Consider the following 130,758-nt stretch of genomic DNA (forward strand, 5'->3'; position numbering starts at 1 on the left):
AAACCGCGCATTCACTCAGCCCTCCGTCACGGCCCTCCCTCCAGCCCCAGGGGCCGCACCTCCCGAAAGGCGTCTCGAAGCTCCCGGACGCCGATCATGTCTGCCGTCTCCGCCAGCAGCTTGGGGCCCATCAGCTCAACGAAGTCCTCAAAGTCCACCTTCCCGCCACCTGGGGGCCGTACCCGTCAGGGACCCCAGGCAACCAGAGACCCCTGCCCGGCCCCGGCCCTCCCCTGCCCTCCTCTCCTGGCCCGTGTCCCTCTCCCCTGCCCCACTAAATGCGTCCTTCCCTCTCGCGGGGCCCCGTAGGCTGGATCATCTGCTCAGTTTCCTCATCTAAAAAGTGGGGATAACGGTCCTTGCCCCCCCCCCACCTTGTAGGGCGATGGGGAGATTCTTCAGAGGCAGAGCAAGCGCCTTGAGAATGACCGGGGTCCCCGGCTCTGGGGGCCAACCTGTGGAGGCATCTCTCTTCCCTGGGCCGCCCAGCTGCTCAAGCCATGGCCATGGCCCCCGGAGAACTGGGCTTGGGGCAGGTCTGAGGCACATACTGATTTGCTGTGAAATCTCGATGAGTTCCATCTCAGTGGGCATGTAGCCCAGGGTCCGCATGCAGGCGCCCAGCTCCCGGTAGCCGATGTAGCCGTCGCGGTCTCGGTCAAACTCCTGGAAGGCGATCTGCAGCTCTGCCGGGCAGGGCGGGGTCAGTCCTTCCCACTCGTCCCCCCGGACCCCAGCCTGGACCAGCACACCCTTCCTTCGTCCTTTGGTCGAATCATTTCCTCCTTGTAAACATCAGTTTCTCTTTGCTGTCTCAGGGCCTTTGCATGTGCTAGTTCTTTAATTCGTTCTTTCAACAAATATTTAAGGAGCATCTACTATGTGCCAAGCTCTGCTCTAGGTAGTGGGGATAAGGAAGGAAGGAAGGAAGGAAGGAAGGAAGGAAGAAGGAAGGAAAAGAAAGGAGGAAGGAGGGAAGGAAGGGGGAAGGAAGGAAGGAGGAAAGGAAAGGAGGAGGGAAGGAAGGAAGGAAAAGAAAGGAAACAATCCCTAACCTCATGGAGCTCATGGAGCTCACATTCTGGAACACTCGTCCCTCTTCTGGTCTTCGGGTCACCTGCCCAAGAAAGTCTTCCGTCTAAATTCAGTCCCCTCCAGCCCATTTGTTCATTTCTTTGCCAGCGCTTAGCATCGTTTGTACTTGTTGACTCATTGACATCTGCCCCCCCACCCCCACCCCGAGGACATGGACTGTTTCTGTCTAGTTTGCCACTCTCTGTGCCCAGCACAGGGCCAGGCACGCAGTAGGCACCCAGGAGGCGTTTGCTCAATGAACAAACATAAAAGGGTAGTGAGACCCACCTGGCGAATGAGACCTGGGGACTGACAGCTGGGGGCTCTGTCAACCCCTCCCCGTTCGGTCTCGTCCCCATCTCTCTGTGATCTCCTGCAGCCCTTTTCTTGCCCCTGGTTCCTTCCTGGTGGGGACCACCGAGGCCCCACCCAGTGTCCCCACCCTGTGCGCTCCACCCTTTGTCCACCCCTCTGGAGACTAGTCTTTTCCAAAACGCTTTACCTTCGATCTCCTCTGGCCGCAGCTCCCGGTCCTGGAGGGGGGGTGGCGCACAGAGAAGTTAAGAATCCCCTGGACCCCCTGACACCTGCACCCCTTCGTCTTGTTCTTTGGGGCTCCCCAGTCAGCACCCCCAACATGCACGGGCAGGGCCTGGGTCATCTGACACTGCTCGGGGCTGGTGGCTGCCACCGGTTCCCGCCCGCTGGCCTGGGCATCTTGGGCCGCCCCTTCCCTGCCCCCTGCCCAGACCTCTGCCCACCTCCTGCCCCTCCCCTTGCAGAGGTCACAGAGCTCCATTTGCCAGAGGTGGATCTGGGGTCGGGCAGAGCCTCAGACGTGGCCCTGGGGACCTCCGTGTGTCTCTCTTGTTCTCTCTCTCGGAGGCCCTGCCACCTCTCTGCCCACCCCCTGGGTGGCTGTCTCTTAGGTTCTCTGTTCCCTCTCCTCTCTCTTTCCTGGTGGGTCTCCTTGGGTCTCCCCGCCGTTTGATCCCCTTGATGTTTTCTCCACTCTTCTTTGTCCCACCCCCTGGATCTGTGTGCCTTTGCTCCAAAGACCCCACTCGAGGAGAGGCAGAGAGGAGGCAAAGGCAGGGGCTTGCCATACATACGAGCTGGGTGGCCGCGATGCTGGGCCGCAGGAAGATGCAGGCGGGCCCCACCAGGCTGCTGAGCACCGAGTAACCCTGGATGCCCGGCCCAGGGTCCCCCTGCTCCTCGGGGCCGGGGCCGGGGCCGGGGCCGGGGCTGTGGTGGGAGCGCCCTGGGGGGGAGCTGGGCCACTGCCAGCGCTCCTGCGGCAGAGCCAGCTATGAGCTGGGGCAGCGGCCCCTCCACCCTCATTCACCAGCCTCTCCCGTCTTTGGAACCGGGCACAGGAGAGCGGGGGCCTTCACCCATCAATACTCTAGGCCGGAAGGGTCCACCCCCTTACCGTTCAACTGGGCGAACCGAGGCCCCCGAAAAGGCAAGGGACTGGACCAAGGTTGCTCGGAAAGCCGGTGGCAGAAGGGCACCTTCAGCTCCAGCTCTGTACCTCCTGTCTCTGACTGGCAGAGAGCAGGAAGAGCGGCCGGCACAGGGCGGCTGGATGGGCACCCGGGGGGCCTAATGAGCTCGGCGGGAAGGCCTGGGGGTCCGTGGGAGCCAGGACCGCAAGGGGCCGGAGTCTGGGGCCTTCCCCCGGGGAAATCTTGATTGGTCTAGGGTGGTGGGAACCACCCCCTCCACCCGCCTGCCCTGCTCTACCTCTAACCCCAGCCCGGCCCTCACACAGGACTCTGCCCACCCCACCTGACCCTTCCGGGCTCCAGCCCAGCCTCCTGGCCTTGGCTTCTCCCGCTTAGCCGTCCTACCTTAGGCCCCCGATGTCGAGGCCGTTTGGCACAGTTTCCCATGGGCTCCCGAACCATGCCAGGCCTGGAGTCCTGGGGGCGGCCCAGGGCTGAGCCTCAGCGGATGCTGTGGGCTCCTGTCTGTCCCCAGCTGTCCCCAGTGAGAGCCTGGGAGCATTGCAGGGGATTTTCCTAGGGTTTCGCGGGGAAGATTGGGAGCGGGTGGGCAGGCGGGGAGCCCTGGGCCCGGGGGCTTGGGTCCTAATCCAGGATTATCTCTGAGCATCCCTGCTGGTGAGGGGGGCCGCTCAGGAGCCAAGGCCCCCTGGAAGGCACAGCCTCCCTGCGCTCACTCTGAGGGTCTTCTGGGCACCTCCTCTCCAGCACTTTCTCCCCCAACCCCTACCCCTAATCTCCCCCAATTAGGAGAGACTTAATGTCTTCAGAAGCAGGGCCCGGACACGGGAGGAGGAAACCAGGTGCCCAGGGTGCCAGGGCGGGCTGGGGCACCTCTCCCCTCAGAATGGTGGTGTGAACTCGGCAGGCCCTGCCCCTACCGCCTGTCCTGAGAGGAGGCCGTCTTGGCCCGGTCCGGAAAGCTCCTGACCCTCCGGGCCAGGGCCCTTGCTCCCACCTTAGAGCCCCTGGCCAGCCTGCCCGTCCTCGGCTCCTCTGCCTGGACCAGCCCCCCGACCCTGTACTCAGGTGACGAGCGGAAGGGAGACAGCCCTGGGCGCTGTGGGCTGGACGCGGGCTTCGGTGAGGGCAGAGGTGGGGAGAGACGTCCTGGGCAGCTGACTGAGCCTGCCTCCCACCTGCACGTCCCGGGGCTCCTCCCTGAGCTCTGCCCTGGGTCTGCCCTACGGGGTCCCGGTTGCGGCGGGCGATCCCCGCGGCCCCCTCTGGTGCCCCACACCCCTGTCCCCTTTACCTGCCCGTAGGCTGCCTGCACCCGGGCCTCCAGTTCCTTGAGGAGTGCCCGCCGCCTGTTGGCTGCTGGGCTGGCGGGGGCCCGGCTGGGCCCTGGGGTGCCCTCAGAGGGGCCGGGGTCCCCCGCGGGGAGACTGCCATCTGCCTGGCCCTGGGGAAGGGCCATGGAGACCAGGGCCAGGCGCCTCCTCTTCCCACTCTGGTCGCCCCGTTCCTGCGGGAGGGTGGCTGAGTGGGCAGCTGGGGGTGCGGTCCCCCGTCCCTCTCTCCACAGGCTGGCAGGGCTCTCCCCTGCTGCTCACCCAAGTCCTAGCCTCCCCCGACCCACCGGCCTCCAGCCCCATGCTGGCCACGGGCTACCTTGCAGAGCCCTGGTCACCCGGTCACCTGGCCTTTCTGGCTTATGGTCTCCCCCCCGGCCCCCGGCCATTTGGGTCTTGCTCGCTGCCCCTCTCTGCCCATCTCTCTGCGTCCGTCTCGCCCACGGCCCCTTGCCACCCCCCTGCACTCTGCTGACATTTGCCCTGCTGTCTCTGGGGGTCTCTCTGACCTCTCATACCCATCTCTGTCACTCCCTCCCTCTGCTCCGTTGGTCCATCTGTCTGTCTGTCTGTCCATCCTTGCTCTTCCTATTTTCCCTGCCCGCACCGCCCCCCGCCCCCAGGATGACTCCTGGATTCTGGAAAGACAGCACCCCCCCCCCACCATCCTGGCCCCAGACGTCCCCCCTTCTCCCTACCCAGAGCCCCAGAGCAGCTCTGAGCTTCCCCACCTCCTGCCAGCACCTCTCACCTACCTTCTGCTGACCTCCGGCCTCTCGTTTGTCAGGGAGAAATGTGGGGCTGGGCCAGGCAGCCCCCACCGGCCTCTTGTGCCCCCCTGTTCCGTCCCCAGCCCTCTGACTGCCCAGCCGTGTGTGCTTCACCACCCGGAATGAGGTCAGTTGTCCTGCCCCGGCCCCGCTCCAGGCCCCTCATGATTTATTCACCTGCCCCCCGCACCAGCCTTTGTCTGAGGGAAACGGATCCCTCCAGACCCCTGCCACCTGAGCCGATGGCTCTGGCCTCCCTCAGCCACACGAATGGCCACCCATTCGTGCATTCCTTTTGCACACATCTGAGGCTGGGACCGAGCCTCCGGCCAGCTGCTGGGGCTACACAGACAGACCGTGTCTGTCCCGAAGGCCCTGCTCTCAGGCACCTCTGACTCAGGAAAGGGCCCCAGACAGCCTAAGTACTCAGGAGCACTGGCCCAGGCATCAGGGGGGCTTCATGGAGGAGAAGGGAGGACGGGGCCTCCCTTTTAGGCATTGCCCACCTATGTTTAACCCATGCTCAGCCCTGGGTGAGTGGTGGGACCCTGGCGGGGATCAACTGTGAATGTGGAGGGTTTCGGGTGCTGGAATCCGACGGAGTATGTTAGGCGGAGGCCCTCAGGCGGGGAGGCAGGGCTCATACCCCCAGGCGGAGGTCCTCAGAGGGGAGGCAGCGCTCAGTGCCCCTGGAGGAGGTATGATGGCAAGAGGCCGGAGAAAATTCCAGACGGGTGGCATCTTCAACAAGTGTTTGTGGAACACCTGCTATATGGCTTCCTGGGTGTTGGGGACCAGTCCCTGCCTCCTGGCACCTTCCAGCTGGTGGGAGATACACATTCAGCAGACCCAGAATGACTATGGAGGAGAAGAGGCTGGCAAGAGGGAGGAGAATGGGGACCTTGCTGTGACTGGGGGGCTGAGGAAGTGGCGTGTGAGCCAAGACCGGAGAGACGATGGGGGTGACCGCCTGAAGGGAGGGGTGGCCAGGAGGCAGAGGGGACGGCCCCCACGCAGCCCTGAGAGGAGCTGAGGACCTGGGGAGTGGTCAGCGTTCAGAGGTGAGTGGACACCAGCCAGGCCGTCCAGGATGGGAAGGGCTCCTTGTGAGGGTCCGAGCTGACCACTTGAAGGTTCAGCCTCCAGCCGCCTCCAGCCCTCTGTACTTGGGGCCTCCCCTCCTGGAGGCCAGGGGAGTACTACATCCCAGGCGGCATCTTGCGAACATCCTTCAGATACAGGATTCAGATACAGGATTGCGTCTTCCGCAAGGTCTTAGAAAAGGCCTGTAGGCCTGGATTTCCCCGTGCACTCACTGTGTGACCCTTGGCAAGGTATTTCACCTCTCTGAACCTCGGTTTCCTTATCTGGAAAATGGGGGTTGGCCTGGGCCTCGTGGTGCCTTTGTGAAAATTAAATAAAGGGCCTAGCAGTTTCCTGGCACTTAGGAAGGGCTCGAAAAACGGCGGGTGTCATGTATGATGAGTGACCCTGTGCTCACATGACCATCTAAGGCGGGAAGTGGTTAGAAATGTGTGCCCCGAAGTTTGAGCCAATGTAGTAGGGGTGCCAACTGGTCAGGGTCTAGTGGCTAAACGTGTTTTCAATCACAAAGCGAAGACTTTGTGTCCAGGTGGAGAAAGCGTGGCTTGGAAATCCTTCCTTACTTGTGTTCAACGAACAGCAAGCATGCTAGGGTGTTCATCTTGATGCCCTTGACTTGCCCAGCCCAGCTTAGCCAAGCTGGAGCTCCAGCTCCAGTGTCTAGGATGGCCAGGTGGATCAGTGGTTGACAGATGGATGGATGGATGGATGGATGGATGGACGGACAGGTAGCTGACTGAATGGAAGGGTGGGTAAACAGGCTAGTGGTTAAAGAGTTGATAGGCGGATGGATGGGTGATTGTACCAATAGATGGTTAGGTGAATGGATAGATGGATGGATAGACGGGTAGAGGATGACTGGTCGGGCATATGGGTAGTTGGATGGATGGGTGGATATATAGAGAGGTGGATGTTTTGATGGACTGCTGGTCAAATGTTTGGTTGTCGGATGGGTGGATGATTGGGTAGATGGGTATATAGATGGACAGACAGAGAGATGGATGGGTGGGTGGGCTGCTGCTGAAGGCCTTAGATTCTTCTTAAAGAGAGTCCGTTAGCGTGGAGACCACATCTTACCTGTCCTGGTGTTTGTCGTGATGTCTAGCCCACTCACGGCCTGACACGTACTAATCAGTGTGTGAATGAAGCGTCGTGTCTGTCTCTATTCTGAGCCGTGATTCTTTAGAGGGCGAAGATGATGGCTCCTTCTCCACCCGTTCCCCCCCAAGTCGGCCCAGGCCTGGCCCCCATAGCCATGCTGAGGTACCATTTCACACTCACCAGAATAGCAGGAGTGGAAAAGACAGACAGCAACAGTGTTGGTGAAGACGTGGAGAAGTTGGGGCCTTTGCATGTGCTGCTGTGGGGCTTATAAAATGGTGCAGCTGCTTTGGAAAAGAGTTTGGAGGTTACTCGAAATGAGCTACCACGTGACCTGGCCACGCCCACTCCTAGGGGCGTGCCCCAGGGAAGTGAAAGCACACGTCCACACCAAAAATTGTCTCATAAATGTTCACGGCAGCACGCTTCATTAAAGCCAAAAAGTGGGGGCGCCTGGGTGGCGCAGTCGGTTGGGCGTCCGACTTCAGCCGGGTCACGATCTCGCGGTCCGCGAGTTCGAGCCCCGCGTCGGGCTCTGGGCGGACGGCTCGGAGCCTGGAGCCTGTTTCCGAGTCTGTGTCTCCCTCTCTCTCTGCCCCTCCCCCGTTCATGCTCTGTCTCTCTCTGTCCCAAAAATAAATAAAAAACGTTGAAAAAAAAAAATTAAAGCCAAAAAGTGAAACAACCCAAACGTCCCTCCGTGTAGAAATGGGTAGACAAAGCGTGTATATCCAGGTAATGGCATACTACTCGGCATGGAAAGGAATGACGTACTGATATACGCTAAAGGGTTTCTTTCTGGGGTGATGCAAACGGTCTGGAATTATATCACGGTTGCACAACGTTGCGTATACTGGAGCCACAGAATGTGCACTTTATTTTATTTTATTTGAAATTTTGTTAACATTTATTTATTTTTGAGACAGAGACAGAGCATGAACGGGGGAGGGGCAGAGAGAGGGGGAGACACAGAATCGGAAGCAGTCTCCAGGCTCTGAGCTGTCAGCACAGAGCCAGACGCGGGGCTCGAACTCACAGACTGCGAGATCATGACCTGAGCTGAAGTCAGATGCTTAACTGACTGAGCCACCCAGGCGCCCCTATTTTATTGTTTTTAATGTTTATTTATTTTTGAGAAACAGAGAGAGAGAGAGCACAAGCAGGGGAGGCACAGAGAGAGAGGGAGACACAGAATCCGAAGCAGGCTCCAGGCTCCGAGATGTCATGACACACAGAGCCCGATGTGGGGCTCGAACTCAGGAACCGGAGCTCCGGGACCGGAGCTCCCGGAAGGACGAGCTTTTCATCTGTAACCAGCTGGGGAGCAAACCCAGTCATCAATCCCTGAATGTTCCAGCAAATGTTCCCCAAAGGGGAGCCAGCCCCCCTTCTGCCCATGATAGGCTGGAAGCCCAACCTTTCTCTTAGGGTTCCTGCCCCCATCTAATTAGTCACCAGAGCTACCAAGCCCCTGTGGGTCACTGTGGTCACCCTGTGCCAGGACATAAAAAGTGGTGGCTCAAATCCCCACTTAGAGCAGAATCATTACAGGCACGCGCTCTGGGGCCGGAGAGCCTGAGTTCAAATCCTGCCTTGGCCTCTTAACCAGCTGTATGTCCTTGAGCAGGGTGCCTTCACCTCTCTGGGCCCCAAGGTCCTCATCTGTGAAGTGGGAATATTGACAGCATCTACGAGGTGGCTTCTTTTGTGAAAACCGAATGAGTTAATATAAGTGACATGCCCGGGACATCGCTCGGAGAAAGCTCAACGCTGGGGGTCACTTGTCACCTCCCCAGCTGGAGGGGCTCCCAGCCTCTCCCCAACCTAGCCGTCTCATCTCCCCCACACCTGGCTGCACCAGCTCCCCGGAGCCCCCAGCTGCCCAAAGAGGGGACCTGCCCTCCACTCCCCAGGGTCCCTCCTCCTGACCGCGGGAGCCCCTTCTATCCACCTTCTTGGGGTCTCAGAGCTATACAATCAAAATGCCCATGGGGCGCCTGGGTGGCTCGGTTGGTTAAGCATCCGACTCTTGGTTTCGGCTCAGGTCAGGATCTCAAGGTTCACGAGTTCGAGCCCCATGTCAGGCTCTTTGCTGATGGCGCGGAGCCTGCTTGGGATTCTCTGTCTCCCTCTCTCTCTGCCCCTTCCCCGCTCACGCTCTCTTTCACTCAAGAACAAATAAATAAACATAAAAAAAAAAAATGCCCAGCCCGGTAACCCCAAAGAATATGGAAGCTGTTGGTTACAGGAAGCTTTCAAAAGAGCAGCTTTCTTCCTGCCGCTCTGGGATCTACAGGATGCCGGTGTCTCCCCGGCCCGTTCTGTGACCCTCCTACGGCCACCGTCCCGGCGGCCTGCATGGCGAAACACCGCGGCCTGAGGGTCCTGCCCTCCGCCCCCCAAGCCACCTGTCAGGGCACAGAGGAGGCTCACAGGCCTCAGCCCTGCCCTGCAGTCACCCGGGGTGGCCCTACGAAACCCAGGAGGACGACAGGGGCTTCCGGGCTCTGCCACTCTCCTCTCGGGGACCGGTGGGCCCTCCCTGGGGCGTTCCGCACACAGAAGCCGGCTGTCCTCTGGGAACCCAAACTGCCAACCAGCGCCCCCAAATCCGGTGCACGAGAGACCCTCCTCACGGGGCCTCTGCTTGAAGCCCCGTGGGGCAGAGGCTTGTCTAAAGGGTCGGCCAGGCCAGGCCACCCAGAGATCCAGGCTGGCCTCGGGGCATATACACTTGGGCCCGGCTGGCCACCCGCCGGGCTGCCGGAGGGTGACCGTGGGCGACACGTGAGAATGAGCAACGCTGCTGCCCGTGTGAGACGGCAGACTGTGTCACTTCCCAGGGTACAACATGTGCGGAGGTCACCCTGAGTGTGTGAGCGGACCGTGGAACTCACAGATGCCGGGGACTGCTTGCCACATTCACGGCTGCCCTTGTCCCAGACTCGGAGGGCTCTGCAACCATGAGTGCCCCCAGGGAGGGCACCTCCCTCCCGCGGGAAGTCCTCCGGGTGGATCCTGAAGGCCTGACGTCTCCCCTGCCAGTCGGGACCCGGAACCTCTCTTTGTCTCGTGGCAGGTCAGGTGGGTAATGCCGTCCCGGGGGCCCAGATGCCCAGCCCAAGCCTCATCCTCCCGAGGCTGCCCGGGGAGGGGCAGAGGGTCCGCGGTGCCCTCCAGACCCTCAGTGACCACAGCACCGCTTTCCGCTCACCGTGTTTGTTGGTCCCCAAGGGCAGTCCTCTCGAGGGAGGCACGCTCACAACTAACGGGCGCCGAAGACAGGGCGGTTCACGTGCTCAGGGGAGGCCAGGAAGGCCTTGAGCTTGGGCCGGGTGCTGAGGCGCGCCTCGTAGGCCGAGAGCAGGGGGAGGGAGTCCAGGCAGCCGGGGGCCAGGGGCTTGAGCGGGGTCGGAAGAGAGAGGGGCTTGGGGCGCCTGGGTGGCTCAGTCGGTGAAGCGTGCGACTTCGGCTCAGGTCATGGTCTCACGGCTCATGGGTCTGAGCCCCAGGCTGGGCTCTGTGCTGACAGCTCGGAGCCTGGAGCTGCTTTGAATTCTCTGTGTCTCCCTCTCTCTCTGCCCCTCCCCCGCCCACGCTCTCTCTCTTTCTCTCTCAAAAATACATAAACATTAACTCCTTTTTAAAAATTTTTAACGTTTATTTACCTTTGAGAGACTGAGAAACAGAGCATGAGCTGGGGAGGGGCAGAGAGAGAGGGAGACACAGAGTCCCCAAGCAGCTTCCAGGCTCCGAGCTGTCATGATGCACAGAGCCCGATGTGGGGCTCGAACTCACGAACCGTGAGATCATGACTTGAGCCGAAGTCGGGCGCTTCACCAACTGAGCCACCCCAGGCGCCCCAAATGTACACTTTATAAGGGTGAAACTTAAGTAGCAATAGAGCTGTTTATTTGTATTTAAAGAAATGCCAAAGACAGGTGCTGATATACACATGGGCTGAAGGTGGGGGCGTGGGCACAGGGAGGTTCCTGGCTCACTGGGCTGGGAAAACTGCTCTGGACCTCAGAGGGGGAGGCCTCGGGGGGGTCACAGAACTAGTCCGCGGGCATTGCCTGTGGAGCCAGAGGATTATGGGTAAAAACAGCCAGCTGGAACACCACAGAATAGAGCCCCAAGGACCTGGGGGACAGCCAGCCCAGGGGACTTGAGCGTGATGACTGGAGGGTATGAGCCGGTAGGAGGCTGGCCCGCTGGACAGGAAGGGGTCCCCCAGGCCACTGATGCCTGTCCACGAAGGGAGGGCACGCGTGCTCCAGGCCGGAGCGGGTGAATGAACCCCGGTGAACCTTGGTGTCCCCGTCAGTATAATGGGAACAAGCCTCCCTCCCTCTCAAGATGTGGTGGGGATAAAATGAGACCATTGGTATGAAAGCTCTTTGTAAGCTGCTGCTAAGTGCTGGGCAGATGTTCCTCCAGCTGTGAGTCACGGGCTTCCCCACCCCCCCAGCCCCAGGCGGCTGTGGGCTCCGAGGAGGCTAAGGGATCCTCCTGATTAGGTGCCTTTGGGTTTTTCCCCCATGCTTTTAGATGGGTACTTCCCCAGGGGAAGGATGCCTTACTCTGTCCTTGTGCCTCGGGCAGAAACCAGGCTGAGACATCTGGTTCGGCAAGCTCCAGTTCCCGGGGAAGGACCATCACACCCAGTGGGCCACCCCCCACCCCCCCGGGAAGGGGCAGCCAGGAGAAGGGGGCCGGGGGTGCCAGGTGGAGGCAGGCACTGGGCTCCGCCTGGCAACATACAGCCCTCTCAGGGCCAAGAGGTCCTGCAGCTCAGTCTGTCTGTCTTTCTGTCCACCCGTATCCCCAGGTCCAGTCAGTTTTTAAAGAGTGCACAGCACTGAGACTCTGTCAAAAAATGGTTTGGAGATGACAGGGCTTTGCAGAAGAAAGGCCGAGGGTTAAAAGTGAGGCCCCTGGGGGGGAAAAAAAAAGTGAGGCCCCTGAAGCTAGCCAGATCTGGGTTTAAATCCTGTTTACTAGCTGTGTGACCTTGAGGAATCGAGAAAGTCACTTAACTTCTCTGTGCTTCAGTTCGCCCTCTGTAAAATGAGGATCAGAATGATCAATCCCAAGTCCTACGGTCGTAAAATCTATGTCAAGTTCCCAACACAGGCCTCAGCCCCTGAGGGTTTGGCACAGTTATTATCTCAGAGAGAGGATGCGTAAAGGGCTGTGTCTGTTGACATTGCATTCATTCATACAACAAGCATTTTTTTTTTTTAATGTTTGATCTTAACGGGGGGAGGGGCAGCGAGATCCGAAGCCGGCTCCAGGCTCTGAGCTGTCAGCACAGAGCCCCATGCGGGGCTCGAACTCACTAACCGGGAGGTCATGACCAGGGGGGACGTCGGACGCTTGAGGGACTGAGTCACCCAGGCGCCCCCTGCAACAAGCATTTAATGAGCACCTGCTGTGTGCCGGTGCTGGGGCCCCGGCCCCTGGCTAGGTCCTCAGACCTGGCCCTCTGTGGGCCCTGAGGTGTTCTGTGTGTTTGGGTGTGGCCTGGACGGGGTAGTGGCTGTGTGATGCGAAAGTCAGTGCCCTGCAGGTAGGGTACAGCCCTGCCAAGGAGCAGGTGAGCCTGTCCGGCCTTGCCCGATCCTCACCCAGCCTTACCCAGGCCCGAACTGTGCTCAGTGACTTGGCGCATTCCTGGGTGTGGCGGGAAGGGAGGAGGGGGTGGGACAACCAGAAATACAAGGTCACTGGGCTCCTTGCCACTTCCTGCCTCTCTTTCACTTCACGGCCCGCTAGTGAATAGGGTCTGGGCCAGGTGGGGGCCGGGGCCGAGGTTGAGTCACCCCCCTTTCCCAGGGGTCTGACCCCACCCCTGCCGCAGGCTGCTGGGAGGGGGGGGGTCTCCCCCAGGGGTCTGACCCCTGCCCCCCCCCCGCAGCTCCGTTGGTGGGGGGGGCCTCTTTCACCACCCTGTCTGTCTGTCTCTCCTAGTGCCGCCCTACACCATCGTCTACTTCCCCGTCCGAGGTGCGGCCCCTGCTCCTCCAGGAGGGTGAGGGGCACCGATGGGCCAGGCTGCTCGCCCTGGGATGGCGGTGGCGGCCCCAGGCCTGGCCTTCCCCCGGGGCTGCATCCTCTTGGCCCCCGTCTGGCTGCGCTCTGGCCATCTGTCTCTGTCCCCATCCCGGGGCACTTTGGACTGCAGTGTGCACCCCTCATCTCCCTCCCCAGACCGCACCGGTGCCATGATCTCCATCTTTCTCCACGGTTCGACTTCTCAGCAGACTCCGAAGCTAGAGTTTCTGTCCTGTCGCCACACTCCTGACCCCTCCCCAGGGTGCTCTGAGGCTGGGGTCTCCCCGCATCCCCCCTACCCTGTCCTCCCCTCCCCCAGGGCGCTGCGAGGCCATGCGCATGCTGCTGGCGTTCCAGGGCCAGGGCTGGAAGGAAGAGGTGGTGACCAAGGAGACCTGGCTGCAGGGCCCGCTCAAGGCCTCCTGTGTGAGTGGCTGCCGTGCCCAGAAGGGGGCCAGGGGCTGGGCAGCGGGGGAGGGCAGCCAAGCTCCGCATCTCCGATGGAGCTGTGCCGCCCCCCCACCCCCAGCTGTACGGGGACTCTGCTCCCTGCCCTGGTCCGGGGACCCTGAGAGAGGGTCAGAACGCTTGGCTGCCCTTACCCAGATGTGCAACCGTGGACAAGTGGCCAATCCTCTGTGGGCCTGTTTCCTCCTCTGATGTCCCGGTGGTCACAGAGTGCCACCCTGTTTACCCGGCACCTCCCACATTCAGACACTTGGCAGGTCTCAAGATCTCCGTTTTACAGCGGAGAAAACAAACAGGTCAGAGCCGGAATTTGCAGGCAGGCGCCCCGAGGGGCACGCCCACCTGCTTTCCCAAACAGCCCCAGAAAATGCTCTCAAATGTGCCCCGCACACAGCTCGTCGTCAATGGAGTGGTTATTTAAAATGTTCATGTCAGTTAAATGTTCAATATCCCCATTGAAATCAAGTCAAAGCCGCGGGGAGTTTTAGAAGCGAGAGCATAGGTCGTGCCCCAGCCCTGGCCTCCTCTGCTGTTTGCGTCCACACTGCTCTTCACACGTGCGGGTTTGGGATCGGGGTGAGCGTGTGCACACGGAACGCAAACCGCCGAAGGTGTCTGGGAGGGGTTTTTGGCAATGAATCCACACTTGAGCGCGGTATCTCCCCATCGGAGGACTTTGGACAGGTGAAGGGGAAGGCTTCTCACCTCCAGATCGGATCAGGAAACTCAGCCCAGATGAGCTTGGCTTTTCACAAGCCTTGTTCTGAAAAGCAGCACCCGGGGGGGGGGGGGGAAATAAAATGAAGACATTCGGCCCGCCCATTGGCTGCGTCTGCGCCACCGACAGGATTCTGGCTTCAGGGCGTGTCAACGGGGAGAAGGTGGCCATCTGGCCAGGCGCCACGGGCTCCCTCTGGGACCAGAGCTCTCTTTTCTGTGCGAGAGGCCACCAGGATGTGAATTCAGAGCCCACCCTGGCAGCGGTTATAGCTGAGAGAGCAGAGCCATGCACAGAGAACAGTGCACGAGTGTGTGTGAGAGAGAGAGGGAGAGAGGAAGGGAGTTTATTTTAGGTCCCTGGTTCCAGCTCCCTTCTCTCCTCCTGCTGGTTTGGGATCCACCAGTAACAAACTATCTTTTCAATGGCAGTTGTCTCCTCGGGTGGGTCCGCCTGCCCTTACCTAGATAACAAAAGCTCTATTTAAAACAGAGACCCCCATGCCACAGCCACCCAGCCAACGCGCTCCTGAATTTCTTTAAAAATTTTTTTAATGTTTATTTATTTATATTTATTTATTTTAATGTTTATTTATTTCTGAGACAGAGACAGAGCATGAGTGGGGGAAGGGCAGAGAGAGAGAGAGGGAGACGCAGAATCCGAAGCAGGCTCCGGGCTCCCTGAGCCGTCAGCACAAAGCCCGACGCAGGACTCGAACCCACGGACCGTGAGATCGTGACCTGAGCCGAAGTCAGACGCCTAACTGACCGAGCCAGCCAGGTGCCCCCGCACTCCTGAATTTCTGACTCCAGGAAACAGAGTTAAATACATGCTAGTTGCTTTAAGGAGACTGAAGTTGGACGTGGCTTATTAAGCACCAATAGATAATTAATATCAAGTCACAACCAAGCAGCACCATATGGCCTCAGTGGGAGACAGAGAGCTTTCAAGGCTCACATTGCAAGACAGGTGCTCTGAGGTTTAACAAACTATTTTCCGGAGGTTTTCTGGTTCCTTGGGGGGGAGGGGGTTGGTTCGATGTCTTCTCTGAGGCCACTCAGCCGAGGTGTGGGTCAGTGCTTGGGACGAAGGCACATCCCTCAAAACAGGAGTCTTTCCTTTGATGCCCCGGATTCCCGGAGTGAGTGTGGCTGAGCTCTGACAGTGCACATTCCACCAAGTCCCCTTCCAAAGCAGCGTGTTCGTGTTGAAGAGGCAGGAGGCCGTGGTTAAGAGAGCAGCCGGTGACCTTAAGTTCAGGTCCCAACTCCGTCCCTTAACTGCTGTGGGATCCTCAGCTGGATATACCCAGACACCATAACACCCCTGAAACACTTAGCACAGGGAGGCACATAGTAAGTGCTCAACGAGAGGCTGACACCAACATTTGTAAGAACCCAGCTTTGCCGATATCATCGCCAGCATTGATGTGGGAGCCACCTCAGTCTTGAGAAAGCCACACCCCTTCTTTCACCATACATTTTGTGAAAATAAGCAATTGAGCAAGAAGAAGAAAAAAAAAAAAAAAGCTGGTGAGCCGATTTCTAGCGAAACTTGAAATTTGACTTTTTCAGCCAAGTCATCACTTGGACCCTGGAGTCTAGGATGAAACCAATAAATATTACCACACTACGATTTCCTCTCCAAGTTTTTTCAGGGAGGCTTTTTTGATTGTTCAGTTTTGAAAATCCACATATTATTTAAGACTCGAGAACAAAACAGGGGCGCCCGGGTGGCTCAGTAGATGAAGAGCCCGACTCTTGATTTCGGCTCAGGTCATGATCTCGCGGTTCGTGAGTTCAAGCCCCTCGTCGGGCTCTGCGCTGACAGCTCGGAGCCTGCTTGGGGTTCTCTCTCTCTCTCTCTCTCTCCTTTCTCTGCCCCTCCTCTGCTCTCTCTCTCTTTCTCTCAAAATAAATAAACATTAAAAAAAAGATTTAGGGGCGCCTGGGTAACTCAGTCGGTTAAGCGACCGACTTCAGCTCAGGTCATGATCTTGCAGTTTGTGAGTTCAAGCCCCGTGTCGGGTTCCGTGCTGACAGCTCGGAGCCTGGAGCCTGCTTCGGATTCTGTGTCCCCTTCTCTCTCTCTGCCCCTCTCCCATTCACGCTCTGTCTCTCTCTGTCTCTCAATAATAAATAAACATTAAAATTTTTTTTTAAAAAGGTTTATATCTATCTCTATGTATAACTATAGATTTACATATATATGTATATATAAAGATCTATTTATATCTGTGTATTATGTATGTATCGATCTATAAACAGATTTGTTATAATGAATCAGCTCACATGATTCTGGAGGCTGAGAAGTCCCCAATCTGCCATCTGAAGGCTGGAGCCCCGGGAGAGTTGTGGTGTGGTTTGAGGGCTGACAGCCAGAGAGCCAAGGTAGATTCCAGTCCAGTCTGAAGGCCTGAGAACCGGGAGGGCTGAGGACAGGAGAAGATCGATATCCCGGCTCCACAATCAGGCAGAGAGCGAATTCAACCTTCCTCTGCCTTTTTGTTTTATTTAGGCCCTCAACAGGTTAGATGAGGCCCACCCACACCCGGGAGGGCCATCTGCTTTGCTCTGTCCACCAATTCAAATGCTGATCTCTTTGGGGAACGCTCTCATGGACATACGCAGGAAGAACGTTTAACCAGTAACCAGTAACCTTGGTCCAGTCAAGTTGACCTGTAAAATTAAGTGTCACTAATTGCTTTGAAGTTTTCCCTTTTGGGTAAAACACACAGTCCGTATTGTTTTGTTTTTGTTTTAGTTTTGCCTCTGAGCCCTCCGTGATGGTCCTTCTAGATCTGTATCACACTTCTCATGCTTCAACCTGCGAGGGACAGCTGTCCCTCCTCACGGTCGCCATTTCTGCCTCTCCCTCTTTCCTCAGTGGCGAAGTCCTTCCAGGACCGCCTTCTGATCTGGGCCACTCCCCTGCCTTCCTGTGAGGGGTGAGGCAGCCTGGGACTGGCCTGAGCCGCTTTGAAGTGAGAGGCGCCCCCGCTGGGCATTCACTGGGGTCAAGGTGGGAATGAGCTGAACAGGAGCGTCACTTTGCAAAACCAATAGTTGGTAAAATTTCTCAGCTGGCCCCGTTTCTCCCCCTCTACGCGTCCAAAGCACGGTCTGGGCCTCCAGGTTTCCAGGGCACGTTTGATTTTGTGCTAGAATGCTGGCTTATTATGACTAGAAACCTTTAGAGAGAACGGTATTAGAATAACACCTTTAGAATAACTGTGTTATTCTTTTTCTTTCCTACTTTTATTTATTTACTTTATTTTATTTGAGAGAGAGAGAGAGAGAGAGAGGGAGGGAGAATCTTAAGCAGGTTCCACATTCAGCACAGAGCCTGATGAAGGGCTCAATCCCACCACCCTGGGATCATGACCTGAGCCCAAATCAAGAGCCAGACGCTCAACCGACTGAGCCATCCAGGTACCCCTGTTCCCACTTTTTTTTTTTTTAACGTTTCTTTTTTTATTATTGAGAGACAGAGGGAGACAAAGCACGAGCAGGGGAGGGGCAGAGAGAGAGGGAGACACAGAATCCAAAGCAGGCTCCAGGCTCTGAGCTGTCAGCACAGAGCCTGATGCAGGGCTCGAACTCACAAACCGCAAGATCATGACCTGAGCCGAGGTCGGTACCCACTTTTTAATTGAGACTCAACTTACAGCAGCTCGTTCGATGTTTACACCTGGGTACGGGTCCAGCCCTGCTTCCCAAAGGAAAGACTCCCTTTCTGCTGTGTCACTGGATGCAACCACATTTGCTATTTGCTGTATACCAAACTACCCCAACAAATAGTGGCTTAAAATAACTCACATGTCAGGGCGCCTGGGTGGCTCTGTGGGTTAAGAGTCCGACTCTTGATTTCGGCTCAGGTCATGATCTTGGGATTGTGAGACTGAGCCCCACAACGGGCTCTGCACTGACAGTGTGGAGTCTGCTTGGGGTTTTCTCTCTCCCTCTCCATCTGCCTCTCTCCCACTCATGCTGGCTCACGTGCGCTCTCTCTCTGTCTCTCAAAAAGAAAATAATAATAATAACTGACATTTCTTATTTCTCCCAGTTATGTGACCTGGCCTGGTGGCTATTCTGGTCTGGGCCAACTCCACTGGGGCCTGGTGGTCTAGATGGCCCTCCCTTCCACATGTCGCATGGATGGAGACAGCAGGGACGACTTTCTAGATGATCCCTTGTTTTCTGGGAGGCCAGCCCAAGCTTGATTGTGCAGCAGCAGAAGGTTTTTCCAACAGCAGGCAAGGACCAGCCTCAATGCACAAGGGGCCCCTGTCACACTTGCTGACATCCCATTGACCAGGGCAAGCCACGTGGCCAGGCCCGGACTCAGGAGGCAGAGAACTCCCTTACCCCCTGATGGAACAATCACCAAATTCGCACCGCAGGGGGGCAGGTGTAGGAAAAGGGGGAAGACTTGTAGTCAGTTTGCAATTAGTCACTGATGTTCTCAGGGCAGGAAGGGAATGATCACAGGCAGAAGGCTAGAGATACAAGCAAGTAAGCAAAGAGGTAAGTATGTTGGTGGGTTTTAGGGAAACCCTGAATGAACAGGAACGGATTTGCCATAGAAATTAGTAGTGAAGAAAAACGGGATGATATACCCAGCCAACCCAAAAGAAGGCAAGAAAGAAAAGAAACAGGACAGACAGGGCAAATAGCAAAAAGCAACACAGACTGAAGCCCAAATATGTAATAGCAATTCTGCTCTATGTGAAGAGATGACCCACACAAATATGCCCGATGGATTTTTTTTTTTCTTTCAAAGATGCGAAAGCATTTATTCAGTGGAGGAAAGAGCCTTTGCAGCTAGTGCTGGGACAGTTAAACTGCCGTCGGCCAGCACATGGGAGAAAATGTTCAGCATCTGGGCAAGGTTAAGGTTTCTCAGGTGTGATTCTAAAAGCATGACCCGTAAAAGGAAAAACTGATAAATCAGACCTCATACACATGAAAAAGTGTGCTCTGCCAAATGCCCTATGAAGAGCATGAAAAGACTAGTTATGGGTGGAAGAAAATATTTGCCAACCACCTACCCAGAGAGAGACTAGTCCCTGGGACGTACAACAGTCTCTTCAAATTCAACAGTTAAAAAAACAAAAACAAAAACAAAAACAAAAAACACCGAGCAATTCTGTTTTGAAAATGGGTGAAAGACATGGAGAGACACAAGGACTACAACTCAGCAATAAGAAGGATTAAACCACTGATGTAGATAGAGCAACCCGGATGAATCTAGAACAGTGTGCGGAGTTTAAAAAAAAAAAAAAAAAAAGCTAATCCCAAAAGGTTACATACTGTTTGATTCCATTTATATAACATTCCTGACATGATCAAATTATAGAAATGGAGAACAGATTAAGGGTGGCCAGAGATTAAGGACAGGAGCGGGAGGTGGAGGGAGGGAAGTCGGTGTGGTTATAAAAGGCTGACATGAGGGATCCTTGGGTGACAGAACTGCTGAGTGTCTTGACCGTGGTGGACACATGAGCTTACACGGGTGACAACACTGTACAGAACTAGACACACACACACACACACACACACAGAGGTCCCACTATAACCCCCCAGGAATCTGAGCAAGATGGATAGATTGTATCAATGTCAATATCCCGGGTATAACATTGAACTGGAGTTTTGCAAGATGTTGTCTCAAAAGAAAAGTTCAGGTAAAAATAAATAAATAAATAAATAGATTTACATATTCTACTTAAAAAAACAAAGGACATCAGACCGCAGTTAATTTTTCCATTGCCCTGTTGGTGGACACTTGGGTTGTCTCCAGTTTGGGCCCATTATGAGTAAGGAATTGGCTCGTGTGATTGAGAAAGCTTGGTAAATCTAACATCTACAGTGTAGGGTGGCAGGCTGAAGACCCAGGGAAGAGGTGATGCTGCGGTTCGAGTCAGAAGGCAGTTTGCCGACAGAGTTCCCTCTTTCTTGAGTCTCTTTTTAAAGGCCTTCAACTGATTAGATGAGGCCCACCTATATTACGGAGGGCAATCTCGCAGTCTATTGATTAAATGTTACTCTAAAAATACCTTCACAGGAACATCTAGAATAATGTTTGGCCAAATATCTGTGTACTGTGGCCTCTTCAGAGGGACACAGAAAATTAACGTCACAAGTACATGTACGTAGGACTGGAGCTTTAGCAGATAACGCAGTTTTCCAGCGTGGTGGAGCCATTTTCACACTCCCGCCAACAGTGCATGAAAACTCCAACTGCTCTGTAGCCTCGCCAACACTTGGAATTGTCAGTGCTTCCGATTTTTCTAATGGGTGCATGGTGGTGATCTAATGGGTGTTGTGGGTTGAATTTGCATCTCCCTGATTGCGCAGGATGCCGAGCGCTTTTCACGCGCTGAAATGTTGTATAGAAAATGTTGCGTATAAAATGTTGCCACACAAAAGACCTTAAGACGGCAAGTACTTTTTTTGCACGGAGGGTTGGGCTGTGAAATATGTCCGCAGGTAGGCCAATATAGTATGTTCCTTTTTCAAACCAAAGTCTTTAAATATTTACTCAACGTGTATTTGGTTTGGCTGATCAGACGCTACTTTTCTTTTTTTTTTTTTTTTTTTTTTTTTTTTTTACAGATTGTTTACAGAAATAGATTCGCTTTTGGAGGCTGAAAATAAAAATCCTCCTAACCATTTCCGACGTCTCTGTGGTTCTCAGTATGGCTATTAACTAGTTCAGCTGAGGTTACAAAGTCTCCAAGGAACAGCAGCAGGGACAAGCTGGACCTTTTTCCGCTCAGCTGAGAGTCCGGCGTCCTCTGGCCAGGGCTGGCGTGCGCTCTCCATGGTGTTGGGGACCCTAGCCCCTTCCGGCTGTCTCTGTCACTCTGAGGGTGCTGTCCTCTCCCCTCCGGGATCCAGCCAGGGAAAGGGAGTTCTCTGAACCCTACCCGCTGGGGAGGCATATGCTAAGGTTTACAATGTAGATGATCAAATCAGTCATTTGTTGCCAACACACAGCATGACTCCGTGCAGGGCTTGGAATTTCTGTCAATTGACAATGACTTCTAGTGAATATGCCTTGCAAGGGCTCTTGGCAGAGAGAGGCCAGTGTTCAATCAAGAAGTTCTTTTTTTCTCTCCCTTGAGTGCTTCGGTGGGTGGGGTCAGTTGCATTTAGCCAGTTACTTAGACGGGGAGGGAAGCTGGCCGCCTGTAACTGGTTGACTCCGATTGTTTCCTACGCTGACCCCTAGGGAAGGTGTCTCTCCCCTGGCCCCCATTCCTGTTACCCAGACCGCTCCCCAAAGAAGCGGCCACACACAAGCCCTGGTCTCAGGCTCTGCCTTCTGCGGAGACCCAGCCTAAGACAGCAAGGGTAGTCATAGTAATAATTTTTGAGAGTTTTTCTGACATGGAGAAGGGGAGGAAGGATGTGATACGCTTACTATTCTTGTGGACATTTGCCGTCTTGCAGTGCCCAGGGAGGTAGATGGACAGCAAGCTCGATGAGCACAGGGGCTTTGTCTTGTTCCCTGCTGAGTCCTCGGCACCTTGAACAGCACCTGGCACTTAGGCGCTCAAGAAAAATCTGTTGAAGGAAGCAGCATCTGGCCGTTCCTGGAACCATCTTCCTGTGGCGCTCAGCAAGGTTTCTTCCCCCGGGGACGCGTGGTCCTGGCTGCTGCACTCCCTGGTTTCTCCTCGGAAGGCGCCAGAACCTTGGGATCTAGTGTGGGAGCAGCAAGAACTGGGCCCTAAAGAAGTGTGCCCCGTGGCTCCCAGGACCCCCACGTAACAGGTCTCTGGCTGTGGGTCCGAGGGTGCGAGGGAAAAACTTCTTCTGGGCCCGAGTCCTGACCCTAGCTTCTCCTGCACTGAGCTGGACCTCGTCAGGCCCCCGGTAGGTGGAGGGACAGCTCAGGTGGGGCTCACTCCCTTGAGCCAGACTCAGGAAGCAGAGATCCTGGGATTCGAAAAGGCATCTGGGGGGCCCCTGGGTGGCTCATTTGCCTAAGCATCTGACTCTTTGTTTCGGCTCAAGTCATGGTCTCATGGTCCATGAGTTCGAACCCCTGGTTGAACCGAGCCATTAGCACAGAGCCTGCTTGGGATTCTGTCTGTCTGTCTGTCTCTCTCTCTCTGCCCTTCCACTCTTCCTTCTCTCTCTCTCTCTCTCTCTCTCTCAAATAAATAAATAAACATTTTTTAAAATCTTAAAAAAAAGAAAAGGCATCTGGGAATATCCCAGGGGCGTTGTCGGCGGCGGGGGCATAAATATGGGTCCTAAACTAGCCCAGTGGTCTCTGACCACCTTCCCTCCGATCCGTCAACGTCCTTCCTCTACAGCCCCCGGGATCAGGCGGGCAGAGCGCAGACTGCTGGCATTTTCAGAGCCCTTGCTATGTGCCAAGTATTACATTCCTCTAATCCTCACAGCTACTAACCCATCCTCACAGCTGGTCCTCACTTTGCAAGAAGGTTCTAAGTGGCAAGACCAAGGTCTCTGAGAGTGTGGAGGAGCGAGGGCTTGAACCCAGGACCCGAGACCAGGCTGTGGTCACTGATGCCCCAGATGGGGATCATAATGTATGTGAGTGCCAGGAAGCACTTTCTTGAGTGCTGATTCATCGAAGGGCTATTCAGCTAAGGATCCCAATTTCGTTCTCCCAGGCTTTCAGCAAAGCAGGCAGGGCACAGCCATGACCCTGGAGAGCCTTGCAAGGGTGAGGTTTGGTGTAGCTGAGGACACGGTTATTTTTGGCTGCAGTCTGAAGGAACATGAGGGTCAGCTGTGGCTGTGACCCTCACCTTCCCTGGAGCACGGTCACTGCCAGAATTCCGGCACTGAGGGGACACAGTCCTGCTCCAGCAAGACCAGAGATGAAAAGCCCTTCTGGGGTTTCCAGTTACTCTGGGAGGTTTGGGGAGATTATTCTGAGTGCTGAACAGCTTGATGGGCTCATCCAAGTTCGATAAAATCCCTATCAAAATAGCACCAGCGTTCTTCACAGAGCTAGAATAAACAACCTTAAAATTTGGAGGGAACCAAAAAAGATCCCGAATAGCCAAAGCGATCTTGAAAAAGAAAACCAAAGCAGGAGGCATCACAATCCCAGACTTCAAGCTATACTACAAAGCTGTCATCATCAAGACAGTATGGTTCTGGCACAAGAACAGACACTCAAATCCATGGAACACAACAGAGAACCCGGAAATGGACCCACAAACGTACGGCCAACTAATCTTTGACAAAGCAGGAAAGAATGTCCAATGGAATAAAGGCAGTCTCTTCAGCAAGTGGTGCTGGGAAAACTGGACAGCGACACGCAGAAGAATGAACCTGGACCACTTTCTTACACCAGACACAAAAATAAACTCGGAATGGATAAAAGACCTAAACGTAAGACAGGAAGCCATCAAAATCCTCGAGGAGAAAGATGGCAAAAACCTCTTTGATCTTGGCCGCAGCAACTTCTTACTCAACACGTCTCCAGAGGCAAGGGAAACACAAGCAAAAATGAACTCATCAAGACCTCATCAAGATAAAAAGCTTCTACGCAGCGAAGGAAACAGTCAGCAAAACTAAAAGGCAACCGACAGGATGGGAGAAGATATTTGCAAGTGACGTATCCGATAAAGAGTTAGTATACAAAATCTATAAAGAACTTACCAAACTCAACACCCCAAAAATAGATAATCTGGTGAAGAAATGGGCAAAAGACATGAATAGACATTTTCCCAAAGAAGACATCCAGATGGTGAACAAACACATGAAAAAATAGGTAAATACAAATTAAAACCACAATGAGATACCACCTCACACCTGTCAGAATGGCTAACATTAACAACTCAAGCAACAACAGATGTTGGCGAGGATGTGGAGAGAGAGGATCTCTTTTGCACTGCTGGGGGGGAATGCAAACTGGTGCAGCCGCTCTGGAGAACGGTATGGAGATTCCTCAAAAAATTAAAAATAGAACTACCCTACGACCCAGCAATTGCACGACGAGGGATACAGGTGTGCTGTTTGGAAGGGACACATGCACCCCCATGTTTATAGCAGCACTATCGACAATGGCCAAAGGATGGAAAGAGCCCACATGTCCATCGATGAATGAATGGATAAAGAAGATGTGGTAAATATATATATATACAACAGGATATTATTCAGCAATCAAAAAGAATGAAATCTTGCCATTTGCAACTATATGGATGGAACTAGAATGTATTATGCTAAGCAAAATTAGTCATTCAGAGAAAGACAAATATCATATCATTTCACTCATGCGGAATTTAAGATACAAAACAGATGAACAGAAGGGAAGGGAAGCAAAAATAATAATATAAAAACAGGGAGGGAGACAAAACATCAGAGACTCTTAAATACGGAGAACAAACTGAGGGTTGCCGGAGGGGTCATGGGTGGGGGGGATGGGCTAAATGGGCGATGGGCATTAAGGAGGGCACTTGTCGGGATGAGCGCTGGGTATTATACGTAGGGGATGAATCACTAAATTCTATTCCTGAAATCATTATTGCAGTAGATGCTAACTAACTTAGATGTAGATTAAAAATAAATAAAATAAAATAAAATAAAAGTGAGCTCATCCAGGTTATCGGGTTAGGCTGGCATGCCCCGGTGCCGTGTGTGGCCAGGCCCCCGGAGCACCAGGAATGCAGCCCCCGCCCCCACCCAGCTGGCCTCTCACCCCTCTGGGGAACTGTTGGGGTGAAACCATCAGCCTTCCATGTCCTGGTGAGCTGGGGCCCCTGGCTTCACCTTTGCTCCCCTACGGCACCCAAATCCGGGGTCACGCCATACACGGCGGGCTCACTGGTGGGCACGGGGTGGGGCTAGATTTAGCCCAAGAAGGGGGCAGGGGACCAGGGCTTTCTCCAGCACCTCTTTCTCCTAAGAGCTGTCACCCCCGCATAAAGCGGAGCTCCTGGCCCCGAGACAGGGCATCACTGACAACTTTCAGCGAAGCTGGGGCCCACACCGGAGGCCCACAGATGCTCGGGGAAGTCACCGAAATGGGCTGGTTTTCAGTGGGGTCACTGAGGCTCCTCCCCTTTGCCCCACTGCAGGCTGCTGGGCCCACCCTGCAGAGGGGCACGGGGCTCTTTGGGGGCTCTCAAGGGCTTGAACGTGCCCCTGAGTGAGCAGTGCTGATGGGGGGTGCCACCCGGCCGAGCCTTCCCCGGAGGCCGTGTCGTGGGAAGTGTCGGCCCCAGGGTGCCGGCTGATGTTGGGGGAGCCCGGAGAGCTCCTGGCCCGACAGAGCAGAATGATCGTGTTCTAACTGGGGCGAATGGGGGGCCGGCGGAAGAGGCAGGAGGGCACTCGCTGACAGAGGCATCGGCGTGTGGGAAATATGAGGAGAGAGGGCGGGAGAGTTGGGGGGAGAGAGAAGCTCCAAACTGGATAAGAACAGAACTTCGAAGGTTATATGGAACCAGACCTTTCAATGATCTCAAAGTCACCCGGAAGGGTTTTTATGACTTTGGAGGGTTTGGTCAAGCTCTGGGATGGGCCCTTGATTCCTTCCGTGGGGACAGAAGGACCCCCCCCCCCCCGATGGAACACATTTCACGAGAAGGGTGGGAAGGAAAAAGCCCTGTCTGTGAGCTCCTTGGCCTGCTCTGCGGTGGGTGCCAACCACACGAGGCGCCCAGCTCACCTGGGGACACGTTCCAGGAGAGCCCGGCGGCTCCCACACCGGACCGGAATCACCTATTGGTGCCAGGATGTCAGGGCAGTGAGGGGATGACAGGGCGATGAGAGGTTGGTGAAGGTCGAAGCCTTCTCCAGGGGGCTGGGACCCAGGACTTCGGTCTGGGTCAAGGTCAGCAAACTTCTGTGAAGGGCGGATAGCAAATATTTTAAGCTTTGAGGACCACATGGTCTCTGCTACGGTTACTCATTTCTGCCCTCGAGGCACAAAAGCAGAGACAGATACCAGACAAACGAACGAGCGCGGCTGGCTTCCAACAAAACATTATTGATAAAAGGAACGTGATGAAAGCCTGCGGTCCACCGTATGCCGACCTTTGGTCTGGATGGCGAATGAGCACAGTAACGTCTCCTGCCGTGACATGAGCCCAGGGGCAAGTGAAACGAGACCAAATAAGGAAGACGTACCCCCTCCTGGGGGCTGATGGCTGTTTTGACACCGTGTGTGTGGCTGGTGGTGTGTGTAGGCGTGCGTGTGCCTGCGTGTGTGGACGTCTGGGGGGGGGGGTGTGTTCGTGTGTGTGGGCAGGACGGGGCGTGGCTAGCAGTGGCAACAACAAGATGCCAGGGGGAGGCAGCAGCTGGCCTTAGGTTCTTGCCATTCCCTAGCGTAGCTGAGAGGTCGCCATTGCCACATCCCGACTTTAGAACCGGTTTCCCCAGGGTTATACTGGGGCTGCAAAACCTCTGTTGGGCGAGGCACTGGGGAAAAGAGCGGAGACCTCCCCACAAGCCCCCAGGAAGGCACGTTAGTGGGGTCACCCCCACCCCAACAGTGCGCTTCCCCGAGGGTCTGCTAAAGCTGCAGAGGCCAGCCAATGAAGGAAGGATGATCTTTCGCTGCATGGGGCTGGGCCAACTGGACCTCCACGTGCAAGAACATGAACTCCAACCCGCATTTCACATCATACGTAACATTCAAAATGATCCCCGACGCAAATGTGAAATCCCAACTTCCATAAACTTCTAGAAGAAAGCATAAGATAATTCGTGTGGTGTTTGCCTTAGGCAAAGATGTCTTGGATGAGACCCCAAAACCATGATCCACATAATTTAAATGTTGATGGATTTTACCTCATCAAAATTAAAAACTTTAAAGCTCAATTAAGAAAAGAAGCTCTGGGGCGCCTGGGTGGCGCAGTCGGTTAAGCGTCCGACTTCAGCCAGGTCACGATCTCGCGGTCTGTGAGTTCGAGCCCCGCGTCGGGCTCTGGGCTGATGGCTCGGAGCCTGGAGCCTGTTTCCGATTCTGTGTCTCCCTCTCTCTCTGCCCCTCCCCCGTTCATGCTCTGTCTCTCTCTGTCCCAAAAATAAAATAAACGTTGAAAAAAAAATTAAAAAAAAAAAAAAAAGAAAAGAAGCTCTGTTAGCTCTGTTAAGAAAGTGGAAAGGCAAAGCATAGACTGGGAGGAAAGATTTACAAACCTTTATCCAATAAGGACTACATCCAGAGTATATGAAAAACTCTCGCGGCGCGCCTGGGTGGCTTTGCCGGTTCAGCGTCTGACTCTTGATCTCAGCTCAGGCCTCGATCTCAAGGTGGTGAGTTCAAGCCCTGCATGGGGCTCTGTGCTGGGCAGGAAGCCTGCTTAAAAACACAACGTCCAGAGTACATGAAAAACTCTCGAGGGGCGCCTGGGTGGCTCAGTCGATTAAGCGACCGACTTCGGCTCAGGTCATGATCTCATGGTTTGTGAGTTCCAGCCCCACGTCGGGCTCTGTGCTGATGGCTCAGAGCCTGGAGCCTGCTTCGGATTCTGTGTCTCCCTCGCTCTCTGCCCCTCCCCTGCTCACGCTTTGTCTCTTTCCATCTCTCAAAAATGAATAAACGTTAAAAAAATTTAAAAACAAATAAAACCCTCTCAAAACCCAATAATAAAACGAACAATCGAATTAAAAATGGCCAGAAGATCTGAAAGGACACGTCGACAAAGAAGATACATTCATGGCAAATAAGAGTGAAAGTTGAAAGGGCATTCAACGTCATTAGCCCTTAGGGAAATGCAAACCAAAACCACAGTGAGACAAAATTGCAAACCTATTACTAGAATGGCGAGGGCAAAAGTTGAAATCACTGTGTGCTGATGAGGCTTGAGACAGAAAGTGGAATTCTTTTTTTTTTTTTAAGTATATTTATTTATTTTTGAGAGAGAGACAGATGGGGCGGGAGTGGAGAGAGACAGAGAGAGAGAGAGAGAGAGAGAGAGAGAGTACGTGGGGGAGGGGCAGAGAGAGAGGGAGAGAGAATCCCAACCAGGCTCTGCATCACCGGTGCTTGATGTGGGGCTTGAACTCACAAACCGCGAGATCATGACCTCAAGTCCAGCACTTAATGGACTGAGCCACCCCGGCACCCCTATAGCAAGTGGAATTCATACACACTGTTGCTGAAAATGTGAAATGGTGCTGCCACTTTGGAAAACAGATCGGCAGCACGTTCCAAGGTTAAACACGCTTACCAGATGGCCCAGCAATCTTTCCTCTTGTTTTTTTTTTACCTAAGACAGGTGAAAAATTATGTTCATTTAGAAACTTGCATGCAGGGGCGCCTGGCTGGCTCAATCGGTGAAGAGTCTGACATCAAAAAAAAGAGAAGAAGAAAAAAGAAATGTTCTAGATCTTCATGGTAGGGATGGCTTTTGTCCAAACTCATAGAACCGTGTACAAAAAGGATACATTTTACGACCTGTAAACCGTATCTCAATAAAAAATCTTTTAATGTTGCGTTGAGTGAAAGAAGTCGGACACTTACTGATTGTACTGATGTGATGTTTGAGAAAAAGCAAAACTAACCTATGGTGATGGAAGTCAAAGCCGTGGTTATTTACAGAGGGTGGGGATCAACTAGAAAGTGCCCGAGGGGACTTCCAAGATGACGAATGTGTTACGATTTGGTTTGCCAGTGGCTACGTGAGTACGTACATTTATCACAATGCGCGTATTTGTACACTTAAAAATCTGTACATCTTACTGAATATAAATCGCTTCCTTTTTCTTAAAGGTGCAGAAGTATTTTTTTTTAAGGGTGAGGAAAGATATTCCAATCCAAACGAACATGAATAAAAAGAAAGCCAAGACAGGAATCTTCATATATGACTGATTTAATATGTGAAGCAATATAATTCATAACAATCACAAAGGACAAATGAGAATGTTACAAGCGCATACAATATACCACAGACAAAGATAAAAACACTTCGATGAAAGCAATATAGCCTTACACGATGGAAGTTAAGCCTGGTAGAATTTCAGGGAGACATAGAGAAGCCAACAGCCCTACCACAACCCTCTCATATACAGAGAGAACAAACATGCAAAAGAAATAAACACTGGGGTGCCTGGGGGCTCAGTCGGTGGAGCGTCGGACTTTGGCTCAGGTCATGATCCCACTGTCTGTGAGTTCGAGCCCCGCGTTGGGCTCTGTGCTGACAGTTCAGAGCCTGGAGCCTGCTTCACATTCTGCGTCTCCCTCTCTCTCTGCTCCTCCCCTGCTCATGCTGTCTCTCTGTCTGTCTGTCTGTCTGTCTCTCTCAAAAATAAACAAACATTAAAAAAACATTAAAAGAGCATTGACAGAGTAGGAGAAGGTATTTTGTAATGCCGGAAGCCAGTAAGACACTACTATCTGGAATAAACAGAGAACTGCAAACCAACAGAAAGTAAGCAGCAAATCCAATAGAAAACAGGATACGAAGGGGCAGTTTCCAACAAACATAATCCAACGAGCGTGTGAGGAGATGATGGTAAACCTTCATAATGAGAGATGCACGACTGAAAACAATAGCAGACACTCCACCTGCTGGACCGGCGAATGTTCTGGAACCACTAAGCCTGCGTGTTGGGGGTTCTGTGGGGCCGGACTCAGCCTGCAGAACAGCAGAAGAGCTGGGAGCAAGCAGTGGGCTGGTCTGGGAGGGCAACCTGGCTCTACTGATGGGGAATCAGGTGTGGAGGGATCCAGGCGCACTTGCCCGTGGGCCGTGAGCACGAAGTGTGGGGAGCACATACACACAGATGGCGGGGGTCGGTGGAACCCAGCACAGAATGGCGATGGTGGAGGAATGGGCGCCAGAAACGCCTAGCACTTGCTAAAGGTACTTGTGAAAAGGGAGGGCCCGGTGTCCCCTCATCCAGATAGATTAAAAAAAAAAAAAAAAAGCATTCTCAAGAGGTGCCCCCTTCCCACTTAGGGGAGTGACACAGGTTCCATCTAAACTCAGCGTGTTTCAGTCGAAGAACTGAGATGATTTAGAGAAAATTGGTCAGTAGATGGCATCGGGACCATGACTATAACAAGAACCACAAAGGCGGTATGGGTGTGAGAGAGTGAGCGTGTGTTGCGTGCAGGGAAGGAGGGAGTGCCTGTCTTTGTGAAGAGACCATTGTGGCAACAAGTGTCTACACGCAAGGTCTACGTGCATAAAGAACACCTCATTTAAAGGTTTTAGTTTTCGCTGGGTGTGAACCTACTTAAAAAAAATATATTATTTTTAAGTAATCTCTATGCTCGAGGTGGAGATCGAACTCGCAACCCCCGAGATCGAGTCCCACGCTCTAATGGCTGAGCCAGCCAGGCACCCCAAGAACACCTCATTTTATTTTATTTTTCAAAGTCTATTTATTTTGAGAGAGAGAGAGTGCAGGGCGTTCACGCACCTGTGCGCGAGCGAGAAGAGGGGCAGAGAGAGAGAGAATCCCCAGCAGTCTCCACCCTGTCATTGCAGAGCCCCGGAGGTGGGGCTCGAGCTCATCAACCCATGAGATCATGACCTGGGCCAGAATCCAGAGTCCGGCGCTTAACCCACTGAGCCACCCAGGCGCCCCCAGGGGCACCTCATTTTAAATGGAGTTGGGAGGCCACAAGGGGGCGCTGTCATGCCCCCACCACTGGCCATCAATTGCAACCCTGGAGGAAGAGAGGCGCCTTACGTTTCTGGAAGGAAGAAGCTAACACCCTACTAGCACCTGGGAGATTTTCTCCTCAATCAGCAACAGCCCAGCCAACAGGAAAACACCACCACTCTGAACTCTCCTTTCCTCCAAAGCAGTCCCTCCCAACCCCTTTCTTTTCTCTATAAAGTAGCATTCCTCTCCTTTGTTCCGGGCGTACCTGTGGGTTTTACCGTAGCTTGCTTATCCCAAATTGCAATTCTTTGCTATTCCTGAATAAATCCATTTTAATGGTAAAATAACTGGCTTATTTTTCAAAAATTTTAAAAATATTTATTTATTTTTGCGCGAGAAAGAGAGAGAGAATGAGCAGGGGAAAGGCAGAGAGAGCAGGAGAGGCAGAATCTGAAGCAGGCTCCAGGCTCCGAGCTGTCAGCCCAGAGCCCGACTCGGGGCTCAAACTCATGAAGCGTGAGATCATGACCGGAGCCGGAAGTTGGATGCTTATCCGACTGAGGCACCCAGGTGCCCCCGGCGGTCTTATTTTTAAGGCTGATGTTACTTGGTGATCAGAGATGGGATCCAGAGAAGAGTCCCAACAACTCCAAGGTTGGTGAGCAAACCCGGTTCGGAGCCCAGAGCTCCCTGCCACGGAGATTGAGGGTAAGCTTCTCCTGGGCCCAAACGCCACTCCCTTTGCACTTGGAGCTCTCCAGGCTTGACTCAGCATCTGTTTAAAGGCTTTTTCTATATGGTGAGTGCTCACTTTTCTGAACCTCTGGTTTTGAGTAAGGGGATCCCTGCTGTCTAAACTCTTTTGAGAGAGCCCTCCTGTTTGGACCCTCCCCAGCTTTATGTTTGAAAACCATGCTCCCTCCTACTGTGCATTTTCAACTATATGGGCCCACTTAGCTCAAGATAATTTAGAAGTTCAGTGGCCATTATGGGAAGCTTTCAATCTCCCCAAATTGTTTTTTTTCTCAAAACTAAATTAGAAAGCTACAGCTCCAAAATTAAACAAACTGAATGGGATGGCTTTCTTAATTGGTACCTTGAGGCTTCCAAATGTTTGCCAGATTCTAAAATTGCCTCTTTGCAAAATACTATTTCTAAATTAACTGGGGTAAGCAAACAATTGAAGGAAGTCAAGTGGCTTCTGAGGCCTCCCCCCCCTTGTCTCTGGAGACAACGACAGCCACCTTGTGCTGAGGCCCCACCTGTGGGATCATTCCTCTGTCTTCTCTGCACCCCCTCCCTGATTCTAATCCTTTCACTGAACTTCTTTTTTCCTCTGAACCCCTTCCCATTCCCTCTTCTGAACCTATTAAAACCTGTCCTTTTCAAGTTTGTTTGGTTGTTTGTTTGTTTAGAGAGCGAATGAGAGAGCGTGCCTGTGAGTGTGGGAGGGGCGGAGAGAGAGGGAGAGAGAGAGAATCCCAAGAAGGCTCTACCCTGTCAGTGCGGAGCCCAACGTGGGGCTCGATCTCATGAACCGTGAGATCATGACCTGAGCCAAAATCAAGACTCGGGTGGTTAACCAACTGAGCCAACCAGGCACCCCAAAACCCATCCTTTTAAAATTAAGTCTTCCAAGGATCCAAATAAACCTCAAATTTCTAATTTTCCCTGAACTAAAGCTGAACTGCAAGCCATAGTTAAAGAGTTTCCCAGAGTAAAAGTGGAAGAGGAAAGAAAGCTTCCAAATTCATTCTACAAGGCCAGCATTACCCCGATACCAAAACCAGATAAAGACACTACAAAAAAGAAAACAACAGGCCAATATCTCTGATGAATGTAGATGCAGAAATCCATAACAAAATATTAGCAAACTGAACCCAGCAACATAGTTTAAAGACATTATATACCATGATCAATTGAGATTTATTCCAGGAAGGCAAGGGTGGTTCAATATTCACAATCAACACGATACATCACGTCAACAAGAGAAAGGATAAAAACCATATGATCATTTCAATAGATGCAGAAAAAGCATTTGACCAAGTACATCGATTGATGATAAAAACCCTCATCAAAGTAGATTTAGAGGGATCACACCTCAACATAATAAGGACTGTATATGAAAAACCCACAGCTATCATACTCAGTGGTGACAAACTGAGAGCTTTTCCCCTAAGATCAGGAACAAGACACGAATGTTCACTCACCACTTTCACTCAACATAGTACTGGAAGTCCTAGCCACAGAAATCAGACAAGGAAAAGAAATAAGAGGCATCCAAACTGGCAATGACGAATAAAATTTTCACTACTTGCAGATACCATGATACTATATAAAGAAAACCCTAAAGTCTCCACCAAAGACTAGTAGAACTGATAAATGAATTCAGTAAAGTTGCAGGAGTCGAAATCAACATACAGAAATCTGTTGCATTCCTCTACACCAATATGAAGTAACAGAAAGGGCCATTAAGAAAACAATCCAGTGGTGCCTGGGGGGCTGAGCCGGGTAAGAGTCCAACTTTGTCACAAGTCATGATCTCATGATGCGTGGTTTAGAGCTCCACGTGTCAGCTCTGTGCTGACAGCTCGGAGCCTGGAGCCTGCTTCGGATTCTGCGTCTCCCTCTCTCTCTGCCCCTCCCCCACTCATGCTCTGTCTCTCTCTCTCTTGAAAACATTAAAAAAAAAAGGAAACAACCCCCCAAAAGAAAAGAAAACAATCCCACTTACAATCACACCAAAAATAATAAAATATCTAGGAATGAACGTAACCAAGGAGGTGAAGACCTGCGCACCAAAAACTATTAAACACTGATGAAAGAAATTGAAGATGGCACAAACAAATGGGAAGATATACCATGCTCATGGATTGGAAGAATGAAATATTGTTAAAATGTCCACACTACCCAAAGCAATGTACAGATTTAATGCAATCCCTACCAAAACACCAACAGCACGCTTCACAGAACTAGGATAATGTGTATGGAACCACAAAAGACACTTAATAGCCAAAGCAATCTGGAAAAAGAAAACCAAAACTGGAGGTATCGCCATTCCATATTTCAAGATACACTACAAAGCTGTGGTAATCAAAACAGTGTGGTATTGGGGCGCCTGGGTGGCTCAGTCGGTTGAGCGTCTGACGTCGGCTCAGGTCATGATCTCACAGTCTGCGAGTTCGAGCCCCGTGTCAGGCTCTGTGCTGACAGCTCAGAGCCTGGAACCTGTTTCGGATTCTGTGTCTCCCTCTCTGTCTGACCCTCCCCTGCTCATGCTCTGTCTCTCTCTGTCTCAAAAATACACAAAAACATTAAAAAAAAAAACAGTGTAGTACTGGCATAAAAATAGATACATTTGTCAATGAAACAGAATAGAGAGCCCAGAAATAAACCCACAATTATATGGTCAATTAATCCTTGACAAAGAATATGACAATGGGAAAAAGGCAGACTTTTCAAAAAAAATGGTGTTGGGAAAACTGGACAGCAATGTGCAAAAGAATGAAACTGGATTGTTTTCTTACACCATACACAAAAATAGACTCAAAATGGATTAAAGACCTAAATGTGAGACCTGAAACCATAAAATCTCTAGAACATAGGTAGTAATTTCTTTAACATCAGCCATAGAAACATTTTTCTAGATATATTTCCTTTGGCAAGGAAGATAAAAGCAAAACTAAATTATTGGGACTACACCAAAATACAAAGTTTTTTTTTTTTTTTTTTTCCACAGGGAAGGAAACTATCAACAAAACAAAAAGACAATCCACTGAATGGCAGGAGATACTCGCAAATGATACACCTGATAAGGGGCTAATATCCAAAATACATAAAGAACTTACACAACTCAATATCAAAAAAGACAAATAATCCAATTAAAAATGGGTAGAAGGCATGAGTAGATATTTTTCCAAAGAAAACATACAGATGTGCAACAGACACATGAAAAGATGCTCAACTTTCCAACTTAGCTTCTCAGATTGTATCAATTAGTCCACATGCTTGTTGGCGAGGGTCAGGTCCGACATTGGCTGAAACTTGCCCAATGGGAAATCCTAAAAGAGATTTAGAGAATCAGACGCCTAACTTTTGGCAAGATGTCTGAACACTCACTGGAAATTTCCACCAAGCAATTACAGTAGCTTTTCCTAAGCCCGTTGTTTGGAACAAAATTCAGACTTGCACGCAAAAACGTGATAAACCTGTTCACAACTATTACAATTAACTGCAGCTTGTTGTCTTCGATTTTTTTTTTTATGTTTATTTTTGAGAGAATGAGGGAGTGCAAGCAGGAGAGGGGCAGAGAGAGAGGGAGAAGCTGAATCCGAAGCAGGCTCTGGGCTCTGAGCTGTCAGCACAGAGCCTGATGCGGGGCTCGAACCCACGAACCGCGAGATCCTGAACTGAGCCGAAGTCATATGCTTAACTGACTGAGCCACCCAGGCGCCCCCAACTGCAGATTGTTTTTAAGGAGAATTCTGGTCTTCCTTTGGAGGTCGAATCCACTTGGGTAGCTTTCAATTCTGTTTGTTAATAGGCTAACTCAGGATCAGTCTCTTCTCTTTCAAAGGACCAGACGGAATGGGAAACCATGTCCCCTCCGAATCCAGTTAATCTAAATAAATAAATAAATAAATAAACAAACAAACTTAAATTAAAAAAAAATTTTTTTAATGTTTATTTATTTTCGAGACAGAGAGAGACAGAGTATGAACGGGGGAGGGGCAGAGAGAGAGGGAGACACAGAATCGGAAGCAGGCTCCAGGCTCCGAGCCGTCAGCCCAGAGCCCGACGCGGGGCTCAAACTCACGGACCGCGAGAGCGTGACCTGAGCTGAAGTCGGACGCTCAACCGACTGAGCCACCCAGGCGCCCCTAACTTAAATTTTTTTAATGATTTATATAGTGGGGGTTTCTAACAAACCTCAACAGATTTCTGTCTCTAAACCTTTTCCCTTCTGTTTAGATCCTCTAAGAGGTATCTGCCCCTTTCTCCTTAGTTCCTCCACCCTGATTCAGTCATTGGGCTGAGGTTTCTTGGGAAAAAGTATCAGGCTGGAGTTTCCTTCTCTAAAAAGGAGAAACAGTTCTAGAATTTGACAGTAGCAATCAAAGAAGCCAAACAGGTGAATCAAATGACCCTTCATCATTTTTTTAAATGTGTATTTATTTATTTTGAGAGACAGAGAGACACAGAGAGAATCCCAAGCAGGCTCCATGCTGCTAGCTCAGAGCCCAACCTGGGGCTCGATCTCATGATCTAAGCTGAAATCAAGAGTCAGACGCTTAACTGATTGAGCTACTCAGGTGCCCTGACCCTTCAACATATTTTATTTGCTCCATTGCTGATGGCACTGGAGCTAACTCCAAGGACACTAATCAGTCACCACCCTCTACCACCAGTCAAGTCTTCGACTCATATTGACAGAATCCACCGTGTATCTCCCATTAAGATTCAAATAGATCCTTCAAACCTGCCCCCAGAATGAATCAATCCTATAAAAAGAAAAATCCCTTCAAGGCATCAGGCCCATAATAAAATATTATAAGGCTCAGGGCCTCACTATCCCCTGCACTGGTCCCTGTCATACCCCTGTTTTACCTGAAGCCCCAGTGGTCAAGAATGGAAGTTTGTCCAAGACCTGCGAGCCATAAACAATAATGTTGTCTCTCAGCACCCTGCTGTTTCCAATCCCCATACTTTAGAGGCCTCCATCCCCACTGAAAGCAAATTGTTCACTGTGATCAATTTACGTAGCATGTGCTTCAGAAGCCCTGTGGATAAGGCCAACCAGGATCTTTTTGCCTTCACTTGGGAAGGAGAACAATACACCCGGACAGTAATGCCCCAGGGTTTCGCAGAAGGTCCGTACTTTCCACGCAACTTTTTTTTTTTTTTTGAGACAGAGAGAGACAGAGCATGAACGGGGGAGGAGCAGAGAGCGAGGGAGACACAGAATCCGAAGCAGGCTCCAGGCTCTGAGCCATCAGCCCAGAGCCCGACACGGGGCTCGAACTCACGGACTGTGAGATCGTGACCCGAGCCGAAGTCGGACGCTTAACCGACTGAGCCACCCAGGCGCCCCTCCACGCAACTTAAAGGCTGATTTGGATGATAGAAAGTTTTCTGTTCTCTCTCTGATTAAAAAAAAAAAAGGTTTTCTGTACACCCTACTTTGTTACCATATGTACATAATTTACTTGTCTGCTCTCCTCAAACCTCTTCAAAGGAAGACAGCGTCCACTTGCTAAAACTTTAAGCCAAAAGGGACATTAAATTCTCTCTCTAAGAGGGGCGCCTGGGTGGCGCAGTCGGTTAAGCGTCCGACTTCAGCCAGGTCACGATCTCGAGGTCCGTGAGTTCGAGCCCCGCGTCAGGCTCCGGGCTGATGGCTCGGAGCCTGGAGCCTGTTTCCGATTCTGTGTCTCCCTCTCACTCTGCCCCTCCCCCGTTCATGCTCTGTCTCTCTCTGTCCCAAAAATAAATAAACATTGAAAAAAAAATTTTTTTTAAAAAATAAATTCTCTCTCTAAGAAAATTGCAGTTTGCTCAAAACCAGGTTCAATATTTAGGGCACCTGATCTTGGAACAGGGGCTACACTGAGATCTAGAGAGGGTTCATGGCATCCTGACCTCCCCCAAACCCCAAACTAAGCCCCACTTATGATTAGATGCCACATGCTTGTGTCTAGTCTGGCTGTTAGTAAGGTTCCTGTGCATGCCAGACTCAACTTCCTGGAGGCCAAAGGAGACCATCTTGCTGATATTTCTACCAAAAATGCTCAAGGAAACCAAGAGCCAAACCTCTGTCATGGTCCAAAGGGATGTTCTTCCAAATGATAATCTAGAAAAATTTGACAAGAGATGCCTAAGAATTGGCCCCAGAGAGGGGAAAACAATATTGAAAATCTAATCATTGTTGGTTAAGAAGAGACGGACTATAGCCTGGGCCAAATACAATCTAGTCCTGCCAGACTCTAAAATTCCCATTATTGACCATAGTGCATACTTCAAATCGTTGGTCTACTGATAAAATGATAGCCTGTTTGAACCAACACTGGTAAGGAAGTATTAATAAGGTCACCAAAAAAAAAAAAAAAATGCTCACCTCACTTGTCATACCTCACGTCTTCCAAAATACAATCCTGGGATGGCCATCCATACCAACTCTGGGCGTTTAAAATTGCCCAATGGACCTTTCCAGGCTTGGCAGATGGACTTTATCTAGAATGCCCCATCTCATGGATATAAATACGTTTCAGTTATGGTTTGCATGTTTTCTCACTGGACTGAAGTTTTCCTTGTAGATAGGCTAAGGCCTCTTTTGTTGCCAAAATCCTATTAAAAAGGTTTTTCCTGCTTGGGGAACCCCTCCCATGCTTCACAATGGTCGGGGAACTTATTTCACCGGTCAGGTGCCCTGAGAGGGTTGTGCTGTTCAGGCAGTTCTACAACACTTTGACCATGCAATATCAACTTTAGTCCTCAGGGCTAATCAACACACTAACGCATCATCAAGACTCAACTGGAGGGCGCCTGGGTGGCTCAGTTGGTTACGCGCCCGACTTCAGCTCAGGTCATGGTCTCGAGGTTCATGGATTCGAGCCCCACATCGGGCTCTGTGCTGACAGCTCAGAGCCTGGAGCCTGCTTCCGATTCTGTGTCTCCCTCTCTCTCTGCCCCTCCCCTACTTATGCTCTCTTTCTCTCTCTCAAAAATAAGTAAACATTAACAAAATTTTTTTAAAACCTCATTGGCAAAATTTATAGAGACTCCTCAACTATCTTCGCCCAGGACATTGCCCTTGGTCCTTCTAAATCTTGGATCTGCCCCCTTTGGAACTCATAGACTTTCATCCTTTGAGGTAGTCACAAGGTGCCCAATGTGCTTTGCCCCTGCCTCCTTTGATCCACAGCTAGTAAAAGGAGATATATGTCAATATTCTAAAGGCCCAATTGCTTCTATTGAAAGCAATCATGCTTTGGTAGAACAACCTTTTTTTATTTGTTTATTTATTTATTTTTTTTAATTTTTTTTTTCAACGTTTATTTTATTTTTGGGACAGAGAGAGACAGAGCATGAACGGGGGAGGGGCAGAGAGAGAGGGAGACACAGAATCGGAAACAGGCTCCAGGCTCCGAGCCATCAGCCCAGAGCCTGACGCGGGGCTCGAACTCACGGACCGCGAGATCGTGACCTGGCCAAAGTCGGATGCTTAACCGACTGCGCCACCCAGGCGCCCCTTGATTTTTTTTTTTAACATCTATTTATTTGAAGGAGACAGAGCGTGAGTGGGGGAAGAACAGAGAGAGACACAGAATCCAAAGCAGGCTCCAGGGTCAGAGCCATCGGCACAGAGCCCGATGTGGGGCTCGAACCCACAGACCATGAGATCATGACCCAAGCCAAAGTCGGATGCCCAACCAACTGAGCCACCCAGGCGCCCCAGGTAGAGCAACCTTTTTACGGCACACTCCAGGGAGATGAGGATATTAACCCTCACACCTTGCAACACCGAGATTGTTTCCTCTATTGGAAAAGACACGTCCACAACGATTCTCTTCAACTTCATTGGGAGGACTCCTACCAGGTACCGTTAGCTAACCCTAGTGTCTCCAAACATCAGGGAATTGACTCCTGATTCATGTGTTACATCTAAAGAAAGCACCAGGGTGCCTGGGTGCCTCAGTCGGTTAAGCGGCTGACTTTGGCTTGGGTCATGATCTCGTGGTTCGTGAGTTTGAGCCCCACATCATGCTCAGTGCTGACAGTGTGGAGCCTACTTGGGATTCTCTCTCTGCCCCTCTCCCACTTGTGCTCTCTTTTTCAAATCAGATAAATGAACTTAATAAATAAAGAAAGCACCAAGGCCCAGTCGGAACTGCACATGGATTGGTGACCTGCACGTAAAGATTTCCAGTAATTGAAGCAGACGACATCCAGTGGAGACAGCTTTCCCAAGATGAGTGGGCCAGGCCTGTGTGCCCCTGTCTCACTGTTGTGTCTTACTATGTTTTCTCCAGACAGATAACACTCCCATCTGATTTCCCAATCTACTGCAAAAAGGGGAAACCTCTCTGATCGTCGGATTTGTCACCAGAAACTTCCATCTGTTTATGACAACAGCGATCCCTTAGTTCACTCTTTAAGTGAATTGACCAGAATCCCAAGTTCCACTGTGTGCCTAGATTGTTCCTGAGGTCCCTTTTATAAGGTTAGAGTACTGAACCCACCAAACCCCATTCCTTGCTTCAATTTAACCCTCCCCTGGGATGGGAAAGCAAGATCTCTCAAATATATATAAATATAAATAATATCTGTCTGCCATCTATCTATCATCTATCTATCTATCTCCAACTGTATCTATCGTGGGGCAGCCAATATAAATAGGGCCATTTGTCAGCTTACTGACACACCCATACATCTAGGTACTCTTTAAACACGTAATAATGCAGCATTGAAGTCTTGGCTGAAGAGTGTTAATTCTGTATACAGGTCAAGGGGTCCATAGACGGTGCTTGTGAGGGAGCTTTATGCACACCCCCCGGCTACTCCTCTAAATGTGGGGTTTCTGACAATGATGCCCGGGCTGGGGCAACGCCTTGTCTTGACAGCTGGAGGCTAAAAGGGCAACGTGCTCTTGCCGTGTTTACGATTCTATTTTCTTTTCGTAACAAATCAGAAACCCCTCATTGATCTGTGCCATTTCTTCTCCACGGCTGCCTTGAACAGGAGCTCCCAGGAGACGGACAGGATTCCGAGTTTGCCTCCCCAGGCAACTTTTCTCCCCAGGGTTGGAGTAAGTGCGAATGAGAACGTGATTGGAAATCTCTCCCTAACGTCAAGAGAGCAGGCCAATTCCACAGCAAATACAGGAGCAGCCGGTTAACGAGCACTTAACTCGTTGTCTAAGACGATTGCATAGCCCTTGATTATCTCCTTGCCGAACAAGGAAGCAGCTGTGTGATAGCAAACACCATCTCCTGGCTGCATGTAGATACATGCCTCAGGGGACGTAGAAACCCAATTGCACAAAATTAGGGCTACAGCAAATTGCACCTGATTCTCCGTGGTCCTTTTTTTTTTTTATTGGCTACCTTTGGCCCTCCCGTCCCGTCTCGTCTCCCCTTTATTGGGGTGATGGTAGGGTGGTCCAGAGTTGACGGCCAACAGAGAGTCCTTGAAGATGTGTTTGGTGCAAAAAGGTGATTTTATTAAAGCACGGGGATAGGACCCAGGGGCAGGAAGAGCTGCGCTGGGGTCCTGATGGGTAACTGATTATATCCCCTCAGGTTGGGAGGGGGTCAGGAATAGAATAAGTCTCTAAGGAATTTTGGAAGCAAGGTTTCCAGGGCCTTGAGGGGCTAGCTGTTGCTAGGGAAACACCATTTATTACCATTTAATAAGACCTCAGTCATGAGACCCTTTAGCTATGTGGGGGGTGGGGGGGCATAAGCTTGGAGTATGATTGTCAGCATATATATTGGGGCAGCTGAGATTTAAAAAAAAGACAGGATCCTGGACGTTAGGCTAGTGTTAGGCTAGGGTTTTCTCTTGTCCCAGCAAAGTGTCATCATTGAGGCCAATGAGGTCCTAGAGGGAGGTTTCAAGGACTTGTCAATGGGCTGTAGGCAGTAAGGGAATTTAATTTTTCATTTGCCTTAGTTTCCCACATTACCATGGCAAGCACTTAAACCCCTCTCCTTTGTTCTTGGGTAGCCAGGAGTGTCCGAGGAATATCACATATATTCTGCCGGGGTGTGTGTGTGTGTGTGTGTGTGTGTGTGTGCGCCAGCCTGTATTTAATCCTCAGATTGCCCCAAGCTCTGTCATCACCTTCAGGCCTAGGGGCACAACTCAGAACCATCATACAATTTAGAATTGTCATGTTGCCTTTAATTACGTTTTATGTTTCATAGCATTACTTTTAAGTTTTGTAGCCGTTGCATGTCAAATCATTGTAGAAATGATGTACCCAATAAGGTGATGCCATTCAATGCTTTGAGATGATCTCCAACCTGAACGACTTTGAAAAGATACAGACTCCACAGAGGAAATGCCTGAGAGTCCTCCCTTCTACCCTCCTGGTTACAGATGTGGCGTCAGGGGTTTCCCATCTGTGTACTTTCCCTCCAATGTGGGACATGCCACCGGGGAAGGGTCCTTCCTGGCAGGAAGGGACAAAAAACCCACTGAATTTGGAAAATGGGACTCTTGATCATGGGTGCTTTTGGAGTGGGGAGAGGAAGGAGATTTTGATCAAAAGGGTTCCCCCTTTTGTGAGACTGAATAAAGAAAACCTCATGTAAAATAGGGGAGGGGGGGACCTCTCTGCCAGAACACTCCTCCTCAGTTGCAGACCCCACAGGAAGACTCTTTTTTTTTTTTTACTCTCCCAGCAGGAGGAAAATAACCATTTTCTCCTCTCCTCCTCCAACAGCCCAGCCAATGAAAATCCATCACCCCCTCTTTTCTTCCAATAGAGTTTCTTTCAAAGCAGCCCCTCTCCGCTCCCTCCTGTTTCTCTAAAAAGTAGAGTTCCTGTCCTTTGTTCCCTGGGCTTGCCTGTGGTTTTCCCATAGCTTGCTTGTCCCGAATAACACTTCTCTGCTGTTCCCGAATAAACCCATTTTGCTGGTAAAATAACCGCCCGTTTTGTTTTTCTGGTCGACAAAGGCTTTGTGCCTCTGAGGTCTGTGAACCAAGCGGGGAAAGCAGCTGCGGTGGGCAAACGCGAAGGGCTCTGGAAGAATCCGGCCGCTGGTGCGCTGGCGCTGGCCGGGGAGTCATCAGCGCCGGGCCGCTGTCGAGCACAAACTTCGGGCCACCTGTAGGGGGCGGCGGGCGGGCTGGCAGGGCCTCCGGCCGGTGTGACGGTGGGCTGGGGGCACCCGCGGGGCTCGGGACCGGGGCTTCCGGGGCGCCGTGAGTCAGCATCGGGGTGGAGCGGGACGGGGATGGGCGGGACAACCCTTATAAGGCTGGAGGCCGGGCCGGGCCTGAGCTCCGCCGCCGCCACCGCCGCCTGAGCCGCCGCTGTCCGCGCTGCAACCAGTGAGTCCCCCCGCTTGGGCCTCCGGGGGAGGGGGGGGCGCTTCCAGAGGCCTCGGGGCGCTCCCGGCTGGAGGCCAGACCCTCCCCCCCCCAGCTTCGGGACAGAGTTCCTGGAAGGCCCTGCACCCCCGCCCCCCCTTGCCACCCCCGCGCGGGGATGGGGATCCAGGGGACCCACGACGCCAGCGGCGCGCGGTTGGCTCTCCGGGGCGGGGGCGGGGGGCTCGGCGCCTCCAGCGCAGAGACCTGCTCCCGCGGTCCCCGGAGCGCCCAGAGCCGGCAAGGGGACCCCAGGGAGGACGGATTGGCGCTCTCTCCCGTCCGTAATCGCCTCCTCCCAGACCCTAACAGACTTCTCTCCGTCCGCTCCAGTGCCGCCCTACACCATTGTCTACTTCCCGGTCCGAGGTAGGCGCCCTGTGACTGGCAGCGGGGGGAGGCAGAGGTTGGGGCTGCAGCCCACGCCCCTCGCCCACCTGGGGAGCACCCCAAGACCCCCACCCCGCCCCTCCATCATGTGGGTACTAGCTAGGAAGGGCCTCCTTCCCTGCTCCCCTGCGCTCCCTAGGCCCGAATATCCGCTCTCTCCACCTTGGCCCGTCCCCTCCCTAGTGTCCAGGGGGGGTCGTCATCGGAGTCCCTGCCTCCACGGCCCCTCCCCAGGGTGCTCTGAGGCTGGGGTCTCCCCGCATCCCCCCACCCTGTCCTCCCCTCCCCCAGGGCGCTGCGAGGCCATGCGCATGCTGCTGGCCGACCAGGGCCAGAGCTGGAAGGAAGAGGTGGTGACCAAGGAGACCTGGCTGCAGGGCCCGCTCAAGGACTCCTGTGTGAGTGGCTGCCGTGCCCAGAGGGGGGCCAGGGGCTGGGCAGCTGGGGGGGGGGCAGCCAAGCTCCGCATCTCTGACGGAGCTGTGCCCCCCCCCACCCCCAGCTGTACGGGCAGCTCCCCAAGTTCCAGGACGGAGACCTCACTCTGTACCAGTCCAACGCCATCCTGCGACACCTGGGGCGCACCCTTGGTGAGTCTTGAGGCTGCAGGTGGCAGGGCGGGGGGGGGGGGGGGCAAGCATCAGCCAGTGTTCCCACACATCTCCTGGTTACCCCCCTCTGAACCTCCTCCGTTTAAATCAAGCTGCCTGGTGAGCCCTGTGGGATGGTGGAAACAGAGGCACGAGGAGGTTATCTAACTTGCCCCCAGTCAAGCCTGGGTCTGCCTCCTGCTGAGCTCTGAGCGCCTACCGAGCGTCAGGACCGGCCTTCCGTCCTTCCTTCTCCACGGCTGTGCCCACAGGCAGCCACATGGCCTGCCAGTGGCATGTCAGACGCCCAGTCATGCTTTGGCTGACTTTCTCCCCAGGGCTATACGGGAAGGACCAGCGCGAGGCAGCCCTGGTGGACGTGGTGAATGACGGGGTGGAGGACCTTCGCTGCAAATACATCACCCTTGTCTACACCAACTATGTGAGCCCGGGCGCCAGGGCTGGGCACGGTGGAGTACAAAGAAAGGCTTGCCTCCCTCCGGCCTGGGAGGGCTGGGCTTCTTAGTGGCGGGGGAGGGGAAGGATCTGTAGCCAGCTTCTGGAAGCAGGCGCTTGCCCTTTGAGGTGCAGAAAATATCCTGACTTGGAGCATGTCTGAGGACCTGGGGCCAATTTTGCAGGGCATGTGTGTGGCCGTAGGGGAGGGAGAGGGAGCGTGGCAGGAGTTGGCACTGGAGGGGCAAGAGGCCCAGATCCTCGGGGCCTCGAACTGGCTGGCCAGATAGTCCCCTGATGGCAGTGGGGAACCATCGAGGCATCTTAAGCAGGGCCGGGTATGGGTGTGAGATCTAGAAGGATCTTCCAAGACCTCTGGAGTAGATTGGTGGGAGACCACGGCAGAGGCGGGGGGGGGGGGGGTAAAGAAGAATCCACGGCTGAGCTGGACAGGATGTGGTGCGGCCCTGGGGATGGGAAGCGAGCAGGGGGGCACTGGGGCTCCGGCCTGGGCGGGTGGTGATTCACGAACTAGGGCAAAAAGAAGGGGGCGTCTCAGGGCTGGGGCAGAGGCTGGGGTGGGCGGCAGCGTGGGGGTCAGGAGGGTAACACGCGGTGGTGTCTTTCTGGCAGGAGGCAGGCAAGAAGGAATATGTGAAGGCACTGCCGGGGCACCTGAAGCCTTTCGAGACGCTGCTGTCCCAGAACCAGGGGGGCCAGGCCTTCATCATGGGCGACCAGGTGAGCGTCTGGCTCTGTCCTGCCCCTCTGCACCACCCCCTTCTGGCGGAGGGGAAACAGGTGCAGAGGGAACTCAGGAACCCGTGGCTCAGCAGAACGGGGCGGACTTAGGGAAAGGCTCCCCACGCTCCCGCCTGCTGAGTCCCTTGCCCCCTGCCCTGCAGATCTCCTTCGTGGACTACAACCTGCTGGACCTGCTGCTGATTCACCAGGTCCTGGCCCCCGGCTGCCTGGACTCCCTCCCCCTGCTCTCGGCCTATGTGGCGCGCCTCAGCGCCCGGCCCAAGCTCAAGGCCTTCCTGGCCTCCCCTGAGCACATGAACCGTCCCATCAACGGCAACGGGAAGCAGTGAGAGTTTGCAGGACCCTCGGCGGGAGGTGGGGGCTGCCTGCCTCCCTTTCCTGGGGACCGATAAAATTTCCAAGCGAGAAGCATTGCTGGGAGCATTCAGTTTCCTGGGGAGGGGCTCTCACAGCCTCAACAGTCAGGTTTGAGGGAGGGATGGGGCAGCCAGCTAGGTCGCTGGAGTCCTAAAACACATGGGTGTATCTTCTTAGGGCCTTCAACCCAGTCTGCTGAGCTCCAGGAACAGGAATAAAGAGACCGAAAAAATTAAAAAAAGCAGTAAGAGAAATGAACTACGGTTTCTGCGCCGGAGATGCCCACAGTCTAGAGAGAGAGAAGAGGCTCGCTTAATATAAAATGCTTTCTGGTTTCAGCAGGGCCACCTGCCACAGGGCCTCCACCCGGGGCGGCGGAGCCCAGGAGCCGAGGGGCCCCTGGGGAAGGGGGCTGAGGGTAGGAGCTGAGTAGCTGTGTGCGGCCCGGGCTGGGTCAGTGGGAGGAGGGGCAGTCACTGCTGTTCCGGGGGGGGCCCTCCCGGCTCCCCACTGCGTCTCGGACACAGGAGCAACCCTGCGCCATCCGCTGGCTCTCCCCCCGCCTTGCCTCACCATCCACATTCCCCGGGCAGAGAGTGACATGCGAAAACGACCCTTGCCAGGGGGTGGGGCCTCTGACGCATTCCAGTCGGCGGTGGGCTGGGCGCAGGGTGGGCAAATCAGTCCCGGGGCGGCCGCTGCCCCTGCGAGATCCCAGCGCTGTCCTCTCCAGCCTCCAGGACAGGTGATGGCAGCCTGGGCCCCGTGTAAGGACGACGTGGAGCAGAGCCCCCGCTAAAGTGTGGCGAACACGTGATGTGATTGAGCAACGACCCTGCGGTTTTACGCTGCTGGCATTTTAGAGCTGTTGTTACTGCAGCATAATCTGACCCATCCCGTCTGATCCCTCCTTTGTTCTCAGGCTAAGGGAATCCGGTCAACTCCCAGCGTCATCCTGCCTCTGCAGGGGTTCGGGGAGGGGTTCAGAGAGAGGGCCGTGGGACTACCTCCCCCCCTACCCCCGCCCCACGCTGAGACCAGGCCCCTCTGGCTCCCCCAGACCGGACCCTGAGAGCGGTCAGTGACGGTCAGCTAGAATCCCCTCATTTGGTGGTGGAGGAAGACCCTGAGCTAAGGGAAGCCTCTGGAAGCTGAAGGGCCCAGCCCTCTCCTTGGCACGGACATTCGGCAGCAGGCCGGAAGGTGGCACAGATAGGTGGGCCCTGTCCGAGGACCGTGGGCACACTGATGGTGCTCCTGCTGGGCAGCGCCTGGGCCCGGCCGGGTGATTTGGCCACCGGTCGGGGGAGAGCCCAGGGGGACTTCAGAGCTAGGCCGGGCCCGCTCCTTCCGCCCTTCCTCGGGCAGCACGTTGCCCTCGCACATCTTGTCCTCCGCATCCCGAAGAGCCCGGCCCCGTGGACCGACGGAGACCGGTCTGCCCTCCTTTTTCCTCCACATCAGCACCTTACGTTCCTCTTCTGGGAGCCACGGGCCTAGCTGCCTTCTCGAGCAGCAAATGGGAGTGAGCGGTGCTCTTCACTCAGACTTGCTGGCGAGGGGGTTGGCTGCTCACTTGTGTTTGGCAGAGACTCAGCAGGCAGGGGAGAGGGAGGGCTTCGTGCGGGGATAAAGGGAGGCTTCGGGTGTGCCCGGAATGGAGGCTGCTGGCCTGGGGAAGCAGTGAGCGGGCTCGGGAGAACTGGGGTGGGGGTGGGGGGGCAGAGGTGGCTTTTTCTGGTTGGTCTTAAGTAGGAAAAAATAAAAACTGGGGAAGCTATCACTTGTGAATGATGTCCTGGACATTCCGGGCAGTTGTCACCAGGCTCGCTGCCTGGCTTCCTGCGTTGTCCCCTAGAGCTAGCAGTCTGACTTCCCGCAGGCGCGCCCCACGGCCGCCGGCTTCCTGGCTGGTTATTGCAGACAAGAGGTTGGTTTTCTGGGCGGGCTGCGGCGGGTCGCGGGGTCAGAGTTCTGTTTTCCCCTGTGGTCTGGCCACTGTCTGCTGTGTTCCCAGCCTCTCGTCTTTCTGGAGACGGGGGACCCCAGCCAGCTGGAAGCCTCTTCCTCAGGCACTTAAAGCCAAGCGGAGAAGCATCTTGCAGGGAGAAAACAGGAGCCTACACATCCTCCTTTTGGGGAGCCGCTCCTGGCCGTTCTGAGCCCTGGGGGAGCCCGGCCACTTGACCACGAGGACCGGCCTGGGTCGCCCATCGGAACACCAAGACAGAGGTGGTGTGCCAAACGGCACTGTCCCCAGGCACGTGGTTCCTTCAGGACCCGCTGAGATGGCCCTGAGGCCCCGGGAGATCCCAGGAATTTGGAAGAGGCCAAGACTGGGGGCCTGGCACGGGGGGCCTTGGCGAAGAGGTTTAAGAGTGGGTCTGTGGGAATGCCTGTCTGGAGGATCTGGCTGCAAAAAAAGCCACACAGCTGGGGCTGGTGACCTCCATCAGGGGCTGTCGCTGCATCACCCTTCCCCAGCAGACCCAGTGCCCGTTAAGTGGGTTTTCAGCTGTGGCAACTAGCAAGTGGTAGGTCTTCACTTGGCCCTATTCAGTGGGTGGGGCTGCGTAGCCTGCAGGCCAGGGGAGGGTCCTCATACTCAAATCTTGAGACCCCCTGCACAGCCCTCCAGCCCAGCTTCTGGAGCGTGGGCAGAGGCCCATAGCCCAGTGGAAGACTGGAGGAATCCTCTGGGAGAAGCGGAAACTGACATTTAGGGGCCCTGGTGACAGGGTCTGTGTTTGATAAACCCTCAGCTTTCCCGCTCACCCCTGACACGACAAATGTCAAAGGACAACAGATAATTGCCAGACAGTTGAGAGAACTCTCTCACGTAAAAGAGAGACAGCAATAAACGGGGAAAGAAAAAGAACTCAGAAAAGATAGGGGCCGTGCAGGTGGTATCAGAAAAATTCAAACCAGCTTTAATCATTATCTTCAGGGACATAACCAAAGATATTACATCCAGGAGGTAAGAAAGGGAGGCTATTGTAATGTTTATTTATTTTTGAGACAGAGAGAGACAGAGCATGAACGGGGGAGGGGCAGAGAGAGAGGGAGACACAGAACCCGAAGCAGGCTCCAGGCTCTGAGCCGACAGCACAGAGCCCGATGCGGGGCTCGAACCCACGGACCGCAAGCTCATGACCTGAGCCGAAGTCGGACACTTAACCGACTGAGCCACCCAGGCGCCCCAAAAGGGAGGTTATTATAAAGAGTACTCAGGAGCTCTTGGAAATTAAAAATGAGATTGCAGAAATGAAAAATCTCAAGATAGAGTTGAAAAATACGCATGAAAATTAAAAAAAAAAAAGATAAAGGCATGGAAAGATAAGAATAACAGTATTATTCCAGGAGGTCCAGAGAGAGGGAGAAAGAAGAGGGTAGGAAAAAAAATAGTAAAATAAAAATAACGCAGTAAGTTTTCCCAGGACGGAAGATGGGCTTTCAAGCTGAAAGGCACAATGAGCGCCGCGCATGTTGACAAAAGAACCACAAAGCAGATCATAAAATTCCAGTGTCTTCGGGAAGGAAATGAAGACCCTGCCTGCAACCTTCCAGAGGGAGAAACAAACACCACACCCAGGGGATAAGGAATCTGGAACCTTGTGATTTTGACACGTGTTCACAAGTACTTTATGCTTGGCGTCTCTATGCCCTCCTTGTGGCTGCCTGGATGAAGACAGTGGAAGAGACATTGTGGGGCTTCTGAGGTTGAGTCAGGAAAGGTCATGCAGCTTTGCAGTTTCCCTCGGGGACAACTGACTTCCGTCATTGTGTTAAAAAATCCAGCTACCCTGAGGCTGCCACAGGGAGAGCCCACGTGGAGAGACCAGAGAGGGTAGAGGGGGGCAAGTGAAGGAGGGAGAGAGAGACACCCCAGCCAGACAGTGAGCCACAGCTGTTTCAGACTCCGGCTCCTCCTTCAGCCCCACTAGGGAGGGAAGAAGCCCTCAGAGTGGCCCCAACAACAAGTGGCATCTGACTGTGGTCACGAGACCCTGAGTGAGAACTGGGTAGGGCCATTCAACCCCCAGATTCATACTCTGACAAGGTGTCCTTGGAAGGGGATGAGAGAGAGAGAGAGAGAGAGAGAGAGAGAGAGAGAGCATGATGAAGACACACCTGCTCCCTGCTGTCCAGACCTGGAAGTGACACTCTTCACTTCTGTCCCATTCAGATGCAAGGGGGTTCTGTGCCCAGGAAAAGGAAATGAGTTTGTGATAATCTACTCAGGGTCTGCCATATACAATCACAGATGCACGCACGTATAGGATGTGAACATGTAATAGCAGTGGCATCATAAACAAGTTTGAAAAGAAGAATTATTTAATATTAATAAAACTAATACATCGTATTGAGGAAAAGTACTGGATCCTTACCTCACACCATATACAATAACATCCAAATAGATCAGTGGTTCTCAATGTGTGTGTGTGTGTGATTTTGCATCCAGGTTACATTTGACAATGTCTGGAGACATTTTTGTTGTCACAACTTGTGGGGTGCTCCTGGCACTTAGGGATGCTGTCAAATGTCCTATGATGCACACAGGACAGGTGCCCACACCAAAGAATTATCCAGTCCCAAATGTTCAGTGTCAAGAATGAGAAACCCTGAAGTAGGGTTTGTCTACGTGTGATGAGAAAAATAAAATATTAACAGAAAAAAAAAAAGTAGGAGACTCCATGACTTCGGGCTTGCGATGACATTAAAAAAAATTTTTTTTAAATGTTTATTTATTATTGAGAGACAGAGAGGGAGATAGAGCATGAGCATGGGAGGGGCAGAGACAGGAGGAGACAAAGAATCTGAAGCAGGCTCCAGGCTCTGAGCTGTCAGCAGAGCCTGACGCGGGGCTCAAACTCACAAACTGTGAGATCATGACCTGAGCCGAAGTTGAACGCTTCACCGACCGAGCCCCCCAGGCACCCCTATAAGTCTCTCTTAAGATGTCTCATGTCAAAGAAGAAATCAAAACCAAAATTGCAAAACTTCTAGCAAACTGTGATAAAGCACCATATTTCAGAGACACTGGTTGGCTCATCTCGATTCTGCTAGCTTTATAATTAGTCTTGCTGTCTGGTAGGGAAGCTTCCCCCCAGCCTTGTTCTCCTAACCTGGCCTGACCATTCCTGACCCTGCGTTCTTCTATATAGATTTTAGCATCCGTTTTCCCAGTTCCACGAAAAACTTTGACGGGATTTTGATTGGAATTCAAATGTTTTTATAGATTAATTTGGAGAGACATGACATCTTCATGATATCAAGTCCCCCCCCACCCATCTGGTAAAGCCCCCTGAGCAGCAGGGGTGCTCGCTGGAGGCAAACGTGTGGGATTCACGAAGAAGGAAGAAAAACCATAAATACTGGCTATGGTGTCACGACCTGTTGCAGCAACAGGGCTCCCCCGCCACAGGTCCTTTGTGGCCGAGAGTTTTGTGTATCGGGAGGAAAAACGTGTAACAGAAGATGAACAGTTCAACCTGTCTCCAATAATAAATGTCCAGCGGTTTTTTTTTTTTTTCTCTTTTTGCTGATGAACAAGATAGAGCATTTCTAAAAACCGAACCCTTGAGGGATGGGGAGGACGAGTCTCATGTTTCTAAAAGCTTGGGATTGGTTGAGCGGTGTGTGAACTCTTCCTGGTGTCTGTCACCCCAAATAGCCATCAAGGGCTACACTGGGCAGAGCAGGGACAAAAGCTTTTGTGCGAGGGGACAAAGGGGCTGTAGGCAGGACTCCAAGGGATGATGTGGAGTGGGCAAACGACCAACATGGAGATGTTCCAGACTCCTAGACCTTATGTGCTGGGCATCTGACTGTGGGTGTGCTGCGAGGGAGGGGCGGGGAGGGGTGGGCTTGTACTGGTGCTTGGGACCTGTGCCCAACTGAGAGCTGACGGGTCCCCCACGGGGGAGACCACAGTGTCCAGTGCTTCAGAACCAGCAGAAGCCAAAGAGGGGCCCTGACACACTGGCAGGCTGACAGGGAGTGGCTCTCGCTCACGTCAGGACTAGAGTCTACAGGGTATGCGAGGCATCCTACGCTGGGGCGCAGGGAGGGAGACCCGTGTTAGACGCGTCGTCAATTGTGCTGCTTGCCTCAAATGCACTGACCTGGTCCTGTGTGTACCCCCCTGGCCATGACCGATCGACTTTACTTTCTAAAGTTTAAGTGAATGGGAAAAAAATAGGAAGGTAGCCAATTCAAGGTAGCAGACTACAACCAGAAATCCATTGTGTCCTTCTCAAACGCATTAAAATCAGAGAAGAAAAAAAATGTTAATAGTTGAATGCCACACGGATACGAAAAGGGAATTCTGTGTAGGCTTGAAGTAAACCTCTGAAGGAAAAGCAACAAAAACAACAAATGAACAAGAAGAAGCCTGTAGTCTAGCGGGCGGGGGGGGGGGGGGGGGCGGCGCTGAAGGCTTGTATCTCAGCCAGGAATACAGCAGGCTGAACGCACAGGGCTTGGGGCCAGGTCCTCAGTCTGTACTCAGCCCTGGAGAACAAAGCTTAGAGGTCCCCATGACTGAGGCCAGGTCTCCACTGGCAGCACAAAGCAGGGGACCCGTAACGCCAGGTCACAAATGGGGCCAACCCAGAAAACAGAAGGACAGAATTTGGGAGGGAGGCATGCACAGAGGGAGGCAGTATACTCTGTTTTTGTTTTAGTTTCATACTCAGCAGGAGGATAGACTCTTAATTAGCATTTCCTGAAAAAGAAATTTATGTATGACTGTTAGAAATGCAAGGGGAACTGCTAAAAATAGAAACAAAATGCGTAACTTCCAAAACAAGAGTGGAGAAGGAAATGGCACAAAGAAAACACAGTTAATTCAGCAGAAAACCAAAAAAGAGAGGGAAAAAGAAACAAAGAGAAAGAATGCTAAGTAGAAAACACAATATAATATTGTAATACCAATAAACGTAAATGGGTCAAACTTTTTAAAAGGCAGAGGCTAATTGGGTTAAAATAAAACAAAATGAAATTTAATTAGATGTTTTTAAAAAATGTTTATTTTTTTTTTTAATTTTTTTTTTCAACGTTTATTTATTTTTGGGACAGAGAGAGACAGAGCATGAACGGGGGAGGGGCAGAGAGAGAGGGAGACACAGAATCGGAAACAGGCTCCAGGCTCTGAGCCGTCGGCACAGAGCCCGACGCGGGGCTCGAACTCACGGACCGCGAGATCGTGACCTGGCTGAAGTCGGACGCTTAACCGACTGCGCCACCCAGGCGCCCCTAAAAAATGTTTATTTTTGAGAGAGAGAGAGAGAGAGAGAGCTAGCAGAGGAGGGGCAGAAAAAGAGGGAGACACAGAATCTGAAGCAGGCTCCAGGCTCTGAGCTGTCAGCACAGAGTCTGACAGGGGACTTGAACCCATGAACTGCAAGATCATGACCTGAGCCAAAGTCGGACACTTAACTAACTGAGCCACCCAGGTGCCCCGAAAGTGATCCACTTTTAAGAGAACTGGACAAGATTTCCTGGAGGAAATGTAACTATAGGCCACCCTCCTTTATGAGCACTGATGTGAAACCCGAGCCAGCATTACAGTGAAAGAACAGAACGCATGACCAAAAGGTTTGTCCCTGGAATAATAAAAGCACGAGAACAGCAGACACACAGCTCTATGTAAGGTTTTATGGAGATTAAAACATGTAACCATGCAATGATACTATGAGGTACAGAGATGTCAAGGCACTTGCCCAAGGCCACACAGCTTAGGCAGGAGAGCCCAAGATTTAATCCCAAGTGGCTACAATCTGTTCTAGCTGCCTCACTCCACCACACCTTTAGGTCAAACATAGTTTAACAGATTAGAAAAAGGATTGATGTAATGCAGAAGGAAGAAAAACAATATAACATCTGAGATGTAGAAGTATTCAATGAAACCGAGCACCCCATTCATGCATGATAAAACTGGGCCTTGCAAGGGAGTTTCCTTAATATGCTCAAGGACTCCACCAAAGGCCTTGGCAAACCTCCTACTTACAGGGTGCCATGACAATTGTCACACTTAGGCGCTGTCTCAAGATAAATAGGCCAGAGTCCTCTGGATGTTTTTCCCTTCCTGCCTGATGGGAGGGCAGCCCATTTCCAAGGTGCCCCTGGGCAACAAACCAAGCCACGCCCAGATCTGGGAGGGCAACTCAAATTTTATTGCCTGGTCATTCTAGACCCTTAGTGTGTTAGCAAGCTACTTGCAGGTTAAAGGTCATTCCTCTGCCTGCAGCAGAAAGACCCCTTCCATTGTTTGGAGAAGAAGACATTCTAAGTAGAAGGCAATACAAATATCAGAGAAAAGCCTGGGCAGATACTCTTGTGAAGGTTTTGAGCCTCCAGCTTTATCTGAGACTTTTTTTTTTTAAAGCTTATTTATTTTATTTTAAGAGCAAGAGTGAGGGCGGAGAGAGCACAAGCCAGGGAGGGGCAGAGAGAGGGAGAGAGAGAGAAACCCAAGCAGGCTCCGCATTGTCAGCACGGAACCCGATATGGGGCTTGAACTCACCGACCGTGAGATCACGACCTGAGCCGAAATCGAGTCGGACACTTAGCCGACTGAGCCACCCAGGCGACCCCGGACAAACTTTTATATAACAGGAGAGTCCATTAAGGGGTCCAGATCAGCACTAATCAGGCAAATTGATGGTGCTCTATTCACACCAATGAGAAAATGTTATTAAAACAGAGGTCACAAAACGTAAAAGTACAAGACATCACATAAAATTCCTATGTTAAAAAACGTGCACCGTTTTTAAAGAAAAAGTGCCACATGTTTAGCAAGGAACCTACAAGATCTGAAAAAATGAGGAGGGACCTCACACTCCTGGGTGGGGAGACTCAGTATTGTAAGGATGGGGATCTTGTCCAAATTAATCTATAATCCAGGGCATTTAGTTAAACGTTCTTCGGGCATTTGCTGTGTGTCAGGCACTGCTCATTTGCTGTTCTCCATTCCAACAGATGCTCCTTGAGGGCACAGCTTCTCCTAATTTCCCTTTAGGGGAAACTGAGGCACGGGTCATAAAATCACACAGGTAGTAAGTGGCGAAAGCAGGATTTTGAATCCAGGTCCTTAACCTTGAAGCTCTGGTGTTACCTGTAGGTAATCGTGTTTCTAAACCTATTTGTATCCATATGGATTAAGCTCAAAAACATAGCGTCTTGAATGCAAAAAAGCAAGGTGAAAACCTGTGATATAGCAAGATTCATGACTACATGTACGAAAGCACGAAACACTCGTATTATTCCTGTAGGTAAATGCATGTACAAGTAAAGGCATTTTTTTTTTAATTTTTCTTTTTTTACATTTTATTTATTTTTGAGAGAGAGAGAGAGACAGAGCACAAGTGGGGGAGGGGCCGAGAGAGAGGGAGACACAGAATCTGAAGCAGGCTCCAGGCTCCGAGCTGTCAGCACAGAGCCCGATGCGGGGCTTGAACCCATGAACCGTGAGATCATGACCTGAGCCGAAGTCAGTTGCTTAACTGACTGAGCCACCCAGGCGCCCCAAGGTATTTTTTTTCTTTAAAGGATTGGAAGATATTGGACTCAAGCATTTAGCTCTGGGGCGGAAGGACTTTTGTGGGTTTTTTTTTTTTTTCCTGTTAAGGTCTACATTTTTAAGGATCAAATGCTTGTGAAGTGTTTTCAAATCACCTAGAAAACAGAGTGGGAACAAATAAGGAAACACGATAGTGGGTTTTAAGTCAGGGTGGTGAAAACATATTAGTCCTTTCTTTTTGCTTTTCCATCTTAAATTCCTAACAGGAAAGACATTGATTTTTTTTTTTCATTTTCTAATTACAAAACTGGATTACAATATGGAGTAAGCACCTCCCTTGAGAAGCTCTGTGCTGTGGGGTGGAGAAGAGAGAAGATCTGATCGTGCCGTTGTCACAAAGGACCTGTGGCAAGGTTACTAGAGATGTTGGGAGGCGACATTCAAAGGGCTCATCAGGAGGAGAACGGAAGGAAGACGGATCCTCTGGTGGAAATCAGAGAGATCCTCTGCGTGGGGAGAGCCATCTGAGCTGGAGACGGAGAAGTCAGCACCTGATCTTGAATGCCAGGCCAGGAGGCTTGGGCTTTGTCCTGAGGACACTGGGGAACCACCCCTCGGTGGTCTCAGGGCAAAGGAGAGACAACACGGATCTGAGGTTCAATCCCACTCACCCCGTGGTGCAGAGAAGGAATCGGAGGGGTCGAGATGGGAGGCTGGGAGACCTCAAGGAAGCTTTGCAAAATTCCGGCTAAAAGCGAACCCCGGTCATGGCCATGGGATGGGCAGGAGGGCACAGGAACAAGGAGCATTTGGAAGGCAAAGTTAGCCCAACACAGCAATGGCTTCTGGTTTGGAGGCTGGTTGGGGAGGCAGATGCGAGAAAGTGGCATAGGACGGGACAGGTGCGGAGGGAGAGGGGACGGCCGGGGCCTGGGATGCCTCAGAGGAGGGCTCTCTGGGAGGTGACACTGAGGGGAGCCTGGCAAGTAGGTGCTCTGGATGGGTGGGGACTGAGTGGGGGATCTCAGGTCAGGAACCCTCAGGCTGAGTTCTAGCAGCTGTGCTGCCCGGGGCAGGCCACTCTGCGTGGCTAATACATTCTGTCCTCTTTTGAAAACAGGGGTTCATCATTCCTATTCTCTGGGTTGTGGGAGGATTAAGGAGATAACACATGGCAAGTGCTTGGCACAGAGCCTGGTGCTGGATGAACAGGAGACCCTGCTCCTCACTCTCAGTTTCTCATCATCCCATGCCCCACCATCTCCCGTCCACGGCATCCCCAGGCGGCCTTCTCCCCGTGGCCTTGTGTTCCCTTGACCCAGTTAGGGATGAGGAAGGAATCCACCCTCTGGCTCCATCCTGCCCCCCTTCTCCTGCCCCATAGGGAGGGATCCATGGACTCAGGTCTCAGAGGCTGGGATTAGCTGTGTAATCCCCAGCTCTGTCTGGGCAATCTCTTTCCCTGCCCAGGAGTGGGGGTCCCCCGGCTGGGAGCCAGGACCGCTGGGCCCTGGGCCTGGTACTGCCCTACCCACCTGTGAGACCTCAGACAAGGTGCTGATGCTTTAGTACCTTTATTGGGAATACCACTGCCATCTTCAATGAAGGTCAAGGTCACACGCGTGTGGTTGTTCTGTGCGTTTGCTGGAGTGGGGGAGGGGGCACTCTGGAAAGGAAGAAAGGCTTTGATTTGATTCCAGCCCTACCACTCGGCACCCTCATGCTCATGGACGAGAGGGAAAACCTGCATGGGCCTCAATTTTTTTCACGTGTAACGTTAACTCTCTCCAAGGCTGCTGTGGGGAGTATCTTTGAAAATAAGGGCAAATGAGGGGCGCCTGGGTGGCTCAGTCAGATGAGCGGCCGACTTTGGCTCAGGTCACGATCTCGCGGTCTGTGAGATCGAGCCCCGCGTCGGGCTCTGTGCTGACAGCTCAGAGCCTGGAGCCTGTTTCCGATTCTGTGTCTCCCTCTCTCTGACCCTCCCCCGTTCATGCTCTGTCTCTCTCTGTCTCAAAAACAAATAAATGTTAAAAAAAAAAATTAAAAAAAAAAAGAAAATAAGGGCAAATGAGTTTCTAAACAGCAGGAGAGATCAGAAGGGATGATAACAGGAAAAGAGAATAGAGGAGCTGGACAGAGCAAAAAGGACATGCTTGTCACAGGACCAGGGCAAGGTCTCAGAGCCAAAGGGTCCCAGAGAACGGATAAAGACAAGAGTTAATCAGGCTTCCGCGACTTCGAGGGGAAGGCAAAGGACACGTGACCTCCTCAGGGCGGAGGAGCACAGCCACATAAACGGCCCTAAAGTCCCAAGAAGAAGGGGTCCTGGGCAGGGTGTGCGTGCCTGATGGGGTCTGGGCCTGATGACCCTGCGGGGGGAGGGGCGGAGTCCTTAAATGCTAGGCCAGGGCGTGACTGTGAAGGCACTTAGGGGCCACCCCAAGATTTTGAGCAGGAGTGCCAAGGCCCGGGCTCTACTGACGGGCTGAGGAAGGAATGGCTGCGCGAGCTTAGCAGCGCCGGCAAGAGGACGTGCCACTCACCGGCCCATCTTCACCATTTCCACTCTCTCGGTCTCACCCCAACCTAAGACCTCCACCAACAATCCCCTGCCTGGCTCCGGAGCTGTCCCTGCTCTCTGCCGCTAATAAGCAATACTTCCCTGAGCCCAGGGGTGCCCAGAGTGGGGTCGGGGAGAGATCATCAGGCTTGGACTAGGGCAGAATAATTACAACGCGGTCATTAGGGGTCGTCGGGCTGCAACCTGCCTGATTTCTCCTCCTCCCGCCATACACCCAGACATACAAGTGCACACTAAATGCAGAACCTGTAGAAAGTGGGAAACACCAGAACCCAGCAAACGGTGACACGCGACGTTTGGTTACTTAGGGTTTGAAAGTCTCGAGTCCGGAGGCGAATGCGAACAATCGGAGCAGAGGAGCACGAGAGTAAGCGCCACCCGCACCGGTGGAAAGGTGGGCTTCGAGGCCCACGGGACTACATCTCCCAGCAGCCTCTCCGCCCTCCTGCGAGGGAGGGCGGCCGAGGGCGGGGCGAGAGCGGCGCAGGGGACCTTGGGCGCGCAGCCCGGGCCAGGGCGCGTGACGTTTTTCCTGTGCGCCGCCCAGCGCCTCGGTCGCGCCGGTTCTTCAGGCTCGGAACCGTGAAGGTGACAGTGGGAGGTGACTGAGCCGTCTCCCGCGATGCTGGCGGCACGGCGGCTGCTCAGCGGGTCGCTCCCTGCGCGGGTGTCTGTGCGTTTCAGCGGCGACACGGTGAGGCCCGGCCTGGCTCGGGCCAAGGGTGTCTGCGGGCCGGGTCTCTCTGTGCAGCGCCTCTGCGCCGGCCGTCCCTTGGGTCTGTAGTGCCTTCTAGAGAACCCTCCTCATTTCCCCAGCCCGACAGGAAGGTTGCCGCTCCGGCCTGGATGTAGAAGGGAACCGGCCCCAGTGGGAGGCTGACTCCCCCAGCCCTCCGGTTCCTTGGCTTGTCTTAGTTAACAACTGGGCGACATAGCGGGAAATTTTGCAGGTGGCGAAGCATCCCTGTCTCTTTGTTTCCGTGCCCGAGCTTTGTAGAGCTTGAAGGTGCCTCTGCCCCATTTTACAGATGCAGAAAACCTTTGGAGCGGATGTGCGTCTCCTGACGCCCCATCTAGCGCTCTGCTCCTTGTAGTGCCTTTTAGGGGGTTGGGAGTCTGGAAGCCTGGTACCCTTAGCTCTCAGCTGAGGTGCTGACCACTGGGTCATGTGGAATCCCAGACCCCGCCTTTCATCACTTTTATCCCAAGTGGGTCTCCCATCAGCTTTGTATCCCAGCCCCGGTGAAATGCTTCTTTTGCATCAGTAAACACATTTTGTTCCCAGCAGAGTTAGTTGTACAAGGCCTTGGTTTGACCAAATTTTGGGCCAGCAGGACAGCCGGGCAAATGAATGGACACTTCACACCGGGCTCAGGGAGTTCATATGGCGCTGTGGTTCAGGTGTGGGCTTTGACCACCCGCACATCTGAGTTCAGATCCCAGCAGCTTTTGGTTGTGTGCCCTTCCATAAGTGCTGTTTGTTCTTGGCCTCCGTTTCCTCCCTTGTCAAATGGAGGAAATCATTCTTGTCTCGGGGTTATGAGGCCGAAATGGGGTTTGGGTTGGAAAGTGCTTAGCCTGATGCCTGCTAAGCATCAGTGCTCACTAAAGTGATGGTGGTAGCTGTGATGCCACGAAGGGTTCTGAGGCGTAGGCCCTTACCCTGTCTTCAGCCCAGCCCCGTCTAATCACGGGGACCCGAGAATCTGTAACATCTGGCCTGGCCCTTTGTGACCGCAGAACTGGGTCGGGCCTCCTGACCCTTTGTGTCCTCAGACAGCACCCAAGAAAACCTCATTTGGCTCGCTGAAAGACGAAGACCGGATCTTCACCAACCTGTATGGCCGCCATGACTGGAGGTGAGATGCTGCCCTTAGCTCGGTGGTCCTGGAGCAGAGCCTCGCCTTCAATGTCTTCCCCACTCTGTCCAGGCTGAAAGGTGCTCAGAGCCGAGGTGACTGGTACAAGACAAAGGAGATCTTGCTGAAGGGGCCTGACTGGATCCTGGGTGAGGTCAAGACATCCGGCTTGCGGGGCCGTGGCGGTGCTGGCTTCCCCACTGGCCTCAAATGGAGCTTCATGAATAAGCCCTCAGATGGCAGGTGTGTGTAGGGAGGTAGAGATGGGGTTGCAGGAGAAACCTTGGGGGTGGCTGTGGCTTACCCGGGCCTTGAGGCTGTTTCCTTGGAAACTAAGAGTGAAGGAAACATCACCAGAGCTTAAGTAGGTGGGACTCTGTTCTCTCCGGGCTTCCTCGGGGGAGACTTGAGGGGTATCAGAATCAACACAAGATTTTTTTTTTTTTTTTAATTAATTTTTTTTTTTTCCAACGTTTATTTATTTTTGGGACAGAGAGAGACAGAGCATGAACGGGGGAGGGGCGGAGAGAGAGGGAGACACAGAATCGGAAACAGGCTCCAGGCTCTGAGCCATCAGCCCAGAGCCCGACGCGGGGCTCAAACTCACGGACCGCGAGATCGTGACCTGGCTGAAGTCGGACGCTTAACCGACTGCACCACCCAGGCGCCCCTCAACACAAGATTTTGACTTAAGCAGACTCATTGGTCAATTCTGTCTTCTAATTATGTAGCCTTGGGCAGTCTCCTGGTTTCTTTGAACCTCAGTTTTCTTTTTTGTAAGTGGACGTTACATTGTGCAGGGATTAAAGAGGGTGTTCACAAAGCTTTTGCCCCTCACATTGGTCAGCACATAGAAAGCAAATGATAAATGTCAGCTATTTCACCTCCTTTTGGCCCCAGAGGTATGGCAGAGGTTCAGGAAGGTTCTTTGTGACCAAGAGCAGAATTTGGGCTCTTAGGAAAGCACAAGGAGACGTTTGGACTGAGCAGAACAAAGACCTTTCCTGTGGTCTTAGCCACCCAAAGGCGTAATAGGCAGTGAGCTCGATGTCATTGACTGTGAGCCAGCAGAGCCGCTAGGAATGTGTTGGGAGAACAGGGAGGGATTGGCTCTCGGAGGAGACATCTTTGAGGCTTCCTTGGGCGGAGTGGGGTGGCATGTAGCTGAAGGCCCAGCCCTGGTGGCCCAGTGGCCTTACGGATCTGCTGGAACCTACAGGCCCAAGTATCTAGTCGTGAACGCAGATGAAGGGGAGCCGGGCACCTGCAAGGACCGGGAGATCATTCGCCACGATCCCCACAAGCTGGTGGAAGGCTGCCTAGTTGGGGGCCGGGCCATGGGCGCCCGTGCTGCCTACATCTACATCCGAGGGGAATTCTACAACGAGGCCTCCAATCTGCAGGTGGGAAAGGGGAGGAGCCTCAACAGAGGAGAGGGTGCGCTCACATGCTTGCTTCCTGGCATGGTTCTTAGATTGTAGCCCCTGATCTGTCTGGGCTCGACCCGGAAGAGTAGTTACCCCTGCTGCATGCATTGTTAATGGAACGTGGCCCCCAGAGCCTCCTCTGGGCTCTCTGGACATGTTCCGAAGCCTCAACTCGGGAGGCTTTCCGGGCTCTCTGATTCCTGGGGCAGGGGTGGGCTTACAGGCATTTTTCCTGCAGAAGGGCCAAGGGGTCATTTCAGCGGTTCTCAGCTCAGTGATGCCTGTAGTGACTGGTCCAAGGCCAGAGTCTCACACCTTTCTGTGAGGCTCCTGTACGGCAGCGACGAGGGAAACGGAAACAGCACCTGGGACGGCATGGCACATCGTAGCTTTGTGTATAAGTGTTACTACTATGTATTTAAAAACAAACCCCTAGGGTCTTTTCCTTTCCTGCAGAAGTAGGACTTGTTCATTGTAAAGATAGGAAACTGTACACGTACACAACACGCAGAAAAACTGCCCACAGATCCACCACCTGTAGGAAAGTGCTTATGAAAATTTTCATTATTCCCTTAGTCTTTTTTCTAAAAATGCATATAGGTGAAGAATTTGTTAAGTGTTGTTATTACAAAAGTAGCATAAACGTTGTAAAAATCCCACCCCTCTCCCAGAGCATCCTCTGGTTATGTCCAAAGGGAGCTTTATCCCTGGGTTTTGGTGAACATGGGCTCAGTGGGCCTGTACCCCTCCCCAGCACACAGTGTTCCCAGGCTGGGGGGATGGTACCCTCACGCTTCTGTCCCACAGGTGGCCATCCGAGAGGCCTACGAGGCTGGTCTGATTGGCAAGAACGCCTGTGGCTCCGGCTACGATTTTGATGTGTTTGTTGTGCGTGGGGCCGGGGCCTACATCTGTGGGGAGGAGACGGCGCTCATTGAGTCCATCGAGGGCAAACAGGGCAAGCCCCGCCTGAAGCCGCCCTTCCCTGCTGATGTGGGTGAGACCCGGCCCGGTCCTGGGCCTTGTGCTGCATCCTGTGGAATCTCATCTGGCTTCAGGTCCCCATTGGTCATTCTTAGGGGATTTCTGAGTTCCTTCTGGACTGGGGGCCAGACACAGAGTAGGGTGGGTGACAACATAGAGGTTCCATCTGTAGTCCCTCACCCCGTCCCAGTCCCCAGGTCCTCTCTAGCCCCCCCAGGGACTAAGAGTAGAGGGGTGAAAAGGCAATGCAGTGCCTGCTAGAGTTTGGGGTCCAGAGGGGGATGGGAATGACCAAAGGGTGAAGGGGGGCTGTGCCACAGAGCAGGACCCTGGGACAGACCCCGCTGCTGGGAAACCTGATCTACCCTGTCCCCACCCTCTGGCAGCCACTGGTCTCATCCCATTCCTTTACAGGAGTGTTCGGCTGCCCCACAACCGTGGCCAACGTGGAGACGGTGGCTGTGTCCCCCACCATCTGCCGTCGTGGGGGTGCGTGGTTTGCCAGCTTTGGTCGTGAGCGCAACTCGGGCACCAAACTGTTCAATATCTCTGGCCACGTCAACCACCCTTGTACTGTGGAGGAGGAGATGTCTGTACCGCTGAAGGAACTGATCGAAAAGCATGCGGGTGAGCCAAGGGGCCAACCGGGGCCGGAGTGGGGCAGGATGTCCGTGAAGAGAGCCAGGGTGGGAGGCCGCGCTGGGCGGGGGCCGACAGAGGGCCTGGGCTCAGGACTACTCAGGTGTGGCGGTCCCAGCCCTGACCGTCCATCCTTTTGGGGATGGACCGGGGCCCCAGGGGGTGTCACAGGTGGCTGGGACAACCTCCTTGCTGTGATCCCCGGCGGCTCATCCACACCACTGATCCCCAAGTCCGTGTGTGAGACGGTGCTGATGGACTTTGACGCGCTGGTGCAGGCGCAGACGGGCCTGGGCACGGCTGCTGTGATTGTCATGGACCGCTCGGTAAGGGCTGCCCACGCTCCCCACCCAGTCCCTGCCTCGTGTCCACCCGGTCAGTACTCCTCCCTGGATCCCAGCTCTTGGATCCCAGTTCATGTGACCTGAGATACAGTCAGGTGGGAGAGAATTCCCCTGGAGAGAATGCCTAGAGAGGGGTCTGGGCAGTGCCGGATGCCCAGGGACAGTGGAGGAGGTGGCCAGAATGCTGCTGGAATTGGGGTGGGGGGACGGGGCGCTGCTCTGGGCGGGCTGAGGCTCTGGCCCCGGGTGACTCCTCACTGTCTCTTGTCACCCCAGACGGATATCGTGAAAGCTATCGCCCGCCTTATTGAGTTCTACAAGCACGAGAGCTGTGGCCAGTGCACCCCATGCCGCGAGGGTACGCACCCTGGGCGGGGCGGGGGCTTCCTCTGAGGCTCACCCTAGGCCTGGGTCAGGCGCAGGACGGAGGTCGGGTGGGCTCCGGACACTCAGTGTGCGGCTGCTGCTTCCTGGCCGGCTCCGGCCTCTCCCGGCCCCACCCTCTCTGTGGCCTGCACCCCTCGAGGGCCACAGGGGTGCACCCTGGCTGGCGTCATTGGGCCCTCTCTTGCTGCCACGGCTGCAGGTGTGGACTGGATGAACAAGGTGATGGCCCGCTTCGTGAAGGGGGATGCCCGGCCGGCCGAGATCGACTCCCTCTGGGAGATCAGCAAGCAGATAGAGGGCCATACCATCTGCGCCCTGGGTGATGGAGCCGCCTGGCCCGTGCAGGTACTCCCTGCCCTGCCGCGGGGCACTCGGGTGGGGGTGCCGAGAGCCTAGGGCGTTGGGATTTTCAGCTCCGCTTCACACGGTGCCCCCTCCCCTCCCCCAGGGCCTGATCCGCCACTTCCGGCCAGAGCTCGAGGAGCGGATGCAGAGGTTCGCCCGGCAGCACCAGGCCAGGCAAGCTGCCTCCTGATCCCGCTGCCCTGGGCTGACGTCTGTCTGTCCAGATGGCTGGACAATAAAGCGGGTGCTGCCCGGTCTCCTGCTGCGTCTTTTCCGTGGTCTCTCTCGTCGCTCTGCCACTGCGGCCCGTTACTCGGGGAGGTCTGTGTCCCAGAGGGGGAGGCTTCCCATACGCCACGTGGGTCTCTTGTGGGGAGGGGGGATAGGTCAGCTCAAGGTCATGTCATGAACCCACAGCTTGGCTTCCGGTGGGTCAGTCTGCCCTAGACCATCCCGAGCGCCCATCCCTCGGTGCAGATAGCAGGGGCGGGGGCGGGGCCTTCCCAGTGTGATGAGGGGGAAGCGGCGGCCTGGGGTCCAGCCCTGGGCCTGGCCCTCCGTGGGCATCTGGAGGATGGGAGCAAGAACGGGGCCCAGTCTGCCCGGTGAGGCGACGGGCAGCGAAGGGAACAGGCTCTGTCTGGCCTGGTTTGGAAGTTTATTCTTCATGGTTGGCAGAGGGGTGAACTTGGACGTGGGGGTGAGGGAGCAAACAGTTTGACGTGGGGCTGGGCACGGTGGGTGAGGCAGCTCCAGGTCCTCCCGGCTCTGTGGGTCAGTTTGGGGGAGGGTGGTGAGCGGGGCCGGGCCGGGTACCCCTTCTAGTCGCTGAGCTGGGGGGGCGCACCGTCCAGCGGGTGCCACAGCTCCAGTCGGCAGTCACTGCGGCCCAGGCACTCGCACCAGTGCCGCTGGCGTTCCCCGCTGGCGTGGCTACTCAGCCGCACCCCGCCTGGGTCGGGGAGCAGAAATCAGGAGCCACGTCGGAACCCGCTGCCCCCCTCCCACCGCCCCCCGCCCCCGCCAGCCCGCTCCCCTGCATTCTCACTCACCAATGAAGTCGTCAGCTGTGCCCAGGTCATAGTCCCATACAGACACTAGCAGTGTCTTCTGGGCCAGCTCCTCCCTTGGGCCTGCATAAAAGAATTCCTGCAGGGGAGGGGGCAGAAATGTAGGAAGGGGCGCGCCTCGGGTCCTTTACAGGTTCAGAAACAGGCTCAGGCAGGTGAGGTCAGGTGGGACCTGCGCTTTCTGACTGAGGCAGAACGCTGACCTTCCCCGCCCCGGGGCAGCCGGGACCGCCTCCACCGGACCCCGGCCTACCTCATTGAACTCGGGGTTCAGGGTCTTTTTCCGAACACTGGTCTTGTATTTACGTCTCTTCCCCACGTTTGGATGCAGGAAACTGGTTGGGAAGGATGGGGTCAGGTTAGGGATGGCCCTGGAGAGGGGCTCCGGGGAGCCCCCACGGCCCACCTACCTGTCCCCCCTTCACTCACAGGCGGACGAAGGGGTCCGAATAGCCATTGGCATCCATGGGGGCAAGGTGGGCACAGCGCAGGACACCCACCAGCAAGCCGCCCTGCCGGGAGCTGTAGCACAGTGACAGCAGGATGCGCCCGCGTTCGTCCCCTGCTGCCTCCGTCTCCTCCTGCGGGGTAGGCTGTGGTCAGCCAACTGCAGCCCAGAGCCCGCCCACCCACCGGTGTTAGCCCGGATGTGACAACTCGAGCTGACTGCAAAGCAATCGAGGACCAACAACTTCATGTCATGAGTTTCCCAAAACAGTCACTGGCCCCGTGCCCTGGAAGGGAACTTTCCGGTCAGCTGTAGCCTCCAGGGCCTGAGAAGGGGAGGGGCTTGCTCAGGCCACGTGACTGGTGAGCACAGTGCGTCTTCGTCACGGAGGGGAAGGGTGCTGGTGTCTGAAGGCCACAAACACGCGAGGAGCTTCCCGAGTGGCGTCTCACTAAGCGCCCATCACCACCCTCCCCCTGTGTCACAGAAGCAGCTCCGAGAGGCTGTGCTCCTCTACCCGATGACATACAGGTCACTAAAGCTACGAAAACCACCCTTTTCACCCCGCACCACCCAGGGGACCAGATTCTGAATGTCCCTTGCCACCCTCAGCCCCTGGTGCTTGCAAAGGGCTTGGGAGGATGTTCAGGAAGAACGCGCTTCTCCCATACCTCACGGAGGATTCCGTTTACAGAAAGCCCAGCCACCTTTCTCACCGGCTCCTCAGTAAGGGAGGGTTCGATGAGCACCTGCCATGCGCAGCGGTGCGGCCGCGTGTGGGGTCTGGGACAGGAAGTGCCCGTCTCGGGGTGCCTGCCCCACCTGGGTAGGACTTGCCAGCCTGGCCTTGGCTAAGTGGCAGGCGCGGCAACTTGTGGCTCCACCAGGGGGCAGGGCAGTAGCATGAGGTCCTTCCATCCGCGGGGAGCGGAGCCGGAGGTCTTTGGTCATTGGCGTGGGGCCCCCTGCAAGCACCTCTGCCTGCTGACAAGAGCTTATCCAGGGCTACAAGCCCCAGGAGTGGCGTCCACAATGCCCTATCCTGCTGTCCATTCTCTCCTGGACCTTGACCTGCCCTCCCAACTTGGGCTATGGGTGGATCCCATCAGTTTCAGCCTCTGCTTCAAGCCGGGCTTTATCTCTGCCCCCTGAGGGCCTTGATTGTCCCAGTGCCCAATAGCTGCTCTGGGCTGCCTTGGTGGAGAGGGGTGGGAGGGGGGGGGGGAGTCACACCCCTGCCCAGCCACCGGGGCCTGGCTGTTCCCTAGGGCTATGGGGCCTAGGGCCTCCCATCCCTGCTTGGTCCCACCGTCCTACCCACCTCCTCATACAGGCACATGCCACGGGCCGTGTCCAGACTCTCGGGCCTCTTGGTCTGAAAGAGCAGAGAGCTTGGTCACCTTGGCCAGACACCGCCCAGGGTCTCCCTCCTTGTCCCCTTTCCAGCTGATCCCCACCCCAATCTGTGTCAGCCCCACTCACCAGCTTCCGCTTCTCCAGACACACATCGAAGCTCCTGGCTCGGTTGGGCACCAGCTTCCTCAGGGGCACCCGCAGCTCCCCCAGGGGAGGCGCCCCCCGCCGTCGCCGCAGCCGCGGGTCCTCACACACACACAGCCTGCGGGCCGCCCGGGTCAAACCCGGCCGAGCAAGCCCCGCCCCCCCCACCTCGGCCCTGCCCCCTCGCAGCCCAGGCCCGGCCCTGTCCTCACCGCAGTGTCTTTCGCCCAGCATCCTGGCGGGTGAAGCCGTGATAGGTGAGCGTCTCCTCCCAGACAGGCCCCCTCGTGCCCCGAACTGTGCGAGTCCGCAGCTGGCTGGCCTAGGGGCCAGGGAGGGGGGATCAGGACCTCCTTGGGCCCCAGGGCCCCACCCTGGCCCACCTGCCTGGTGGGCCCCCAGTTGCACATCCCTACGATGGGGAGCTCCATGCCTGATGTCCAGGCTTTGGGGGGCGGGGCACTGCAGGGCCAGGTGGGTGTTCCAGGCTGGGGTGCGGCCAAAGAGCGTCAGTAGGGGTCTGGGTCTCACCCTCACCTTGCTGGCTCCTGGCAGCAGATTGGCTTTGACATAGGTGTCCACAGAGCCTGAGGCTGGTGGCTTGAGACCCTAAGAAGAGACCACGAATGTGGGGCAGGTCTGTGGCCCAGGCCCTCCGCCCGTAGACCCTTGCCCTCATCCTCACCTTGGCCCGGTGAGCCGTGCAGTGCAGGGCGCTGTTGTCCGCATCAAAAAGAAGCGTGAACTCGAGGGCGCCCAGGGCAGCTAACAGGAGGTGGTAGGCAGGGTCAGCCCCTGCCTTGACCCCCTCCCCACCCCCCAAATGGCACTATGCCTCCCGCCCTGCCCCTCCCTGGTCAGATGCCTGGGAGGCCCCAAACCCTAGCCTGGCTGGGCTGGGCCAGGAGCGTTCCCCTCATCCCCTGTCCCCACTCACTGCTGTCATCTGAGTCTCCCTCTGGCTCTGGATCGGCCCGCTGCCGGGGTGCAGAGCAAATGGCAGGGATCACTGCAGGGTGTGGGTCTGGGGCGCTTAGAGTGTGCTTAGCGAAGGGGTAGAAGTGTGGGAAATAGTCGGAAATGAGGTGGATGGGCCGGATGGGGCCGGGGCTCACGTCGATGGCCATGTGCTCCTGCATGTTCACCCGCTGTGGCCGCCCCCGGCTCCCTGCTGCTGCGCCTGCCATGGGGGCTTGGACGTGGGGGCGGGGACTCAGAGAAGCCCCCACGAACTGGAGACGGGGGGAACGCAGCGGGCCAAGGAGCCAGGGTGAAGAGGCATCCCTGAGGGCATGGGGGGGAATCTTGGGTGGCAGCCAGGACCTGAGGACAGAAGGACAGAATGCAGGGTCCAAGTAGGTGGGGTGGGGGAGAAGTGGGGGGCTCTGGCCCGAAGGAGGACGCCTGTGGGCTGGCAGTCGGGCCGGCTGGGCTACTCACCGCTCCGTGAGCTCGTCCACTTGGTTTGGTTCGCTGAGTATAAGCCAGACTGCGATGACCCTCGAGCAGGACGGTGAGCAAAGAGCCTCCCAGAAGCGGTGAGGGAGGGGGAAGGGGCGGGGTCAGAGCCCATCTCCTAGGCTCAGGAGGCTGGCACTTCTCTGCCCTCAACCCCAGGGGTCCCTTGGGGCTCAGCCTCCCTCCTTCCTTATTCCCCCTTCACACCATGAGTTATTTTTACCACCGTCATGCGCCCTGCTCTCATCTGAGGAGTCTGGAGGGCCAGAGGCGACACAGGGGGTGTGAAGTGGGAGGGGCAATGGGAGGGGCTTGTGAAGGAAGGGATAGCTGAGGAGGGAGGGAGGGATGCAGGAGGAGGTGTGTAGGAGTGGGTAGCAGTGTGGGGGACACTTTGGGAGGGGTGGAGTGGGGAGGGGGCCGAGGGGAAGAGGAGGAGGGGAGGGGGAGGAGGAGGAGGGGAGGAGGAGGAGGAGGGGGACACCGCAGTCTGGTTCTCTGCAGCTCAAGCTCAAGCTTTTTAAGACAGAAATCACATCACTTCACACCTTTCCCCCCCCCCCCCTTTGTCCCCCTTAGGAACAACATCCTAAGTCACCACTGAAGCACGTCCCCTTGGCACACCATGGTGGCCCCTGAGTGGCGGGGCCCCTCCCCGACTCTCCGCCTTGTTCATCTTGTTTCCTCCAGGACCCCAAACTTTGTGCATGTGCTGCTCCTTCTGCCCCCACTTCCCCCCTGTGCCCTTTGACGTGGCCTGTTCTTGCTCACCTTTGGTTTCAAGGTCACTCTGTAGGGGAACCTGGCTGCTTTTTTACCTGCTCGACCTTCCCTTCTCTCTCTTCCCAGCAGTCCTGCGGGGACTGCCCTTTCCATAGTCTCCGTCTGGGAGGCTCATCCTCCTCCCTGGGACTGTGCCCCCAGACCCTGCCGCCTAGGGAATTCCAAAGACAGCAGGCCATGTGACAGGCTCGGGGAGGCCCAACGAAGTACAATTCTGGGTTGGATGGCCAGAGACAGAAGCTCTGTTTTCTGTTGATGGGAGGCTAATGCTGTGCCGTCCGAGAGCCGTTGCCCTCTCCTCACTTCTCATCCCGGCAGAGTAGAGATTCTCTAAAGGTGAGGCCAGCACAGTAGAAAGCACAGTAAGAGGGAGAGCCCCTGAGCCCCTGGATCCAGCCATGCCTGAAGCTAGCCTCTTTTGGTGAAGTCAGCTGGTGAGGGGAGTTTCCTGTCACCTGTCCCGGCTAATATTACTGCCTAGTCCACCATGACAAGGTCAGACTGCTTTATCCTCTCTCTCTGCTCTACATAACTGATGTATAATTAATTCCACTATTACCTGTGATTAATTAATGTACAATCACATGATTATCTCTGTGGCCTGCTCTGAGGTCTTCCCTGGACTGAGTCACCCCCAGAGGGCAGGGCAGCACCTGGCTGGTCCGAAGATATGGCCCCAGCACAGTGCCTGGTGCATGGCAGGAGTTCGGCGTGTTGGAACTTTATAGTAACACAGGGCTCCTCTTTGGATTCCTGCGGGCTGGCATGGGGTCAGCTAGACACAGAGCAGGGAACAGGAACTGCAGGGGAGTGGCTGGGTCTGGGCGCTGGAGTCAGGGAGGGCTTGGTTCAAATCCTAGCTCGGGGTGACCTGGGGCAAGGTGTCTCTTCTCTCTGAGCCCCAGTCTCACCAGCCAGGGCCAGCACTGCCCCACCTCAGGGCTGTGGTAAGGGCCAAGTGTTAAGTGCCCACTGTCCAGTGGGTAACACTGTGATTGGACAGAGGCACCCCAGCCAGGAGCCAGCTGTCCCACGGGGTCCGCTCAAGGTCAGTGAACAAGATGCAGTGGCCACGGAATGGGTCAAGGCTCTTTATTCAGTCCCGGAATGGAGCTGGCCTAGCGGGGTGGAGGAAGGGTGCTGCTTACGGCCAGGCCTTCAGCCCATGGACCACTTAGGGAGGGCCAGGCGGGGCTGGTAGGCACCGGGCGCCAGCAGCTGCAGGGTGAACTCTGTGATGATGGCCGTGAGACCCCAGACACGGTGTGGCCCGTGCAGGAAGACGGGCAGAGTGTAGCGGAAGTGGCCACGCTGGCAGAAGTGGGTATAGCCTTGGTTCTGCTCCTGCAGCAGGTGGGCCAGGGGTAGGGCAAACACCTTGTCCACCTGTGGGCGGGAGGCGGCGAGAGGGTAGACACGGGACCTGCTGCCTCAGCCTCCCCTGCGTGGAACAACCTGGCCCCCACCGTCTCTCCCCACTCACCTCCTCAGGGTTGGGCCTGAGGCTCTGGGGATCCAGGGGGCCCACACCGGCAAGCACTGGCACCACGGTGGTCTTTTGCTGGGGCAGGAAGATGGCAGGCAGTCAGGGGAGGCGCGGCCTTGGCGGGGCTCTGGGGCGGGGGAGGGGAGCCCGAGAGGAAGACTCCACCTCGCCATCCAGAGGCCTTCAGTATTGGAGGTCGGGTCCACCTGGCCCCTGCCCTTGAGCTCACTCCAGCCATGCCGACTAGCTACAGGCCCCTCAAACTCACTAGAGCCATTCAGTCTTCTGGGCCTTTGCAGACTGTTCCCTCTGCTTAGAATAACCTTCCCTGACCTTTACTACCCTGAAATCTCCCACTTGTCATTCAGTCCCTGCCTACCCTGTGAAGCCTTCCCCCACCCTCCTCCACCAAGCTGGGCAGAGCTGGCTTATCCTGGGGCCACCTCCCGCCCAGGACCTGAGCCTCAGTATCTCCCACGAAAAGGGGCTAAGATACCCCTCTCTGAAAGGTTGTGCGGGGATGGAACATGACTGCCAGGCAGGTGTCTGGAGCTCCACCAGAGGCCAGGACCACTCTCCTTGTCCCTGGCGGTGGCCTCGGGGCCTGGCAGCCTTACCTGGTCATACACAGGCTGCAGGATGCCCCACACACGCTCTTCAGGCACAGTAAGGCCCAGCTCCTCACGGGTCTCCCTCAGGGCTGTGTGTACCACGTCCTGGTCAGTGGGGTCCCACTTGCCACCTGGGAAACTGAACAAGCACAGGTGGCCCGGTCCTTGGTCTGTTGGGGCCATGGCGGGTGAGGGTGACGGCTGTGCGGAGAGCTGATCACCCACCTAAGCATCTTTTGACTCTGCCCCTAGTTTGTCGTGAGGCCTCCCGCAAGCCACGTGACCTCTCCAGGTTCGGCTTACCTCCCTAAACGATAGGGGTAAGGGAGAGGCCCTGGGGCTCACACACGCAAATTTTGCTTATGGTGGCCCCAGTGGCGCTATGACCCTAGCGTGTCCCTCATTCCCGACGGGACAGGGGCGGGGCCAGGGCGGGAAGCCAGGCAGTTCACCCCACCCTCGAGCTTCGTCGGCTCCAGGACCCGAATCTCCCCAGAGTCGCCGGCAGGGGGCGGGGTCCTGCCTTTTTTAGAAACACGGGCACAGCTCCGAGAAGTGTCCCCGTCCTGAGCTGGTGCGGGACGCGCTTCGAGGGGGTCCGGCGTGGCGTCCGGGCTGGCACCCACGGCGCCAGACTCGGGGCGCGGCTCTCCCCAGACCCATTCCATAGAGGCGGAAACCCAGACTCGGACAGGCGAAGCGCCTCGCTCAGGTCCCTGCGGTCTCCGGGACTCGGCGGCCTCCTCTCAGTAGAGCGAGGAGCTCCCGGCCGTGTACCTGACGTCGCCCTTGTGCCTCCCGGCCAGGCGGCTGGACCGCAGCGTGTAGAGCAGCGCTGGGATCCCGCGCACCGAGCACAGAGGCACGAGCACGGCGGCCGCCGCGGGCCGCGCGCGGAGTCGGGCAGTGGCCCCTGCCAGCAGCCGCCGGCAGCGCTGCTCGTCCTCCGCTGACAGGCAGTGGGGCGGCATGTCGGGCCGGGCGCACCCGGGACACCGAGGGCGCCACGCCGGGCGAAGGAAGGGGCGGGGCAGGCAGCACTCGCGCTCGGGGTCTCGGGGGAAGCTGGGCGGGGCCGCGGGAGGAGTCGCCCCGCCCCGCGGGGCTCCGAAGCGGCGACGGCTGTGCCCTTGGGGGGCGAGACCCGCACAAGAGGCGGGGCCTCGGCGGGAGGGGGCGGGGCTCTGGGCCAGAGGGCCGTGGGCGGGGCCCGAGGGAGTGGCCTCGACGCGAGTTGGTGGGGCGGGTCCGGAAGGGGCGGGTCCCCCTGTCTCGGGCTTCCGGAAGAAGGGGCGGGCCTGGGCCGAGGGCGGAGCTGGCATTGGTGGTTTCGAGGGAGGGTGTCAGAGAGCCTGGAGTCGGTAGCTCGCGGTACTCGAGTCTCGGCGGCTTCCGGACCCAGCTCTGTGACAGCTGGGTTCGAGATTCCGGGCGTCAGGCTTCGAGGCTTCGCCGGACCCCGCGTCCCTCCACGCCCGCGTGTGCCCGTCCCTTTCCTACGCACCTCACGCGCAGTGCTCCAGGATGTTCGGAGTCGGCATTTAGGGGGCCCACGGAGCGCGCCTCCCGGAGGCCGGGGGCATCAGGGGCTGCGGGAGGAGTGCCTAGCCCGGCCCCGCTCTGGGCCCCTCTCCTGGTTCTTCTGGGTGGCGCGCGCCGAGCCCTCCCGCTCCAAGGGACCCACTCCAGCCCCAGGCCTTTGCCCTGCTTTTCCCACCGCTGGGAGCTTGTCTTCTCTCCCCTTCGCTCTCGCTCTCAATTTCTACTCCTTTAGGTGTAGGTTTAAATGTCACTCTTCTGCGGAAGCTGTCCTGCGTCGAGTCTTGATTGGATTCTCAAGCCCCTCCCCCTACCCCCCACTTGGCCTGGCCCGTGTGGTCACTGCCCATCATGATTCTGCATCCCTCCAGACCCTGGCTTCTCGCGGACCAGACCACCCCAGTTGTGCACGGCACCTATAGTGGAATGGCCGGTGTCGCCAATGCTTTGCATTGACTTTGAGCCGGTGCCTCTTTGAGCTGCAGTTTCAGTCCTCAGCTGGGCACGTTAAGGCCAGGAGCAGAGCCTGCAGCCTCACTCAACAGCGCTGCTCCTTGGCTGGTGTTGGCATCTTTACCATCACTGTGCTCCCAGCGATACCACCGGCACCGGGCAGAGCTTTGGAATGTCTGCAGCCGTCTCTGGGGTCTGGGTGTTCCTGAGTCCTTCCACCCCGACCCCCGAGGACAGAAGTGCTCTGACTACTCATGCCAAATGGTTTAATGTTGGGGGAAAAGGAGAGGTAAAGCAGGGTTGAGAGGAGTTACCCCCAAGGCAGAAGGAGACATGTATGGGGGGGGGGCTGGTTCCAAGCCTGGCATCTTCTCGGCCTTGCTGTGACTCTGGGCAGGTAGCCTCTCTCTCTGGGCTTCCACCTGCCCTTCTATCCTTGAGGGAAGAGGGCCTCCGCAGAGGTGAGGCAGCAGGGGTAGTATTCAGGGTAAGAGGAGTCTGTGCACGGGGCCCTCATCATCACTGAGGGTCCTGGACAGTCCCCATGCACATGGCCGTGGGGGACAGGAGCCCCAGCCTAGCTGGGAGGGGCAGGCTCTCCTGATCTCTGTCGTTCTGGACATTGGGGAGGGGGTATGGTGTTGGTCGGGCCCTTGGGATTCTGAGGGGGCTTGAGGCTCCAGGGTACAGGCCCTGGTAGGCGAGGGGCTGGTAGGTGGCTGGGGCCAGCAGAGCCTCAGGGGGGGCCAGCAGCTGATGTTGCAGCCGGGCGGAGGTCCTGGAGTTGGAGACTGGAGCTTTGTGGGAGTCTGAGGGAGGACATGGTCTGCGTGGACCCCGGACCTTCCCTCACAGCCTCAGCCTCCCCTCCTCCTCCCCTGCTCCCATCCCAAGCTGCCCCCCTCTCAGCCTTCGCTCTTGTTCTCTCTTCGTTCGCTCCTCCCTGCCATCTCTTGCCGTCCAAACCCTTCCCAGTTCTTCAAGGCCCAGCTCAGGAGCCACTTCATCCAGGAAGCCCGTCTGACACCTCCCACCCCTGCTCTTAGCACCTTGTCCCCGTCCTGTTCTCTGTGCCCTTGGCCCCAAACTGCCTCAGAATTCTCTGCCTCCTCCTCTTCGTCCACACAGGTGCCCAGTGGGCTTGCTGGACGTGCTGAAGCCCCCTCCCGGAGGCCGTGTGGCCCTGTCTCCTCGCTTCCTGCCCATCATGCAGGCTCTGGTCCCACTGTGTCTGTAAGCCTGGAGGCTGACCTGTTCCCTCCTCTGTGGAGCCCTTCAGCAGGCAGGGGCCGAGGCCGCTGTGACTCCGGGTCGGGATGCTGAGCAGGGCTCGTGGAGGGACAGGCCTGGAGACGGGACGAACAGGAATGGAGGCAGAGGGTCACAGGGGAGAGCCCGGGTCAAGGATCATGATCAGTCAGGCCGTGGGACCCCAGGACCAGTCAGTGGGCAGGAAGCAGAGAGAAGGGCAGGACCCGAGGCCTTAGGAGACAGTGCAGATGGGGGTGAGGGGCTGGGTTGGGGCAGCTGGGCTCACACAGTACCAGGAGTCTGAGTCACTCTCCCTAAAGCCCTTGGCAAAAGGGTTGCTGGCGATTTTCAGCTGGGTGATCTGCAGAGGAGAAAGTGCAGTTATGGGCCAACGCTGAGCCAGGGCGAGGCTGTGGGGTCCCAGGTTCAGCCACCCTGTCTTCCCTGAACCCCCCCCCCCCAGTCAGGAGGCCCTGGGACCCGGGCCCTCAGCCCGGGAGCCACAGAGTCAGTGGGCGTGAAGGCAGGGGAATGACCGAGGGCAGAGGTCTGCTGAGTCCTAGGGAAGGAGAGAAGGGCAAGGCTCTGAGCTCAGAGCGTTGGGCCTCAGTCTCCATCCCTGTGAAATGGGCTGGCAGCTGCCTCGTGAGCTGTGGTCCCGACCCACCCGGTGGTTCTGATAGGCTGTCACGGCCGTGAACTGGGTCTCCGTGAAGACGAAGGACTTGAAGTTCTCCTGGGCGTAGCGCTCGCTGTCCTTGCGTGGGTCCACAAAGACCACATGGAATCGGGGCTGGTAGCGGTGCATGGAGTTGAGAATGATCTGGGGGGGGGGGAGGGTGCGGAAGGCGGTGTTCGGGGGTGTGGCAGAGCAGCAGCAAACCTTCCCTCGGGCTAAGCCTTTCTCTCCGGGGCAGAACGGCTGTCTTTCTTATAACGGGGGCGCAGAGTCTGGTCCCGAGGGCCCACGGTTCTGCATCAAAGGCGCCGTGGCGTCTGAGCATTTTGCCACTCTGCCTTCTCTCACACCCACATCCCGCCGTCAGCTCCACCTTCAGAAATATCCAGAATCTGATCACCTCTCCCACCCCACTGCCTCCTGGCCAGCGTCCCTGCTCCCGTCCAGCCGTGCTGTCTATTCTCCACACCGCAGCCCCAGCGAGCTGCGGCGTGCCACCCCCTGCTCAAAACCCTCCTGTGGCCACCGGACAGAGTAAAAGCCGGAACCCTCTCCGCAGCCGACTGGCCCCGCAGATCAGCCCTGGCAGCCTCTAGGGTCTCTCTCCTCCCATCTCCCCTACACACCCCACTTCCGCCACGTGGGGAGCCTCCTTGCGCGTCTCCCGACGGGCCTAACATTCTGCAGCCCCAGGGCCTTTGCACTTGTTCCTTCCCCTGCAACAGCGTTCCGTACACACTGTCTACGAGGAGGATAGTGTTTGCTGGAACATTCTCACTTCCAGCCCCCTGCTCGGGCAGTCCCCTCTGCTGCCCAACCCCTGGCCGGGTGAACTTGGCCCCCAGCGTTAGCCGCCAGTAGCAGGTGGGGACGCTGGGCGCCAAAGTCACAGCTGGCCCTGGCTCCAGGCTTCGTTATAATCAGGCCCCAGTGTCCCCAGCCCTGCCCCTGCCCCCTCCCCGCCGTGGCCGGGGCCTCACGTGGCCATTGTCGTCCAGCAGATTGTTGGTCAGCTTGAGCTTGTCAAAGGACACAATCTGGCGCATCCACTGTGCCCCTTTGGCCGGCGAGTCCGGGTGGAAGTGCACCCGGCCGGGCGTGGCCGGGTCTGCTCTGCCCGCCACCAGCCAGGCTGAGCTGTGAAAGGCGTACCTGGGGACAGAGCGAGTGGGAAGGGCGCCCCGTCCGCCCCCACGGCACCGCATCTGCTGCCCCTGCCCCGAAGACCGGCGGGGCCAAGGGGCTCTCGCCGTCTCCATCGCGGCCCTTGCTCTGCCCCCATCTCACACGCGAGGAACCAGAGACCCCAAGGACGCTGCCTGGCCTCGAGCGCCCGGTGGCCGCAGTGGGCTAGCCCACTCTCCCTGCCCAGGCTAGCCCACTGCCCGCCTCAGGCTTCCGCTGTTGCCCCAGGGTAGGCCTCCCCGCTCGCTCACGGCTCCGACTGGCCCCTGGCGCACCCCAGGGTGCAGGTAGGGGTCGACTTCCTGGCCCCGCCCCCCTCCCCCCGCTGTCCCAGCTGCCTCCCCTGGCCGGCCCCCAGACCTGTATCTTTTGTCGTCCAGAGGCACGAAGTCCATGAGCAGTGCATAGTCAGCCAGCGTGTCCATGCCCAGAACCTTCACCTGGAAGGTGGGAAACATCCTCCTGCAGGAGGGCGGCGCTCAGCAGCCCAGGGGCGGCCCCGCCGTGGCCCCCTGTCCCCCCCACGCACACGCCCGCCGCTCGCACCGGCCGGCCTTGGTGACAATCATCTCCGTGCCCAGCTGGTTGAATTCCTCCCACAGAGCCTTCATCTCCAGCTGGACCGTCACGCTGGACACACGCGGGTTCTTGGGGCCCTGCTTGCCGGGCTCGGCCACGACTTGGGCCCCGGTGGGAGGGTCTGACGGGAATGGGGAGTCCAGCCGGGGCTCCCAGCTGGAGCTGGTCAGGGTGTAGGGCTCCGAGGTCGCGAGTACCCCGAGGCCGGCAGAGAGGAAGGCTGGGGAGAGAGGAGGAAAGCGTGAGCCTCACCCCCGTGCCACCAAGCCGGCTCTCATCCTTCCGGCTGCACCTAGGTGCCTCTTCCTCCAGGGGGCCCTCCCTGACTGCCAGGCCTGTGTTCCCATAGCATCCCTGACGGGGCATCACTTCATGAGGCAAATGCCGACTTAAGGCTCCTGGAGGCCAGAGACAGGAACTGCCTGGCTCCTCAGGGAATCTTCGAGCCATCAAGTCACGTGGCCTTCTTTTTTTTTTTTTTTAATTTTTTTTTTAACGTTTATTTATTTTTGAGACAGAGAGAGAGCATGAACGGGGGAGGATCAGAGAGAGGGAGACACAGAATCTGAAACAGGCTCCAGGCTCTGAGCGGTCAGCACAGAGCCCGACGTGGGGCTCGAACTCACGGACCGCGAGATCATGACCTGAGCTGAAGTCGGCCGCTTAACTGACTGAGCCACCCAGGCGCCCCTCAGAGCCTCAGTTTCTATATCTGCCCCAAGGGGTTCTTGATACGTGCATCGCAGGGCTGATGTGAGGATTTGCGAGGACACACACGGTGCCCGGCACACCCTTCAAAAACGACACCTGTTACGATGGTAGGACATGTGAGGTCGTGGGGGTTCGGGAATGAGCGTCTTCACTCCGCAGAGACCCTGGTGCCTGGTCCTGCTCCGGGAGAGTTGAGCTGAGAGGACATCCTCGAATCACCACCAAGGACTCCCACCCATGTCTGACCTTGCGCCCCATAAACATTCCATTTCTTGGAATGTTGCCACCCTCTACCCTCCTTAAAAAAAAAAAAAAAAAAAAAAAAAAACCCACAAATCCTGGGGGGCCTGGATGGCTTAGTCGGTTGAACATCCGACTTCGGCTCGGGTCGTGATCTCACGGTTATGGGTTCGAGCCCCGCATCGGGCTCTGTGCTGACAGCTCAGAGCCTGGAGCCGGCTTTGGATTCTACGTCTCCTTCTCTCTCTGCCCCTCCCCCACTCATGCTCTGTCTCTCTCTCTCTCTCTGTCTCGAAAATAAAAAAATATAAAAAAAATTTTTTTTAATAAAAAATAAAAATAAGCAAATTCAACCTAAAATAAGACACTACCTTACGCCCATGAGGATGGCTATTACCAAAAAGAAAAGAGAAACAGAAAGGAAAGGAAAGGAACGGAAAGGAAAGAAATTGCAAGTGTTGGTGGGGGCGTGTGGAAATTGGAACCCTCTGCATCGCCGATGGGGTACAAGATGGAGCCTCTGCTGTGAAAAACACAATGAGTGTAGGATCCAGCCAGGCCACTTCTGGGGAGTTACCTAGAACTGGAGAAATGCACTAAAGGAACCGAGAGCAGGAACCTGAACAGGGACATGTGCGTGAGTGTTCACAGCAACACAATTCCCGACAGCCCGAAGGGGACAGCAACCCAAGCGTCTACTGAGGAGGGATGGATAAGCAAGGCGTGGTCTAGCCAGACAATGGAACCGTCTTCAGCTTCAAACAGGAAGGGGCTTCTGCAGCGTGCTGTGACTTGGGTGGACCTTGAGGACGTCACGCTAAGTGAAATAAGCCAGGCGCTTATTTCCCGTGTGCTTCCGTTTGTGAGAGGTCCCCACGACAGTCAGCTTCAGAGACAGAGAGAAGAACGGTGGGTGCCAGGGATGAAGGGAGGGGGACAGGGAGTGAGCGTCTAATGGAGACGGAGGTTCAGTTTTGCCTGGAGATGGATGGTGGCGACGGCTGCCTTGTGAACGTACCTAATGTCACCGAATTGTACCCTTAAAAATGGCTCAAATAGGGGGGTGGGGGGCCCTGAGTGGCTCAGTTGGTTAAGCATCCGTCTTTGGCTCGGGTCATGATCTCGCGGTTCGTGGGTTTGAGCCCCGCGTTGGGCTCGGAGCCTAGAGATTGCTTCAGATTCTGTGTCTCCTTCTCTCTCTGCCCCTCCCTTGCACGTGCTGTCTCTCTCTCTCTCTCTCAAAAATAAATAGACAAAAAAATATTTTTTAAAGGCCCAAATGGTAATTTTTATGTTATGTATTTTTTACAAGTTAAACATTAAAACCAGAAAAAAAAACATCCTGAAAAATGGACTATTAGTTTCTAGCAGCCCCCTAAGTGGCCAAGAGCCTGGTGGAACTGAGATCCCCTGGGCAGAGGTGGATTTTGGTGTTGGATGGATGGATGGACGGACGGATAGAGGGATGGGTGGAGGGAGGTTCCCGGGGTGGTCTACGTGTAATGAGCTAACAGGTGGGCAGCGCCTGGCCAGAGCTGGCACATAGTAGGTGCTTCATTGGAGTGTGGGGCTCAGGGCCTGCGGTCCCATATTTCTCAGCCCCGAGGGCCACGTATGAAAAGCCCCAGGAGTGGGCGGGGGTCTTTCCGAGAGGGATGGACCGCATCAGGTCTGCATCTCCCAGAGGGGCATGAGGTGTAGACGGGCTGATGTCCCCACCACCTGGACCAGGCCACCACATGGGCAACTGCCTCGTTGTTCAGCTGCCTTGCTGGGGCAGGTCTATCGTCTGGGTAACTGATGGCAACCCCAAGGGTCCATGGGTCCCCAGGGGAGAGGCTCATGGCTTCCCTGGGTCTGGGGCCTTCACGGGCTGGTCACTGGCTCCCAAGTCTTCTATGAGCTCACCCCCTGCCCATCTTGGTCAAAGTGCCACCCCTGAGCGCTCTCAGAAACTCAGGAGGGGCCCCTTCTCTGTCTGGTTCCTCTAAAAGCTGGCATCCCTTGGGGTCAGGAGTTGACAATTTCCCACAAGCATGGAGCCAGGTCTGGAGGGGAAGTTAGACCTCGATACTCAATGGGTGAGGCCCAGAGAGAGGAAGGGACAGGTCCAAGGTCACTCATGCCTGAGAAGGCTCTCCCTTCCCAGAAATGGCTCTGTACCCCGGCCCATCAGCACCCCCATATTTGTACATGGGCGGCTGTGAGCCCATCAACTTGCCCTGGTGGGATCTGAGGCCTTAGCGTGGGGTGCCCCTGCCCCACCCTCTTGCCCAAGACCTGGATCCAGAAGGGTTTCCTTGGTCCCCCCACCCAGTCCCTGCCCCGCCCCATTCACCCTGGAGCCTGAGCCCAGTCACGGGGCCACCTCGGCTGCCTACACCGTACCTGCCATGGGGACGGCCTGGACGTTGGCTCCTGGAGAAGTCCTGCTCAGTGCGGGCCAGCTGCAGCTGTCACCTGAGGAGTCCCTGCCTGCTGGGTTGGTGGTCAGACGCTCCTGGTCTCCCGGCCCGTTCAGCGGCACAGCTCAGCTCGGCGGGACCGTCCTTCCCTCCAAGCGATCACTCACGTCTTGGTTCTCCACCGGAGTCAGGCGCCTGGTCTCCGCAGGCAGGCTACTCTGGCCCTGCGGTATGCAGGGCCCCGTCTCCAAACCACCCTCAGACTGGGCTGCACCAGGCTGCTGGCCGGGCTTGTCCAGCTCCAGGAGTGGTGCTGTGTGGGAGGAGGGCAGGTGGGAAGGCTCTGACGTTGCAAAGCCTCCTCCCCCCCCTCCCTTCCCGGTCCCCCCTCCCGGCTCCCTCCCTTTCCCAGCTAGGAGCCCCTCAGCCACTCCTGGTCAATGGACCCAGGCGCAGAGTGGGGGCCCTTTTGGAGGACCCGGCTGGGCGGTCCGCAGGGGCCCAGGCCCGGTGACTGGAGGGCTGGGCACTGAAAAGGCCTGGCGGAGGCCGGGGAGGCCGCAGTAGCCGCAGGAGCGTGAGGGCTGATGGCAGAGGTGATGCCCTCTCACCAGGACCTCGACCCCTGACCTGGGGCTGCTGCTGGTGTGGCATCGCCTGGGAAACTGGGAATCACAAGGGGGCAGCCTCAGCAAGTGCTGGAAGAGGCAGAGCTCCTGGACCGGATGGCAGGAAGCTGGGTCTGGCTGATGGCTGGCGCCCGAGGAGCTGTGCGATGCTGGTGGATTCCCGACAGCCCCCGTGCCTCAGTTTCCCCAACTGCGCGCATAATCTCTTCTCTCTGGGATGGACGGCAGTAAACTGTTCCCATCCTGATTGACGGTGCCTAAGTAGTCCCCACGGGGTGGGAGGCCGGCCCAGGTCACAGGTCTCTGGGGCGGGTGTCTGCTCTGCACACAGGTCAGCCTGCTCTCTCCAGCCCGACCAGGCGCCTTCTCCAGGCTGCCCACGCCCATCCAGGCCCGGCATTCAGGGACACCTGGGTCACCGGTCAGGAAGGCACAGGAAGGCACAAAGCTGGTTGCTGTCAGATGAGAGTGCTGCTTGGCCATCTCGTTGCCACCCGATTGCCCAGGGAGGGTCATCGGGCTAGACCCCAGGACAGCTCAGTCTGGGAGGGAGTGTTCCAGGCCAGCCGCCAGGCCGGCACTAGCGGACAGCACCTCAGGCTGGGCTGGGCCCGCTTGACTGGGGTCCCCAAGGCAGACTAGACCCCCCCCCACCCCAACACACCTCCTCCAGAGCGTGGCACTGGGGACGTGGGGGAGGCGGAGGCCCATGCCTGGCAGTGGGCACAGAGGGACCGCGGGTCGGAAGGACTGCTTCTCTCCAAGAATGACACCCAGCTCCTCCCAGAGCCTGATGCCCGGGGGCAGACCTCTCCTCCCTCCGCTTAGGGATGCCTCCTGCTTTGGTCTCCTGTAACCCAGATCCCTGCCTGCCAAGCTGGGAGAGGTAGGCCCATGCCCAGCTCTGGGGTTTGCTGTGGGGCAGGATGAGGGGGGCGGTTCTCCATGCTTGGGAGGGTCCCAGCGGCTATCAGGGGCCACCCAGTGAGGTGTGTGACCGGCCACGCCACGCTGTCCCAGGATCCACAGTGGGGCGGGGGGGTGGGGAGGAGGGAGAGGGGAGAGATGATGGTCTTGGGAGATTCCCACCAATCCTCCTGGCTCCCCCTCAGCCTGGACTCCCAGGAGTGGGCCAGCCCAGGGTCCTGTTGGCCACTGGTGTGTGTGTGTGTGTGTGTGTGTGTGTGCACGCGTGCACGTGCACCTGCACGCAGCTCTGCTCTGTGTGATGGGAAACGCCCCCTCCACGCATGTAGGTGAGGACACTGACGGGCCAGCCCACTTGCACACAGATGAACCCCAGGCCCCATGCCCCACACCCACTCGTGTGCACACGTGCACAAGCTGCCGTGTGCATGGGTACACGCGCGCTCTCTCACACACGCCTCGCACACAGGCGCGCCTCTCTGCACAGCCTCCTCCCCGGCCGGCCTGCCCTTCCCGCCGGAGGCGCCTGCTGGCCCCCCTGCCCCCTCATCCATCTTGCCTGCCAGCCCGTCCCTGGCGCCCCCATATCCTTCACACCTTCTCATCTCGCTGCTCAATAGCAGGAGGCCGCGTGGCAGCTGTGGCCGCGGGGAGATGGATGGGCCAGGCGAGGGTGCGGAGGGGCCGGGGGGAGACGCCTCCCGAGGATGGCGCTCTGGGCCCCCCGGCCCTGCTGTCAGGCAGGAGCCGCGGCCTGTCAGGCTCAGGTGGGTGCAGAAGCTGCGGGCTGTGTCGAGTCTGGCCTGAGTGGACGCCCTGCAGAGAGGGCCTGGGTCAGGACCGAGGGGACCCAGCAGCAGACCCCGCGCCCGCTCCCTCTTGGGGTGCTGAGGACCTCCAGCCCCCCTGGTAGGACTCCCCCTACCCCAGGCCAAGGTACCTCTTCCCTGCGTCCCTGCCCCCGGGCGGCTGTCCTGGGTGGGGACAGCCTTGTCGAACTGCACCCCTTCCCCAGCCCTGACTCCCCCTGAGTCCCCATGGGCACCAGGCTCATTGTACATTGGAAATGCACATCTGGGCTGTGTGCCCAGCCACATAAAGACCTCCTCAGAAGGACACCCAAGGTATTGAAGTTCTTGGAAACACATGTGTGTGCAGTCACACACACACACACACACACACACAGTGCCCGGGTAGGCACGTGCATGGGCTTCTGCTCTCTCAGACGGATTCTCCGGCCCCAGGAGTGCAGGCAGGTTGGGAGGCCCCCCCTGGGTCGTGGCCTCTTCTGGAAGGCCCTTTGTTGACTCCAAGTGGGATCTTCCCCCTGGGCACCGATAGGCTGTACAGAGACAGCCATCACTGGCCCCAGGACACACAGCATGTCCAAGACCACCCTGGGCCAGACCCTGAGGTCACAGAGAGGGACCATGAAGGACAGAGGACATGAACCATTAACCCCTGGACATCTTCCGTTTTATAGATGGGAAACTGAGGTACGGAGGCATGGGGGTATGGCCAGAAACATGGTATACAGCAGAAGGCAAAGCGGCGCCCTGGGAGCAAGACTGTGGCTCGGGACCCATTGTTCAGATGGGAGGGCTGAGTCCCTGGTCCGGCCTGGGTCAGGGGCTGGGGTGGGGGTGAGGGCCAGCGCGGCAGGGCAGGCACGGAGAACATGAGCTTCTCCGCCTGAATGGAGGCAATGCCCTTTTCATAGTAGGTGGCCTTGTTGATGACCATGGGGTACACGGCAGACCTCCCCCCCCACTCACAGAGCACATCCTCACCACCGGACATCTGGAGGATGGCTATACCGGGCTGTAGGGTCTGGAAGCCTCAGTCCTGGGAAGAGAGCCTCCGGCCAAGGTTGCTGGGGCCGACCTCTGCCCTGGGCCCTGTGGGGGCAACCCCAGCAGGCAGTGCCCAAGAGATGCCCTTCACCGATGGCCTCATCCAGTCACTGCTGCACTTTCTCAACCAATGTGACAGGGTGTCTGCCGAGATGCCCCCGGCTCTGTGTTTAGAATGGAGACACAAGTTGCCTTAGAAAGACAGTTGTCATCGTGGAAGTGTAGCCTCGTGGTTAAGGGCACAGATAGTAGAGGTTCAAATCCTTGCTAGCTGGGTGACCTTGAGCAAGTCACTTAACCTTTCTGTTCTTCAGCTTCCTCCTCTGTAAAATAGGAATTATGGTGTCTTCTCCTATCCTCCTGAGGTTTAAGGTAAACGGCTAATAGTGCTTAACAGCGTCTGACACGGAGTAAACATAATATAATGGCCTATCAAATAAATTTGTAAATTGTGGGAGAAATCGCTCGGAATAACTGTCATGGCTCCGCATCTGTAAGGACGATGGATGGGCCCCCGGCCCTAAACGCCGAAAAGATGTTGCCCCTCCACTACGGTGTTGTTATAAGTAAGAGAACACCTCAAAATCAAACACGAAGCTTTAACAACAGCAAAAAACCCCAACCAATGGCTGATTTTTCCTACAATTGTTACTTTGGTTCTTTAAAAAAAAATGTTTTAATGTTTATTTATTTTTGAGCGAGAGAGAGAGAGAGCATGAGCAGAGGAGGGGCAGGGAGAGAGGGAGACACAGAATCTGAAGCAGGCTCCAGGCTCGGAGCTGTCAGCACAGAGCCGGACGCGGGGCTCGAACTCACGAACCGTGAGATCATGACCTGAACTGAAGTCAGACATTCAACTGACTGAGCCACCCAGGTGCCCTGTTACTCTGGTTCTTTAAACAATTTTTGAAATGTCAAATTCTTTCCGATATTTCTTTCTTTTTTGTGCCCAGCCTCTGCTGCGCCCCCGGTGCATACCAGGTCTGTCTGCTGGGTCACTCCGATGCTGTCCCGCTGGGACTCACCACTGAAGGAGGGGGCTGTGGCTGCTTACTGGGCTGGGGGACAGATCTTTGCCGTGGCAGGGGGAGGGCTGGTGCCAACAGAGCATGTGGCCCCCTCTGAAGCCCGTCCCGCCCCCCGAAGGCCAGTTGGGACACTTGGAGAACGGTTACTAAGGAGGCTAGGGCTGGGCACCCAGCGTGGGGAGGCCTGTGGCCTGGACACGGCAGGACTCGAAGGCCACGGAGGGCGTGCACCTAGTGTGACAGCGACCCCACGTGGCAGCGGGCAGAGCGGTAGCCGGTGGGCGGCGCAATCTTCCCAATCTCCTCCCCGCCAGGCCGGGCGCAGAAGCGGGGAGGCCAGACTCCTGTGACATTCAGGAAGGGAAGGCCTGCAGAAGGAATGCCGGATTCCCCGCTAACGTGCAGAGGGACGCTCGGGGAAGTACTTGGAAAATAAAGACAGGCTCCATGTTTGCACCCGCAAGCAGGTGGATTGGGTGGTGCCCGCTCCGTATCACCTCCCTCTGCCTTCTGTGGCCAGGCTTCGAGGAGCCCCTCCTGGCCTCTGCAGGCGCCGGGCAGATCACTGTGGCCCCGAATGCCAGGCCTGTCTGTGGGGTTCCAGGGAGGCGGTAGGGGCAGGGCATTGGTGGGGGGGAGGGGGCAGCCTCGTGTTCTGATCCTGATTCTGAGGTCCTGATGACCCTGTGGGAGGCACCCGTGGTCCCTGCCTCTGGGCCTCAGTTGCCTCTGCCACCAAAGCTGTGACCCAGGAATCTCCCCACAACAACACACACGCACCTGCAGCTGAGGATGCCCGGTCCCCAGCCTCCGTGCGTGGCCGGTCCACGCTCCCCTTTCCATGTGCTTAAAGCAGGAGAGGCTGTGCCTGGGCCAAAGGCTGGGTGTGTGAGCCTGTCCCTTCCTCCAGGCCCAGAACACAGTGGGCCGTGGGGGCCACCCAAGGCTGGTCCCCAGCCCACCCGTGAGCCTGGCTCCAGGGTCCCCGGGTCGGGCCCTCGCCTCTCTGGGTCTCAGTTTCCCAGCAAGTCTTTGCAGATCTCACCCTGGGTGAAGAGCTCGATGAAGTCCAGGACTTTGGCCACCAGGGTCCTCATCCTGCTCGCAGCACACCCTGAGGCTGGGGGCCCAGCTCCAGGACTGGGGACCAGGAGGAGAGGGGTCAGGCGGGTGCCCCAGAGAGGAGTGCTCTAACCCCAGGTCCTTGACCCTGCCTATCACGCGGCCCCGCCCTTCCAAGCCCCGCCCCCTCACCCATTTCCCCTGAGGTGGCAGCCTACCCATTCCGTTCTTGGCCAAGGGGTCCAGGCTATAACTCCCCCACCCCGGCAGCTGGTACAGGGCTGGGCAGGGCACCTTGGGGCTCTGCAGTGGGGGTGGAGGGACAGGAGGGATGGGTCAGGCCCCCAAGAAGGGGAAACTGAGGCGTGGGGAGAGCATGGAGGGAGCACGGGGCACTACCCACCCCAGCCCAGCCTCCCTCCACCCTCTGGCAGGAAGGGGGGAAGGAAGGGACCAGAGGGCCTGGAGGCCTTGCAGGTGGCAGGCCCTGACTGGAGCCCAAGGAGAGGGCCAGGGGAGGCACTGGCACCCTCCCAGCGGTCCCCTTCCCCACTGCCCCCGAGGGGCCAGGGCCACCTGGTGGTGGCACAGGTGCATGGCAAGACCCTCTGTGGGCAGCTTCTGCGATGAGGCAGGTGCCCGCGTTGGCCGTGCTGCTGTGCAGGTCAAGGACAAAGCCGAAGGCCCGGCCTGAGGCCTGGGGCCCCGGCAGCTGGTTCAGTTCTCGGGCCCTTGTCACCTTGCAGGGGTCATCCGGGTTGGCCCTGGCACTGCAGGAGCAGGAATGGGGTGTCAGCCCCCTAAGAGTCTCAGTCAGTGATCAGAGGTTTAATGGGATGACGGCCTCATGCTGCAAGGAGGGGTGAAGCCTCCGAGACCCTGCAGGAGAGACAGAGCAGCTCAAGGCCTCTTCTCTGTGCCACTGTGGCCGTCCCTGCCCTGCTTAGGACCCCCACCAGCTCCCCACTGGCCCCATAAAATCCAAACCCTCAGCCCGGCCCCACCTGCTTCATCAGCTTTCACTGCAGCTGCACCTCCAGGCCTTTGCACCTGCCGGACCCTTTCCCGGCATCTCCTCTCCTCTCTTTTCCTAGTTAACCTCTACTCACCCTTTGGGGCTTGGCTGAGATATAACCTCCTCCAGGAAGCCCTCCATGGCTGCCCTTGGCCACGTTACATGCTTCATGTTGCCCCCTCCCCTACATTTAGCCTCTTGGGCTGTGGTTGCTGCGGGTTTCCTCTGTGTCCCCCAGTGGGCCAAGGACAACACCTCAGTCTTATTCCCCATTTTTTCACCTGAGCTGACCAAAGCCCGGCTCGGAGATGGGGCCCAGCGAGCATCTACTGGAGGAGGAAGAGCTGTTGGGGTTCCGGACAGGTAAACGCAGCCTATGGGGCTGGTCGGAGGCAAACCGTGGGTCTGGGGAACTCAGAGGAAGCCCTGATCAGCTTGAAGTCTACCGCGACCGTCTGAGGCGGGGACTCAGTGCCAGGCCGAGGGGCTGGGCCAGCCTGGAGGACATTCGTGTGAGGAAGTCGCTGGTGAAGGTGCGGTTGGGGTCCCGGTTGGCCAGCCCAGGCGTGGTGGAGAAGCTGGGTCTCTGCAGCTCCCCCGGGGCCCGCAGCCAGTGCTGGGCCAGGTAGACACCAGACGTGTCACGGCACTGGGTGCCCCCAGTCACTGCCGCGTGGCGCAGGGGCCCTCGGGGCACAGGCAGCAAGCACATCCACATGTGGGGTGGAGAACCTGGTGGCGGACCTGCTTAGGTGACCCTGGCACGGACACGGGGCCCAGTGGTCAGAGCTGGAGTGGCAGAGTGGTGAGCTCCCTGAGGCCCGAGGGATCCCAGCTGGGCAAGGAGGTTGTCTGTCAAAAGTTGTGGTGGGACACAGCTCAGCCCCGCCCCGTTTGTGCCTCTGGGGGTGCAGCTCAGGGCTTCTCCCTCCCGGTGCCTATGTTGGGAAGAGGGGCCCGTTCCCGTGGGGGAGATGGACCCCAAGGCAGGCTCCCTTTAGCAAGAGGACTACGCTCCCATTTTGTAGGTGGGGGAACCAGGGCGCAGTATGGGGAGTGTCACCTGATTAGCTGGGGGGTGTCTGGGTTCCAGGCAGCTCCTGCCGTCCCCTCTGGGCCGGTGCAGAGGCCTCAGGGAGGGGGTGATTTCGTGCAGACGTGGTCTGGGTTTCCGGGGCCTCCGGGGCTGGGTGTGCACCTGCTGGGCCAGCGGATGTTTATGGGCCCAGAGATCCCCAGGGCAGTGTTTGTGCCGAGCCTGCGGAGAGCTGGCCCAGGTCCCCCCAGGGGTCAGTGCTGCTGTTTCCCCACCTGGCTCCACCCCACACTCCTACTTGCTGCGGCCGCATAGGGCCCAGGTCCCGTGGCCAGGCTCCTGTCTGTGCCCTCTGTCCCTCCTCTGGGAGTGGGGCCAGCCCTCCCTCCCAGGGCCAGGAAGGGAAGCCGCACGCACACTTGGAAAATTACTTACGAGGACTCTCTAAGGCCTGAGATGAAGACAACCTCTCCCCCCCCCCCCAAGAGGTCTGTGCTTTGGCAGATGCCCAGATGAGGAACACCCCCCACCCCGCCTTTACCCCCTCAGCCACATGCTTCTGTGCTTGTAACCCCAGAGGGCCAGCGTCTCTCCCAGGTCACCTTTACCCTAAAGGGCTATGATCTGTGCGGTCCCACTTTTCCAGCTTTTTGATGCTTTAAACAAAGTTTCGGAATGTTTTGTCCAGTATTTTCGGTCATTTTCAGGGACAGGCGTGACGCAAAGGAATCAGTTTGCTCTGTTTTTGGAAATGACCCTCAGACCCATTTTACGGATGTGGAAACCGAGGCTCAGACAAAATGCCAAGGGAACACAAGGCTTTAGGGGCAGAGCTGGAGTCGGAACCCGGGGGGGGGGGTCCGGTCTGAGCCCACCCTTCCTTGCTGCTCTCAAGGGTCAAGGGAGCTAGGATGAGGGGGAAGTTCCCCCACACCCAGCCCTGGCGGCCTCCAGGTCGAGCTGTCAGGGAAGAGCTGAGGACAGTCCGGAGGTCACCAAGGAGGGAGGCAGAACCAGGCAGTGAGTCACCTACACTGGGCGAGGCTCCAGGGCCCTGAGTTTGGGCCTCCCACACCCCGGTTTGGAAGGTGGAGGAGGGACAGTAAAGTATCTCCCGGGCTGAGAAGGCCCTTTCAGAACGGGAAGCGAAGGAGGCCACTCCATAAGCTTTACGCAGCTCTGCTCAGGGCAACCCACTGACGGCGGGTGGAGCTGACGATGACCTAACTGGGTGGTTATTCTCCGTGAAGTCGGGAACTTTCGTCTGCAGATCTTACTTACACAGCGAGGTGACCAGTGCCATCAAAGGGCTTGCGTGCACCTGACAGCTAACCTTTTCTTTTTTTTTTCATGTTTATTTATTTTGAGAGAGAGAGAGAGAGCAGAAGCAGGGGAGGGGCAGAGAGAGAGAGGGAGAAAATCCCAAGCAGGCTCTGCACCTCGGGGCCCCAGCCTGCGAACCGCGAGGTCACGACCTGAGCTGAAATCAAGAGCCCGACACCCACTGAGCCACCAGGCGCCCCGACAGCTAGCCTTTAATTAGATGTTGTGGCTCAGTCGCCTGTGCGTCAGGACGGGGAAGACTGTGTTATCTCTGACAGGTTCCCGGGAGGCCGGGGCAAGTCTCCCGGGGATCCGGGCCTTGGTGGGTATTTCTCAGGTACGCATACTGATCTCCAAGGGGCCCCGAACGCGCGACCCCATGAGGGGTCATCGAGCGAACGTGACCGGGACGGAGGGCCACAGCTGGATCCGTGTCGGGTGCACTCCTACACCTGGGCCACACCCAAGCCTCAGGGCAGCAGGACAAGGAGAGGTTCTGGCACAAACCTCACGGTTGTGACGGAGCCCCGGGAAGCTCTGGGAGGGCACAGCTTCTGTAGGAGTCTGGGGGCCCCTGCGCCTCGGACACGCGTGGTCCCTTTTAACCCCGACAGCGATTCTAAGACGGAAGTGGGAGCCTCGTTCTGGAAGATAAGGGAGTGGAGGCCCAGACACGCTGAGGGACCCGGTACCGGTGTGGCAGCGGAGTGACGGGGACCCCGGCTACTGCAAGAGGGCGAGACAGGCAGTGCCCGAGGGGAGGCAGGGGTGGGTTAGAGGTAGAGGGAGGGCGTCCCGGGAAGAGAGAAGAGCTGAGCCGAGGCCTGGATGAGTTCAAGGCTCTCTGAAGCGTGCCTTTCCCGCTCCCGGAGGCTGCTCCAAAGCTGTAGCCCTGCGCGGTATACGTGACTGTACCCGGTTAAGGCCTCTTTCTGTGTAAACTTATAAGATCTGGCGGGCAGCGAGGGGACCCACTCGTCTTGCTGCTGCCCCAGACGGGCCTCGTATGTAAGTTCCTTTAGCTTATTTTTTTTTTTTTTAATTTTTTTTTTCAACGTTTATTTATTTTTGGGACAGAGAGAGACAGAGCATGAACGGGGGAGGGGCAGAGAGAGAGGGAGACACAGAATCGGAAACAGGCTCCAGGCTCCGAGCCATCAGCCCAGAGCCTGACGCGGGGCTCGAACTCACGGACCGCGAGATCGTGACCTGGCTGAAGTCAGACGCTTAACCGACTGCGCCACCCAGGCGCCCCTCCTTTAGCTTATTAACACTGCCACCTACCAACCTAGAATGACCTGCCTCTTCCTTGATCAGTCCCCGCCCTCCGCAGATGGGGGCCGGTTTTAGGTAACACCTGGGAAGCTCCCGAGAGGGGTTCAGACCAACCCCTGGTGAGCCAGCCAGGAGACCAAAGAAATGGACCTTGGGAAGGAGGCATCTTCGGGGTGGGGGGGGGGGTGCGGATATCCCAACTTGGCCATCAGCCTCCGTGCGAGGAGCGGCGGCCTGTGTCAGATGACTGCGGACTGCCGTGTGAACACAGGGGACGCCCGAAGACGCCAGCCGTTGCCCGTGCTCCTCGGCAGAGCTGCACGTGGTGCCCTGCGGAAGAGGAGGGAAGTCACGGGGGGCCCCGGTGGGCCGACCTCTGCCTAGAGCAGTTCCGCAGGCCCCGAGGTTTCAGCTCCAGTTAGGAAGTTAGAATGGCCTGGGCGCCTGGGTGGCTCAGTCGGTTAAGCGTCAGACTCTTGACTTTGGCTCACGATCGCCGGGGCGTGGGATCGAGCCCCGCGTGGGGCTCTGCGCTAAGCGTGGAGCCTGCTTCGGATTCTCGCTCTCTTTCTCTCTTGCTCCCCGCCCCTCCCCTGCTCATACTGTCTCACACTCAAATAAGTAAACTAAAGAAAAAAGAAAAGGGAAGCAAGTTAGAATTGCCGAGGTTAGAGAAAGATGTGTGGTGTCCATTGCTCTGTTGGCCTCAGGCTGGCAGACGAGCTGGGAGGGAGACCAGGGTGATGAACTAGAGGCCTCGGCCTGCCGTCTGCAACCCAGGGAGGGTGCAAGCTGGTTAAGGTTAAGACCCCAGCACTGTGACACAGCCGGACTGGGACACTAAGAGGCGGAATCTCTGAGAAACCGATGAAGTTGGAGAGGGTGATGTTGCAGCAAATGATGAGGAAACAGACAAAATGCGCCCTGCTTTCTGACCCCTAACTTACAGAAAATTTTTATTTTTTATTTTTATTTTTTAATTTATTTTATTTTATTTTTCAAACGTTTATTTATTTTTGAGACAGAGAGAGACAAAGCATGAACAGGGGAGGGTCAGAGAGAGAGGGAGACACAGAATCCGAAACAGGATCCAGGCTCTGAGCTGTCAGCACAGAGCCCGACGCGGGGCTCGAACTCACAGACCGCGAGATCGTGACCTGAGCTGAAGTCGGCCGCTTCACTGACTGAGCCACTCAGGTGCCCCTTTACGGAAAATTTTTAAATAGCAGTTACCCCAAAAGTCCTAAGAGACAACTTGCGTTCTTTCTTTGTCCCTGGAGGTTGTTAAGTCTGGTCTGTAAATGTAAAACATCCCGGGAGATAACCCAAACGTTGCCCACAGAGACTGAAGGCAAAAAGGAGGCAAGAGACTTTTAAAATACAGACTGGCAGGGGCGCCTGGGTGGCTCGGTCAGTTGAGTGACCGGCTCAGGTCATGATTTCACGGCTCGTGGGTTCGAGCCCACGTCAGGCTCTGAGCTGACAGCTTGGGATTCTCCGCCCCTCTCCCTCTGGCTCGATCTCTCTCTCTCTCTCTCTCCCTCTCTCCCTCTCTCTCAGAATAAAGAAACTTAAAAAAAAATAAAAACAAATAAAATACGGACTGCCGGAGAGGCTCCCTTGCCCCGTGTGCTATAACAAACTCATCAGATCTCTAACCCTGACCGTTGTCAAGTCTATCGTCATTTACAGAGAGTTACTGTTTTACCCTTGTGGTTTGGCAAAAATTCATGCCTACAAAAGCGCCTCATCGCCAGGAGATTCGAAGAAAAGACCGACAATACGGGTTTCTGACAGCTAAGATCGATTTGCCTTCGTGTGGGAGGGACGGCGATGAACGTGTCAAGGGCTCCCCCAAAGCTACCTGCGCAGCCCCGCCCTCCCTCTGTCGTGGGGTGGTGGCTGGGGACCTGTCCCCGTTCTCCTTCCCCACATCAGTGACCCGGACCCAAGGCATTGCTGATGCAATGTTAACAAGCAAAGGTCTGCCTCTGCTGCACGGACTTTCCTGACGCACCTGCAAAGGAAAAGACGGATTTATCTACAGAAAACCCAAAGCCCAGGCGCCGTTGGGAGGTTTGGGGGATTGTCTGGTAAGACTCGTGCTGTCCCCAAAGCCGTGATTGATAAGGTGCAACCCTTAAGAAGGTGAGAGAAGTGTGAGCCTTTGTAGGGATTTGGGGGTTTGGGGTGACTTTTTTTTTTTTAATTTTTTTTTTCAACGTTTATTTATTTTTTTTTGGGACAGAGAGAGACAGAGCATGAATGGGGGAGGGGCAGAGAGAGAGGGAGACACAGAATCGGAAACAGGCTCCAGGCTCCGAGCCATCAGCCCAGAGCCCGACGCGGGGCTCGAACTCCCGGACCGCGAGATCGTGACCTGGTTGAAGTCGGACGCTTAACCGACTGCGCCACCCAGGCGCCCCTTGGGGTGACTTCTAATACTCACCTGGCATAGTCCAGGTACGGCCTCTCGCACGGTGGCCAGTACAGCAACCAGCGGGCTGAGCTCTAAGTCATCTGGCCAGTGATTGCTCGTGAGCGAGCCGTGGCCTTTAACCCTTGGCAACGACAGCTGGGCTGTTTTAAAGGGATTAACCCGGCAGCTCTGAGCAGGGGAAGCTGAGGGGTGGAAGCTCGTGCCCACGCCTCTGTGGGGGCAGCGGATGTGGAAACACCTTTGGATTCACCTGCAAGAGCCTGAGACACTCCTCCCTCCCCGGTTTTCGTCTCCGTTCGCATGGCACAACCCTGGGCAGTTGGGAAGCTGATGCCCTCGCTGGAGCCCGAGCCCGAGATACTGACTAGATCGGGTGCGTAGGGAGCGGGGCCACCCCAGTGCCCCAGCAGGATGGCATGTTGCCAAGGAGGCCGGACTGCCCTCCGAGTACAGTGACTCGGTCAGTGACGTAATTGCACGTCCTGTGTGTTCTAAACAATACCCAAGATGCAAAAGAAGCCGGGGCCACCCACGGGAGCTCCTGGCCGCGGAGGGACCAGCAACTTGATTGTATCAGTCCCTTCCTCTGGGCGAGGCTTCTAAATATGTGTGGACACGGCATGTGGCCTAAGCCAGGCTGTCCCCCGCCACCGTGCAGACCAGGCTGCCATCATCAGGGGACTAGAGAATGTGAACACCATAGATAGATGCCCTCATTGACTAGATGGTCACCGGGGGCCACATTTCAGAGATCGTGGTGTGCAAGACGGCCATCCTCCTCCTTTTCCCTCAACCGGAGGCCACACCCCCAGTCTGCCCATGGCTCTGAGGGGTGAGGAGCTCCATGAAGAGTGGGGTGGGGGTCGGAAGTGAGCTCCCAGGATGAGGATTTGGGGAAGAGTAAGAGGCAGGTCACGATGCACTAGATATATTCTGTTTACTGATGCCCCCCCCTCCAAATTTCTCCAGAAACCCGCCATCATTCAGCTCTGCCCTGCTTTCCTGTATAAACTCGGTTCGGCCCCCTGCTGTCTCTAGACCTCAGTTTCCCCATATGTCGGATGGAGTGGCTAGGTTTAGACTCTGCCGACCACGATCTCCTCCTGGGAGTCTGCGGCCGGATGACAGACGTGTCCAGAATGTGCACACCCCCTCCTGTGCCCAGAGCAGACGTGACTAATCACCCCTTGTACTCTTTCCTGTTGATTCCACCTACCCACAGCATCAGAGTCCTTGCCAGGGACACCCTTTCGGGTGACTTCGGCAACTAGCCAGGTCCGGACTCAAGATCAGATTATGTCAGCTCCCCAAACCAGGTGTGAGTGGCGCTGTTAGAAATCGCTCTGCATTTGGGGGGCCTAATTATAGATCTGATACAAGGGAGTCCTTTCTAACCACAAGAATTCCATCACCAGGCATAGCCAAGCTGAATCAGGAGACCACAGGCAAGGACTTTGGCCCTGAAAACAGTGGACCAAAGGCCCAGAGGTCCTGCCCAGCCAGGGGTCTGTTGAGACAAAGGCCCAAAAAAGACGATCTTTGCACTCCTGGACAGGATCCCCTCCTTCCGGGCCCCACACTGAACACCTGGGCAGCGGCAGGACAGAGGGATCGTGGGGGTAGGGCACTGGAGGGGCACAGGGTGTTCACAGAAGGGTGCAGCTTTGGGACCCCAAGGCCCAGCTGACCAGCTGCTCTTTGCTGTTAGTGTAGGGAGGGTAGCGGATTTCATTGAGCTTCTCCAGGCCGGGGTGGGAGAGCAGACAGGCGCGGTGGTGGGAGAAGGTGTCAAAGGAGAACTTGCCATGGTATCGTCCCATCCCGCTGTTCCCTGCGTGGGCGTGGAGGGGAGGGGCTGAGGCCGGCAGCCCACCCAGCCTCAGCAGCAGTCTCCTGCCCAAGTGGGAGCCCAGAGCTGGCAAGGAGCTCAGGGAAAGCTGAGCCACTCAAAAAGCCATTGTGCGGATAGGGAAACTGAGGCCTTGAGAGACCCGGGGCCAGGAGCAAGAGAGTGAAGGCGAAACTGGGCCTTCCGGGGATCGGAGTACCAACCCGGGCTTCCCTGGGAGTGGGGGCTGGAGGGTAGAGGAGGTCAGGGCTCACCGACTCCCCCCAGCGGCAGGGACGTCAGAGTCAGGTAGATGAAGCCCTCATTGCCTCCGAAACTCCCGCTGCTGGTCCGATCCAGTATCTGGTTCACTACCTGGGGGGAGGAGGGGGGCGGCCGGTGGTGGGCTTGTGATCCGGGAAGAGGGCTTGGGCCCTCAACCGTTCCACTGGGAGCAGAGGAGCCCCCTTTGTTCCCGTCCTCTGCTGAGACATCTCCCCTCTGAGCCTCTGAGCCCCTTCCACATGGAGGGAGCCCGTGACCGTGAGGGGCGGCAGGAAGGGTAGGAAGCACCAGCCATGCAGTGGCAGGCATGTCCCTCTGCCTGTCAGGTCCCCCGGAGCTCTGCCCCGTTCCCCCTTCAGGGCCTCTGCTTGCCCACACAGAGCCTTCGTGCACTTTAGGAAGAAGGGGCTCTCTGAGCAGGCCAGACAGAAGAAGGCACCCCATCGTCTAGCTGGAGGCTAACCCGGCCAGGGCAGACGGCTGGCCAGCCGCGCATCTGGCAGGTTTTCGGCCCTGCCCAAGCCCTCCCTGCCAGGAGCCTTGTGCAGGGAACCGTTGGCCAAGTGGTGCTGCCCTAACCCTCCCAGGGTGGGCTGCGATGGGGGGAGGTCACCAGTCTGCACCTTTTTTAAACCCCTTTCTTGTCCCAGCCCCACCCGAGCCCCCACCTGTTTGTTGTTGGAGAAGGCGTACAGGGCCAGGGGCTTCTCCCGACGGTTGATGAAGTCGATGGCCTCGTCCAGGCTCCTCACGTTCACGATGGGCAGGATGGGTCCGAAGATCTCCTCCTGCATCACGGGTTCCGTCTCCTCCACGTCCACCAGCACCGTGGGGGCTGCGGGCACAGGGGGCGGCTCAGCCCTGGGGAGGGGGGCCTCGGGCAGGGCTCAGGGACCTTCTGGGGAAGACAGTGTCCCCACGGCCCCCAGGAAGGACCGTGAGGGGTTCTCCAGCCTGGCCGGGGCTGAGGTGGAGCGCCCGCGTCTCCCAGCGGTCTTCCCAGAGCCGGGGTCCAGGCTGGGCGCGGCCAGTGCAGCCGTGGGAGCCTCGGGGCCCAGGTGGGAGCCTCGGGACCCAGGTGGGAGCCTCGCGGCCCAGACTCGCGGCCCAGACTCGCGGCCCAGACTCGCAGCCCAGGCAGGACACGCCTCATGGACGGGCCTTCCCATGGGGGTCGTGGCAGGACGGCAGGCTCACCGATGTAGCGCTCGCTCTCGTCGCTCTGGCCGCCAATGGCCACGCGGCCACAGCCCAGCAGGCCTCGGAGCCGCTGGAAGTGCTTCTGGTTGATGATGCGGCCCAGGCTCGGGGAGCTCCGGGGGTCCTCGCCGTAGAAGCGGGTGATGGAGCTCTGCAGGGCGGGCAGCAGCCGCTCCTGCGTGTCAGGGCTGCACAGGACGTAGTCGGGGGCCACGCAGGTCTGGCCGGTGTTGAAGTAGCGGAACCAGGTCACGCGGTTGGCCACGGTCTGGGGGTCACAGTCGTCGTCCACGTAGCAGGGGTTCTTGCCCCCCAGCTCCAGCGTGACGGGCGTCAGGTGCTTGGCGGCCGCAGACATGACGATCCTGCCCACCCGAGGGCTCCCTGGGGACACGGGAGTTGACGAGGGTCCAGGCCCCCCCTCTCCTGGCCCATTTGTACCTTGTCGGCTGGCAGGTGCCCCAGGCCTTGCTGCCCCCAGATTCCACCTTCCAAGGCCCAGGGGCTGATCGCCATCTGGGATGCTCCCCCTCCTGGCCACCACCTCCTCCCTCCGCAGCCTTCCCCCCGGGACACTGGTTGAGGCCACCCTCACCCGTGAAGAAGATGTAGTCGAACTTGTGCTCCAGCAGCCGCCCCGTCTCCTGGGGCCCGCCCAGCACCACGGCGAAGCAGCTCTGTAGGGCGGGACAGGCGGCTCAGGAGATACTGCAGCCCTGGGGACGGCTGGACCCCTCCCAGCTGACAGAGGCGGGGGGTGGGCCACCGGGTGCTGATGTGGGGGGGCCATCCTCACCTGGTCCAGGTACTGGGGCAGGACCTCAGCCAGGACCTTCTCTGTGCTCTTGCTTATTTCTGACGGCTTCAGCACCACACAGTTCCCTGCAGGGACAGAGGTGGAAGGCGTGGGGAGAGGCCAGGGCCCCGACAGCCACCCAGGGCAGAGATGCAAGGAACAGGCCAGAGGCCGGAGGCCCTCTTAGGGAAGGGCTATTGGGCTGGGTGGGGAGGGGGGCTCAGGACGCTCTCCTCACCTGCGGCGAGGGCACCCACCAGGGGCACCAGGGTCAGGTTCACGGGATAGTTCCAGGGGCCGATGATGAGCGCCAGGCCGAAGGGCTCCTTCCGGATGAAGGCAGAGCCCATCTGCGTGAGCTGGAGTGCAGGGGTGGGGGGCATAGTGAGGCGCTGCGGGGGGGAGCACCCCAAAGCCACCCCCAGTGTCCCCGAGGTGCCTGTGCAAAGGAGTCCTCATGAAGACTCTAGAGCATCAGTGGCTCGCCGTGGGACGAGGGTGGGGGAGAGGCCTGTGCTGGAACTGCCGCCGGGCACTGCCCCGACCGGGCCAGCTGGCTCACCAGGTTCTTGGCCACAGGCTCGTCCTTCATCCAGGTGGGCAGGTTCTTGAGCGCGAGGTCGACCTCGTTCTGGCACATGATGAGCTCGGATATGTCTGCCTCGAAAGCTGCCTGCCGTGGAGATGGAACTCAGGGATCGGGCCTGGGGCAGGGCGGGGGGGGGGGGGGATCGAGGGCGTGGGGTCCCCACGAATCCTCACCCCGGGATGTGGAGATGGTTCCCGAGGAACGGCAGGGTGAGCGGCGAGCAGCGTGGACCCCAGGACAGGTGGCCCGGGCTCCAGCTCCCGCTCTGCCGCTTCCCGGGTGTGGGAGTTTGGGCAGGTGTCTTCACCCCCGTGCACCTCAGTTTCCCCATGGGTACCATGGGAACCACGCCCCACAGGTTTGGGTGAGTTAATGTCGTAGAGCGCCCACCCCACACTGCACGCCCAGGAAGGGTGTGTGCAACAAACAGGAACGAGTGGGGGGCACAGCCAGCCTTGCCCCCCCGGCCCCGCCCCCCCCCCGCCCCCACCTTGTGCAGGTCCTGCGCCAGCGCGTCCCGCAGAAGCTGCTTGTGTTCCTGCAGGAAGCGGCCCAGGCCCCTGAGCTGCGCCGCCCGGAACTCGGCCGGCCGCGTCCGCCCCGCGCTGAAGGCCTCCCGCAGCCGCCTCAGCGTGTCCGCGACGGGGTCCATCCTGCGGGGAGGGGGCGGCGTGGGCCGGGGCTCCCCCACCCTCACGGCCAGTCCCCCCGCCCCCGGCCCTGGCCGCAGCCACGAGGGCTCAGGACGCTGCCGCAGGGACACACGTGTAGCCCCAGAGGGCCCGGGCTGCCCCCGCGCGCCTCCAATGTGTGTGCCCCACCCACACTCGCGCCTGGGTCCCCTCCAGCCATGGCGCCAGGCCGCAAGCAAAGCTGAGAAGCAGGGATCCAACGGGTGACACGGAGGGCCCCCTCTGGGCCTGAAGCAGGGACTCTGAGGGTTCTTGACAGAGTGCTTGCAGTGGCTCACGGGGAAAGCGAGGCCGGGCGTGCCGTCCACAGGTGCCCACAGCGGAAGGAGGGCCCCGTGTCTGCTCTGGGGAGGTGGTCCTGGAAGGAGGGTCTCAGCGCAAGGAGCAGAGGAACATTCTGGTGGGCAGAGGCGGAGGGCCAGGTTGAGAGCTGAGAGAGCCTGGGGCCTCGAATCCCTCTGGGCCGTAGCCAGACGGCCCAAGGGAACCCCCGCAGGGCTGAGGGTGGGGAGGGTTGCGGGGGGCCAGGGAGCAGGGGCCCAGCAGAGGGGGTGCATTCCCCAGACCTAGAGCAAAAGGGGGTTCTGAGCACCCCAACCCAGAGGCTACCTGTGTGCCTCCCTGTCTTTCTGTGTCTGTCTGTCCGTGTGCATATTTCTGTCTCTCTGTGCACCTGTGTGTGTCTGTGTGTACGTCTGTGTGTGTGTGTCTGTCTGTCCGTGCGGTCTTGGGCCGTCCTCTGTCCTCAGCCGCATCTCGCAGGCCGGAGCCCAGGACCTCAGCACGTTGGCCGTGGAGGAGATGGGGCTCAGCCTCTCCCCTGGGCACCTGCAGGCCGGCGGCCCCATCCGTGCCTCCACCACTCCCAGGGCCTCAGGCCGGTCACTCCTTCTCTCCGAGCCTCAGTCTCCTCATCTGGGAAGTGGGAACAGCCCGCCTCTGTGGAGCACACAGCACAGGCCTGGCCGTGCAGCCCTCAGCGCACGTCGGCGGCCGCGGTTACTCTTCTCGGAAGCCATGACACAAGGAAAGCAGCTAGTGCCCAGCTCAGGGGGTTGTCCCAGCGGGGGAATTCGGGGCGACGGGACAGATGCTGCACACGCTCCCGGGCGGTCTGCAGATGCCTCCCTCCCCCTGGCGGTGAGGCCGTCACTCCCGGCACTGTGCACTCCCTTCCGTGGGGACAATACAGTCCACAGTAGTTGCTCAGTAAAGACTTGTTCTTGTCACGGGCTGGAAGGGGGCCCCGGTCATGCCCTCCCACAGCCAGGCCCGGTGTGTGGGGGGGGGGGGGGGGGACTGCGTCCCACCTAGACCGCTGCCCCAGACAGCAGAGCCTCATCTTCCTTCTGAGCACTTCCCAGAGGAGCGAGACCTGAGTGGACCACGGCACTGCCCACCCTCAGTCCCAGAGCTCTGCCTGGAATGCCAGCATCACCCTCCCTCACCCAGCTTTCCCTGCCTGGGGTTCAAACAGCTCCTGGTCCTATCAGCCCTGCTCTAACTTTGTCCATGGCTCCCTAGTACCTCTCTAGGGTCAAAAGCCTCAGCCCTGAATCGAGGCCCAGAGCGGAGGAGTCTGGGACGAGTTATGGCACCTGGGTGTCCTGATGTCCATCCCAAGATCCTGGCCCCAGCCCATCGTACCTTTTCCAGGTGAGGCAGGCAGGGCAGGAGCTCCCTGCCTTTCTCAGCCGTCATTGTCTGTGTCCCCATTGTGCACACCTGGGGTGCCTGGGGACAATCTCAGACTCAGCTTATGGGTGGCCAGATCCCCAGCCCCATCCCCACTGTTGCCCAGTAAGTGAGGAAACAGACAGCTGGGTGGGGGGTGAGGTCAGCAGCAAGGCCAAGGGTGGGGCTGGAGCTGACCAGCTGGTTCCTGCTTCTCATCCAAGGTGCCTCCCTGTCGTGCCTTCCCTGCTGCAGGGGAGCAAGGCCTCAGGGGTTGCTGGCAAGAAACTCCCAGCTGCTTGTCAGGGAGGCTTTGGCCGGGCCCGGGCCATGTGGGTGACTGCAGAAGACTCGGTCGGCCCTTCGGGACCTCGCAGTCTAAACACAGAAGAACAGGGGCGCCTGGGTGGCCCTAGTCGGTGGCCCAGATCTTGATCTCACGGTTTGTGAGTTCGAACACCCGCATCGGGCTCTGTGCTGACAGCTCGGAGCCTGGAGCCTGCTTCGGGTTCTGGGTCTCCCCTTCTCTCTCTGCCCCTCCCTTGCTCGCGCTCTCCGTCTCTCTCTCTCTCTCTCTCTCTCTCTCTCTCTCTCTCTCAAAAATGAACATTAAAAAAAATCAAACACAGAACGGTGACACCGAAAGCAATTCCCAAGCGTGAAAGGGTGTGCCACAGGCTCCAAGAGGCCGGCGACAGACCCCACCAGCGGGAGCCAGCTGCAGCGGGGAAGGGGCAGGGGCGGAGGCTCTCGGGGGGCACGCGTTCTGGGCAGAGGGACGCGCGTGTGCCCGGGGTTTGAGAAACAAGACACAGCTGGGCAGGGCCCTGCAATGTATCCCGCGGCCAGTGGGCACGTCACAGAACACAGGCTACATGGGGAACACAGCCGGTGCCCCGGAGCTGAGTGCTTGTTGTGCGACGTCTCTTTTGAGCCTCGCGGGTTTCGTTACTGCCCCGTTGGAAGGATGAGGAAACCGGGGCTCCGAGAGGCGACCCGATTTGCCCTCCTCGAGGCTGCTGTGTGGCGGCTTCAGTCCCAGTCTGTGTGGCCCTAGCCCCTCACCCCACCGGCACTGAGACCCTGCACCAAGGTGCACCCTGGGCTTTTTTATTGACTTCCTAGCATCTCTCCGCCTCTCGCAGATGTTCCGTAGTAAGCTTGCGATACTTCCAGAAGCGGAAAGAAATGTCAGTAAGCGTCGCTTTTACAACCCTATATCAAAGACAGCCCTGGCCTCGCCTCCCAAGGAGCTCCCCCCTTTTCGTCTCCCGACTCCCCAGCCATCCCCATCCCAGCCCCGGTGACACCTGGCTGGTCCCAGTCTGTCCACATGCTGCCTCCTCCCCCAGCCTGGGAGCTCCTCCGGGAAGGATGGGATCTGTCCCCCCACCCCCACCCCCCGGGGCCAGACCAGCACAGGTCTGGAGGGACGGTTCCTCCGAGGGTGTTCTCAGGAACCTGCCTGTCCCTGGGGGGGGGGGGGGGGGAGTGAGATCCAGTCAGAAGGCACAGCCGGAGCAGGGCAGTGACACCTGCCTGAGCTGAGCCCGCTCCCGACCCCTGGCCCTGTGGCCCCACATTTCACTCCCTCGCGCTGCGGGCTCCCGACCGCAGGGCCCCACGTACCCCAGCTTGGGCTCCGACTCTGGATCCTTCGCTGCACCTTTGCCCTCTTTGCCTGACATTCTGCCTCCAGGTGTGCTGATTCTGCTCCTCGGCCCGGTGTCACCCCTGCTTCTGCCGTCTGCCAATCCTCCCAGGAGCCCCAGCAGCCTGTCGGCTTCTACCAGACTCCTGTGCCCAAGCCCCGCAGTGGAGCGGCTGTGGGGGAGACCTAGCAGAAGCTGCCTCTTAATTCATAGACCTACACCCCTCCCCAGGCTGGGCTGGGAGTTGGCTGCATTTGTTTAGAGAACACGTCTGGCAACTCCGGTCTGAGTGTGCTGGCAGGGAGTTGCGTGAGAAGGAGACAAATCCCCCAGGGGGCTTTAGGATGAAAAGATCAGTGGGACCCTGGTGGGAAATGCTGCCTCCTCCAGGAAGCCCTCAGCCAGCAGGGTTTTATGGCCCACCCAGGTCCCTGCACACACCCCCCAACCTCATGCCATTGAGCCCCTTTATGTCCCCTCTCCTAATGTGTCTGACTGGCATCCTCAGGGCAGAGGAAGGGGCTGTGAGCCGAGAGAGCCTGGACTGGGGGTGAGGGGGACACCTGTAGAGCTGCGGGTGGTTACCTCGTTCTTTTGTTCACTTACTCTCTTATTCACTGTGGGACCCTGGGTAAGTTACTTAACCTCGCTGAGCCTCTCCAGGTCGCCAGAGTGCTTGTCATGGTCCTTGAGAGGATCACACGGGAAGATTAGACCAAGACCACCCACGGCGGAGGGCTGCGGAGAGCGGTTCCAGGCAGAGCGTGTGAGAACCCACCGTGTACCCTGAGATCATCTCCTGGCTCTGATTGGAGTCAGCCAAGCAGGAGCCACAGCCTGCCACAAACCCCAGACCGGAGTCTGGGCCCGAGCCTCGGATGTCAGTGCTGTTATGAGCCCGGGAAGGGGACCTGTGGGCTGGCGAGGCTCACTGTAGAGCGGAGGGGGAGCGTGGCAGCTGAGGACGCCCACTGACCCCAAACCATTGGCTCATGCCTTCGGGTGGGTGAATTGTATCTTAATGAAGCTGTTAAAATAAAAGAAAACAAAAGCAAGCAAACCTGAACCATGAAGGCTGAACAGCTCGTAAGCGAATAACAAAACGCTCCACCCCAACAGCAGTTGGCAAAACTAAGATAAAACCTTCGTAAGACACCTTTGCCGCCCCATGTTGTCAGTTTCCTGCGGCTGCTCTAACAAATGACCACAAACACGGTGACTGCGGGCAGCAGAAATTTATTGTCTCACCGTCCTGGAGGCCAGAAGGCCCAAATCAGGGCCATGCTTCCCCCCGGGGTTCTAGAAAGAGTCCTTTCCTGCCTCCCCCGGCTTCTGTGGCTTCCCGCATCCCTGGGCTTGTGGCCACGTACCTCCTACCTTCGTGGGGTCTTCTCAGTGTTGAATCTCTCCCTGCCTCTCTCTTACTGGGACACTTGTGATTGAGTTCGGGGTCCATCAGACATTCCAGGATGGTTTCCTCCTCTCAAGATCCTTATCTTAATCACACATGCAAAGTTTTTTTTTTTAATTTTTTAAAAATGTTTATTTATTTTTGAGACAGAGAGAGACAGAGCACGAACAGGGGAGGGTCAGAGAGAGAGGGAGACACAGAATCCGAAGCAGGCTCCAGGCTCCGAGGCGTCAGCACAGAGCCCGACACAGGGCTCGAACTCATGGACCGTGAGATCGTGGCCTGAGCCGAAGTCAGACGCTTAACGGACTGAGCCACCCAGGCGCCCCTGCAAAGGTATTTTTTTAAGTTTATTTACTTATTTTGGGAGGGAGGAGGGGCAGAAAGAGAGAGAATGAGAACGTGTTGGGCACAGAGCCCAACGTGAGGCTCAATCCCACGAACTGTGAGCTCGTGACCTGAGCTGAAATCAAGAGTTGGATGCTCAACTCACTGAGCCGCCCAGGCACCCTCAAAGCCACTTTTTTGAAAGTAACGTCTCACTCACAGAGGAGGTGGACACGTCTTTGGGAGCCATCGTCAGCCTCCCGTAGGAAGCAAAAGCCACTTGCTTTAACATCCTGGAAAATGATGGATCATGACTCCCAGGAAAACGTAGTGAAATCATCAACAAATATTTGCTGAGCATTTAAGGAGAGAGCCTCACATGGGACCTGGCTTTGAACTAGCCCTGCACAGGGCAGTAGTCTCAAAGTTGGAGAGGGACACTAGACGGAGCAGTGTTGGGCAGACAGAGGCTGTGCCGGCCAGGGGCACCTCTCGGACGAAGCCGTATCTGAGCTGACCCCTCAGTGAGATGAGCCGGGCACTCGGACACCTGCAGCTGGGAGGGAAGAGTGTCCGTTCCAGGCAGACGGACGCAAGCATAAACATCTGAGGACAAGAGGAGGATCAACGTGGCTGTGCATCAGTGAGACCGAGCAGAGGGAAGGCAGGGGACATGGAAGGAGCACCTTGGAGTCGGTGCGTCCACTGAGGGATGCCATCACCCCCAGCTGACAGCCACCACCCTAGATGATTCTTTCAAGGAGTTCTGCGGCCACGGGGAAGCCAAGAATGGGTGATGGCTGAGGGGTGGGATGGGTTGAGAGTGGGGAGATCCAGGGGCGCATATAGGGATGGTCCAGGTGGGAAAGGTAGAAGGGACAGGGCATGTGGTTGTGGGGTGAGGGCTGGCAGAGTCGGGGGTGGAGAATGAGGGACGGATTTCCTCTGGACTTTTCTGTGCTTCCCGTGACGTGACATCGGCCGGAGTGGGGGAGCGAGGAGGTCGGGTGTGACGACCCTGAGGACAGAACAGCAGCTCTGGTTGAGGCCTCTGAGGTTTGGCCCTGACCTTCCTTCCATTGAGATCTGACAGCCTCGTGTGGCCCGAATTGCAACCTTTCAAAATCAATATGGTGGACGTTTAGAGAGTGCCCCCTTTTTGGCGATTCCAAACATTGCTGTGAGTAACACTGGGTGTATCTCTTTGTAAAGTTTCTCTGGGTGTGTATCTGGGAGTAAGACTTGTAGGTGGTATGTGCATCTTCGACTAGCCCAGGTATTGCTACACATGACCTAGATGTTGCCTCCAAAGAGAGTGACTGATGGAAATTCCCCTAACACTGTACCCAAGTTCCCCTTGCCCCCTCTCCTCTCCAACAGTTGGCATTTTGCTTTTGGCCGATGAGCGCAGTGGGGTTGAATGGTGCCCTCCCCACCCCCAAAACACGTATGTCCGTGCCCTCACCTTGGGAGTCTGTGAATGTAGCCTTATGTGGAAAAAGGGTCTTTACCGATGGAATCAAGTTAAGGGTCTCAAGAGAAGACCATCCCGGATTGTCCAAGGGAGCCCTAAATCCGATGACACGTCCCCGTAAGAGGAAGAAAGAGATTTGGAATAGAAGAGGAGGAGGCCATACGACTATGAGGCAGAGATTGGGGTGATGCAGCCATGAGCCAAGGAGCGCCTGGAGCCCCAAAGTTGGAAGAGGTAAGGAAGGACCCTCCCCCTAGAGACGGTGCAGGGAGCGTGGTCCTGGCACAGCTGGATTTCAGATTTCTGACCTCCAGAGCTGTGAGAGAATGAATATCTGGTTTCTAAGCTTCCGAGTTTGTGTAATTGGTTATACCGGTTCTAGGAAACTGACACAATGGGCATGGTTTTCTGTTGTGTTACTTTTCTCTGGTCTTACTGGCTTGTAGGATTCTGAATATTCACGGTCATAATCGTTCGCTGTGTACCTAGTTTTTTTTTAATTAACGAACGTCATTTTCTAGAACGGTTCACAGCAAAACTGAGCGAGAAATACACACGGTTCCCATCCATCCCTTTGTCCCCCCCCCCCCCCCCCGCCACGCACTCAACACAATTTCACTCTGCTTTCTTCTTGGTTACGTGGTTTCTGAGAGGTCAGATATGATTCTTATGTTTGTCCTTGTTTGTAGGTCAGATATAGATAAGGTTTCCCCTCTCTGATTTCTTCCAAGATGTTTGTTTTATCTTCGATTTTCTTAAGTTTAAATGTAATGTGCCTAGATGTAACTGTTTATTATTATTATTATATTATTATAATATTATATTATTATAATATATATAATATTATATTATATATAATATATATAATATTATATTATAATATTGTATATATAATATTATATTATTATTATTATTATTATTATTTTGCATTTATCTTGCTTGGTGTTCTCTGGGACTCCTGGATCTGTGGTTTGGTGTCTGGTGTTAATTTGGGGGAAACTCTAGTCATCACTGCTTCAAATATTGCCTCTGTTCCATTTCTCTTCTGGTTCGGGTTTTCCTATTACATGTATGCTACGCCTTTTGTTATTGTCACACAGTTCTGGGACAGCCTGGACTTTTTTTTTCTCTCTCAATCTGTTTTTCTCTTTGCTCTTCCATTATGGAAGTTTCTAGTGTCATATCTTCAAGCTCAGAAATTCTTTCCTCAGCCGTGTCCAGGCTACTAGTGAGCCCATCAGAGGCATCCTTCGTTTCCGTTCCGGTGTTTTGGATCCCTAGCGTTTCATTTCGATTCTTCCTCCAAATGTCCATCGCTCCGCTTCCGTTGTCTCTCCGTTACCTCATGTTGTCTGCCTTTGCCTTTAATGTGCTTGGCACGTTAGTCATAGGTCTTTTTTAATTCCTGGGCCGATGATTCCAACGTCCTTGTCGTATCTGACTCTGCTTCTGATGCTTGTTCAGTTTCTTCAGACTGTTTTTTGTCTTTTAGTATGGTTTGAAATCTTTTTTTATATTCAATTTTTCAAAATGTAAATCCAAGTTAGTTAACATGCAGTGTAATAATGATTTCGGAAATAGAATCCAGCGATTCATCCCCTACATATAACACCCCGTGCTCATCCCATCAAGTGTCCTCCTTACTGACCCTTGCCCATTTAGCCCATCCCCCACCCAATACGCCTTGAGCAACCCTCAGTTTGTTCTCTGTATTTAAGAGTCTCTTATGATTTGTCTCCTCTCTGTTTTTATCTTATGTTTGCTTCCCTTCCCTTATGTTCATCTGTTTTGTATCTTAGATTCCGCATATGAGTGAAATCATATGATATTTGCCTCCTCTGACTGATTTATTTCACTTAGCGTAATACACTCCAGTTCCATCCATGTTGTTGCAAATGGCAAGATTTCATTCTTTCTGATTGACAAGTTATATTCCATTGTGTGTATATCCCACATCTTCTTTATCCATTCATCCATCGATGGACATTGGGGCTCTTGCCGTACTTTGGCTATTGTTGATGGTGCTGCTATAGACATTGGGTGCAGGTGCCCCTTCGAATCAATAGTTTTGCATCCTCTGGATAAATTCCTAGTGGTGCAATTGCTGGGTCGTAGGGTAGTTCTATTTTTAATTTTTTGAGGAACCTCCATACTGTTTTCCAGAGTGGCTGCATCAGTTTGCATTCCCACCAACAATGCAAAAGAGACCCTCTCTCTCTGAATCCTCGCCAACATCTGTTGTTGCCTGAGTTGTTAATGTTAGCCATTCTGACAGGTGTGAGGTGGTATCTCATTGTGGTTTTGATTTGTCTTTCCCTGATGATGGGTGATGTTGAGCATTTTTTCATGTGTCTATTAGCCATCTGGATGTCTTCTTTGGAAAAGTGTCTCTTCATCCCATTTCTTTACTGGATTATTTGTTTTTTGGGTGTTGAGTTTGATAAGTTCTCTATAGATTTTGGTTACCAACTCTTTATCTGATATATCATTTGCACTTATCTTCTCCCATTCCATCAGTTGCCATTTAGTTTTGCTGATTGTTTCCTTCGCTGTGCAGAAGCTTTTTGTTTTGATGAGGTCCCCATAGTTCATTTTTGCTTTTGTTTCCCTTGCCTGCGGAGACGTGTGGAGTAAGAAGTTGCTGTAGCCAAGAGCAAAGAGGTTTTTGCCTGCTTTCTCCTCGAGGATTTTGATGGCTTCCTGTCTTACATTTAGGTCTTTCATCCATTTTGAGTTTATTTTTGTGTCTGGTGTAAGAAAGTGGTCCAGGTTCATTCTTCTGCATGTCGCTGTCCAGTTTTCCCAGCACCACTTGCTGAAGAGACCGCCTTTATTCCATTGGATATTCCTTCCTGCTTTGTCAAAGATTAGTTGGCCATACATTTGTGGGTCCATTTCTGGGTTCTCTGTTCTGTTCCATGGATCTGAGTGTCTGTTTTTGTGCCAGTACCATACTGTCTTGATTACAGCTTTGTAATACATCTTGAAGTCCGGAATTGTGATGCCTCCAGCTTTGGTTTTCTTTTTTACGGTTGCTTTGTCTATTCTGGATCTTTTCTGGTTCCATATAAATTTTAAGATTGTTTATTCTAGCTCTGTGAAGAAGGCTCGTGTTATTTTTATAGGGATTGCATTGAATATGTAGATTGCTTTGGGTAGGATCAACAGTTTCACAATATTTGTTCTTCTAATCCATGAGCGTGGAATGTTTTTCCATGTTTTTGTGTCTTCTTCAATTTCTTCCTAAGCTTTCTATAGTTTTCAGTGTATAGAATTTTCGCTTCATTGGTTAGGTTTATTCCTAGGTATTTTATGGGTTTTGGTGCAACTGTAAATGGGATCAGTTCCTTGATTTCTCCTTCTGCTGTTTCGTTCTCAGTGTATAGAAATGCAACCCATTTCTGTACATTGATTTTATATCTTGTGACTTTGCTGAATTCGTGGATCAGTTCCAGCCTTTTTTTGGTGGAGTCTTCTGGGTTTTCCACATAGAGTATCCCATCATCTGCAAATAGTGGAAGTTTGACTTCCTCCTGGCTGATTTGGGTGCCTTTTATTTCTTTGTGTTGTCTGATTGCTGAGGCTAGGACTTCCAACACTATGTTGAATAGCAGTGATGAGAGCGGACATCCCTGTCTTGTTCCTGATCTCAGGGGGAAAGCTCTCAGTTTTTCCCCATTGAGGATATCAGCGGTGGGTCTTTCATATATAGCTTTTATGATCTTGAGCTATGATCCTTCTATCCCTACTTTCTTGAGGGTTTTTTTTTAATGTTTATTTATTTTTGAAGAAAAGAGAGACAGAGCTTGAGCAGGGGAGGAGCAGACACACACACACACACACACACACACACACACACAGAATCCAAAACAGGCTTTAAGCTCTGAGCTGTCAGCGCAGAGCCAACGTGGGGCTCGAACTCACAAACTGCGAGATCATGACCTGAGCTGAAGTCGGACGCTTAACCGACTGAGCCACCCAGGTGCCCCCTGAGGGTTTTTATCAAGAAAGGATGCTATGTTTTGTCAAATGCTTTCTCTGAATCTATTGAGAGGATCATGTTGTTCTTATCCTTTCTTTTATTAATGTGATGCATCACATTGATTGATTTGCAGATACTGAACCAGCCCTGCATCCCAGGAATAAATCTCACTTGATCATGGTGAATAATTCTCTTAACGTATCATTGGATCCAGTTTGCTAATATCTTGTTGAGAATTTTTGCATCCATGTTCATCAGGGAAGTTGGTCTGTAGTTCTCCTTTTTAGTGGGGTCTTTGTCTGGTTTTGGAATCAAGGTAATGCTGGCCTCATAGAATGAGCTTAGAAGTTTTTCTTCCATTTCTATTTCTTTGGAACAGCTTCAAAAGAATAGGCGTTAACTCTTCTTTAAATGTTTGGTAGAATTCCTTTGGAAAGCCATCCATCACTAGACTCTCGTTTGTCGGGAGATTTTTGATTACTGGTTCAATTTCTTTACTGGTTATGGGTCTGTTCAAATTTTCTATTTCTTCCTGTTTCAGTTTTGGTAGTGTATATGTTTCTAGGAATTTGTCCATTTCTTCCAGACTGCCCAGTTTATTGGCATATAATTGCTCATAATATTCTCTTATTATTGTTTTCATTTCTGCTGTGTTGGTTGTGCTCTCTCCTCTTTCATTTGTGATTATATTTATTTGGGTCCTTTCTTTTTTTCTTTTTGATCAATCTGGCTAGGGGTTTATCAATTTTGTTCATTCTTTCAAAGAACCAGCTCCTGGTTTCATTGGTCTGTTCTACTTTATTATTATTATTATTTCGATATTGATTTAGAAACCTTTATTATTTCCCTTCTTCTGCTGGTTTGGGCCTTTATTTGCTGTTCTCTTTTCAGCTCTTTTAGTTGTAAGGTTACGTTGTGTATTTGAGACCTTTCTTCCTTCTTTAGGAAGGCCTGGATTGCTATATACTTCTCTCTTATGACTGTCTTTGCCGCGTCCCGGAAGTTTGGGGCCATCGTGTCTTCATTTTCATTGGCTTCCATGTACTTTTTAACTTCTTCTTTAATTTCTTGGTTAACCCATTTCATTCTTTAGTAGGATGTTCTTTAATCTCCAAGTATTCATGGTCTTTCCAAATTTTTCTCATGGTTGATTTCGAGTTTCATAGTGTTGTGGTCTGAAAATGTACAAGGTGTGATCTCGATCTTTTTGTACTTGGGGAGGGCTAATTTGTATCCCAGTATGTGATCTATTCTGAAGAATGTTCCATGTGAACTTGAGAAGAATACATATTGTGCTGCTTCAGGATGAATGTTTTGAATATATCTGTTAAGTCCTTCCAGTCCAGTGTTTGTCCAGTCCAGCCATTGTTTCCTTGTTGATTTTCTGCTTAGATGATCTGTCCAGAAGTGAGGTGTTGAAGTCCCCTACTATTATGGTATTACTATCAATGAATGTCTTTATGTGTGTGATTGATTTTTATATTTGGGTTCCTCCACATTGGGAACATAAATATTTATAATTGTTAGATTTTCTTGGTGGATAGACCCCTTAATTATGATATAATGGCCTTCTTCACCTCTTGTTACAGTTTTTATTTTAAAATCTAGTTTGTCTGATATAAGTATGGCTACTCCAGCTTTCTTTTGATGACCATTAGCATGATAGATGGTTCTTCATCCCCTTTCAATCTGCAGGTGTCTTTAGGTCTAAAATGGGTATCTTGTCAGCAGCATATAGATGGCTCTTGTTTTCTTATCCATTCTGATACCCTAGTCTTTTGATTGGAGCATTTAGTACATTGACATTTAGCATGAGTACTGAAAGATATGAATTTAGTGCCATTGTATTGCCTGTAGAGTTGGTGTTGCTGGTGATATTGCCTGATCCTTTCTAGTCTTTGTTGCTTTTCGTCTTTTTTGTTTTGTTTCATCTTTTCTCCACTCAAAGTGTCCCCCTTAAAATTTCTTGCAGGGCTGGTTTAGTGGTCATGAACTCCTTTAGTTTTTGTTTGGGAAAGTCTTTATCTCTCCTTCTATTTTGAGTGACAGTCTTGCTGGATAAAGAATTCTTGGCTGCATATTTTTCCACTTCAGCACGTTGAAGATAGCCTGCCACTCCTTTGTGGCCTGCCAAGGTTCTGTGGATAGGTCTGCTGCAAACCTGATCTGTCTTCCTTTATAGGGTAAGGACTTTTTTTTCCCCTCGCTTCTTTCATAATTCTTTCCTTGTCTGTGTATTTTGTGAATTTGACTATGACATGCTTTGGTGATGGTCGGTTTTTATTGAATCTCATGGGAGTTCTCTGTGCTTCTTGGATTTTGATGTCTGTGTCCTTCCCCAGATTAGGAAAGTTTTCCCCTATAATTTGTTCACATAAAGCTTCTGCCCTTTTTTCTCTCTCTTCATCTTCTGGGACTCCTATGATTCAGATGTTATTCCTTTTTAATAAGTCACTGAGTTCTCTAAGTCTTGTATTGTGCTCTTTTGCCTTTGTTTCCCTCTTTTTTTCTGCTTCGTTATTTTCCATAATTTTGTCTTCTATATTGCTGGTTTGCTGCTCTGCTTTGTCCATCCTTGCTGTTGTAGCATCTATTCAAGATTGCATCTCAGTTATAGCATTTTAAAATTTTGTCCTGATTAGATTTTATGTCTTTTATCTCCCCAGGAAGGGATTCTATGCTTTTTTAAACCCCAGATAGCATTTGTACTATCGCGGTTCTAAATTCTAGTTCAGAAATCTTGCTTATATCTGTGTTGATTAATCCCCTGGCTGTCATTTCTTCCTGTTCTTTTTGGGGGGTTGAATTCCTTCATTTTGTCATCTTGGAAGAAGATGGAAGGAAAAAAATAATGAAATAAAAAAATTAAAATTAAAAAATTAAAAACAAGGGACGCCTGGGTAGCTCAGTCAGTTGAGTCTCTGACTTCAGCTCAGGTCATGATCTCCCTCCCAGTTAACAGGTTGGAGCCCTGTTGCAGGCTCTGTCTGGCAGCTTGGAGCCTCGAGCCTGCTTCGGATTCTGTGTGTCCCTCTCTCTCTGCCCCTCCCCCATTCACTCCCTGTCTCTCCAAAATGAATAAACATTTAAAAAATTTTTAATTAAAAACAAAACAAAAAATCAAAGGAAGCTAGATCCTAGGTGTACGTTGGTCTGCTTGTTAAAAGAAGCTTGATAGAATAGAGACAAAAGGGAAAGAAGAAAAAAAGTAAGAAAAATTTAAAGATTAAAAAAAAATTTTTCTATAATAAAATGGGGGGAAAATGCAATAAAGAACATGACAAAGAATAAAAACTTTTTAATTAAAAGAAGTCAAAAATAATATAAATTTTTTTAATTTAAAGAAAGAACATAAAAATTTCTCTTTTTGTATCCAAGAAAAAGAAAAGAAAGGAAACAAATTAAAAAAAAAAAAGCAAAAAAAAAAGAACTAGTAAATGAACCAGCACACAGAATGAAACCCGAACAAAGTTACATCCAGTCTCCCCTAGAACCGAAACTAAGAAGCCCTCTATAGCCCGCACCCTAAGCAGGTGGAGGGACTAGTGCTGATCTCCGAGATGCGCTTGGACGACACCTTTGGGTGGGGCTTGGTGTAATGGCTCCATTCTCCACTAGGTGGCGCTGTTTAGCCTACTGGGGTGGAAGGGTGTGGCGCGTGGTGGGAGAGGTGGAAGTGGCTTCACCCAGCTCCCTAGTCTCAGGCACAGGAACTCCGGGCTCTCACCCACCAGTGATCAAGCACCCCTCCTTTGTCGCAGGCCTTTGCCCACTCCACCCCTCTACCCTGTCTGTGTCCAAGCTGTCCGCCTGCCGGGTGGCACGGCCCTCCAGAGTTTTATCTCAGATGAGGTTGTGCGCTTCAGAGACCCCTGTGGCCTGAACCCACACTGACTTTCTGGGGGGGGAGGGTCTTGCTGGGCAACGGCCCAGGGCCAGCATCCCCCGGAAAATGTGCGGTTGGACAGCGTCAGAGCTTCAGAGATCAAGGCAAATCCCGACGCTCAGCCAGTGCCAGGTTTCACCGCACTCTGGCCACCTCTGTCCCAATACCAGCAAACATGGCTGCTCTCCAGGGTCCGCTGGGACCTTTACCGGTGGGCAGGCTGTGTGGCCTCTACCAAACGCTCTCCAAGCAGGGGGACCGCTTCTCCCCGTGCGGCACGTGGACCCCTCAGACCCCGCCGCCTGCTCCTGGCGATTTGCCCGGCTTCCTCACCAGAGAACCAGCCGGCGCTGGACTCCGGGACTGCAGACTCTGTGCTCGACTGTTCCTAGAATGCTGGTGGTATTGAGCCCAGGTCCCCTCTCCGCACCACGTGCCTGCTGAGCTCTGTGGCTCAAGTTACGCAGATCGTGGTGTTAACCCTGGGGTAAGTTTCCTAGGTGTGAAAAATGGTTTGGTGCTGATCTAGCTGCATCTCAGGGACGAGACAAACTGAGGGTCTCCATGCTGCTTCGCCATCTTAACTCCTCGTGTAATCTTTTTTTGGAAGGCGGACATGATGCACTGGGTAAAAGTGACTGTGGTAAACAGGCCTTTGGAAGCGTCCCGGTAACGTGCCGGGAGGGGAGCCCGGGCCGCCGTCCTGTGGGTGGATCTCAGTCTTGGTGAGCCTGTGCCCTTTTCCTCTGAACTTGAGTGCTTCTCCACTTTTTCCCCTCCTTATAGATGAGGCAGGATGGCTAGAGTTGACTTTTCCCCTTTCCCCAAGAGGAAGACCTCGATAAAACCCCAGAGGTTACGCTCAGGTAAGACGGTTTCTCCTGAGGGCGGGCCTTGGGAAGATCAGAAAGCTCTGGAGTGTTTGGGAATTGTTCCCTTTCCCCTCCCCCCGCCAGAGCAGATTTTTCTCCTATGTTCGCTGTAAGGACCTGGTCGAACTCCTGGAGGTAAAACTCCTAAAAGGAGGAAGGGTCCCCCATGACTGGATCCCCCTGGAGTTTTTCACTCTCAGAGTTGTCCACACTGAGCCTCCAGCTGATTACAGTGCAGGTTTTCCCGGGCTGGCTCCAGTTCCCACAGAAGTTTCTTTCCATGGGGGGTGTTTCTGCTCTCGTAAGTTGTATTTCTCTGTATCCCCCTGTCTGTCTCCCCAATTCTGGGGGCGGCACTTTGCACTGTGGTTTCACTTCTGTGGTGGATCCAAGAAGAGTTGTTGACACCTCGGTTTGTTTAGTCTTGTGGTTAAGGGGGAATGATGACTTCTCAGCTCCCCACAAGCTGGGTGGAAGCCAAGTATATATCTCGAGCCTATCTTCTCTGAGCTGGCAGCTTGTTTAGGGCACCCTTTGTAGATTAGATTTTAATTTGGTGTTGAGGAAGAGAAGACCAAGCCCTGACATCTAGGAGCTGGGTTGGCCCTACCAGCCAGGACTTGTTGTCCTTCTGTTGAACACGAACGAGGCCTCAGAACAGCAGAATCAAAGACATGCTGCAGCCTTGATGGTTTAAGACGAAACAAGACTACATAAACACGACTGAACACCAAGAGGCACGAACATTGTCCAAACCACAATAACGGCCTCACAGTCCCATATCCTGGCTGATGTGCGTGACTGCTGCTGTGGACCCATAGCAGTTCAGCCCTCACGTTCACCTGCACTCCATACAGATAGAATTGGTTCCGATACCCGATCGTAGAAAGATGCCTGCTCTAACAGCACTCGATCCAGAGCCAAGCCCAGCTTCCTCCAACCTCCTCCAAATGACTTGACATAAACACAAATCCTGTAGGTCTTCTCTAGCACCCTCTGTTGAGGCACTTTACAGTTCTCCATGGTCCCCAAAGCAATAAATCCAACGTGTTCAAAGATAAATGTGTTCTCACTGATCTCTGACTTGGAGGACATTGACAATGTGGTCTCACTAATCTCTGGCTGGAGGGTTTGACAATGTAGTCCAGTTTATTTCTACTTTAGGATTTGTGCTTTTTATCCCTTGTGTAAGAAATGTTTCTCTACTCGAAGGTCATTTTCAAACTTGGGAGGCTTGGGGGGGGGGGTGTTTTCTTCCCAAAGTCAGCTTTCCACATTAAGTTCTGCTAGAATTTATTTACTTTTGTGATTTGTGTGAGGTAGATATCTAATTTAATTTTTTCCCGTAAATATAACTAGCTGTTCTAGCAACTGGCTGGATGACATATTATTTGTAGTCAATCTGTTTCTGGGTTCTGTACTCTATTTCATTGATTTATTTATTTCTCTATCCCTATACCAATATTATACTGTCTTAAATGCTATACCTTAATAAAAAGTCTTGAAATCTAGTAGGACAAATTTCCCTACCTCATTTTTCTTTCAAATTATCTTGGCCTGTTTGTTTTCCATAAACATATTAGAATCACCTCATCAAATTCCATGAAAATTTCTGTGGGGGTCTTGACTGAAAGTATTTACATGTATAGATCAGTTTTGATGAATTTAAATTATTTTGTGAATCTTCCCATCCATTAATATGGTATATCTCTCCAGTGCTTTAGCTCTTTGTTACTGTCTTTCAATATAATATTGTAATTTTTTTCACTAGCACATCTTTTTCTTTAGCATTTTCTACAAATGTTTATATATATTTGAGAGAGAGAGAGAGAGAGAGAGAGAGAGAGAGAATGAGTGGAGGAGGGGCAGAGAGAGGGGAAGAGACAGAATCCCAAGCAGACTCCACACACAGCACGGTAGCCTACTCAGGACTCCATCTAATGACCTTGAGATCATGACCTGAGCCTAAATCAAGAGTTGGACGTTTAACCAACTGAGCCACCCAGGCACCCCTCCACTAGCACGTCTTTAGTTAAATGAACACCTAGGGAGCTTCTTTTTATTGCTACTCTAAAAATTATTTTATTTTTTCTAAATTTTTTAAGCGTTCATTTTATTTTGAGATGGAGAGCGAGAGAGCAGGGGAGGGGCAGAGAGAGAGGAGAGAGACGATCTGAAGCAGGCTCCACACTGTCGGCACAGAGCCCAATGCAGGGCTCGTACTGTGAGATCGTGACCTGAGTCGAAATATCGACAGTTGGTTGCTTAACCAACTGTGCCACCCAGGCGTCCCTAAAAATTATACTTTCTAAAATTGTGTAGAAACTCTGGTTTCTCTTCAGATCGTATAACTCTTTCGCCCTTTACTAAAATTGTGTAGGAGTATGGGAATGCAATTTCCTCTTTGTATTAATCTTATTTTCATTGCCGGTTCTAATAATATTGAGGTTTTCATGTAAATGAAGATAAAACCTGTAGAAATTGGGACACCTGGGTGGCTCAGTCGGTTGAATGTCAACTCTTGGTTTCGGCTCAGGTCGCAAGCTCACGGTTTCAGGAGTTCGAGCCCCACATTGGGCTCTGGGCTGATGGCGTGGAGCCAATTTGGGATTCTCTCTCTCTCCCTCTCTCTCTGCTCCTCCCCCATGTGCTCTCTCTCTCTCTCAAAATAAATGAATAAACTTCAAAAACTAAAAACAAACAAACAGAAACTGTAGAGATGGACAGATTTGTTTCTTCCTTTTCAATTCTTATACTTCATAGGATTTTCTAGTTTTACTGTGTGCATCGGACCTCCAGTACGATGTTGATAGAAGCAAATGACTGAGGGAATTATTGTCTAGTTCTTGTCCTTAATGGCCTGTGAATCATGATTCATCTTTGAGTATAATGTTTGCTGTACATTTTTGGAAGATTTCTTTACCTTTCTTTGGAAGGTTTTCTGTACTCCCTTGGTCAGAAAACTTACATATTTTGTTTATTTTAAATCATGGGTGGATATTGAATTTCATCAAATATTTTCTCTTCGTCTGTTGAAATGAGCATGTGCCTTTTCTCCTTTAATAAATGAATATGATGAGTTGTATTAGAAAAAAATTTGGTTTTTATATATTGAAAGATTACATTGGCTAATCTTTCGCATCTCAGGCCTTGCTATCTTTTTCTGTTTTTAGTGTCAAGGATGGACTCTCTTTGTCAAGTGAATTAAAGAGCACCCCCCCCATTCTTTGTTCACTGGACAATGAAAATAAGTTTGTGATTACCTAGTCCTTGAGTAGTTGGTAAAACTCTGTCTATAAACCCAGTTGGTCCATTCTTTGTTGTTGTTCTTGTCATATATATGTGTGAAAGATCTGAGATATTGTATAATAAATCTGAAGGTAACTGATAGCTTCTAAGCTGGCTTCCCTGAGCTCTGCCTCCAGATATTTATGCCATTGTGTAATCCTCTCCCGTTGAGTATGGAAACTTGTTTCTAAAGAATAGACTAGAGCAAAGGTGATGAGATATCATTTATAAGACTGGACTATAAAGGATTATGAGTCACAGGACATTGAAAGCATTGTGACTTAGTAGGATGTATCCCAGAAAGGCAAAGGTGATTCCCCGTGAGAAAAACAATTAATGAATATACCACATTAATAAAAGGGAAAAAAAGCACAGTCATATCCATAGATGTAAAAAATGACAAATTCAACACCCTTTCACAATCCAAACCACTTGGCAAACTAGGAATTGAAGGGACCTTTCTTAACATGGTAAAACGCACTTATGAAAAACCCACAGCTAACTTCATAGTCAGGGATGAAAGACTGAGAGTTTTCCCCTTAAGATCAGGCACAAGACAAGAACGGCTGCTTTCACTGCTGCTGTTCCATATTTTCCTGAAAGTCTGGCAAGAAAAAAATAATAAAAGGCATTCAAATCAGAAAGGAAGAAGTCATACATTTTTTATTTGCAGAATTTTATTTTTATATAATTCTGTTTATAGAAATCTCAAACACACACACACACACACACACACACACTTTACCAGTGCTAATAAACAAAGTCAGCAGAGTTGCAGAGTACAAAATCAACACTGAAAACTCAGTTGTGTTTCCATGGACCAGCGATGAACAATCTGAAAAGGAAATTAAGAAAACAATTCCATTTACAATAGCATCCAAAAGAATAAAATACTTAGGAATAAATTTAACCAAGGACGGGGAAAGACTTTCACACTGAACTGCAAAACATTGCTGAACGAAATTAAGATATAAATAACTGGAAAGACAGCCCATGTCCATGGATTAGAAAACAATATTTTTTAGTATAATTTGCATCCCCCCCCCCCCCAGAGGACTAGCTTCCCCCCCCCCCATTCCTTAAGGATTTACGTGGGCTTTGGCAGAGGTCATGGGGCAGCACCCACAGGTCTAAATTGGGGTGAGTGTTTAGTCCTTCTGGGCTTTACACAAATGATTCCTGACAACCTTGCCCTGAATGGCACAATTCACTCAGTAATGTAGTTTCACATGCAGCTTGGGAAGCACATAAACATCAAAGACACGTGCTTCGGAAGTGTCCCTGATGACTGCAGCTTCTGCTAAGTGTTGAATGATGAACTTCTTTTTTTTTTTTTAATATTCTTTTTAATTTTTTTATTTCATTTGAGAGAGACAGAGACAGTGTGAGTGGGGGAGGGGCGGAGACAGAAGGAGAGAGAATCTTAAGCCCGATGTGGGACTCGAACTCACCAAACCGTGAGATCATGACCTGAGCTGAAACCGAGAGTCGGACACTTAACTGACGGAGCCACCCAGGTGCCCCGAATGGTGAACTTCTTAATGGCCTTGTCCTTTGGCACACACTGGGCATAGTTGGAGCGGTGAATGAGCTACATGTGGCCATGGCCTTGTTGGGGATCTTTCAGTGCTTCAGGAGTGATTGCTTAATGGGTACAGGGTGTTGCTCTGGAGTGATGAAATCTTTGAATCTAGACAGAGGTGGTTGTCGCAATCACAATGCAGAAAATACCACTGAATCCTATCTTTAAAATGGTTCGTTGTATGTTATTTGAATTCCACCTCCACAAAAGTAAAAGACTGTGACCCCATTTGTTCGTGCTCTTTTCGGTTCTTCTACTCTAATGAAGCCAGCTGCCATGTTGTGAGCTGTTCTATGGAAAGGCCCACATGGCAGGAACTGAAGGTAGCCTCTGGACCACAGCCAGTAAGAAGCTGAGACCTTCAACCCAACAGCCCACAAGGAACCAAAGCCTGCCAACAGCCGTGGAGGGATTCAACCCAACAGCCATGGGAGGGATTCAACCCAACAGTAATGGGAGGGATTCAACCCAACAGCCATGGGAGGGATTCAACCCAACAGTAATGGGAGGGAGCTTGGAAGTGGGTTATCTGCATTGTAAGCAGTGAGATGACTAGAACTCTATCTATTGCCCTAACTGTAGCCTGAGGTGCACTGAGACCTCCGTGTGGGACAACCGCAGTCGACATTCCTGTTCACAGAGCAAGAGAATGAGAGGCACAGTAGATCGGAACTGATCGAAAGCCACTCTGAAATCCAGCCAGCAAAATGTTGGAAATTCTTCCATCAGGTTCCTCGGTCTAGGAAGAATTCTCCATGGCTCTTGGCTCGGCTTTCTGGGTCTTGGTCCTCTGAATCATCCTTCCTCGTTAACGCGAGGGCGCGCACGCTTGCAGCTGAGTGGTTTTCACAGTTCCATTGCATGGATAGACCACGTTTTGCTTATCCATTCATGGGTCAATGGCCCCTTGAGTTGTTTCCACATTGTGGCTATTGTGAGTCATGCTGCGACAAACATAGTAAGTCTTCGAGCCCCTGCTTTCCACTCTTTTGAGAATATACTCAGACGTAGGGCTGGATCATATGGTAATTTCATTTCATCTTTTCATGTATGTATCGGCCATCTGGCTGTCATCTCTGAGGACACGTCCAGTCAAGCCCTGTGTCCACTTTGAATCAGGTTGTCGATCTTATTGTTTTTGGGTCTCAGGTGTCCTCTGTATATTCCGTATATTGTCCTCTGCATATTATCAGACGCACGTTTTGCAAATGTTTCCCTTTACTCTACGGATAGTGTCTTTTGATGCACAGAATTTAAAATTTTTCATCAAGCCTAGTTTGTCTATTTTTCCTTTTGTCCCCTGTGCCTCGGAAAGACTGTTTTGTACGACAGTCCTGCCCTCCATGCGTCTCTCCTCTTGCATTTTACTAAAAGCGCCAGGAAGAAAGCAGACAGTGCCTTCAGCACTTTTCCGGAAGTTCTTCAGGCACATTGTCCCCTTTTCACACAGCGACGGATATACCCCTGTCACTGAGCTTTCTGCCACCACATCACAAGAATCACCTTCTTCTTTTTCTTTTTTTTCTTTTTAACGGTTGTTTATTTTTGAGAGAGAGAGAGACAGAGACAGAGACAGAGCCCAAGCCGGGGAGGGGCAGAGAGAGAGGGAGACATGGCATCCGAAGGAGGCTCCAGGCTCCGAGCTGTCAGCACAGAGCCCGACGCGGGGCTCGAACCCACAAACCGTGAGATCATGACCTGAGCCGCAGTCGAACGCTCAACCGACTGAGCCCCCCAGGCGCCCCAAGAATCACCCTTTTTCCACATCCAATAACACATGCTTCACTTCCTTTGGAGCCCCCACTGACACTGTTCTCAAAGTCCAGATTTTGACCAACAGTCTGTTCAAGGCAATTTAGACTTTCTCTGACATGATCCCCAAATCTTCCTGGGCTGCACCCGCTGGCCAGTTCAAAAACCACCCTCTTGCTTTTAGCTATTTATTATGGTAGCACTCTCTTTCCAGGTGTCAAAATCTGTATGAATTATCTGCTACTGCATTAACAAATTACCCCCAAACCCAGTGCCTTAAAAAACCATCACTTACGATCGCAGTTTCCCCGGGTCGGGAATCCCACTACAGCTTCGCTGGGCCCTCTGGCTCAGGGTCTCTCAAGGGCGGATTTTGTCAGCCTGGATTTGGGAATTGCCGTGAACCAGTGGCCCCTCGGGGTCTCCCTTCCCCTTCCCACAACAGAATGCCTACTGCACTGGGACAAAGACCCCATTTGTATCGTTTTGGCCACTGGTAGCTTTCAAGCCCCCTTCTCCCTTTGGCCCTACATCTGGCCAGCCTGGTAAGAAAGCCCCCGTGCAGCCCCCTTCTCCCTTGGTAGAAATTTCAAGCCAAATTTCAAGTCGTGGAAACCCAAGCCTGCACACGGGCATCCCGCTTCGTGCTGGGAACGGGGCGGCCGGACGATGATCACAGACGACGGGTCTTTCTTCTGTCAGCGTACTCAGTGGGCTCGCTCCACGGGAACCCACGGGTGGTGGGCTTGGGCAGGCTCAGGAAATTGCTGGCACGTCTGTGCTCCAGGCGCTGCCCCTTCCGTTGGTTCCATCGGGTCTTGCCCAGCCTCTGCCTTACCTCTAGCTGGTTGAAGCCAGACGTAACGATGGGGGAAAGGGCCCAAGGGCCAGGCCCCAGACAGGGTTGAGAAAGCACGCAAAGAACAGATCCTGAAGATCCTGACCCCGGACTGCACCCTGGCAGTGCTGAGCCATCCGTCGGAGAGAATGGGAATGGTCACAGGTCGCAGCCAGGCACCGACCCCCACCTTTCCCGAGAGCTGCCTGGAAAGGGTGGTCGGTCCCCGGGGTGGTCGCCGGGCGTGAGCGCGACGCGGCGACGTCTGGAGCCTGGTGCTTCCTCGGGCCTTGCTTCACCAGCGCTCCCCAAGGTCAAGGTGCTTCTGTTGTGTGGCTGCCCTCACTGCACTGCTGTACTTGGGGACTTCCTGCAGGATAAAAAAAAGTGTATCAATAGAAGCGCCCCTAAACCATCCTGAGTTACAAAAAGCTAAGCTAACGTTACTACAGGCGAAGACAAAAATGCTATTCGGAGGCCTCTGACCAGCCTCCTTAGGAGAGAGCCGCGGGACATAAGACACTCGGCTGCAGCCTGGCACGGGCTCTCAGCCGCGGGGCACCCCACCACTCGCCTTACAGTCCCCTGGCCCCTTTGGTTTCAAGGCCTCCTTTTTGGTACATGTGACAGGGACCACAGGGAGCCGGCAGTTTGGGCTTAGTCCCCGTCTCACTGTCTGTGCAAGTAGTCGACCTTAAACCCAAAAGTAGCTCATTGTGTCCTCACCAGTCAAATCAGCCGGGCCTTGACCTTGGCCTTGTGGGCCAGCTTGACCTGCTGCACCACCGGCTACGCCACAAGCACTTCCTCGATGCCCCCCGAGCACTCCTTTCTCGACCAGACCTTGCTCGTGCCCCTGAGAGGCATGAGCGGCTCAGGACGGCTGCCCACGGGTTTCTCGTGTGAAAAGCTGCCACCGGCAGCTCCCACACCCCATTAAACCAACCGCTGGCCACACACACATTGGGCCCTATGGGAAATGAGCTCATTACCCTCCAGACAGGTGTCCATTACGTCTGGGCCGTGGAGGTTCAACATGGGCTCAACTTAGCCGCAAGCCTCCTCGCTACAGTACAGATGACATGTGTAGGATAAAGCCTCGTCTGGGTCATCCGGCGTATTCCCCGTGCAATCCTTGGTCCCTTGCCAGAGACTGATGCCAGGGGAGGCCACCCCTCTCCCAGGGTCGGTAGCCACTTTGGGAGCCCCCGGGAAGAAGCAAGCAAACAAGAAAGGGGCTTCGTGCACTTTGAAGCTCTGGTGAGGGAGCCCGCTGGAGACGTCGGGCCCTCCCCGATCAAACGTGGGGCCCACGGGCACCTCGGTTGGCTGAAGCGTGGGCTGTTGTTGGCTGCGGAGTGTACCCTGGCCGACCAGGGACGTCAATGCACTTCTCCTGACTCTGACTCCCCAGCCTGTGCTAATGGACGGGCCACCAAAAAAACAGAACTCCTCGGGTAACCTCGAAACGCCCAATATGCGACACAAAACAACTCAACCTGTCCCGAGCTTTCCAACCTCAACAAGTATCAGAAGGTCTTACCTTCTTTCAAAATACAAAAGGCTCATTGCTCTCTTTTTAAAAAGTTTATTGATTTATTTCGAGAGGGAGAGAGAGAGGAGGAGGGGGGCAGAGAGAGAGAGAGGGAAAGACAGCATCCCAGCATGGGGCTCGATCTTGTGAACCATGAAATCATGGAGCCAAAATCAAGAGTCGGACACTTAACCGCTCAACTGACTGAGCCACCCAGGCACCTCCCCTCTCTCTTTTTCAAAAAGTTTAGCGGGGCGCCTGGGTGGCTCAGTCGGTTGGGCATCCGACTTCGGCTCAGGTCGTGATCTCACAGTTTGTGAGTTTGAGTCCCGCGTCGGGCTCTGTGCTGACAGCTCAGAGCCCGGAGCCTGCTTTGGATTCTGTGTCTCCCTCTCTCTGTGCCCCTCCCATGCTCACGCTCTGTCTCTGCCTCTCGATAATAAATAAATAAACATTAAAACAATTTGTTTTAAAAAATTTTAGCCCACCTTTGGGGCATCTGGGTGGCTCAGTCAGTTAAGCGTCCAACTTTGGCTCAAGTAATGATCTCGTGGTTCGTGAGTTCAAGCCCCGCATCGGGCTCTGTGCTGACAGCTCCGAGCCTGGAGCCTTTTTTAGATTCTGCGTCTCCCTCTCTTTCTGCCCCTCCCTGCCCCCTCTCTCTCTCGAAAATAATTAAACATTTTTTTAAAGTTTATTTATTTATTTGTTTGTTTAGGTAATCTCTACACCCAATGTGGGGCTCCAACTGATGACCCCGAGGTCAAGAGTCACGTGCTCTAACCACTGAGCCAACCAGCACCCCCAAAAGACTCATCTCTTGAACAAAACACTTGGGAAAATTTCCACATCCGCAGCCTTACTGTCACCCTTTAAGGGAAAAAGACCAGATTGAGGCCCAAGGGGAATCCTTTGAACGTGACCCTCTAATTATAAATTTCAAGAGGGCTCGGCGCCTACCTTTGATATCCTGAGGACATCCGCCTACCTAAGCTGCAAGACTTACCAAAAATACAAAAGGCACAATTACGATCCCAATGAAAACCTCTCACGGGACAGTTAAGAGTTAAAATTGGCATATCATAAAGGGTGTTCCAGCAGGAGGTGCTCTCAAGTCCTCCTGGACACGCAAATATTAACCAAGGTCCCCAAACAATGCTTATTCCAGGTCAGGCCTTCCAGGCCCTCAGGCCATTGCATAAAAATGCATCTGCTCAGCTCTCCGGCTGTTCTTTGAGCTGGACTTGGGTCAAGGACACTGTCATCCTTTGGGGGATTCCATTCAGGTTTGAAATACTCACGGACCATCTTTCGGCCCCATTGCCATCCGAGATCGTTTGAGTTATTCAATATTCTGTAGGGGCCACAGCCTCCTAGAATCTAAGATAATAAATCCATTCCAACAATACACAATCTGTTGGAATTCTTCAATTGATCATCTGTCAAAATTAATGTGTATTTATTTTTGAGAGAGAGAGAGACAGAGTGTGAGTAGTGGAGGGGCAGAGAGAGAGGGAGACACAGAATGAGAAGTAGGCTCCGGGCTCCAAGCTGTCAGCACAGAGCCCCACGCGGGGCTCGAACCCACGGACCGCGACATCATGATCTGAGCCAAAGTCGGACGCTCAACCGACTGAGCCACCCAGGTGCCCCAACCCTCTTTCAAAATTAAAAGGGAGTCACGCTTTCCAGCAAAAGGCCTCCAAAATGACAGATTGCACCCACAGACGGCCTCTGACCTTCATGCCTCTATATGTTCGTGTTATTAGCAAACGGAGTTGTTCTAAAATACTGGAAGCGGTACCAACAGAATGTGGGCACCCTTGGGCTCCTTAATCCACAGCAGGGATACTACCGCCGCGGGGTGGGGTGACTGACTCATTATCCCATGACATTCATCTATCTTTGTGCTTCCCTGACCAATACGGCTCTATGCCTAAAGGTAATACGTTTGGCTCAAATTATTATATTCCGGATTCCAACGAGATTACTCTTGCCTCCTGCTAACTCGTGCCTAGATGTCAGATTCACTCCCAATGGTGCTGCCCTCTGACCACCACGTCCCTGCCAACGGACAGACTGAATTCTGGGGGTGACTCCAGTGTCACCTTCCCCATAGGTGCTCTACCCCACCCATAGCCCTTGAAAACATCACAGCACTCCTCAAATCCCTCCAAAAACAGACCTTGAGCCCCAACCTCCCCTCTCTTTTTTCTCTTGTACCCAGAATCCCTCCAAACAGTATGACAGTTGGCCCTTGAGCAACATGGGTGTTAGGGACACCGACCCCCTACACTGTTGCAAATTTGAGCATAGCTTTTGAGTCCCTCAAAACTTAGCTGCTAAAAGGCTACTGTTGACAGGAAGCTTCATGGATAACGTAAACAGACTATTAACACATATTTTGTGCATTAGGTGGACTGTGTTCTTATAATAAAGTAAGCTAGACAAAAGAAAGGGTTAAGAAAATCATAAAGAGGAGAAAATGCACTTACAATTTTCACCCTACTGTAAAAACTCCACAGATAGGTAGGCCCATGTGGTTCAAGGGTCAACTGTTTCGTATATACGCCTACCTAAAATTACAGCCCACGGCCCTAATCAAGTGTTGAGGTTACCATGGGCCAAACTGGCCCTGCCTTCTCTAATGAATGCCTACCCTGCTAACCTTCCAGAAGCTTTAATTGAAGATAATTTTCCCTCACTGCATAGACCTACAATTATCCCCAAGTTTTCAATCATTGTTAAATTGTACGTGAGATTCCTTTCCTTTTATTTATTATTTATTTTAATTATATATATATATATATATTTTTTTTTGAGAGAGAGAGAGAGAGAGAGAATGCATGAGCCAGAGAGAGGCAGAAGGAGAGGGAGAGAGAGACTCTTAAGTAGGCCCCGACTCAGGGCTCGATCTCACGACTGTGAGATCATGACCTGAGTCAGAATCAAGAGCCGGACACTTGACCGACTGAGCCACCCAGGTGCCCCTATTCCTTTCCTTTCAATACCAGCTTGACTGAGATATAATTCTCACGTCCTGAAATTCATCCTTGTAATGGACGATCCTCGTGTATGTAATTCACTGGCTTTTCGTATATTCCCAGAGCTGTGTACACATGCTCACTGTCCACTTTTAGAACGTTTCCATCGCTCCAGAAAGAAACCCCAGAGCCATCAGCAATCACTCCTTCTCCCCACCTCCCGGGCCCCGGCACCCACAAATCTGCTTGCTGTCTCCAGGGACTTGGCTCTTCCGGACAGTTCACACAGACGGGACCCCACACTCTGTGGCTTTTTTGTGCCCAGCTTCTTTCGCTGAGCAGAATGTCTCCCGGTTTCATTCACGCCGCAGCTTTGCGGGTCCCCTTCACATCGCGAAAGCCCCGGTCTGCCCGGGGCCGCCCCCCACCCCCCACCCCAGCTGAGCTCCACCCTTGACCACGGCCAAGATCCAAAGCCACCCTTGCTACTCACTCTTGTTTCATTCCAGACCCACCGAGCCTTCTCTTCGGGGAATCCTTTTACCGCTTACTATGTGATTAACACATTTTATGCTGTGTCCACGGGTACCTATGTGCCTCTGCTATCGGAGGCTGCGATCAAGGTGTTGGCTCTGTTCAGTTCCCCCCGGTTGCAGCCCTGAGGTCCCCATTTTCTCTCAGCTCCCGGCCAGTCTTCCTCCAGGCCAGCAAGAGAGCCTCTCTGCCCAGAGTTCTTCTTCTAAAGGTCTCAGCTCAAGCCCACTCAGGTAATCTCCCTTCTGATTACCCGACAGGCAACCGATGGGGAGCTTGATCCCGGGGGCTCTCCCAGCACGAGGCCCCACCCACATTCACGGGGAGGGCCTGGGAGTCCTGGAGGCCAGCTTAGCACTCCACCCATCGCTGCCGTGTCCTGTTAGAAGAAAATCGCTAGGTGCATCCCACAGCCAAGGGGAGGAGATGTCACAGGTGTGAAGGGTCAAGGGACAGAGATCGCTGGGAGGCTTCTAGAAGCACCTGTCGTGCACACCTCTTTCTCGTAGTTGGGGGAGGTGCTTGGAGGGAGGAGTGTCTAATCCCGCTCCTTTTGGTGCCTTTTTAAAAAGTGTTTATTTACTGGGGCACCTGGGTGGCTCGGTCGGTTGAGCGTCCGACTTCGGTTCAGGTCGTGATCTCACGGTTTGTGAGTTCGAGCCCCGCGTCGGGCTCTGTGCCGACAGCTCGGAGCCTGGATCCTCCTTCAGATTCTGTGTCTCCCTCTCTCTCTGCCCCTCCCTCACTTGCACTCTGTCTCTGTCTCTCAAAAAGAAATAAACATTTAAAAAATTGTTTATTTACTTATTTTTTTTTAATTTTTTTTCAACGTTTATTTATTTTTGGGACAGAGAGAGACAGAGCATGAACGGGGGAGGGGCAGAGAGAGAGGGAGACACAGAATCGGAAACAGGCTCCAGGCTCTGAGCCGTCAGCCCAGAGCCTGACGCGGGGCTCGAACTCACAGACCGCGAGATCGTGACCTGGCTGAAGTCGGACGCTTAACCGACTGCGCCACCCAGGCGCCCCATTTATTTACTTATTTTTGAGAGACAGAGAGAGAGCAGGGGAGGGGCAGAGAGAGAGAGAGAGAGAAAGAGAGAATCCCAAGCAGGCTCAGCACACAGTCCCATAAACCGTGAGATCGTGACCTGAGCTGAAATCAAGAGTCAGATGCTCAACCCACTGAGCCACGCAGGCGTCCCTCCTTTTGGTGTTTTTTAGCTTCCATTCACTGTGATTTGTTCCCTCGCGTGCTCTATAATTTTGGACTGTGAGCTCAGCCTCAGAGGGGCTTTACGTGAGAAATCTTGGGTGTCCGGGCCTCAGGGAGCCATCAGAGAGGTTTTCCAAGTGTATTTGCCCGGAGCCCCAGGGATGCTGCCAAGCCACAGCTACTTTTTAATGTTAATTTCTCAATGTTGGGGCTCCTGGGCCACCCGGATGGGGTGAATCCTTGGTAGGCCCTCCAAACTTTCAGAAAGTGTGCCTGAAAACATAGAACTCTCAAGGCAAACTTTTTTCCCACCCAGAGCCCAAAGTTCCTTGTGTCTTCCTGTGTCTGTGGGTGGGATTTCTTCCATCCCTTTCCCTAAAAGTGTCGCTTTTCCACGGTCCAGCTTTCCGCGTGGCCTTAACACCAGCCCCTACCTGGTGAGGGTCGCGGCCCTCAGCGTGGGCCCTGGAGAACTTTGCTTACTTTCCTGACAGCTCAGCTATGTATTTATTTTTTTTTTTTTCAACGTTTATTTATTTTTGGGACAGAGAGAGACAGAGCATGAACGGGGGAGGGGCAGAGAGAGAGGGAGACACAGAATCGGAAGCAGGCTCCAGGCTCCGAGCCATCAGCCCAGAGCCCGACGCGGGGCTCGAACTCACGGACCGCGAGATCGTGACCTGGCTGAAGTCGGACGCTTAACCGACTGCGCCACCCAGGCGCCCCTCAGCTATGTATTTAAAAAAGCAGGTTAGGGGCGCCTGGGTGGCGCAGTCGGTTAAGCGTCGGACTTCATCTCAGGTCACGATCTCGCGGTCCGTGAGTTCGAGCCCCGCGTCGGGCTCTGGGCTGATGGCTCGGAGCCTGGAGCCTGCTTCCGATTCTGTGTCTCCCTCTCTCTCTGCCCCTCCCCCGTTCATGCTCTGTCTCTCTCTGTCCCAAAAATAAATAAACGTTGAAAAAAAAAATTAAAAAAAAAAAAAAAAAAAAAAAGAAGCAGGTTATTTTCCAGCCAGCACCTTTAGGTGTTTCCAAGAAGGAGAATTTCAGGCTATCTAACCTGCTACCGAGAAATTAAAGATAAACCGGATCTCAGACTGTAGATTCTCGGAGTCATTTAATTTAAAAACCTTCCTGGTGCAGATTGACAAAATCAAACTGCTGTTGGCGGGGGGGGGGGGGGGATGAGGAGGTGGGGTGGGGGGGTGACAGTGATGGCCCTGCTGATCTTCCTTCCACTCAGGGGCCCAGAAACCGCACCAGTCACTTCATCCAGAAGGGATGGAGACGAGGGATGATGGTACCTCATGACCACACCTGGAGATGCCAAGGGGCTGGGCAGGCACAGGTCATGACTCACTTAGCCCAGCCCACAAGGGTCTGCGGCCAAGAGCAATTCCACTGCCTGTCCTGAGTGCTCTGTGTCTTGCTTGTCACGGGGGCAGCCTGCCATGGGGGGGGGGGGTCTCCTCCAAGTGCCAGGAGCAGCGAGGGGGTCTGTGAAGTCTCTTAATGGGGAACTCACTAGGCACGAGAAACGTGATCAGAAACCACGCCCCCCCCCATACGGCTGCTCCATATTCCCGGGCCACCTTCCAATCTGTTCCAATTAGAGTCCTTGTCTAATATTGAGATAGATGTTAGAAATGGCCTTAGGAAAATTAAAAGTAGATCTACCCTACGACCCAGCAATTGCACTACTCGGTATTTATCCCAAGGATACAAAAATGCTGATTCGAAGGGGCACATGTACCCCAATGTTTATAGCAGCGCTATCAACAAGAAATGAAGTATGGAAAGACCCAAATGTCCATCGACTGACGAATGGATAAAGAAGATGTGGTATGGGGCGCCTGGGTGGCGCAGTCGGTTAAGCGTCCGACTTCAGCCAGGTCACGATCTCGCGGTCCGGGAGTTCGAGCCCCGCGTCGGGCTCTGGGCTGATGGCTCAGAGCCTGGAGCCTGTTTCCGATTCTGTGTCTCCCTCTCTCTCTGCCCCTCCCCCGTTCATGCTCTGTCTCTCTCTGTCCCCAAAATAAATAAACGTTGAAAAAAAAAAAAAAGAAAAAAAAAGAAGATGTGGTATATATATATATATATACACACACAATGGAATACGACTTGGTGAATAAAAAGGATGAGATCTTGCCATTTGCAACTATATGGATGGAACTAGAGTGTGTTATGCTAAGCAAAATAAATCAGTCAGAGAAAGGCAAATATATGATTTCACTCATGTGGAATTTAAGAAACAAAACAGATGAACCTAGGGGAAGGGAAGCAAAAATAAGGTAAAATCAGAGAGGGAGACAAACCATAAGAGACTCTTAAATACAGAGAACAAATGGAGGGTTGCTCGAGGGGTGTTGGGTGGGGGGATGGGCTAAATGAGGGATGGGCATTAAGGAGGGCACTTGTCGGCATGAGCACTGGGTGTTGTATGTAAGTGATGAATCCCTAAATTCTATTCCTGAAATCCTAAAAAAAAAAAAAAAAAAAAAAAAAAAAAGATGACTTTGGGGGTTACCTGGGTGGCTCAGTCACTTAAGCATCTGACTCTTGATTTCAGCTCGGGTCATGATCTCAGGGTTCATGAGTTCAAGCCCAGCATCAGGCTCTGCATTGACAATGCGGAGCCTGCTTGGGATTCTCTCTCTCTCCCTCTTTCTCTGCCCCTCCCCTGCTCGCAACATCTCTGTCTCTCTCAAAATAAATAAACTGAAGAAGAAAGAAAGAAAGAAGAAAAAAGAGGGAGAGAAAGAAAGAAATGACTTTGGACGGTGACAAATTATAGACCTATTCCCGCCCCCTCTCACCCTTGCCCGGCACACCAGGGGTCCACACTCTGAATAGCACCCAGCCCTGCATTCAGACGCTAGTGTCTGATTGCCCAGCTCTGACGGGAGTTTAGCTGCAATCCTGCCAGGAGGATTGCAGCTCCCGGCATCTGCCGCCAGAGAACCTTCCTTTCCACACAGATGCTGATGGGGGTCTCGAAGGGCAGAGGGATGGCGCTCGCCTGGACTACGGGTCACACAACGTGACCCTTTCCGGGTCTGCTTGTCAGTGAAAGTCTGAGCTTCCGGCCCTTCACCTGCCTGAGTGTGCAGGCCACCTGGTAGGGAGGCTGGGGCGGAGGTGGGGGTGGCGGGTGGGGACCTATGGCCCTTACTATAGCTGTCGCCTTCCCTGCCCTCCATGCCTGCAGGACCCCGGAATCTGCCAAAGACAACCTGGTATCGGGCTTATGTTGGTTTGCAGAAGATGGGGTGGGGGGACTCCTTTGTCATGAGTCACAGATCATAGATTTACCCACCTTCCCCAGTACGAGGCCCGGAGAGGAGGCAGGCGGTCCTCGGGGCAAGCGGTGCCACAGGGTCCAGTGAGGGACTCACTGAGGTTCGTTGAGAGCTTTCTCTGTGCCAGTGCTGTGCTAAACGTTCTCGGTTCCTGGCACCCTTGGTGCCTCGGTCATTTTCCACAGCGCTCCCAGGCCAAAAGAAATATCTAACATCTCATATCTATTTACCAATTTTATTTTAGGTCCAAATAATACAAATTTATGTCCTAATAACTTAGTGGTCATTTAGGAAATAGAATATGCATAAATAGGAAGAGAAAACAGTACTTTTATTTCATTCTTCAATAACTACCACTACTTGGGGCACCTGGGTGGCTCAGTTGGTTAAGAATCTGACTTCAGCTCAGGTCATGATCTTGCCTTGCGTTCGTGAGTTCAAGCCCCACATCAGGCTCTGTGCTGACAGCTCAGAGCCTGGAGTCTCCCCCTCTCTCTGCCCCTCCCCCACTCGCACTCTGCCTCTCTCTCTCTCTCAAAAATAAACATTAAAAAAAAAAAAACTACCACTACTTACTAATCGGCTGTGTGCACTGGCCAGCTTCTCACACCTTGAAATCAGACTGGACGCCCCCCAGCCTCACTCCCTGGTCCATGGTGGTGACTTTCCCT

General features: G+C 54.3%; 8 protein-coding genes across 11 annotated transcripts in view; 2 read left to right on the forward strand and 6 right to left on the reverse strand.

Annotated features, from left to right (window-relative positions):
• The window catches only part of CABP2 (calcium binding protein 2), a 3,800-nt gene extending 813 nt beyond the window's left edge, over positions 1-2,987 (reverse strand). The window contains exons 1-5 of the mRNA XM_030333461.1: positions 2,931-2,987; positions 2,187-2,369; positions 1,577-1,607; positions 552-686; positions 60-169 (exon numbers count right to left, since the gene is read on the reverse strand). Of these exons, the coding sequence (XP_030189321.1) occupies positions 60-169; positions 552-686; positions 1,577-1,607; positions 2,187-2,369; positions 2,931-2,987 (516 nt within the window). The remainder of the gene's footprint in view (positions 1-59; positions 170-551; positions 687-1,576; positions 1,608-2,186; positions 2,370-2,930) is intronic.
• A 10,243-nt stretch (positions 2,988-13,230) lies between these two features.
• Positions 13,231-45,558, forward strand: GSTP1 (glutathione S-transferase pi 1). 2 transcript variants are annotated; one of them, XM_030332534.1, is made up of 7 exons: positions 42,656-42,717; positions 43,090-43,125; positions 43,438-43,544; positions 43,649-43,736; positions 44,075-44,178; positions 44,826-44,933; positions 45,098-45,558. In XM_030332534.1, coding segments are annotated over exons 1-7 (633 nt in total). In that variant the 5' UTR covers positions 42,656-42,716; the 3' UTR covers positions 45,287-45,558. The 2 variants fall into 2 exon arrangements, with proteins under 2 accessions (XP_030188395.1, XP_030188394.1); XM_030332535.1 differs by lacking the exons at positions 42,656-42,717; positions 43,090-43,125; positions 43,438-43,544 and adding an exon at positions 13,231-13,338.
• Positions 45,559-57,935: 12,377 nt separating this feature from the next.
• On the forward strand, positions 57,936-63,669 carry NDUFV1 (NADH:ubiquinone oxidoreductase core subunit V1). Its single transcript, XM_030332856.2, has 10 exons — positions 57,936-58,115; positions 59,198-59,280; positions 59,353-59,523; positions 60,500-60,683; positions 61,515-61,704; positions 62,106-62,318; positions 62,490-62,656; positions 62,951-63,032; positions 63,261-63,406; positions 63,510-63,669. The coding sequence occupies exons 1-10, from the start codon at positions 58,044-58,046 to the stop codon at positions 63,594-63,596; spliced, it is 1,395 nt and encodes a 464-aa protein (XP_030188716.1). The 5' UTR covers positions 57,936-58,043; the 3' UTR covers positions 63,597-63,669.
• A 347-nt stretch (positions 63,670-64,016) lies between these two features.
• On the reverse strand, positions 64,017-67,979 carry LOC115526074 (double C2-like domain-containing protein gamma). Its single transcript, XM_030333540.1, has 11 exons — positions 67,865-67,979; positions 67,362-67,747; positions 67,110-67,189; positions 66,962-67,033; positions 66,637-66,746; positions 66,407-66,542; positions 66,246-66,299; positions 64,906-65,057; positions 64,730-64,811; positions 64,459-64,555; positions 64,017-64,358 (listed from the first exon to the last, which is right to left on the reverse strand). Exons 2-11 carry the CDS (start codon positions 67,609-67,611, stop codon positions 64,228-64,230), a joined length of 1,164 nt encoding a protein of 387 aa, XP_030189400.1. The 5' UTR covers positions 67,612-67,747; positions 67,865-67,979; the 3' UTR covers positions 64,017-64,227.
• A 335-nt stretch (positions 67,980-68,314) lies between these two features.
• NUDT8 (nudix hydrolase 8) lies at positions 68,315-71,842 on the reverse strand. 2 transcript variants are annotated; one of them, XM_030333520.1, is made up of 5 exons: positions 71,540-71,842; positions 70,769-70,901; positions 70,149-70,226; positions 69,814-70,051; positions 68,315-68,995 (listed from the first exon to the last, which is right to left on the reverse strand). In XM_030333520.1, exons 1-4 carry the CDS (start codon positions 71,731-71,733, stop codon positions 69,824-69,826), a joined length of 633 nt encoding a protein of 210 aa, XP_030189380.1. In that variant the 5' UTR covers positions 71,734-71,842; the 3' UTR covers positions 68,315-68,995; positions 69,814-69,823. The 2 variants fall into 2 exon arrangements, with proteins under 2 accessions (XP_030189380.1, XP_030189379.1); XM_030333519.1 differs by lacking the exon at positions 68,315-68,995 and having other exon boundaries at positions 69,743-70,051; positions 71,540-71,841.
• Positions 71,843-73,273: 1,431 nt separating this feature from the next.
• Positions 73,274-80,949, reverse strand: TBX10 (T-box transcription factor 10). The gene is made up of 11 exons (XM_030333856.1): positions 80,790-80,949; positions 80,416-80,469; positions 79,972-80,117; positions 79,788-79,899; positions 76,416-76,668; positions 76,230-76,331; positions 75,665-75,836; positions 74,673-74,828; positions 74,299-74,366; positions 74,006-74,100; positions 73,274-73,563 (listed from the first exon to the last, which is right to left on the reverse strand). Exons 1-11 carry the CDS (start codon positions 80,947-80,949, stop codon positions 73,274-73,276), a joined length of 1,608 nt encoding a protein of 535 aa, XP_030189716.1.
• Positions 80,950-81,951: 1,002 nt separating this feature from the next.
• ACY3 (aminoacylase 3) lies at positions 81,952-87,030 on the reverse strand. The gene is given in 10 exon segments (XM_030333857.1): positions 81,952-82,176; positions 82,981-83,190; positions 85,022-85,046; positions 85,048-85,087; positions 85,287-85,343; positions 85,346-85,381; positions 85,522-85,606; positions 85,880-85,912; positions 85,914-86,073; positions 86,771-87,030. Coding segments are annotated over 10 exon segments (1,131 nt in total).
• A 7,008-nt stretch (positions 87,031-94,038) lies between these two features.
• Positions 94,039-97,826, reverse strand: LOC115524993 (aldehyde dehydrogenase family 3 member B2-like). 2 transcript variants are annotated; one of them, XM_030331839.2, is made up of 8 exons: positions 97,581-97,826; positions 96,740-96,860; positions 96,502-96,587; positions 96,301-96,382; positions 95,703-96,089; positions 95,174-95,340; positions 94,496-94,595; positions 94,039-94,223 (listed from the first exon to the last, which is right to left on the reverse strand). In XM_030331839.2, exons 1-8 carry the CDS (start codon positions 97,740-97,742, stop codon positions 94,039-94,041), a joined length of 1,290 nt encoding a protein of 429 aa, XP_030187699.1. In that variant the 5' UTR covers positions 97,743-97,826. The 2 variants fall into 2 exon arrangements, with proteins under 2 accessions (XP_030187699.1, XP_030187700.1); XM_030331840.1 differs by lacking the exon at positions 96,301-96,382 and adding an exon at positions 97,064-97,174 and having other exon boundaries at positions 95,703-95,829.
• Between the last annotated feature and the right edge of the window lie 32,932 nt (positions 97,827-130,758).

Source organism: Lynx canadensis, chromosome D1, assembly GCF_007474595.2.
Source record: "Lynx canadensis isolate LIC74 chromosome D1, mLynCan4.pri.v2, whole genome shotgun sequence".
Lineage (NCBI taxonomy): Eukaryota > Metazoa > Chordata > Mammalia > Carnivora > Felidae > Lynx > Lynx canadensis.

Coding starts and splice junctions, on each gene's coding strand:
- LOC115524993 (XM_030331839.2), bottom strand. CDS start 97,742: ATGGACCCCGTCGCGGACACGCTGAGGCGGCTGCGGGAGGCCTTCAGC. Junction 96,861..97,580: donor TGGCGCAGGACCTGCACAAG/GTGGGGGCGGGG, acceptor CCTGCACTCCAG/CTCACGCAGATGGGCTCTGC. Junction 96,588..96,739: donor GGTGGGTGCCCTCGCCGCAG/GTGAGGAGAGCG, acceptor CTGTCCCTGCAG/GGAACTGTGTGGTGCTGAAG.
- TBX10 (XM_030333856.1), bottom strand. CDS start 80,949: ATGACCCTCCCTGGGCAATCGGGTGGCAACGAGATGGCCAAGCAGCAC. Junction 79,900..79,971: donor CTCCGGTGGAGAACCAAGAC/GTGAGTGATCGC, acceptor CCGGGAGACCAG/GAGCGTCTGACCACCAACCC. Junction 74,367..74,672: donor CAGCCTATCAGAACCACCGG/GTGGGTCGGGAC, acceptor TCTCCTCTGCAG/ATCACCCAGCTGAAAATCGC.
- LOC115526074 (XM_030333540.1), bottom strand. CDS start 67,611: ATGGCAGGCGCAGCAGCAGGGAGCCGGGGGCGGCCACAGCGGGTGAAC. Junction 67,190..67,361: donor GGGAGACTCAGATGACAGCA/GTGAGTGGGGAC, acceptor ACCTCCTGTTAG/CTGCCCTGGGCGCCCTCGAG. Junction 67,034..67,109: donor GCACGGCTCACCGGGCCAAG/GTGAGGATGAGG, acceptor GTCTCTTCTTAG/GGTCTCAAGCCACCAGCCTC.
- NUDT8 (XM_030333520.1), bottom strand. CDS start 71,733: ATGCCGCCCCACTGCCTGTCAGCGGAGGACGAGCAGCGCTGCCGGCGG. Junction 70,227..70,768: donor TGCAGCCTGTGTATGACCAG/GTAAGGCTGCCA, acceptor TTCCTGCCCCAG/CAAAAGACCACCGTGGTGCC. Junction 70,052..70,148: donor TCAGGCCCAACCCTGAGGAG/GTGAGTGGGGAG, acceptor TCCCGCCCACAG/GTGGACAAGGTGTTTGCCCT.
- GSTP1 (XM_030332534.1), top strand. Junction 43,545..43,648: donor GCCCGCTCAAGGACTCCTGT/GTGAGTGGCTGC, acceptor CCCCACCCCCAG/CTGTACGGGCAGCTCCCCAA. Junction 44,934..45,097: donor CCTTCATCATGGGCGACCAG/GTGAGCGTCTGG, acceptor CCTGCCCTGCAG/ATCTCCTTCGTGGACTACAA.
- NDUFV1 (XM_030332856.2), top strand. CDS start 58,044: ATGCTGGCGGCACGGCGGCTGCTCAGCGGGTCGCTCCCTGCGCGGGTG. Junction 58,116..59,197: donor TGCGTTTCAGCGGCGACACG/GTGAGGCCCGGC, acceptor TTGTGTCCTCAG/ACAGCACCCAAGAAAACCTC. Junction 61,705..62,105: donor GCCCTTCCCTGCTGATGTGG/GTGAGACCCGGC, acceptor ATTCCTTTACAG/GAGTGTTCGGCTGCCCCACA.